Source organism: Heteronotia binoei, chromosome 4, assembly GCF_032191835.1.
Source record: "Heteronotia binoei isolate CCM8104 ecotype False Entrance Well chromosome 4, APGP_CSIRO_Hbin_v1, whole genome shotgun sequence".
In the NCBI taxonomy this organism is placed as follows: Eukaryota; Metazoa; Chordata; class Lepidosauria; order Squamata; family Gekkonidae; genus Heteronotia; species Heteronotia binoei.
Genome location: NC_083226.1, coordinates 75,114,548 through 75,249,738, shown reverse-complemented (window position 1 = coordinate 75,249,738; position 135,191 = coordinate 75,114,548). Strand labels below are relative to the sequence as shown.

General features: G+C 42.0%; 1 protein-coding gene across 2 annotated transcripts; it reads left to right on the top strand.

Annotated features, from left to right (window-relative positions):
• The first annotated feature begins 24,604 nt into the window (after positions 1-24,604).
• On the top strand, positions 24,605-120,150 carry SLC28A3 (solute carrier family 28 member 3). Of its 2 annotated transcripts, XM_060235411.1 has the most exons (18): positions 24,605-24,767; positions 34,434-34,529; positions 37,009-37,088; positions 39,644-39,735; positions 45,039-45,228; positions 47,229-47,373; positions 57,077-57,190; positions 63,567-63,644; positions 74,172-74,252; positions 85,977-86,057; positions 87,012-87,137; positions 88,007-88,137; positions 94,688-94,856; positions 98,024-98,221; positions 110,305-110,386; positions 112,263-112,361; positions 117,630-117,738; positions 119,936-120,150. In XM_060235411.1, the coding sequence occupies exons 1-18, from the start codon at positions 24,708-24,710 to the stop codon at positions 120,057-120,059; spliced, it is 2,055 nt and encodes a 684-aa protein (XP_060091394.1). In that variant the 5' UTR covers positions 24,605-24,707; the 3' UTR covers positions 120,060-120,150. The 2 variants fall into 2 exon arrangements, with proteins under 2 accessions (XP_060091394.1, XP_060091395.1); XM_060235412.1 differs by lacking the exon at positions 34,434-34,529.
• The last annotated feature ends 15,041 nt before the right edge of the window (positions 120,151-135,191 follow it).

The following is a 135,191-nucleotide window of genomic DNA, read 5'->3' as shown; positions in this document are numbered from 1 at the left end:
TTGGGCCTTGTCTGCAAAAAAATTCACAAAAGCCTCACCGCCTATTTCCAATTCCTTAACATTTGGCTTGCCTTAAGGCAATGTAGTAAAATTCCAAATTATCCTAAATAATTGTGCCCGGCGCAAATTTGCAGACACAATCTTGGTCGCAAAGTATGTTTTCTTTGCGCCCTTAATTGCCATCTCATAGGACCTCATAAACTTCCTATAAGATGTTCTAGTCACTTCGTCACGGGTGTGTCGCCATTGCCTCTCTAGCTGTCTGAGACCTTGTTTCAGCTGGCGCAGCTCCGGGGTATACCATGGAGCCAGCCTACTCCGAGGCCGTAGAGGGCGTCGAGGTGCGATCTCGTTAATGGCCCTAGATAGCTGGCTATTCCAGGTCTCAACCAGGCCATTGAGGGAATCGCCAGAGGGCCAGGGATCCCGCAGGGCCGTTTGGAACCGTTCTGGGTCCATCTGGCTCCGCGGGCGAGCCATAATAGGCTCATTGCCTAAACAGGTTTGGGGTGGCATATCCACATGAGCCCTAAGGGCGAGGTGGTCCGACCATGGCACCACTTCGGTGGTTATATCGTCCACCATAACCGGCCGCAAAAATCAGGTCTAACGTGTCCAGCCTGGTGAGTTGGGGCTGTAACAAATTGAGAGTGTCCTAAGTGTCGTCATGGATGACACCAGATCCGTCGCCTGACTAGAGGCTGGGTCATCAGCATGGACGTTGAAGTCACCCAGGATCACCAACCTTAGGTGCTCCAGCGCCCAGCCTGTCGTCACCTCGAGTAGGGACAGTAAGGCACTGGCTGGTGGGTTAGGCGTACGGTATACCAGCCAGATCGCCAATCCCTCTCCAGCCTCCAACGCCAGGCCGGCACATTCAATGCCCTCGATCTTTGGAGCCAGGAGCGCCCTAAAGGAGTAAGCCTCACATATAAATAATGCCACTCCCCCCCCCGCTAGTCCACGATTAGTGAAAGACCGAGTAACCTGGTGGAGCTGTTTGTGAGAGGGCTACTGTATCTCCCTCTCGAACCCAGGTTTCAGTCACGCATGCCAGGTCCATGTCCTGTTCGATTAAAAACTCTTGAAGGATTGAGGTTTTATTATTAATGGACCTGGCATTGCATAACACCAATGACGGAGGCGGGTTATTCATCCTGGCCCTACTCCCTGTCACCGTTGGGATGGGACACAGATTGGAGGGTGAGCGAGTGCTGATTTGTCTCGGTCTCTCTCCCTTATATCATCTGTTCCCACCGCCATACCTCCCCCTCCCCAGGAGCACTGGAATCCCTGGACCAGCCATTCCCTACTGGTAGTTGCCGCTGTCTTAGCCAACACTGATGCACAATAGTCACTAACACTGTCCAGTCCACTCTGCCCTACTAGATCCCAATATTCAAATTAACCCAACAAAACCCACCCCTCAATTTCCCTTGTATATAATTGGTCAAATAAATAATTTAAATCTGATGGCTAAAATTAATTATAAATCCCACCCCATTAATTATCCTCAATTTAACCTGCCAATAAAATTTACAAATTCAAACCCAATATATACAATAAATACATAATAAATTAATCAAATGAGTTAATTACAAATCAATTTAAAACCAGTAGTTCATGAGTGAGGAGATAGAAAGTTACTAAAGTGCAATATAAGTTCTTCCTGGTTGAGGTAGTATACAGTATGGTATGAGGTAGTATGTTGAGTGTAGTAAAGTGCGGGTGGAGTGCAGAGCCAGTGTTGATGTAGGGGGTAGTGCCGTGCCAGGTGTAACACCGAAAGCAACGATCTTCCTACCGGGTGCAGAGTCCAGTGGCCAAGGCCCAGTATCTTCCACGCAGCCTGGTGAGCCCAGGGAGGGCAAAGACCCCCTCGTGTTCCCCCGCCACGCAACGAAGCTCCACTGCTCTCCCTATGGGATGACCAGTCCACTCAGGGCCCTCACCTCATCGATGCACCCGGCTACATTGGAACTGCCGCCGCAAGCTCTCTTGGTTAGCAGCGGCACCCCCGGCATTATCCGCCGTCACCCCCGAGCTTCTTTCGACGGTGTACCCCTCCTGGCACTCGGCCTCAGGCACTCAGCCTCATCAACCGCGTAGGCGTCTCCGGCCTCACGTTGTGCAAGCGTCCCCGGCCCCGCATCGGCCCTGCTCACCGCTCGTCTCTCGCTCAGCCGCCTCACTCCACTCCACCCCACTCACTCCAAAAAGCGACGCCGGCCCTGATCGTCATTCAGCCGGTCGCCTCTCAGTCCACACCGCCGCCTCGACCACCTCCGCGTCAGCGGCAGGCCCCACCCGGCGGCTCATCCACAGCAGCACTCCACTGGCCCTCCAGTGCCTCACCTTCCTCTCCAGGACAAGAACTCGGCCCGTCCGGTTTTCTTGTCAATTTCTGCCAATTTGGGGGCGGCTGGTAGCAGGTAAGGGTTCCTGGTTTTGAGGGGTTTTTAGGAGCTCTAACACCTGAGTTCCTGCCTTGCCACCATCTTTAAATGTCTAAGGTAGGACAGTCCAGTTACAATATGATTGTAACGTAAAGCTTGGCTATAGACACCAATAGGAGAACACATCAATCTACCAGGGCATTCCATCAAAGACTTAAAGGTCACCATAGTTCAACTGAAACATTTCAAAAACAATATCCAGTGGGAAGCTAATGAATTGGAATTCATATGTAAATTTGACTCAGTCAGACTGGGATTGAATAGAGACTTTGGATGGTTATCTTATTACGGAAGTAACTGCCTTTCCCTTTCAGGTATTCCATCAATAGAAGGAAATGGTCACACCCAGACTTTTGCAACTGTTTTGCATTTACATGGCACTCACTTCCTGCATCCACTCCCCTCTCCCCTTATCACCTATATATCTCTGGCCAGTTTCTGCATACCTTCCATGCGAAGAGAGCTGTGTTTCTCAAAAGCTTATTCTACAATAAAATGTGTTAGTCTTAAAGGTGCTACTGGACCTTTACAATTTTAAAGGTGCTACTGGACTTCTACTATTTTAAAGGTGCTACTGGACCTTTACCTTTACTATTACTATTCTGCAGCAACAGACTAACGTGGCTAAATCTTCTCAATCTATGACAACTGATCTCTAGACTATAAAGATCAGTTCTCCTGGAGAAATTGATTTTTTTTTTTTTTTGCAGGGGAAGGACTATATGAAATTATACCCTGCTGAGGTCCCTCTCCAAACCCTGCCCTTCCTACACTTCTCCCTCCAAATCTCCAGGAATTTCCCAGCCTGGATTTGACAGCCCTGGGGACGAGGTGAGAAGCAGCACCAGTAAACCAGGTTGGGATAAGGGGAGTAAGTGAGCCATAAAAGTCTATCTTTATGTGAAAGAATGCAATAATAATTTTCTCTGTGGAGGGAGGTGAGGGAAGTGTGCATTGGGGAAATATATATGAATAATTCCTTAACTTCATAATTCATGTTTTGTCATATCTGGACTAGATTGTCCATTTTCTTTAGTAATCTGCTCTGCATGTATTTTGTGTTGTGGATTCAATTATTGTCCTTGGGATCAGTTTCACCCTTGGCAATTACACGTCTGTAACATGATTAATTATTTTTAGAATATCTTGTCCATGCTGAATTCCCTAATAATAGGCAACATATATGTGCACTATATGAATGGTTTGGCATGTAGTCTGCAGCTGGGCTACTGAACATAAAACATATGAACATATGAAGCTGCCTTATACTGAATCAGACCCTCGGTCCATCAAAGTCAGTATTGTCTTCTCAGACTGGCAGCGGCTCTCCAGGGTCTCAAGCTGAGGCTTTTCACACCTATTTGCCCGGACCCTTTTTTTGGAGATGCCAGGGATTGAACCTGGTACCTTCTGCTTCCCAAGCAGATGCTCTACCACTGAGCCACCGTCCCTCCCCTCTGCATCTACTTTAAATTGTGTTTTTGACACAATTGCAAGCTGGATTCTGTCATGCTAATGGAAGACAGCCAGATATTGTGAATGGTTTTCTCTGGGGTCAGCTGATATATAACAACATACAACACCTGTAGATGTTAAGTGAACAGTGCTTACTGTCGGTTCTACCTTTTGACTGCTGAATCATTTCCTGTGTCCCATTCAGATATTAAATTTTGTCTTTCAAGGGTTGGCCAATGATACAGATATGCTGTCATCACAGCAGGAAATTCTTGCTGATGAAACTACAACAGATAGGATTTGGCCTTGATGCCGGAAAAGTCTTACATCTGTCCTATTAGATGAAAATAAAGCAAACCAGTTAATAGACAGACAGGCATAGGATTATGGCCTACTTTGAACACAGAAAAACTTGAGTGGAAATGGCTTCTAAATCCATCCATTAAAAATAGGACGTTTCATAATTTACTGTGTGTGTGTGTGTGTGTGCGGTGTTTTTTGTGTGTGTGTGTGTATATGTGTGTCGATAAACCCAGCTGTCTGCCAAAGAGTAATATAAAAACTGAATGTTCAACATAAGAAGTGGGATTGTTTCACATAGGCACCAGTTTAGCCTAGATAAGACTTTCCAAGCATCTGGGGGACCTTAATCCAATCATCCTTGGAACCATATAATTCTCACATTTAGTTTGTACAACCCCCACCCCCATAATTCTACATCAGTCACTATTATTATAATAATATGATTCCCATCCACTCTATTTTGCGGCCAACAATTAATCTTTTCTGCCATTGCTTTAGGCAGCTTTGACAGGTAATTCACTTGCAACTTCCAATAGGAATGGTGAAATATATTTTAAGGTAAATTTAAATAATTTGAATGAATTATCCATCACAAATGAATCAGAATTTCAGATAATGAATAATCCATCACAAATAATCAGAATTTCACCTAAAGGAGCAGGTAAATCAGAAACAAATATGGTTTTTGCATTCTTCCAACTTGCTATATGATGTTTATAATAGAATAAGGAGTACAATTTGTCCCTCATTTATATCATTTGTATTAAATATATCATGAAAATTCTGGGAGGAGAGTAATATCTAAAGTACACCAATGAAAGTTTATTTTTATAGTTGTTGCTGCATGTTATGATTACTCCCTTTCCTTCAACAAAAACATATGACTATATTAAATGTCTTCTAATTACTATTATCTATGACATGTAGTTGCAATACCAGCCATTGATTTATAGAAAGGCAAATGCTATGCTGGGAAGTATTGAGAAGGGAACTGAAAACAAATCAGCCAGTATCATAATGCCCCTGTATAAATCAATGGTGTGGCTTTCATTTGGAATACTGTGTACGTTTCTAGTCACCATACCTCAAAAAAGATATAGCATTGGGGAAAGTGCAGCAAAGGATAATTTAAAAGGATTAAGGGGAAGAAATACTTTTTCCCCATGAAGAAAGATTAAAGAGGTTAAGGCTCTTTAACTTGGAAAAAACAAGACAGGTTTGCAAAATTATGCATGGGATAGAGAAGGCAGAGAAAGTACTTTCCTCCCTTTCTCACAATACTAGAACTTACGGGCACTCAATGAAATTAATGAGCAGTAGGTTTAGAACAGATAAAAGAGTAATTAACACACAACCAAAGAAAAATCAACACATGGAATTCATTAGATACAGCAGAGATCCACAAGATAGATGAAACACTATGTTTGAGGCAGTGATGCTCTGTATTCTTTGTGTTTGGGGGGCAGCAGTGGGAGGGCTTCTGGAGTCTGGCCCCACTGGTGGACCTTCTGATGGTGCCTGGTTTGGGGCCACTGTGTGACACAGAGTGTTGGACTGGATGGGCCATTGGCCTGTTCCAACATGGCTTCTCAATGTTGTTATGTCCTTATCTCATTTTCCCCTCCCCCACTATTTCCGCTTTTTCCTTTCCTGAAAACCCTCATATATTCTTTTTTTCCCCTGCCTCCTTCCTTCCTTCCCACTCAACAGCCAACCTACATTTATCTTCCCTTCTGTCTTCAACTTTCCCTTACCCCCTCCACAACAGCAGCTATTACCTTGAAGCTTCCTTCAGTTGACTAGGACACCACATGGTCAATAGCTGCCTTAAGAGCTCTCTGCTCTCATAGACTCAGCACTAGAGGGTACGCATCAAAAAAATCGGTATTTTTTTGTGTTTAGGTATATTGAACCAAAAAAATTGATATTTCCTGATGTTCTCAAATACCAATATTTATATTGAACCCCTAAAATATTGATATTTCCTGATGTTCTCAAATCCCGATATTGATATGGTATTTGAATTCAGGAAATATTCAGGATTGCTGAATTCGTTTGGCTCCATTATACCCTATGGGGACCATTATAGTCAATGGTCCCCTATAGTCAATGGTCCGCAGAGACTATAATAATCTGGAGGTATCTGGGGCTCAGGGGGTGTTTTTTGAGATAGAGGCACCAGATTTTCAGTGTAGCTGATGTTTCCTCTCCCTAACCCCCCCCCCCCCCAAAATAAAAGATTTGGACCAAGGGGTCCAGTTCTATGAGCCCAAGAAGAAGGTGCCCCATCCTCCATTGTTTCAGAGTCCTGAATTTTTTTTTTTTCAGGGTGGCCATTTTCAGATAGTCAAATATGAACAAAACAGCCCCCGCCATGATCAGCTGAGAAAATACTCTTTAAATACTGATAAGGTATTTATATCGTGTTTTTTGGCTCTGTTATTACTGACTTTGCACCCCTACTCAGCACACAGAGAAAGAGATCTCCTCCTTGCTGCAAGGAGTGTTTCTCATCTCCCTTTCCCCTCCCACTGACCCAGTCAGGTCAGGTCAAGAAGCCTTTTCCTGACATCTCCAGAAATTTCCTTCGTGGAGATTATTCAGGACTAAAATCCTCCAAACCTCTGTTCCCCGCTTGGAGAAGGGGGAGAGCACAACCCACCCATTATCTCTCCTTCTAGATCTATTAGCATGTGTATGAAGGTGTGATGAGGTATGCCTGAAAAGCAATTGAACTGATTTCCCCCGTTCTTGCCTGTTCTCTGCCAGAGGAGAAAAAAAACTTTTAAAGTTCAGAGTGAAAGTTTTGCTCATTTCAACCTCTAAAGAAAAAAATATGATTCTTTACAATAGCACTGAGTAATTTTGGCTGGGATACAAGGTTTTCACAGGACACCTGGAATAAATAAACTTTTGACCTTTCTTCAGTCAGAAGGCCAATAACCTGTCACTGTCAGAGACCGATCGTTAGAGAGAACAATAATCTTGATAGTCTTGTGGTTCGGTGATTAATGTATTGCTTTGGAACAGTCAAAGAAACTCTTCATTCCCATGTCCCTGTTGTAAAGTAATGCTACCCACAAGGGTGAGATAAAGCTCTGTAACAGTTGTGGCAGCAAGAAAGCACTGTGTCAAGGCATATACTGAGCACGCTTATTGTTTTGTAGGCATATGTAACTGTCAAGTTCAGGTTAACCTGTTCTTCTGGTCTACAGTAGAAATTTCCATGGTTCTTATTGGCTGGCCAACATGTGAAGCACTAAACCTCTATCCTTTCAAGAATTCCCTTCCAATAACTAGAGAATCTTCCACAAAGCAGGAGTCTTTCATCCGAAGGAAAAATTCTTCCTGTAAATAAAGGGTTTTTTAAAAATTACCAGAACAGAACCATTGCATTCAGCTCTATGTAAAAGGTGTTACTTCAATTTAAAAAAATAAAGTGTAACACAAATGCTGTTCAAAATAAATACATAGGGCATTTGATAACACAGCAACAAAAATTAAACAGTCAACTGCTTACAGCATAGAGTGCCAGGCAAACAGCTTCTCCAACTGACTTTCACCCCACATGGTTTAAAATGAATATTTTCATCAAAGAAACAGGAAGAAAGAAAGGGGTTGTGCCTCTTACATGCTGCGACTTCACTGATCTAAACCTCATTGTCTTGAAGCAATTTTTCTGGTTTTTTAAAAGGCCTTACATGTGCTTGGATGAGCAAAGACAGTAGAACCATAACTCACCCTGCAGCAGAAATCCCTCCTGTTCACACTGCTTCTGTTTGCAGACACATCTCCACAAAGCCTTGGAGCAAGAGCTGTCAGCACATCTTTTGCATGAGAAAAAGAGAATCCTCGGGGCCTTCAGTTAGCTTGCTTATAGTTGGTACAGTAGCAATAGAAATATTTCCCCAGAGCCCCCTTGTAATGAAAATTCTGACATAATCTTTTTAAACTGGAAAAAAGTCACTCATCCTACTTATTGTTTCCTTGCATCATATAACCCAGGGGTGGCCAACGGTAGCTCTCCAGATGTTTTTTGCCTACAACTCCCATCAGCCCCAGCCATTGGCTATGCTGGCTCGGGCTGATGGGAGTTGTAGGCAAAAACATCTAGAGAGCTACCGTTGGCCACCCAATATAACCTTTTCAAGCAGACACTATTTCCCTTTCCTCACAGGATGTCAAATACATGTTCCCACAAAGACATATTTCAAACCTCATGAAGGAAAATCTGCTTGGACAGGTAATCTGGAATTCATGGACCAGTGTTGTGCCTTTCTCTACCATCACTTCTCTCATCCAAACCTTTCTCATAAATACTCGTGCATAACAGTCACCACCACAGACTGAAATAGCTTTTGAAGAAGCATGAAGAGGAAAGGATAAGATGGAGTTCATTAAGATTAACTTGTGGAGGTAGAAGGCTGGAAAGAATTGAACAAACCAATTAGCATGGTGGGAGTGGGGACTAAACAGAAGTTATACAGACACACACTGTGGTATTCCTAGAGTTCAAGGATCATGACATTCAGGAAGTTTAAAATATATTTTTGTAGCTAGTAGTCTACAAGGATATATTAGCAGACATGAATCATCAAGACAGTTTCACTACCTCAGTGTACAGGTTTCACCGCTGATTATCATGGTGAACGCAGGATATAGTAACAGAAAGTTTTACACAACTCACAGTATCATATGAGTCATTTATGCAGAAACCCCTCATGCTTAGTTTACATGTATCTACTAAGAGAAGTGTTTGTTAATGCTGCTACCAAGGTGTGTGCTGTAATAATTCCTATCAGAGTAAATATACAAGAATTGGATTTTCAATTTTTCTGGCCGCCTTCCATCTCTGCATGATGACCTAACCTGCACACAGCCAGCTCAGATGCAATTTGCATGTGCTTATGCTCTTTTGGCATAACAGGAGACATTATTTTTCAAATTCTGTATATATATGAAGAGCTAGATCAAGGTATGGAGATCTGGAGTGTGACCAGTAAGCACAATTTACCCCATCCTTTTTCCCCTGGCCATGTCCTGATAATCTTGTTTACTTGACTGAACAGGACTTGCACTTTTTTATTGAACAGAGTCAGTAACCTAGTTTCAGCAGCTCCTAAAGTTGGAGATCTACAGATATTTGATATATGTGATGGGCCACTGGGGAAAGGAGATACAGTTTACCCCACCCCCCCCCCCCCAATATATCGAGTCAGACCTACCTCCAGGTTCAGTAGAGGCATCTACACAGTATCAAATCATCCACACTCTGCACACATGGCTAAATACTAGATTTAGGCTGTTAGAATCCTGTCATAGGAATACTGAATAAAATCCTTACGATTGTTTTCAGCATCTAATGCTTCAGTTGTGCAGATCTGCTCCACTGGCCCACTCAGGTTCTCATGTGATGCATTTTTTGGTTATACATAAACTGCTTTTAAAATGTGGATCTTATTACTTCATGGCATTCATTGATCATTCCAATTTTGAGAGTCTATTAAAGATTTTTTTAGGATTAAAAAAAAAAAGCTCCTATATCCCACCCCAAATTAATTTCTGCTATTGTCTTGTTCCTACTTTGATTATTTATTTCTGTTTCATGAATTCCCTGGATATTAATTTGGTATCTTGTGGCATAGTACAAAATGAAATATTTGGCTGAAGATCAAGGAAGTGGATGTCTGGGGAACAGGACAGCATAGACCAAAAACCCCCGAGGAACAGTACTGCTACTGTGGGAGGAAAGGCAGGAAGGTATAGCCCAATCGCATTGATCTTGGACACTAAGCAGAGTTAACCATCTCAAAAATAAAGGAGGTAGGAAATAATCTAGTTGCATATGAAATACTCTTTATATTGTATGTATTTGATATATTAAAAGCATGACCTCCAAGTCAATGTTCAGAGTGTCTTGATTTGCAGAATTTGCTTATTCATTAGTATGGATATGGGAGCTTTGGGAGTTTGCCAAATAGGCAAAACTGAACAAAATTCCTGCTTGTGTTAAAAAAAAATGAGGACCTGAAATTCTTGATAGAGAACAAGCATTCCAGACATCTATAATTAATCCTCAACTTCTAGAACTTTTTCTACACCATTGTAAATTAAGCAGAGGCTTAGCATAGAGAAAACAGTAACACCCACAAGAGTGTGTCATTTTAGGGTGAAGTCAGCAACACAAATAAAAGTACTCTTGACAGATCCCTTCACTGGGGTGAGGGGGGGGACTTGCCTTCCTTTCTTTTTTATAACTGAGGGCACAAATGTACATAACCGGAACAATGAATGCTAGTTCAAATACCTGCCTCATAACCCCCTCCATGGGCTGTTTAACTTTTAAAGTTTTTAAAGTGCCATGTGCATAATAAAATTTGTTCACATTACCAAAAACACTCTGACAAACTTTGTCAAAATGACTGCACCCTTCATCCAACTTAGTAGGCTGGAATCCATCTTTTACACCACAGACAGAGAAGCATTGTGCCTTTGACAGATTTGGTAATATGGCTTCAATATTTTCTGTACTTTAATTGAGGCCTGTGGATCTATGCTATCTTTAGTTTGCTTGATGATTTTCTATTCCCAAATGTACTGATTATCCAACCTGAACTTTTCTCTAGTAATCATAGAATTCTTCTAGAGAAGGCTGGAAGGAGCCTGGAAAAACACCACATACACTGAGTCCACTCTGGCTCTGCCCTCCCCAGGGTGGGAGGAAGACCCTGTCCATGAGCCCTTCATGACTTGACTGGATGTCTTTTTTGCTACACTGTATTGAGTCCCCATTTTACCACACAGCACAATGCAGGACCACACAAAGCAAGGCCAGGTCAGGCCAGCCATATCCTTCACTGAGGCTGGGCTATATACAGTAAGACTGGGTCAGTGTCATTCTTCACCAGGAAGAGCAGAACCAGGTGCCTCATATGTGCCTTGCAAGATGAGAGCCACAACTTGTGTCAAAGACACATCACATCCAGCCCCTCTTTTGGGGCCAGTGTGACCCCAGGGGGGGGAAGGCTGGGGTGGCCCCAGTGTGTGGGGATAGCCCCCCAAGCCTTCAGCTCACCAGGAAAAGTCCAAGTGACCTTGATGGCCAACCTGCCCTGAATTTCACCCCTCCTAAACTTTGCAGTTTGTCTTTCAGAAACTGCAGCAAAGTCACTGGCCTATTATGCACGGTTTCCCTCTCTTTCCCCGTACCCCTGTGTTCTTTATTGTTCTGCACTGATTTTCTCCCCCTTCCATGCTCAAGTTTGCTTTCTGGCCACTATTTCCCCAGATTTTTGGGGAGTGCTTTTGTGACAATTTCCCCTTTGTTTCGTTTCCAAGCCAAAAGTAATTCAAAAGTGTACAGATTCCTTCAGATTCCCTCACCCTTTTGCCACCCTGCCCACTCTGGACTCACCTTTCATTAGTGTACAAGCTCCAGTTTCTCCTCATTTTAAATTTTTGACAAGCAGCATGAACCTAGCAATATGAGATTATTGCTAGTCTCAGATTGCTGAATAAAAAAAATCAAAATGATGTGGGTGGGAGTTTAAAAGGAGCTATATGAGGTTTAGTTCCCTGCTAGTATTGACTGGAAAGGGGGATCAGAGAGGAGGCAAACAGCAGCATCCCCAGCAGCGCTGGCCCAAGGGTGCATGGTGCCCCAGGCAGGTGCCCCCGCTGCCACCCCCTGCAGCACTGCAACACAGTGCCACACTCCATCACACCCCCCAAGGGTGCCACGCTGTGGCAGCCACCCCCTCCTTCCCTTCCTGTCGCCTCCCCACCGTGCGATCAGAGTGCACCACCACCCACCTCTCCTTTCCCTTCCCTTCCCTTCCCGTCCCTTCATCTCCCCCTATGCAATCAGAGTGTGCTGCACCTGGGCCATACTAGCGATGCAACATGCATCTTATCTTCCAGTGAAGGGGAATTCTCTGAAAGATAAGATGCATGCCATGTTGCAGCTGGTACAGCCCAGGCACAGTGCATTATGATCACGCAAGGGGAGAGGTGAAGAGAAGGGAAAGGAGGGGCGGGCAGTGGCAGTGGTGCACTCTAATCACACTGGAGGGAGCAACGGGAAGGACAGCAGTGGGTGGAGGAGGCAGGCAAACTAGGTACTTTCCTGGGGCACTGGGGGGAGCCTAATTTGGCACCCCACCCTCCCGGTGCCCTAATCAACTGCCTAGTTTGCCTAATGGGCTTGTCGGCCCTGATCCCCAGAGGAGAAAAATGGATTTCAGTGCTGCATGCAAACCAAAGAAGGGAAGGGGGGGAATAATCAGCACAGAATAAAATTAACACAATATGTGAATAGAGAGAGACAGAGACTGGGATGGGAAGCCTATAGCTTTGAAAACATTTGCCTCTTTCATGTTTTACTGAACAATGTTGTGGGGAGACCATTTTGGCAGTCTCCAGAAGCCTAACATTAACATTGTGAAAGAGCCACATGGACTTTCTGCAAACCACCAAACTTAATCATTGTTTGAGATCAATCCATCTGGAGGACTGAATTCAATCCACAAAAGACAGACTCTAAAAAAACTGTGAAGATAGTGATCAGTGTGCAGAATCAAATTAGAGAATCACCCTGACCTTTTCCGCACTGGTCTGTTTGCTTCTCGTGTGCCATGGATCTATTTTCCCCCAGATCACCTTTTGTTTCTGCACTACCGCCTCAACTTTGGTGTGTTGTCCGGAGCAAATGGTTCTGCATTGATTAATTCTTCTCAAATTTTGCTCCTTTCCCCCTTTTTCCGGGCATCTGACTCAACCCCCTTTTTTGGGGGGGGGGGGGTTGCATGCGTGGTTACATTATAGCTTAACCAATAGGCGCTTCGATCTCTGTCTGCATTCTTATTGGTCATCAGTATTTGGCCGCCACTGCTTGAATTTGGGGGGGAGGGATTCTGAAGAAACAAAGCTCAGGGAATGCCATATTTCCTTTACCTTTTATCTCAAGCATGCTCACAAACAGATGTTGGAGGGTGCTTGGAGCAGTAGCCATACTCTTTGGAATAATGGCAATATCTCTATCTTCAACAATCTCTGTAATGATTACTTCCTTGCGCACTCTCTGAGGACGAAAACGCTGTGGCTGGAATCTGCATTCTTCCTCTTCAATAAAGACAGTGTTTTCATTGACCAACAAGCTAATCTCCTTGCATTGCAAGCACAGGAGATGACACACTCTGACTGGAAAGAGATGCCGTGATTGCTAATGAACTGGCAGGGTCAGAATGCAGGGAAACGTTAACAAAGCACGACACACCAAAATTTGTAGACCCCAATAAAAAGGAGGAATTTTGAGGGTGAAACAAGAAGCTGGACAGCAACATGTGTGCTCCATGCACGGTTGGATGAGTCAAAACATTGAAATAAGCAAGATTTAAATTATTTTAAAACATTCACAGGGCGATGCAGAGGCTCAGTGGCAATGAGCAGGAATCAATTTCAAAATAGCATATATCGGAATGATACTGCAGAAGTGGTGGGCGACAGCCCGAAATTACGTTGCAATGCAAATGGTCTGCAGTCTTTTTTTAAAAAAAATCGCGAGGCACCATTGCGGCTCAGCAGCAATGAGCAGCAAGCGATTTCTCAATAACATGGCATTTAATCGGAATGATGCTTCAGAGATGGCCTGAGATTGCTTTGTAACGCAAACGGTATGCAGGTTTTTTTAAAAAGAGGCCCGAGGCGCCATTGCGGGCGGTAGCGAGAAAAGTTCGCAGTGCCACCATATGTGTCATTACGAGGGAGAATGGTGGGCGTGAATATCTGCCAAGGGGCGGGCAATCTTCCCCAAAATGTGTGATTTCTGCACACACAGCTGCGGTTTTAAAGAAGGAGCAAACAAGGTGACGCCGCAAAAATCAGGTGACCAAAAAAATCCAGGGTAGAGGCAGAAAAGAAGGAGCAAATATTTGATCAGGGGCAAAATGTGCAGAACTCTTCACTAAATCCGGCGCACAATCCTGACCTGATATGGAGTAGGAGTCTGTGCAGAAAAGGCCGAAGAGAAAAACTACACAAATTTGCAAGGAAGGGCCAAAAATTAGCATTACAATGCAGCTGTGCTAGGACCAGTGTTCTCTCTAAACTGAGTTAGCATGAGCTAGCTCACAGATTTTTAGCCTGTAGCTCACACATTTTTGTCTTAGCTCAGGAAAAATAGACCCGGGGCATTACAATTTATGCAGTAGCTCACAACTTTAATGTCAGTAGTTCACAACTTTAATGCCAGTAGCTCACAAAGCAGAATTTTTGCTCACAAGATTCTGCAGCTTAGAGGATACATTGGCTAGGACATCAGCAAAAATACTCCCCCGCTTTTCAATTTAGTGGCACAAGACTAAGAAATCTCTCCAAAGCCTCTGCCAGAGGACTCCTCCCCCATACAAATTGCCCTGTGCAAAGCATGAGGGGGTTGCTGCTGACTTTGCACAGGCAGGCACACACACACACACACACACACACACACACATTGCCAATGATCATGGCTTCCCATGCCAGTGGGTTTTACCATGCATTCTGTCCACTCAACATGTTTCCCCATATTATGAGATTGTGTGGCCCGTTCTCATTTTACACAGCAGAGAATCCCCTAGTACTCAGCAATATGGCTTCATGCTGCTTGTCAGTTTCAAAAAATCTCTGGTCAGTTTCAACATTAGGTTTCCGCCCCCCCCCATTTGCCTGCATTCCTTTCTGTTCCATTTCATTCAACAAACTAACACTAAAAAAACATGCACAAAACCTGAACTACAAGGATTTAAATGAAGAGCACTTGCTGAATGCTACTGTGCAGCTGAGATAGGACAACTGCGTAATTAAAAAAAAATGGATGCCATCCCCACATGTCACAAGTGACTTTCCACCCAGATTTAGAAAGCTGCATTTTTGAAATTGTAGCTGCAGAATAAATAAATGAGGGGAAAGAATGGTGTGTGCAGGCACAGAATCCAAATCTGCTCTGAAAATCTGCAGTTAAGATGTGCATAATGGGCCACTGATACTTTTTCTCTTAGGTAAACTAACTGGCTTTATGTTATCAATTTCCACTTTGTGAACTTCTTAGAACCAGTTTGGTGTAGTAGTTAAGTGCGGACTCTTATCTGGGAGAACCAGGTTTGATTTCCCACTCTTCCACTTGCAGCTGCTGGAATGGCCTTGGGTCAGTCATAACTCTCGTAAGAGTTGTCCTTGAAAAGGTAGCTGCTGTGAGAGTCCCCTCAGCCCCACACACCTCACAGGAGGTCTGTTGTGGGGGGAGAAGATATAGGAGATTGTAAGTCATTCTGAGTGTATCAGTTCACAGAAGAGCCTTTACATTGGCTCGATGCGCAGCCATGCCCTCAAAAGTGTTAGAAGGGAAATATAGAAAAGTTCCATACGAAGATCGATGCTGTTCTTGTGCTGCAGGAGAGGTGGAGTCGATGACTCATGTTTTTTCGATGCCCATTCCACCAAGCATATAGGGACAGGTTTGTTTCCCCGTTTGTAGTCAAACCAATAGCAGATGCCAACAGGGCGTGTTTGGAGAAACTTTTGGTGGATGCAAGTCCATCTATCTCTAGACAGATAGCTAAATTCTGCCATTACCTTGTGAAGTTCCATACTAAGAAACAAGAAATTGTAGGTTTTGCATGATCTGTTTGAATTTTAGGTTATAAACGATTTTATATATTCTGATTTAAAGGATTTTATATTAATTTGAACTGATTCTGGATTTTAAAATTGGTTAAATTATATTTTAGTTATCCCCGACCTGTATAGGTGTGGAAAAGTTTTATGTATTTTATTGTATTTTATGTAGTTTAGGAGGGTTTTTACATGATGTGTTATAGTTTTTATATTGGTCTATGACCGTAATAAAAAGTTCATTCATTCATTCATTTTGAGTGATTCAGAGAGAAGGGCGGGGTAGAAATCTGCAGTCATCTTCTTAAGCATCACTGATGAGATCATTGGATTCTTTTTGTACCCTTCCTTTATTCCAGTTTCTCTGCATCTTCAATCACTCTATTATCAACTTTCAATATATTCATAACCTGGGTTTCCTGACAGTGGTGCTGTCATCTGTTCCTTTACAACCACAGACTAGCCTATATTTCTTGTTTGTCTTTCAGTTAGCAATCCTGAGTTATGCTTCAGTGGGGAAAGTCATCCAAACTGGTTAGGACACACCTCCTCTTGCTCCAGGCAGGGCTATGCAAATCTTTGTGTGACTGACGTGGGGCAGAGCAGCTCCAAGCAGGACATATTAGCCTAGGTTCCATGCCTTTAAAAAAAAAGGTACAGAAGAATCCAAACCATGAAAGAAGAAAAGACCTCCAAGAAGGGTCCCTCGGGAGGAGATCTAAGGAGAGGAAGGAGGCAGCGACAAAAGAAAAGCCCCTCCAGTCCTGGAGAGGGGCTGGAGAGGGACCCAACGTCAGCATCTACTGCTGAAGACAGGGCAGGTTGACCTAAAGCTTCAGATCACACCCTCACTTACTCATCACCACCAGACACCACATGAAGGCAGTTCTCAGCAGCCCACATGGAGCAAACCGTGGCAGGAATAATCTGACAGGACCTGGAAGCTGCAGGGTTGGGAAGCAGTGTGCAGATCGGGGAAGGAGATGAGCACCCCTCCAGAGGACATTACAAGTCAGATGTGAGTGAGGTAATAGCAGGGGCCAAGGATGGCACAGCACAGGACCCCTTCCCCCAAGCCACACAGGACTGCTTGGGTCTGCCAGCAAGCACAGGAAACCCTAATATGGCAGCCATGCCATTTCCCCCGTGTTTTTTTAATGTCTGGGGGCAGACTACAACCGACCAGTGGGTGCTTTCTATCATTAAGCACAGCTACCAGATACAGTTTGCATCATCACAGCACCACAAGTTCATCCTATTTCCAGTTCCCAGACCAAAGTGAAAGCAACAACTGGTACAGGAATCTGTAGAGCATCTTCTGGCCATCAGGGTGATTGAGCTGGTACCTACCTCACAAAGGTTCCAGGGGTCTCTTTGTGGTGCCCAAGAAGTCAGGAAACTGGAGGGTAATTCTCATCCTAAAGGAACTGAACTGGAGACAAATAGCCTCCTCGGCAGCAGTCCTGGAAGGTAGAGGGCCATACAGCTTATCAGCTAATTAGTAAATTAGAAGGTTCTTTAAGGGAATGGTGTAGCTAGCTCTTTGATGAGACAAAGATTCTCCACCAGGAGTCTAATTAAAGTCTTACAAGCACTCACCAGAGCACCATTTGAGGTAGTAAAATATACGGAGTGAAGATTTCTATCATGGAAGGTTGCCTTTCTGGCTGTGACCTCTGCTAGGAAAATTTTGGAACCAGTGGCCTTGTCATTTAGATGGGAACTATGTGTGTTCCATAAAGACACTGTAGTACCTGGAGACCAAGCCCTGTGAGGAAAGGCTGAAGGGCTTGGGAATGTCAGTCTGGAGAAGAAGAGGTTGAGGGACACGATTGCTCTCTTGAAATATTTCAAGGGCTCTCAGAGGAGGGCAGGGAGCTGTTCCTATTGGCAGCAGAGGAGAGGACTTGCAATAATGGGTTTAAATTAAGGGCAGGAAAGTACTGGCTGGATATTAGGAGAAACTTTTTTACAGTAAGAGTTGTTCAACAGTGTAATCAGCTACCTAGGGAGATGGTGACTTTTTCCTCACTGGTAGTCTTTAAAGCAGCTGGACAGACACTTGTCAGTGATGCTCAAGACCAAGCTTGTTCAACCTGTGGCCCACCACATGCGGCCCAGGATGGCTTTGAATGCAGCCCTAACACAAACTCATAAACTTTCTTAAAACAGCACCAGGAACTGTGTGCTGCAGCGGCAGCTGATCCTGGGACTGAGGCTACATCTGGTTGCTTTTTTCCTCCTGCTTGCTTTCCCCCCCTACCACCAGAGAGGGTGCCAGAGATGACTCAGAGCATGTGTGCATGAGTGCTTTTCCTTTGCTCCTGAGCGCTCTGCAGCTCTTCTTTCTTCCTGCTTTGGCCCCTCTGGATCTCCCACCCAGGACAAAGAACCTTCAGCTATGCTCTGGAGGTATCTGGGGTGGCTGTGGGCCCCTGTCTGGGAAAGTTGGGGAGTAGCAGAGCCAGCCTCCCAAGCTCCTGGTTGGGCTTTTGGGGTGGGGTGGAAGTTTTCCCTGTCTGGGGCTGCTGGCCCCTCTCTGTGAAGGTTGGAGGTGGGGTGTGTGTGGTGGAACTGGGCTTGCCATCCCCAAAATTGAGATACTCCACTGCCTCGGGTGGATTCTGTTGCATTCCGCCTCCATCTCTTCATTGTGGGAGTTCCAGAATCCCCTTACCCTTCTCTGTAGCTGGGACTGGAAGAGAAACACAGAAACAGGTGTTTTTTTCCCTCTCAGAAATTTCTGGAGAGAGAGGTTTCACTGTGGCGTGGTCTGGGCCTTGTGGGGCCTCTGTGGCATGGTTCCTATGGCATGGTTCTGGGCCATATGCAGCAGGACTTGGAAGCAAAAAAGGACATTAAGGCCCTGTGTTTCTGGGAGGGATGGAATGATTTTTAAATTGATTTCCCTCCCCCCCCCCTTCTGCTTATATGTGGTGGTAGATATCACAAAAATTATGCATGTACCTTTTTTAGCTCATCATCAGCTATCATTAGTGTTTGTGTATTTTATGTGCGGCCCAAGACAATTCTTCTTCTTCCAATGTGGCTCAGCCGAAAGGTTGGACACTCCTGCTCTAGGCTTGATCCTGCATTGAGCAGGGAGTTGGACTAGATGGCCCCTTCCAACTCTGTGATTCTATGTTTCTAAGGTTCTATGGTTCTAGAACAGACCCATTCTTTGTTCCTAACGTTAACTTGGCTTACCATTTAAACCAGGAACTAGTCCACCCCTTCTTGTATCCCAAACCTTCACATCCAAGGAGAAAGGAATGGCATAAACTGGATGTGTTCAGGACTCTGTGCATATATATAAATAGAACAACATACTGACAGACAGCCTGTTTGTTTCACATAGCACAGCCAACCTGGGAAGAAAAGTCTCAGAGGCCATCACCACCCTTTGGGTAAAGCTTTGCATATGTAAAGCCTAGGAGATCATGGGCTTGCGGACTCTTTGGGCAGGACCAGATTAACAATTAGGCCAAGTAGTCACTGGCTTATGGGCCCCCATGCCTTTAGGGGCCCTGGCCAGCTCCCCCACCTGTTTTCCTCCCTGTTTGCAGACCTCCTAGCCTGCACATGCAACCAGCAACTGAGCTGTTCTTTGCCCTATGTGCCTGGTACAGCTGCTGCTGGCGTTGTTGCCAAGTTTGCCTCTCTCTGCCTCTTCCCTGCAGCTGTCAAAGGGGCTTTTGAGAAGGTACCTGCAGGTTGCAGCGGGGGCTGCGGGTGGCTGAGCGGGCACTTCAACTCTGAGATAATTTGTGAGGGGGCCCCAAGATTTTGACTGCCTAAGGGCCTCTGCAGGGTTTAATCCAGCACTGACCACAGGGTGTTACTGCACATTGTGCCAGGGTAACAACCACCTCGTCGGCCTTCTCCACCAGGGCTCCCATAGATGAGATCTGTAGGGCAGCCACTTTATCATTGTTTTCTGCCTTCATAAGGCACTACAAGATTGACCAGCAAGACTCCATTAGGTGGCCTTTGGGGGGGAAAGTGCTACAGCAAGTAATGGGGTGAAACTGGAGTAAAGAATGCCTTAGCTAATACATCCCATCCTGTCAGCTTTGGCATATACCTATCTTGAATGACTTCCTACACTGAAGGAGAACATTGAACTTACCTGAAGGTTTCTTCAGTGGGGTGAAGTCATCCACTTCCCCACAACAAATAAAGTAGATAAGAGAGTGAGAAGTAGAAGTAGTCTACAACTATTGATAGGAAGTTGAAGGCCAGATAGTGCTAAACTATGGGATGACAGGAGAGATGGTCTCACTCCACCTCAGGTCAGTTGCACAAAGATTTGCATAGCCCTTCCTGGAGCAAGAGGAGGCATGGCCTGATCAGCTTGGATGACTTTGTCACTCTTAAGAGAAGAAACCTTCAGGTAAGTCCAATTTTCATTTCCCTATCTGCTTTAATGTAGTGTGATCATGCAATGTTCACATCTGGTTGTTCTGTTCCAGTAAATGCAAAGTTTCTTTTTAAAAAAACTCAAAGAAATCTAAACAGTCTGAGTAAGCAGAAAAAGAATCTGTGAAGAGATTATGTCTAATCCTTTGCCCTTGAGAACAAGCAGAATGCACCATTGCAGCAGACTCCTGAAGCAAAATAAACACTTAAAGAAGTACAACTCAATAAACATTCCTGTTGTGAAATGTCTCAGGTGTCTTAATTCATTTAATAAATGTGACTTGCGTTAACAAAGAGGTGTGGAAATTCAATCCATAAATATGCATTATAAATTCATATGGGATGACTATAAGTGGAACCACATCAACACATAACAGCAGCCACAAAAACACAAAGCAACAGGCAAAACCGGTCTACTTCCCTGTTTCTCTGTAAGCTTTGTCTAAGCAGTAGCTTGTTCAATCATTACCCTTTTCTTCCACTCTCATACAACGCTACACTCTTACTCTTCCAAAATTGATTCTTGGAAGAGCAAGAGTGTAGCATTCTATGAGAGTGGAAGAAAATGGTAATGACTGAACAAGCTACAGCTTAGACAAAGTTTACAGCGAAACAGGGAAGTAGACCATTTTTGCCTGTCGTTTTGAGTTTTTGTGGGTGCTGTTATGTGTTGAAGTGGTTCCACTTACGTCATCCTGCATGAACTTATGATGCATATTATGGATTGAATTTCCACACCTCTTTGTTGACACAAGTCAAATTTATTAAATGAATTAAGACACTTGAGATATTTCACAACTGGAATGTTTACTGAGTTGTACTTCTTTGTTTAATTTTGCTTCAGGAGTCAGCTGCACATGGTGCTTTTTGCTTGTTCTCCAGCTCCACATCCCATGCAACTCTTTTTTGGTAACCCTTTGCCCTAGGCAACCAGAAGGAGATCAGGGAGTGGGGACATGGCAGGCACTTGCATCATCAGCATGAGGTCACTTCTGAGGAGAATCCAGATGACATCAGTCCTCTCAAATAATTGCTGGAAATTATATGTTTCCAGTGATTCCTAGAGAGGACAGACTGTCATGGGTGCTGGGGACCCTGCAGAAGAAGTTGAGCCTGCAGAAGAAACTGTGCCCCTGCCACCGGTACCAGTGCCCCTGCCTCCTACTGGAGAAGATCCAAGCCCCCCTGCCTCGCCCTCTCGGGTGGCTCATGTGCGTGACCGCCTTCGTCAGGACCTCAGGGATCGGAGGAGGGCGGCACGCTCACGAGCAAGACGCTCCCTGAGCCCTGAGTTCTAAAATGATCCTGGCCCCTCTAGGAGTGAGGATGCTTGAGTCTCAGCAGGATCCTGGCCGCCCTCTGAGTCAGCAATTAGTCCAAATGGGCAACAGACAGCAGAGGGCTATATAGCTGTGGGCTTTGGGAGAAGGCTTTGTGGAAGCAACTAGTCACTTACCTGACGTTCTAGCATCCACTTCGGCTTCTGGACACCCTGACTTTGGCTTCTGAACCTCTGACCTGCGATACCTGGACTGTGATTTGGTTTTGGCGCTTTGAACCCTCTTTGCTCACCAGCTACAGACCTTGGACTTCCCCTGGACTTCGCCTGGCCTGGCCCCAGCTCCAGCTCGTGACACAGACATCATTTCCCATTTCCCCCTGAAAGTGACATCACACCATCACCCAACAGATTTTTAAAAAAAAAAATCCTGCTGGCTACGGCAGCAGTGATGGGATATGGAAGCCAAGAGAATGGGATTTCCCACCCCTAGCAGGGGTTTGGCAACCCGATTTCTCCCTCTGTCTGTTAGTTATCTCAACTCATACTTCCTAAACTGATTTTTTCATCTCTTGAGTGAAAGCGATACAGGGATCCTGCATCTTTCTTTTGCATGGGTGAAAAAGAATAAAGAGGGAGGCATTTTTAAGCTGAAACAGGTGGAAAGGAAAGGATTAAACAGCCTCTCTCCACAGGCTTTTTTCCCCACTCAGACTCACAAGCCTCCGTGGTGCTTTGGGTTTTTTAAAAAGTAGAATAATCACACAACTCTGTGTAACATATCATTTGAGCCAAAGTTTAGAACAAAGTCCTCTTTACTAGCTGATACTTTGCAGCCTACTCATTGCAAAAGCTATTACCATTTCTTCCTTATTTAAAATCGCACCTGTGTGGTGTCCAATGGTCCATATCCCTCATCAAGGTTCTTTGTGACATCCTTGGAATATGGTTTCAGCTGTAGTCATAAACAGAACCATGTAGAGTTATACTGATATATAACAAAATATTGTGTATTTTGAACCACTCCTAATTACTGTGGGTAGGTTTTCTAAAAATAATCTTTGTCCTTATCTTACGTGGTTGCCATTTGCTTCTTGATTACATTTAAGGCTTATGTACAGAATGTTTTGAAAAGAGTTATGACCCCGGTTTAACACTTCGGAGATTACATCCTGCCAGGAATATTTACATGATCAAACATAGTTATTAATGATAACAACCATTACTATGTACCAGGAAATGATTGCCTGAATACAAAGTAGAAAACAATATAGGGAAGGGAGAACTGAGAATATTCAGGACAAAAAAAAACTTATTTACCATACTGAGTTTCTGTTACATTATTTTTGCTACATTAACAGCTATAAAAAATGGAGGTGTTAAAAATAACAGGAGAAATCAAGGTCAAACTCTCCCACCTCATAAAAGCTTCAAAGCAGATCAGAGTCTATTATTGTCCCCAAAGCTCCCTAGTCTTTGACCTTCAGAAAGTAAAGGCTGTGTTGTTATACCCCGCCACCCCCCCCGCCACCCCACCCCCGCTTTTGGAAGGTGCTGGGATGTGGTGTTTTGCTTTATAAAATAATATTTTAGTGAAATATGTAATGTTATTGTTGTGAGATTTAATATTGAGTGAGTGCCTTGACTTTATAGGGCAGTGGAACACTTACTACAATAAATAAAATAATATTTAATTTTTTATTTTTTATTCTTTTAAAAAAACCAAATGTTTAAACATATAACTTGTTGAAGCTGTATTTATATCAAAAGGATGTAAGTGCCCCATTAATTGTTCTTCCCCCGCCCAAATAGGTCTGCACTGTGATCAGGTCTGGACTGTGATCAGTAGTTATGATCCAAAATCTGTATATCTTTTTTAAGTGAATAGCACCTCTGCATGAGTAGCTGTCCCATTCAGTGTCACTGTGTGACACATGTCCAAATTCTATTGTGTGTGCAGCACATTCATCAGCACTAAAGTAAATGCTTGTACAACATTCTATGTGTATACATATCAGACCCCCACGCATCCATACATTCATCCTATTACAGATAAAAGGAAATACTTCTTTATACAGTGAATGATTAAAATGCGGAATTTGCTGTCAGTTGTGATAATCATAGGCACACATGACTTTAAAAGAAGATTTAACAGATTAATAGAGAACAGCTCTAGAACTAGCTACTAGTCATGGTGACTAAGGAGAACCTGCACATTCAGAGGCAGTAAACCAGGTGCCAGGATGCAACATCAGAAGGCATCAGCCTTTATGCCCTATAGTTGCTACACTTGATCTTAGCCAAAAAGAAGAAAAAAACACCCTGTTGTTCCACCTCCAGAGGGACTGGTTGGCCACTGTGTGAGACATAATGCTGGATTAGATGCTCCACTGGTTTCCTCCAGCAGGGCTCTTTTTGTGTTCTCAGAGTTCACACACTTCTACAGCAAATGCTGATATATCATGTGGGCTGGATCCAGCCACCTTTTTCAGTCCATCTCAACCAACTGCTGCCCGCATCACACTACTGCCCACATCGCACATGGCTTTTGTGTATGCAGGCCCCATGACTTTCAGCACAGCCTTTTTGCATGGTCAAAAAAGACATCTCCTTCCTTTTTCTGGCTGGATCCAGTTCTATGGATAAAGGTATGTCATCCAATGACTGCAATACAAAAATCTGGGGGTGGGGTGGGGGGCAGTTTATTTTATTTTTCAACATTAACCATTGTCCTTCTCTCTGAATAATGTCACATTGAGTAACACCAAATATGAAAGCACTGCCAACTCCCCAACCTCTGCAACAGAAGGTTTCACAGGGATCTACACACTTGGTTTTAGAAGAGGTAATGATTTAACAATGTAAGAACAAACGTGACCTTCTTTGGAATGGCTCATGTATTGATCATCCTCTTTTTAAAAAATTTCACAAGCTCAGAATCTTACTGTGGTTTGTGCAAGACTTCCAAGAGACCCAGTAGGTGGAGCAATGAATAACAAGAACACTCTGGGTGTGGTTCCAGTCAGGTAAACTTCTAGGAAGAGATTCTGTACACACAGCTTTACTGGATGTTGGTGCTGGTTGCACACTATCACAGACACAGCCTTGAAAAGAAGCCCAAATAAAAAGCCCTTGTTCTGGCTAAGGACATGACTCAGAATGAAGTTAACAATGTTTTTTCTGAGGGTTACAGAAATCCTGCATTTGAGGTAAGCCTGAACAGTTTTTATTCTGTAGAAGGCAAAGATACCATGGAAAAGTTTTTAAAAGGAGAGATTATCTTCTTTCAACAAACAAAGATTTCACAATCACTGATACACCTGCAGAGGTGTCCTACCAATGTACTGGACTAAAGAACTAAACAAAATTGAGGTACTTACATGAGAGGCTCCCTTTCCTGTTCACTTTTTCTCTTGTTGTATAGGTGCAACCAATCTTTTGTTTGCTTTTGACTTTGGATCAAGATTATTTGAGCTCGCAGAATGTATAATCCTACTGTTACATAGAACTTAATATTCTCACCTTTCTCACTGTTACAGACGGGTACTGTGTTAATTATAGATAATTGTGACTGTGAGCGTGATTTAAGATTCTTAATCTAGTTTGATTGTAATAAATGTGGCATTTGTTACAATATAAATGTTTTGCTCTGTGATAACATTTCTTTCTAGCATTTTTGGAACTGTTCTCTCCAGCACCACAAGTATTGCCAAAATCACTCCTATATCTTTGTGTTTATTTTCTGTTAGGTGTATGAATAAGACTGGGGTCTTGTAGCCAGAAAAACACACTCTAATCCTGATCTTTCATGCATTTGTTCACAAATTTACTCTGTCTGAGGATTAGAGATGCAACTGGACTTCAGGAACATTTCCGGGCTTGAAAGTTCCAGTTTCTATCACAGTTTCCCCTGCTTGGGATGGAGTTCCAGTCATATTTTCAGTTGCCCATGGGGGCCAGGCACCGCAGCCAGGTTGGGGTTGGCCCTCGGAGAAACTGTTTCCCCGGCGCTGGTGGAGCCGAATGCTTAGCTCTGGCTCATCTCCTGTCCTGGCGTGGCGACCCTTGTGAGCAATGGCAATACGTTGCATGGAGCTGGAGGTTGCTGCGAGGCATGGTGTGTTGCTGGTTGCTGCGTCGCCTACCAGGATCCTATCCTTGTCGCCACTATAATATAGTGGGTTCAAAGCACTGCAGAGATGCGATTATAGTGACGACAGCTCTTTATTAAGGAAAGCATGGTGAAGGCTGCTCCCAACAAAGACTGACTAAGGGCCTGTGGGCCAAACCTATATACAACTCTAATCTCCCACGCTAGCCATTCATTCAAACAGGCAGGGGTCTGTGATTGGTGTAGGACAGCAGGTATTTGAATCCCACTACCCATTGTTATACAGTCCCCAAGCTCTGCTTTCCTGGCTCCAATGAGCCACAGTAAGTACATACTTTAAGGCACATATATAACATTAATGAAATTCAAGAAATTCAATAGAAATTATCATTAAAATACACATCTGTTTCTGCATCAGTTGGATTAAAATGGCTGGAAGATGACACAAAATTGCCATAAAAGGAACAAACAAATGAGGAAAATCAGCAATTAAAAATGAGCAAATAAAAAGGCTCATAATGACAACATAATGAAACATGCCTGCTAAGGATCCTCTTCTCATAGGGATGCAACGTTCAGTACGAAAACTGGGTAGGGATGCTAACTTCCAGTTAGGGCCTGGAGCTCTCCCAGAATTACAAAAGATTTCCAGACTACAGAGATCATTTCCCCTGGAAAAAGTGGCAGCTTTGGAAAGTGGACTGTATGTCACTATACCTTGCAAAGCTTCATCCCCTCCCCAAATCCCACCCAAATATTCAAGCTCCATCCCCAAATATCCAGGAATTTCCCAACCAGAAGTTGGCAACCCTAGGGCTGTGTGCATGTTCTTCCATCTCTCAAACAGGGCAAGGACTACTGTAACCCCAACCTAACATATACAGTCCTAGACTTGTTTATGTGTCCCCTGCAGTCTTGGGGAAGATTCGTATGTACACATCATCCCACCACTAAGAGAGGGTTCTCACTGAGTTTGGTGAGTGCTTAAGCCACCTCATGACTAGCATAAATAGCATAAATAGTAAGTATGTATTTTTCTGGGGTTTGTATGTGAGCGCCTTCATGCTACAAAGGAGAAAGTTATACATATTTAAATATAATAAAACTGCTTTTGTCTTGGCAAAACTGAGCAACCTGATTAGTTGGGACTGGGTGGGACTGTGGTGCATCAACCTTTGGCCTGTCAAACTATCAATCAAGAGTTATTTCCTGCCATTGGTTGAGTCCGCTCCTCTGCCCTGCCCAAGTGACTGTTGCTAGCCAGCAACACCGATTCTGTAAGTAAAAAGCAACCAACCTTAGTTCTGGCAGTTACTGGCTTTCCCTACTCTCCCATTGGCTGAGACGCTTATTGCACTGATTCACAGAGGAAAGAAAAAAATCCTTTCCTCGATTGGCTGAGAGAGGGAGGAGGAGGGAAACAGCCGAAGAAAGGCTTCCCTTGACCGGTTGAGCATTCCTCCCTATTCTCCTCTAGAAAGGAGGAAAAATGGCATCCTGTGGCAACAGACCAAATACAGACAGAGAGATATGGAGGGAAAGTGAGACACAGAGAGAGACCGAAGTCCTGTGATTAAGACCAACAATGTTCCCAGAATCAGGCTGTTCATCTGAAAGGTATCACTAAAGGCCTCTGAGGCAGAACTCATTGGGGCCAGTCCTGATTACAGCTGCCAGTTCCAGGTTGGTGGAAAATTCCTGGAGATTCTATGGTGGAGTTTGAGGAGAGCATGGGAATCAGGGCTTCAGAGTGGGGTCTGCCAGACATAGGTTCTTGCTATGGACGCTGACTGGGTGATTTCAGACCAGTCACAGACTTCCAGCCTAACCTGCCTCACAGGTTGTTGTTCAGATCAAAGGAGGGGGAGAGGAGAATGATGCAAGCTGCTCTGTCCCCTTCCCCATTGTAGAAAAAGACTGTTCTTTTCCTGCGTAGAGGCTGCAGGGATGGGAAAGGCGATGGAAAACTGAAGTCAGAGGGGCAGATAAAGGAAAGGAGATAGGGTTGCCAACTTCAGATTTGGAAATTCCTGGAGCTTTAAGGGGTGGGGCATGGAGAGGGTGGGGTTTGAGGAGGAGTGGGACCTTAGACAGGTACAATGTCATTTCCTCCTGTCGTCAGTTTCCAGGTGAGGGCTGGCGATCACTCAATTACAACTGGTCTCCAGATGGCAGCGATCAGCTCTCCTTGAGGTGGGGAGGGGAGTGAATGCCTTCACTTGGATGGGTGGGAAGACAGCAAGGGTGGGGGCACTCATCCAGAGCATCTTTCTAGAGCCCGTTGTATTTTTTTTTCCACAATGGACCTTATTCTTAGTTTATTCATAATGCTTAAGAGGAGTTGCCATGTCAGTCTGCTGGTAGCTATAGCAAAGAGCAGGAGTCCAGTAACATCATAAAGACTAACAAAATTTGTGCCAAAGTATGAACTTTTGTGAATCACTGCACACTTCTTCAGATACCAGTTACCTGAAAATGTGAGCAGTGACTCACAAAAGCTCATTCATGATGCCTGACAGAATAAATTAAATCTCATTAAACTTGAGAAGCCACAATAGCCATGGTTGTGCTGTAGCTGCTATCCCGTACACACCACTCTATTACAGCTAGGGTTGCCAAGTGGGGCATAGAAATCTCCAAGAATGACAACTGAGCTCTAGAATACAGAGATCAGCCCCCATACAGGAAATTAATGCACACCAAAGGACCATGGGATGATCACTATGGATAACACTAACAATTACTCCTGTGTTAAATTTGCCAATATTATGTATTATCACAATTCCAGTACTGTCCTCTTACACATATACTATTGTATACCACATGTACAATCAAGACACTTCTTAAAATAAGCAGTGTTCTACCAATTTAAACACATGAACAAAAGCCCCTTAAATGTCCTTTCAAAGGTGCACCTTGTCCATTTATGCAATATTCCAACAGTTCCAACACATGGTGTGAAAACTTTTTAATGTGTTCCAACTTTCCAGACCTGTGTTTCACTCCAATTAGTAGCAGTTTGATGTACCATCCAGATCACAGTGCATCTGCAAAATCTTCTTCAAAATTCGCTTTTGAAACATCTTTTCTTTCTGGAACCAAAACTTCAAAATATTTCTTTTTTGCAAACTGCAACGTTGTAAAGCTTCTGGTGTGCATATAGTTTGTCAGGTTCATTTACAATTAGCTGAACCAAGCTAATTGTAAATTAACCTGACAAACTATACACACGCCAGAATGTGAATTCAAAGGAATCAGTACAAATATATCTCAAGATATAGTCTTGGGAGATGAGATAATATATAATCCTGACCTGATATTGAAGATGGAGGTGAAGGCTGAGACTGAGACAATGGCTTTTCTGCATATTTGTGAAAAGATTTACATCAAGTCATAGTTTCAATGAACTTTCATACTTACATGTGTCAGACTTGAATCATTGTTCTGGCATCACAAAAACACATTTCTCCAGCCATTTCTCAAAACTTCTTTACCACATTTTTAGGCCTGATATAAAACTTACCTTAGTGACATCTGCTGGACATGTCACTGAATGGTTGGCTGCTTTTATGAATAGTTATCCATGTGGTTTGGATTTATTATAATCATGCCTATGAAAGGGTGACAAAATAAAAGGTTTGCAAAAGGTTTGCAGGAAGAGAAGCAGCTGAAGACTACAGTAGTAGCAGCTAATGCCACCACATGGCAATGTAATATGTGAAAATACAAAATGGGTCATATAAAGCAGGGAAAGTGAAATCAGCCCTGGGGTGGATGTCTTTTGGGTCTTTCTCTATTGAAATCTCTCTCTTTTAGTGACTAATGAAGTGAAGATTAGCTCTCTGCATTCAGGGAACAGATAACAGGAAAAGAAATGTAGGATGGGATCATGGTTTCTACCAACTGGCTTCTCAACTCTTCAGTATGCATTAGTCATCTCAGATGCATATCCTTAGATTGTTACACACTGTATTTCCTCGGTTCAGCCATAGTTTGCTGATGAATAAAGCTCATGGAGATATATATACAGGCAATTCATTTGCACTATGCTTATTGCAATTTGGTAGCACCACTCTCTTGTACACAGGTTTTGAGAGGTACACAGATCATTATGCTAAAAGAGAAAACTTCAGTCAGTACTGACTACTCTAGTTAAAATTTATATCAAAAGGAAATGCAAGAATTCTTCATGTACCTCAGCAACCCAGTGAGGGATAGTTAGCTATTCCCTGGTGATACCCTGCTAACGTCATTTGCAAACATCTGACAATGTTGACATATTTGCTATAGCAATTATCCTTCTTTTCTAGTCTGAGCAACTCAGTTGCTTCAATATTTCTTGGTATGTTGTCTAAACATATCAATAACATGTTGTCTAAACATATCAATAATATATTATCTAAACATATTTGTCCAGAACTGAGCTACACATAACCAGATCAAGCCTGGGTGTGTGTGTATGTGTTTAACAGTTTTAAACCAACTGTGGGATTTTCCAGTTGGATCAGAAAAATGGTGCTGCAAAATTTGCTCCCCTCACACTATTCCATTTTCTCAATCCCGCTGTATAAAACAAACAGGTGACTATAATGGGGCAAGCAGCTGTTGAAGAAAAGCTATTTTGATCAGGAAAACAGTACAAGGAAAGCACTTTTTAAAAACCCAGTATTTTGCAAAGCTGTAAACAAACAACAGTTAAACTACAGTTATGGTTCACTTAAGGTTGCCAAGAATCTGTTGAAAAAAATGTCCCGATCCTTCACTAGGTTCGCCAAGGGAGGAGACTGAGGGTACTGAGGGTACGAAATTCAGGGGGCCTGATCTTGCAAAGGGACACATGAGAGGGAAGTAATAAAGGAAAGTTAGGTTACTAACCTATACCATGGCATTAGCATTATGCTAATTCACACCTGAAAAGGTGATGGTGCAGGTGCATTAGAAGCCAGTAAGTCGTCACTTAAAAAAACAAAAACATCATGCAAAACACTAAAATATCACACTTTGGAACATTGTCTGAATTCTGAAGAATCAGTGATTGAACAAAACTGTCAGTAACAGAGGGGAAAGACTACCACAGGTTGGCCATAAAAGAGTTGAAACACAGAGGTCAAGGGGAAGACTTGTGGGTGTGAATTTCCTCATACTCTACATTTGTTCATGGAATGCAGGTGTGTCATGAATCTCTGTCATGAGGCAGATATACCACTGCCTTCTTTCTCTTCCTTTGAATACTGAAAATACTGTATCCCGGTAGGAAAAAGAAGTAAGGAGTGTGCAGGCAGGCAACTACCCAATGCCTAGCACTTGGGGGAGTGAGATGGAAATAAGGCCTCCATACATCAGAGGTTTAGGAGGATGTTGCCATCACATAAGAACAATGCATTTCAGAGGTGGAAAGCATTCCCAGTTTTTAAATCTATAATTTAATAAAAGCTTCTGGTTCAAAAGGTGTAATGGACTGCACGATTGTTAGAACATCATATCAATATAGTAATGTTCAGTCACCAACTTTTTATAAAGCAAAAAGTCTCCTCATGGCCATAAATGGTTTACAAACTAAGCTCCATTTGACTCTGACCCAAAATCTGACACATGCCAAATTCACATGAGCCATTCAAAGCCCTTTCAGTTTTTTTCTGATTTGGGTTGCCCACAGTCTGGAGGAAAAGTTCCCTGTCCTTTCAATATTTAGTGTATGAAAATGAACAGTTGAAACTTTTCAAGGCATGGAAGTAAATAACATAATCTGGTAAGTAACATCTTATTAAGCCTCTTTTAAAGGAGCAGGGCTTTAAAAAAAAAACCCAAAAACATCCAGGCAGATGGCAACCCTATGTTGAGTGCATGTTTGAAAAATAGACAATTTTAAATCCATTTGCAGAACTGTCTGCTAGTTACTTTAGTGTCCCTTAAGCTTTTAAAAATTGTGTGTATAAACAATCTAACCTAAGGAATGCAACTTGAAAGTAGTCATATACAAGCCTCCATACGTGTATTTGGTAGCTTTGTGTTTGTGCCTGTACACCATGATTAGTATATCCTCTGTTTATACTATAAAATGTAGGCTTCACAGTTTTATCACATCATTTACATCATGAAATGTGGTTCATCTTCCTTCCATGTTCTCTACATGTTTGCAGAATTAAGGGCAGTGGAGTTAAACAAATCCGTTTCAATCATGTTTAATTTCTGTCAAGTCAAAATTGGTGAACATCTCAGATATAAACAACAAATATAAACCCCCCATACCAGCTAGTTCAGTTCTGGAAGGCACAAAAAGTTTAAAATGCAAATAAAAAGAATTAAGGTAGAAATGGAACTAGTCCAGGGGTGGCTAAACTGCAGCTCAGAAGCCACATGTGGCTCTTTCATACATATTTTGTGGTTCTTGAAGCCCTCACCACCCTATGAGCCAGCTTGGAAAAGGCATTTGTCTCTTTTAATCACTTCTCCAAGCCAAGCCAGCCAACAGCTTGGAGAATGCATTTTAAGTTAAAATTGCTTTCTTTCCATTTCTCCCTCCCTCTCCCATCTATTTTTCTTCCTGTCTTGCGGCTCTCAAACATTTGATATTTTCTCAATGTGGCTCTTACGTTAAGCAAGTTTGGCCACTCCTGAACTAGTCCAAGGAAACAGTGCCTCTTTTGTTGGGCTCAGGAACTGGCAACTCTCCCAAGTCTTCTCTTAAAGGGAGGCTTCGAGGAAGCCCTGGAGAGGCCAGACATGTCTACCTCCCAGATAGGGCTGCCAATCCCCAGTAGGGGGTAGGGGATCCCCTGGTTTGAAGGCCATCCCCCCAACTTCAGGGTTATCAGAAAGTGGGGGGGAGGGTTTGAATGTTCACTGGGCACTCCATTATACCCTATGGAGACTGGTCCCCACAGGGTATAATGGAGAATTGATCTGTGAGTATCTGAGGCTTGGGGGGGGGCACTGTTCTTTGAGGTAAAGGCACCAAATTTTCAGCATAGCATCTGGTGCCTCTCCTTAAAAAGCTCACCAAGTTTCAAAAAGATTGGACCAGGGGTCCAATTCTGTGAGGCCCAAAAGAAGGTGCCCCATCCTCCATTATTTCCAGTGAAGAGAAGGAATTTAAAAGGAGCATAGTCCCTTTAAATGTGACAGCCAGAACTCCCTTTGGAGTTCAATTGTGCTTGTAACAACCTTGCTCCTGGTTCCACTCCCAAAGTCTCCTGGCTCCATTCCCCAAGTCCCCAGATATTTCCTGAGTGGGAGCCGGCAACCTGATTCCCAGACCTATTAAAGAAACATGGCCCACCCTGGCTGACCAGGGTGACCAACTTTCAATAGAGTCTCCTGTATGCTGTGTCTAAAACAGCTTTATAGATGAGACCAATCTGGCAAGTGCAGCTTGGCATGGGAGGGTGAGAAAAGCAGCTTCTGCTAAAGTGACCTATTTTATGTGACTAACAAAAGGCACAGGAGTGCTGTCCTCAAGCATTGCAGTTTGATCATCTTATACTCTGGAGTCTGGATTTAATAGCCTCTCTGTACATGGCAAGTGGTTACTAACTTCAAATGTAAAGCACAGAATAAACATTCAGCAAACTTGACTCAACTCTGTCCACAGATAAGTGATGTAATCTGATCCTGTGCGTATAGTAGCAAATTTTACCCTGTTCAGTTGGGCTTACTCCAAGAAAATTGTGTGCATAGGATAACAAACAAGCAAGAAACCCCTTCCTTCACATACAAAAAGAAGTAGGAAGAGAAGCAACAAAGAGAAGCAACAAACACACAAACACACACACACACATGCCCCTACATGACCACCTCATAGCCAGTAACATGAATTACTTTTGCCTCCTTTGCCATGGAGGCAGTGGCATTTGATCCCCAGTACAAAACAGACAAACTGTTCTCTCTCTTCTCCTCCTCCTTTCCTGAATACTTAAAGGTTGTGTAGGATAAACCTATCCCACTCTACTCTCTTCTATGCTCCAAAATGTACAGCTTGCCTCTGTTGCACAAGCAACCACAAAGGAAATATGGGTTGGGGAGGGACGGTGGCTCAGTGGTAGAGCATCTGCTTGGGAAGCAGAAGGTCCCAGGTTCAATCCCTGGCATCTCCAAAAAAGGGTCCAGGCAAATAGGTGTGAAAAACCTCAGCTTGAGACCCTGGAGAGCCACTGCCAGTCTGAGAAGACAATACTGACTTTGATGGACCAAAGGTCTGATTCAGTATAAGGCAGCTTCATATGTTCATATGTCCCAGTTGCCATTTATTGGATACAGCCTGCATTTGTGGGTCTCCAGAGAAGCTCATGAACTGGAACCCTGGACTTCTAACCCAAGTCCAACTCTGATGGTGCCCCACTGGTCTTTTTTTCCTCTCTCTTCCTTCTAGTTGTGGTGTTGTAAAGAAAGCTGGCATCCCACTCTTTAAAGCATTGTTGGTTTCAGAAAATTGAAAGCAACATTTCAACAGTTTACAAACCAAGGCTGAATCAGAGGCCACTGTTCTTGCTTTCTATGAAGATATAGCTCTGAATAAGTAACAGGAAATATCCCTTTGGGGAGGCATTTTATTGCCTATAAACTGTACTGGATTAGGTTAGAATAGTGTGGATTCTTCACTTCCTCTTTCTTATGATGCTGATCACTTGCCTGAATTTTCAGTGTCTTGCTTTAATTCTGCTATGCTGGAGCAGGACATTCCACTGGTCTTATCCATTGTGCATCTACAGGTTTGATATTCCTAAATTTAACTTTATCTTTAATTCTCTATGATTGTACCTTGTAGGATAATATCAAGGAAGATGACATTACAAGCAAGAAAAATAATACTGTGCTTAGGAACAGGAACTTAGATAAGAACAATCTAATGCTTCCTGACTCGGTAAGCTACTTTCTCTATTTGGCAAGAATTTCTAATTCAGAAGCAGAGCCATACTCTCCTTTGCTATGTTAGGCATACTGAGATGCACAGAGCTCAGCACAGGATAGGCCAGCCAGATGAGTAATCCTGTGCACACTTACATGGGAGTATGTCCCATCGAACTAAATAGGACTTATTTCTAAGTAAGTATCCTCTTGTATGATGAATGTAATATGTGTAGACCATGGGTATCATTAATAACAATATACTTTATTGTAGCCACTGAGATCATAAAAATAATCACAGACTGGAACTCTGTTTTGCTCATTCACATAGGGTTGCAGATCCCCAGTTGGGGGCAGAGGATTTTCCAGTTTGGAGGTCCTCCCCCCACTTCAGGGTTATCAGAAAGCAGGAGGGGGGAGCGAAATGTCTGCTGGGCACTCCATTATACCCTATGGAGACTGATTTCCATAGGGTATAATGGAGAATTGATCCATGGGTCTCTGGGGGGCTGTTTTTTGAGGTAGAAGCACCAAATTTTCACCATAGGATCCAGTGCATCTCCTCAAAACACCCCCCCAAGTCTCAAAAAGATTGGACTGGGAGTACAATTCTATGGCTTTTTACAGACTGGCACTTTGGGTCGACTCTGAAGTTGACCCCCAAAAAACGGCCACACGGCAACATCTGCCACCCGCTCCTGTCCTGCACTTACCCCGTCTTGAAGGACAATCCACCCGGCTCAAAAAGGGACCACTTGGAAAGTGGTCCCTTTTTGCTGCGGCAGCTCTGAGGCAGCGCCTGGCCATCCGGAAGCCCGGAGAGCGCCTTACAAGCACCCGGGGAACCACGAGAGGGATGCGGGAGCTTGCCACATGCTCCCCAACTGCCCAAGGCCCGCCCCTTCTTCTGGCACCGTCCGGAAGCACTGGAGCGCTCTTCTTTCAGCCGGTTTTCTTGCAGCCGCCCCAAAACAGCGGTCTGTTATCAGCCTATGAATCCCTAAAGAAGGTGCCCCTATCCTTTATTATTTCCAAATGGAGGGAAGGCTTTAAAAGGCATGCAGTCCTTTTAAATGTAATTGCCAGATTCCCTTTGGAGCTCAATCGTGCTTGTCACACCCTTGCTCCCAGCTCCACCCCCAAAGTCTCCAGATATTTCTTGAGTCAGACCTGACAACCCTGTTCACACACTACATTTCACTATGTGAGTGTGTGGTTGGGAAAAGTCAAACTGATTCACATGAACAAAAAAATTTCTGTGGACAGACTTTTTAAAATTTCAGTGGTAGTTGGTAGTCCAATTTTGTTTAAATGGGAAAGTCAGCCAGATGGAGTTGGTGACAGAACTATCATGACCAAAGCTTACTACTTCTGACAGAAGGGCTGGTTTTTAATGACTATGTAATAAACACATATATTTATCAGGAGAGACTGTGGTGAACACATTCATTGCAAGCAAAAGGTTTCCGTTCAATCCCACATTTCATGGTAAACTATCTTTGGTAGTAGCAGGTATTCCCCACCTTCTCTGGCACATCCTGAAAAACAAATGCTAGTCAGAGCAGACCATGAGGCTGAATTCTGCAATGTATCAGCAGAAAGTACTGATGGTCATGGGTCTTCACCTTATTACCTTCCCCACAAATGTCCCATTACCCCCAAGAAAATTGTTTACTGGTATTGCAGGACTTCCATTTGCTTATAATCATGTAAACTGAGAGGCAAGGGGGAAAGGGAAGAAAAGTGTCCTTCCTGCCTTTTCTGTTTATGGGGTTGTTCCAACAGAAAAGGGAGAAGATGGAGCTTTCACCTCCTTTCCTGTCCCCACAAGGTTACTCATCCATGCAGGTTCAGTGACCTCAGGAATCAGTTCTCCTAGGGTCACACAGAACTGTTAGGGAACATGAGAAAGATGACCAGTCTTTGAGCTGATGGCTCATAGGATCTGACTAATATGAATTAGATGGGCCGTTAGCTTAAGGCTCCTTCCTATGTTCAAATTGCATCTTCTCCCCATGTTTAATGATGACAGAACAAGCAGCTTTCTAGGTGCTATAGAATCTTATTTCACTTTAGATTCATGAGTCTTTATGTCAATTTCCAATAAAACTAGGGCATATTTTCCCATATCTCCACAATGTACAATCCCTTGATTGAGTGGTCAAATTTATGAACATTTCATCCAAATGGAAAGGAAACAAAGAGGTCACAATCAGAAACATGTTTCCCATTTAAATCAGTGTATATTAAAAGGAATATAATGAAAACAAACCTATTAAACACAAGAAAATATTTTTAAATAAAATTCAACATGAAATGAACAACAAAACGCACATCCCTAATGTACATACACACAAAGGTTAATGGGAAAAGAAAAGATAAGGAAACATGGATATCTTGTGTTTATTGGAAGCCAGCTGCAAATGGCCACATTTTATTGCCATCTGTACTAGGAATCACATTGTCAATTTTGTTTTATGCATCTTTTTCCCCAGTATTATACTAACATCAGTACTGAGAGTGACCATCAAATGAAACCTGAATCAGGAGAAAATGAAAGAACTGGGTGCAAAGGGTAATTTTATTTTTTATTTGCTTTCCTCTTCAAGTGAAATGTTATCAATACAATAATGTCCTCTACCACATTATAATTTTCATATTTAATGTTAATATGAAAACACCAAAGGAGTATTTTAGACAACACCACAGACCCTTAAACTTGTTCTTATAACTTACCTTTCCACTAAGAAACACAGGGAAGTGTGTATAGGGTTATCCAAGGCTCACAAGAACCTGTGAGGTAGGTCATGTTGAATGGTAGAGACTTGCCTAAAACCAGTAAGTGAAGCTCATAATGGAACAGGATTTAGAATGCAAGCTTTCCTAAACAACACTTCAGCCACAACCATGTCAGCTTTTGGTGAGCAGCCGTGTTGGTTTGAAAGAAAGGAAAGAAAGAAAAAGTCCCCTGTGCAAGCACCAGTCATTTCCAACTCTGGGGTGACGTTGCTTTCAGAACGTTTTCACGGCAGACTTTTTACAGGGTGGTTTGCCTTCCTCAGTCTTTTACACTTCACCCCCAGCAATCTGAGTACTCATTTTACCGACCTTGGAAGGATGGAAGGCTGAGTTAACCTTGGGCCGGCACCTGAATCCAGCTTCCACCAGAATCGAACTCAGGTTGTGAGCAGAGAGTTCAGATCGCAGTACTGCAATACTGCTGCTTTACCACTCTGCACCATGGGGCTTATTTGGTTAGCTAGTTGGTTTGGAACAGTATAATAAAGCATGAGTCCAGTGGCACCTTTAAGATACGAGCTTTCATGTGCATGCACGATACATTGAAATGGAAGTTAACAGTCCATACATATAGGCAGAGGGTGAACAGCAAATTAGCATACAATATAATGAAGATGTTTTATCAGATGTAAAGACCAAACAGGTATAACAAGCTAAATTTATGTGGTCACCAGTGTTCCCACTAAGCTGAGTTAGTGTAAGCTAGCTCACAGTTTTTTAGCCTCCAGCTCACACATTTTTGTCTTAGCGCAGGATGGCCCCAGAGCAAACTAATTTATGCAGTAGCTCACAACTTCAATGCCAATAGCTTATGAAGTAGGATTTTTGCTCACAAGACTCCACAGGTGAGAGGGAGTATTGCTGTAAGCTGAGCAGGAGGTTGGCCTGTATGGCCCCTTCCAACTCTGTGATTCTATGATTCTGCCTCAGGGAAAGATTTTGTTCTTGGACAGGTTCATACTGGGGAAAGTAGTCCTTACATATCCTGCCTCCAACCGTTTTTACTGGTCAAAACAATCATACTGAACTGTGCCCAGAAATACACTGGCAGATAATGAAGACATTTCATTATTAAAGTGATATGATCACTACAGTGCATCCAGCAAGCAAACTGACTGCTGTGGTGTGGACTAGATGAAGTTCCCACTCTTCAAGGGTGACCCGACCCCTTGCATAATTCATTGCAGTAGACAACATTAGATGTGTGTGGAAAAGCTTAGATTCTCCATTTGTCTTAAAAAGGTGAAAAAGTTCAGTTTCCTGAAATCCCTTTTTCTAGACAACTATTAAAGGTAGAAGACCCATCTTCCTTTCCATCTGTTCCTTAAGAGTGAGGCTTCACATGAATAGCGCCATTTGCCAGTTTGACAATTAATACTTGATCTGAGTGTCTCTCTTTCTGTGTATAAACAAGCATATGCAACAGCTATCAAAATGGCAGAAGGTTAAAAAATTGTTGATGCCTCCACCACTGCTGCCCTACTTTGGCATAAAACAATATTAGTATGATTAAAATTTAGAAGGAGCCATCAATTATTCTTGTTGTTTTCAAGTTACAAAGTTCTGGGATAGTTATAAAAATGTAATGGAACTACCTCACAGAAGTTTTCTGTATGTTGCAGTCAGTGTGAGTATTACACCTGAATGCCAAATTTCCCTGAAATGTTCTTCAATTAATTTATACATGATGCAGATTAGCAACACAGTGAAGAATCAGAAATCATGAGCTCTTGATCTTAAATAACAATTTCTTTTGCATTTTAGTTTTGCTGAGTATATCAATGGCATATACATTCTTGGTGCTCTGCTTTGTAGCTTTAACATTTGGGACCATGCTTTGTATCAAACATGCTTATCTATATGAATTATCCCTGCAGGAAGCCTGCAAATTATACCTTGAAGTATCACTTATCCCTATATCACAACTAAGCTTAAGATACAAGCTTGTCTAAGGCCACCCAAGCTAGTACAATGCTCAGACAAGATTTTACGTTCTACACCTGTAACAGTGCAGTCCTGTGTCAAATCAGTCCAATGTAAACCCGCTGAAATCAATGGTCTTAAATTGGTGTAACTCCCCATGGGGTTGCACAAGCAGTCTTGCAGCCTTAACTTTCCTACTGAAATCAGTGGAATTTCCAAAATGTCAGCTGGATTATATCCATTATGCCAGAGGCAATCTTCATGTAAGGATGACAAAGAACAAATGAAAAGTAATGAAGCACTACCCTCCTCTTATATCATATGTTTATGTTGCAAACAAAGTCTAAATATAAAGTATTTGTTTAGATTTTTTTAAAAAATCTTCCTCTGTTTTTTCTTTCTTTCTAGGTATCTGGAAAGGAAATACGATGCCATCATTCATTCTTACAGAAAACATAAAACCAGAATTCAGTATATTATTTATGGAATACTAATAGCAGGTATTTGGGGGCATTAAAAAAAATCACAAACATCTAATTGTATATAGAGTTTGCATTATAATATTTCATACTTGCTTTCTATTTAATTACACAAAATGAAGATTGTAGAAAGTAATAGAGAGTTTTTTGATGCTTACTTAGCTAATGCACTCCGCACCATTAGAAAATTTTACAAAGGCTATAAAAATGCAGTTTTATTGGGTCCAACATATTGAAAGATGTAAAATAACAGTAGTAGTAGTGGCAGCAGCAGTAATTTAATATAGTATAATGGTTATATAAGAATAAAATATAAATATAAAAGGTTATGTTTTCTAATACTTCATGATATTATTCCTTCCTTCTGAAGTCTAGTAGAATAGTCATTCTCTGTTCAGTCTTAGAAAGCCTACAAGACATATTCACCTAACTCCACATTCCTTGCAGCTAAGACCAATCCAATGTTTCAGAAAGGCCAGCCAAGCGCCCTTACAATGCACATATTCTGCACAGTTGTTGCAGTGCCAAATCTAGGAGATAATATCACATCCATTGCAGAGGAATCACATATCATTGACCAGAAACAGCTGTAAATACACATCACACACACACCCAAGGCACCTAAAGCTCTTCTGTCATTTTCAATTTGTGGCTGCAAAAGTTATCAAACAACTATTGGATGTTGACCGTGACATTATGATAACCCTACTCCAGGTTTCCTTGATAACATGATCAAGTCCCATGAACGTCTCAATTAAACTGAAAACTCTCACAGTTTTTCTCATAACTTCTCATGTCAAAATTGCTTATTTTGCATTTGTATGTGCAAATTTAACATCGGAGAAGAGTTTTGGTTTAAAGGTCAAAAAGCAAAAAATAAAGCAGAGAAGTTATTTTTTTAAAAAAAAATGATTTGTTCTCCAAATAACAATTTTAAGTAAACTTGAAGTCAAACATGACTCTGTACAGTGATATAGAACTGAAAGGGATTGTATCCAAGACAATGGATCCGTATCATACTGTTTTGTATTCCCATGCTTACAATATTGTTATTGCATCATTTCATTCTGTCTTGAATCTGCCAGGTTGCCATCCCACAATATTAAATAAAAGCCCACTCCTCAATAATCCAAGCAGCTAACCAAATTAAAATCACAATATTTACAACAACAATCTACCATATCTACCACATCAGTTAACAGGAATAACTTAAATGTACCAATTAAAACATCAGCAAATGTGCATATAGATAATAATGTGTTATCACTATTGGCATTTCATTAATTGCCAGTTTTGGGCTGCTAACTGTTTTGTCCGTAATTTAAATGTGATAACTCTGTAATTATTTATTTATTTTAATACATTTTTTTAACTGGGGGGAAAAGATCAACAAATTATATCCAGTTCCCATGGCCTGACTCTTAATGCCCTCCAAAACAACATTGTTTGGTATGCCTTTTAAAAGAAAAGGAAAGAGAATGCATCTCTTCCAAAGGGTCATTTCAAACATTGGTAACTCAATGGAGGGGGGGGGGGACCCTAACAGAGGAGGGGAGAGCAGAACTTAATGGTTAGATGGGACTATTGGCAGAAACTTGTAGGGTTAATGAAGCAGGTGTATATCAGGCCCTTTAGTTATGTAGGCCCCAGATGACAAAGAGCTTTATAGTTAAGAGAACCAGTATCTAGAAATTAGCTTGGAAACCAGTGGTGGAAATTAGCTTGGAAACCATTTGCTCCTCAAAACATCAGCAACCGGGCACCTCCATCCCTAGGATATAGAAAAAAGTATATAAGGCAGGACTTTGTGTACAGGCATGTTCACATGCTATGAAATTCCTAAGATGGCTTGCTGGGAGTTCTGAGGGCACACTTGCCTGCCTGGGCTTTGGACCCCACTCTTCCAGCTGTGCTGTGCCCCTGAGCCAAGCTGTCCTTGGCTGACTTGCAGTCTCAGGCACTACATTCTAAGTTCTCCCACAACATCCATCAGTTACCAGGAAGCCAATGAAGTTGTTTCAAAGCTAACATAATAAATTCATGATGGATCTACTGCAATATTTTGTGCTAGTTTAAGTTTCTGAACCTTTTAGGGAAAATTACAGTGGACCTACCTTGAGTTTACAGATGAATGCATCAGCAAGGCTAGATCAGTAGGCTCAAGAAAAAGGGACAGCAACCACACCAACCAGCAGAGTCCAAGAATACTCAGTTTGACAAGGATAATCAAACTGCAGTCCCTTCAAAAACATCTGCCTTCACAACCATTAATTATGAAACACAAATGAATATATTAGCTCTTGAAGTATTAATCTCTTGTTATCCTAATATGAGCATATCTGAAGCTGATGTATACAACCATTAGCTTTTCTGTTGCTGCTGCCTCCTCCTGCATCTTGGAAACGTAAAAGAAGCCACACTTTATTTTGCCCCTGGCACATTATCAGGAAGGATATCATATATCAATTTATTTGCATAAAACTAGTTTAGCAACCAGACTTGGCACCCATTCCAAAATCAATTGAAGATAACTGATTCATAGTGTCTTCAGCAGATTTTAGTATGTTCTAACAGACAGCATTCTTGGAATACATCCCCCCAAATAAATTGTTCCCTTTTGTAATCAATTATGTTGTTGTCTGAAGTACTCAGAGACTTATGTGCAACAACAACAAAGCCCACTGATTTTTACTATAGTGGTCAGAGACTTCCTCCCTTTCATATGCCTTCAAATGAAGTGAGCCAAAAATGTATCCACTTACCGTATCATGAAAGCCCTTGAGTGAAAGCCAGTTCTGTCTAAATTGTCAAACCACACAAGCAGAATAAAAGATTGCTTTTGATAAGTCATGGTTTTAATTTTCTTCCATTAGATTCTTTGTGTCTTCCAAACTGTCTTCCTTGACCCAGATAGATTTGCTATACTTAAATGAGTGACCCTATCCTGGACTGTGGTCTGCAGATAACTGGCTAGTCCAGCTATCATTCAAATGCTACCTGATAGCCTGCACTGCTTGCATGTACTCAGTATTATTTTCCTCCTTAAACAATACTGAACTATAGAAGCTTTGTTTATTTTTAAATTATGATCTGCCTTTCAGACAGAAAATGGCATTCAAGGCCATTGTGACTTCTTGTACAGTCTATACTATATTCTTCCAGGACATAATTATATGCCTAGCTTGAGGGCTTCCTAGACACATTTGATTGGCTGCAGCAGGAAACAGTCTACACTTCAGGAATAGATGGTTTGATCCAGCAGAATGTAATTATATTTTTCCTACTTAGGTTTGTAACTCACATGAAGAAGAAGTGAGAAAATGATCAAAGATTTCTGTTTGCTAGATCAGCAGTGTTCAGATGTATCAGTATGAGACACAACTAAGCACTTCTGGATTTTACTTGTTTGTTGTTCATCTTATGAAAAACAATTATACTGCATGTGTTCTGTAGCTCCTGGAGAAAGTCTTCATTACTTGATCTTTAAGTACTTTTGTTTGAATCCCATTGACTGGTGCAGTTCCTTGAAGCCGGTATATCTAACATTTCTGACACAAGTATCTTTAGCTATTTTATGGCAAAGCCTCTAACACAAATTTTATAGATGTGAGCAGGTAAATAACTTTGGAAGCAATATTTTCTAAACATACTAACACCAATGGAACAAAATTCAATTTAAATCTTTTTTCCTTTTGTGCATTTTTGTATTTTTTTTAAGGCCGGGGACAAAGTTAACCTTGAGATCATATCATTTGACCCAGGCGCAACATAATCTTGAACGTACATGACCTTGGTACTGGAGCACAGAGCCAGTTCTACCATGAAAGCACCAGAGGCCATTGTTCAGGTGCCAGATTTTGGGCAAGGCAGCAATCTCCTGTCTTGCCCACCCTAGTGTTCCATTACCAGCCAAATGCCCACTTGCCCATCTGCAGGTCTGTAGCCCCCATCCAGTGCCAGAAGAGATAATCCTCCTTAACTCCTTGCTGCCTTCAGGCCTCTTTATAAATGGGCAAGTCCCACCACACTCTTGATATGAAATTCCCTGGACACTTATTTAAGTATTTCTATCTTGTCTTTCCATCCTATGAGTCCATAAGATGACTAACATCAAATTTTTAAAGTACAGTATAGAACAATATAAAATACACACTTTTCCAAATAGAAATATATGGTAAACAACAGATATCTGGGAAAATAATCAGCACCAATGATTGTGTTCTGAAGATTTCCCAAGCCCCTGTAAAGCCACTGGAAGAGACTTGCCTTAATATAGTACCTAAAGACGACAAGGTCATATGACCATGCTAGGATTGCCAACCCCCAGTTGGGGATAGGGGATCCTCTGATTTGGAGGTCCTCCCCCTGCTTCAGGGTTATCAGAAAGCAGGGGAAGGAAGGGAAATGTCTGCTGGGCATTCCATTATACCCTATGGAGACCAATTCCCATAGGATAAAATGGAGAATTGTTCTGTAAGTATCTGGGGCTCTGGGGAGGGCTGTTTTTTTAGGTAGAGGCAGCAAATTTTCAGCATAACATCTGGTCCTCTCCTCAACCCCCAGGTTTCAAAAAGACCAAAAGAAGGTACCCCCAACCTTCATTATTTCTAAATGGAGGGAAAACATTTAAAAGGCATGCTTTCCCTTTAAAGGTAATTGCCAGAACTCCCTTCAGAGTTCAATTGTGCTTGTCATATCCTTGATCCTGGCTCTACCTCCAAAGTCTCCTGGCTCCACCCCCAAAGTTCCCAGATATTTCTTGAGTCACACCTGGCAATCCTAACTGTATCTCAGACAGTGAGGGAACAGCAAAATGACCTATAGGTGCTGGTTTTTACAGCTGAACTCCTTACTCATACCCGTGAGCTCTCTGGTTTCATGAACTCCTATGACAAGCAACAGGGAATTTAAAATATGCCTACATACACTCACATTTCTTTTTTTCAAAGAAATGTGACAAACCCTTTTTGGGGTCTCTGTTCTATATAGATTAGTCTAGGTTTAATTAAACACCAGACAAGACAGTACTTTCTGCTTTACAAAGCAACTTTTCTAGGATGATACCTGCAAAAAAACCCCCAAAACCTGTTGTCTTCTTTGTTCTTTTCTTAAGATAGAGCCTGAATAGAAGTGAAGATTGCATAGATAAAACCACTGATAAATACAAGCCAGGCTATTTGAAGAACTGTTTTCCAAACAAATATAAGCCTAGATAATTGTGACAAAGGCATTTGAGAGTTGATTTTGTTTGGGAAGGAGACTGGGCTGACAGATGCCACAGGCAGTAGACATATCTGATGGGATTATGCTTGTTTCCATAACAGCTTATCTGGCAATGGTAATTGCGGCCTGTACCTTGAATTTTCACAGAGCCTTGGCCCTCTTTGTACTCACTGTCACGGGAATCTTTTTTATCTGCTGGGACTTTTTGATGGCCAGATACGAGGACAGAATTACAGATTTTTTTTCCCCTTGTGGAAGGTTTCTAAAAGCACACTGGTTTTGGCTGAAATGGTATGTACAGTGATTTTCTTTCTTTGCAGAATCAGAATAAGCTTATTTTATTCTATTATTTTATCTTTTTATTTCAATAATGCTAAGGTTTTGCTTTCTGAAACCACACTTTTAGCATAAAGGAAACAGAAATGAAGTTCCTGCTGCCTTCAACATTTCCTAGTATTACTGCCTTTTGCAGTGAATCTTGTCTTCTCATAATTTATTATTATTATTATCTATTCATGAGATTTATTAATTTAATTTATTTATAAATGATAAAATTTACTTTACCCTGGATGAAATGTATAAGTTTTAAGTAGGAGAAGTAGATCCATACAATGGGTGATAAACATCTGGTATATCTTATTTGTATTAAGAAAAAATTACTATAGAAATTGAAATACTTTTAACTAACATTAATTCATTGTATGAATCAAGTATTTTTCCAGGAATTTTAAAACATTCTTCTGGGGTAAATTATATTTTTGCCAGGACCACATGCCATGCAATAGTCAAATAATCTTAAGAACATAAGAAGACCTTGTCCAGTAAAGGTTCATATCCAAGCAAAGCCACAAGTAGTTTAACAGTAACAACCTAATTCAGTGTCTTTTTACCTGGAAGAAACTCCAAGTTAAAACAGCCTTACTCCCAAGAAGGGTTGCCAGGTCTTACCATACCTCCAGTTCTGGAATTTGGGGGGCTGTCTGGGAGTGAGTGGTTATGTTTTCCAATGTCATGCTACATGATGACATCACCCAGAAGTGATGTAATCATGCCAGCAATCTTGGGGGTGATGCACTAGCTTTTGGGGAAAACTCTATGGTAAATTTGGCATCAAACCATAGAGTTTTGTCCAAAAAACTAGAAAGTGCAACATCATGGACTTCAGCTTTATCTCTGTTTGGAGGTGGAGCTTCCTCTGCTGGCCAGCTGGCTGGCAGGCTGAAGCTCTAAAAACAGGGTTTTCCTGCCAGGACCAGCGGAATGGCAACCCTACTCCTGTGTGCAGCCAAAGGGGGAGTTTAGGGAGGAGAGGGAGTTCAGCAGAGATGTGTTTCCATAAAGACCACTTTTTGAACTTGCTCTTTCCTCCAAAGGAACTGATCTTGGTAGCCTGGAGATCAGTTGTAATTCTGGGGGATGTCCAGGTCTAATCTGGACACTGGCAATCCTATGGCAGGAGAAGAGGGCACATGCAAAACTGCCAGCAGCCATTGCATATATCAGCACTGAACGTATGTTACATTGGACATACGGTATATCATTAAAAAACACTCAAAGGGCATTCACATTGCCAAAAGGCTTTTTTCAACATCTTTCTATATGCAGCTTAAATTGTTTAAATCATATTGACTTCAGTGGTGTATAAGAAGCCTATACTATGTGGAAGACTCAACTTACAAGATAACTTCCTGGAATGTGCTCCAACTTATGCTGTCTGACCAATGGAAGAACAAGTGAACCCTACTCAAATTAAATAACAAAAGTGTTACATAACTTAAGTAGGGTTCACAGAGTTTCTGTACAAACCCTGTCTTTAGCAACTTTGTGGCAAACAGAAATTCAACAGCTGAAATTTTCCCATTTCCTGGGCTTGGTGAATTTCTGTCATGAAATTGATACAGATAAAGGAACTATGCTAAGAAAATATGTGAATGCTGATCCTGTACATTGTAAGCTTCCTTAACCTGTATTTGGTCACTACTTAATGATAAATGACAGAACTATACAACTTGTGATCCTGTAAGCCAAACACAGCTCACTAGTCCTCTACTGTGGCCTGCCAGATGATTGACAGCTCCCATTACTATTGTTTCAGACAAGCAGCAGAAATTGGAGACACATTGCTCCTTGTAGCTTGTATGTCTGAGAGGTGTGCTGCATTTGGCTTGGAGGTATGTGGTTGTGCATGGGGGCACTAACTGTTAACATTAGAAAAATAAATGAGATAAGATTACAGTTATGATTGCTTTCCTTATATCTTTCCTTGCCTTCTTTGACATCCTTTCACTTAGGGTGGTATGGACAGCTCTAGTCACTGCCCTTGTGTGCTGGCTAGTCTTTGACACTGCCAAACAAGGAACCAATCAGCTCATCTCCTTTGGTGGACTTGTAATGTATGTTTTCCTGATACTGGTCTTCTCTAAACACCCAGCTAAAGTGAGTATTCATGATTTTTCTCCATTTCCCCCCTTTTGTCTTTTTGATTTTCATGTGCAATTGCTTTGTGCCAACTATTTTTAAAAAGTACCCTTGGACTTCTGATGAACCAGTCCCCCCACCCCACACACACACACACCGCTTATGGTACACATTAGCTGCCAAAGTACAATGTTCCCTCTAAGCTGCACAGTCTTGTGAGCAAAAATTCTATTTTGTGAGCTGCTGGTATTAAAGTTATGAGCTACTGGCATTAAAGTTGTGAGCTACTGCATAAATTATTGTGCTCTGGGGTCATTTTTCCCAAGCTAAGACACAAATGTGTGAGCTGAAGGCTAAAAAAACTGTGAGCTAGCTCATGCTGACTCAGCTTAGAGGGAACACTGATTTCCACCTATATTTTCACTAACAAATAATTAATGAAATGTGAATATTAAAGCTCAGTACATGTATTTGCCAAGAGAAATGTAAAAACATTTTTATTTATTTTTGGCTCAGCATCTTTCGGTCATGTCTGCTGGTACAGAACTAGACATTTGGCAGCAAGATCAGGATTCCCAACCTCATGTTTGTAGCCAACAGGGAAAATAGGAGCAGGGTTATCTGCTGGGGAGAAACTACAGGTGGTAGATGTTTAACACTTCACCTACCATGGCAGTACTTCTGCCCCACTTGCTTTTGTTTGCAGACATATTTCCTAGGCAAATGGGCAATAGTATTGCCATCTAGGCATTGGATGAATTCAGCTACATCATGCCCAATATAGAGAGTCTTGATTGCCTGTTTTTAGGGATCCTCAAACACTGGCCAGTTCAACTCATGTCCTGTTCTCTGGTCGCAAACAAAGAGTTCATTATTTAATTATTGGTTCAGATGTTTGACGACCTGTGCATGGTGGCTCGGCATGTTGTTTCACTGTATTCTTTCCTAGCCACACAGGACAGTACAATTCACTTTCATGCATGTGTGTCCTCACACAGCCCCAGTTATACTATTACTACCCCCATCCGTGCTGGATAACTCAGCAGGCAGTTGTTTAAATAGGTCTACTCATGAGTAAGTAACATTTTTTACGGTTGCCAAGTCCAAGTCAAGAAATATCTGGGGACTTTGGGGGTGGAGCTAGGAGCAAAGTTGTGACAAGCATATTGAACTCCAAAGGGAGTTCTGACCATCACATTTAAAGGGACTGCACACCTTTTAAAGGCTTTCCCTCCATTGGAAATAATCAAGCATAGGGGCACCTTCTTGTGGGGCTCATAGAACTGGACCCCCTGGTCCAATCCTTTTGAAACTTTGAAGGCGTTTTGAGGAGAAGCACTGGATGCTATACTGAAAATTTGGTGCCTCTCAAAAACAGCCCCCACCAGCCTTAGATACCTGCAGATCAATTCTCCATTATGCCCTATGGGAATCAGTCTCCACAGGGAATAATGGAGGGCCCAGCAGACATTTCCCTCCCCCCTTCTCCCACTTTCTGATGACCCTGAAGTGGGGGAAGGGCCTTCAAACCAGGGGATCCCCTGCCCACACCTGGGGATTGGCAACCCTATTTTTAGTCAATGCTGCTTACTCCCATGAAACTGCTCCTAGGATTGCAACTTCTTGCAAGGTAATTTTTCTCCCCATTCAAGAATTTAAAATAGTTCCTTCACACATCACTGAAGCACACTAAAAGGGCGGGGAGCAGGGGGAAGCAAATTAATAGTTTGTCTAGGATGGCAAAAATCATTAGGCTACCCCTGCATCTAAGTAGTTCTTTGTGCATGCAGTTTCCAAAGCCTCCTCAGCAGACATCTGCAGCTAGGGTTGCCAATTCCCAGTTGAGGGCAGGGGATCTCCCAGTTTGAAGGCCCTCCCCACCACACTTCAGGGTTATCAGAAAGGGGGGGAGGGAAATGTCTGCTGGGTATAATGGAGAATTGATCCATGGGTATCTGGGGCTCTGGGGGACTGTTTTTTGAAGTAGAGGTACCAAATTTTCAGCATAGCTTCCAGTGCTTCTCCTCATGCCCCACCCCCGCCCCAGCTTCAAAAAGATTGGACCGGGCGACCAATTCTAAGAGCCCCAAAAGAAAGTGCCCCTATCCTTCATTATTTCCAATGGAGGTAAGGCATTTAAAAGGTGTGTGTTCCCTTTAAACTCTCTTCGGAGTTCAGTCATGCTTGTTCCTGGCTCCACACCCTTGCTCCTGGCTCCACCTCCAAAGTCTCCTGACTCTACCCCCAAATTCCCCAGGTATTATTTGAGTCAGACCTGGCAACCCTATTTGCAGTTGTTCAGTATAAACAGAACAGGTTGGGTGATCAGCTCACATCTGACTGACACCTTCAAGCACGGTCAGTTTGACTGTCAATCAAGTTTGCAGTGAAACCTACAGCATTGCTTGCTATTTTTCTAGAGGACAACTTCCAAAATGCAAGGTGGGCTTATTTTTTTTAAGCTTTTAACTGAGGGGTTCCATTTTCTTTCCTTGCTTTGCAAGCTGCTCCTGGGCTGGGAACTATTTTGTGAATAGCATTTCAGGCTTCTGAATGTTGTTTTGTGCTATTTTTATGTCCTAGCTTGTTTTATGACCTGTTTTATTACCAGACATCAAAATTGCATTGTTTTTTATTATTTATTGTATGTATTGTTTTAATTTCATAAGACTCTTTGAATGGGTCATTTGGAGAGATAGAATATAAATTTTCTAGTTTAAAAAATGTTGGGTCAGGAAATTCCTCAAGATTTGAGGATGGAGCCTGGGAAGGGTGTGGTTTTGGGTCAGGAGGAGGCTCACCAGGGTATAATGCTGTAGAATGCATAAGAACATAAGATAATCTATGTTGGATCAGGCCAATGGCCCATCCAGTCCAACACTCTGTGTCACACAGTGGTCAAAAAACAAGGAGCCAACAGGAGGTCCATCAATGGGGCCAGGACACTAGAAGCCCTTCCACTGTGCCCCCCAAGCACCAAGAATACAGAGCATCACTGCCGCAGGCAGTGCTCAAAAGCAGCCACTTTCAAAGCATGGTCCAAAGCAGCCACTTTCTCCACAGGAACTAGAGTTGCCAGCTCTGGGTTGGGAACTACCTGGAAATTTTTAGAGTGGAGCTTGGGGAGGGACCTCAGCAGGGTGTAATGCCATAGATTTTACCCTCCAAAGCAGCCATTTTCTCCAAGTGAACTGATCTTGGTCATCTGGTGATCAATTGTAATAGTGGGAGAGCCCCAGATACCATCTGGTGGTTGGCAAGCCTTATAGGAACTGATCTGTAGTCTCAAAATCAGCTGTAATTCTAGGAAATCTCAAGAAGCCATCTGGAGGCTGGCAACTCTATGTCCTACCTTGTTGTTGGTACAAACAGAGTCACAGTTGTTATGTGGCCACATGAAGAGTTCACTGGAGCAGCAGAAGATGCTACATCTTGTCCCTGCTCTCAAATTAAGCCACAAAGCCTCCATGCCAGAAAGTGGCAACTATACAATGACTTCCCAGGAGTTACATGTCATTGCAATTAACAAGGCCTTAACACCATTTTATAATTTTATAAACTGGATCTATCTCATTCTTGAGACAGAACAGATGTATTCACAGCTGTCTGCCTAAAAGCCAGAGACCACCACTATAGTTTTGAAGTGAAGATTTTTATAGAAGGGACAGTTTCCAAGAGCTATGTACTGTTAGTCATTTTTTTAAGAGTTGTCTTGTGAGGCCATTCTAAGACTAAAGAAGTGTGTCAAACAAATCCTTGGTCAGACATCCTGTTTTTTGCCCATGAGCACAATGTGTCTTATGTTTTTCATTTTTACCCTATATTTCTTTCAGGGTGGTATACAAGTTTCTAACTTCAATATTTATCACAATAACTCCAGGTTAGGCTGAAAATGAGTGTCTGCCCAAGATTACCCAGTGCGCTTCGTGGCACAATGGGGATTTGAACCTTCATCTCTGTAGTCCTAGCCATACACTTTCTTTTTCCCTTTGAGGTCTAATAAGTGCTGGGGGGGGGGGGAGTCAATCAGCTAATTCACCCAGGGAAAGAAAGATCTCCCATCCCCATTATCTAAATTAACCCCCCATACAGTCTATATGAGCATTTTGAAAATGTTGTGGGGGGGGGGGGTTGAAAGTATACCCAGAAATGAAAACTGCAGAAAGAAAAAACAAAATGCGAATGATTTTTTTCAGAGTATCATTTACATAAGAACATAAGAGAAGCCATGTTAGATCAGGCCAATGGCCCATCCTGTCCAACACTCTATGTCATACAGTGGCCCAAAAAACCCAGATACCATCAGGAGGTCAATCAGTGGGACCAGGATACTGTAAGTCCTCCCACTGTTGCCCCCCATGCTCCAAGAATACAGAGCATCACCTCAAAGAGTTCCATCAATACACTGTGGCTAATAGCCTAGGGTTGCCAAGTCCCCAGCATCTCCAGAAGTGATGTCATCACGCCGGTGATGTCGCTCATGGCCGCTCTAGGCATTTCCTATTGTACCATAGAGTTTTCCCTCCCCAATGGCTAAAGTGTCTGGGAAAACCATAGAGTTTTCCTGGAAACACCTAGAGAGGCCATGAGCAACGTTGCTGGTGTGATGACGTCACATCTGGGTGACATAATTGGGGTGGCAATATTGGGGGAAGTTCCATTGGGCCGGCGGGTTGGGAACCTCCCAGGCGACGGAACCCCCGCCCGGACTGGGGGCTTGGTAGCCCTATAATAGCCACTGATGGGCCTCTGCTCCATATGTTTATCCAATCCCCTCTTGAAGCTCTATGATTATAGCTGCCACCACTTCCTGTGGCAGTTTATTCCATGTGTTAATCACCCTTTGGTTGAAGACGTACTTCCTTTTATCCATTCTAACGCAACTGCTCAGCAATTTCATTGAATGTCCACAAGTTCTTGTATTGTGAAAAGGGGAGAAAAGTATTTCTTTATCTTCTCTATCCTATGCATAATCTTGTAAGCCTCTATCATGTCACCCCTCAATCAACGTTTCTCCAAGCTAAAGAGCCCCAAGTGTTTTAACCTTTCTTCATAGGGTAAGTGTTCCAACCTTTTAATCATTCTAGCTCCCCTTTTCTACACTTTTTCCAATGCTATATCTTTTTTGGGGTGTGGTGACCAGAACTGTACATAATACTCCAAATGAGGCTGCACCATTGAATTATACAGGGGCATTATGATACTGGCTGATTTGTTTTCAATTCCGTTCCTAATAATTCCCAAATAATTCCCTAATAATTCCCTATGTATAGAAATTCCAAACTACTTTCTTCTTTTGTTTAGTTCCTGAACACCCTGGCTGGTTTTGGTTTTTGGGGTTTTTTTGCTTCGTATTATGAAGAAATGTAGTGTTTGCTCCAATCAGTGGTGTTCGAGAAAGTTTGTCATTTGATCACCAAAAAGCCTAATTTACTTTTACACTGTGGCTCTTCTGCTGACTGCTAAGGCTTTCATCTGAGTCATGTATAAATCCCCTGTCCATCGTATCTTACAGAACTGTCTTCTCAAATCTTACAGAACTGTCTTCTCAAATCTCCTTCAGTCTAAGGAAATAAACAGTGTAGAGAAGAATTGCTCAGGTGTACTCAATGCAGACAAGAATTACTCAAGAATTCTGATAATCCAGTTCCATAGCAGCACTATTTTTTCCAGAACAATGGTTTGATTAACTTGATTTAAAATACTTACAGCTCACATTTCAATCCAGAAAACTCCAGAGAAATCTAATACCTGTAGAACTAAGCAAAATTAAAATCAATTTACTGAACACCAATTTAAAAAGCAACAGCATAAAAACATACAATGTAGTTAAAAGGTTAGACAAGAAGGTCTTTCCCTGACACCTAAAGAGAAAGCACCAGACAAGTGTCTCTTGGTGGGGAGATCCAATTACAATCTTCCTCATCTCTGAAGATGGAGGAATCTTATTCAGTAATCTTATGATCAGATTCATATGGGGGAGCATAAAGTTTTAACCAATAATCCTTCAGAGTATTCCTAACAGCAATGGAAGTCAAAATCAATGTGCCAGTATTCTAGGTTTTCTTTCTTATAATTCGACAATTTTTTCTTATAATTGGCCAATTTTATTAACTTAACTTCATACTATTGTTTAGGAAGCTGATTAAATTAAATTTACAAATTGTGAGAAAAAGATCAGTTGTGAACAGAGAGAATTGATCTTCAAATTGGACTGCTTCCAAGTCCTAAGTAAATAATGAATTTATTTTTTATTTACTTCATTTATACCTTGCCTTTCTTCTCAGTGGTGAAGAAAGCATATATTGTTCTCATCTTCAGTTTATCTTCACAGCTTTGCAAGGTAGGTAGGCTGTGTGTGTATGTGTGAGTGAGTGAGTATCCCAAGTTCATCCAGCAAGCTTCTACAGCAGAGTGGGGATTCAAACCTGCATCGCCCAGATCCCAGTCCAGCACTCTTTACGATTATACCAGACTAGCTCTCCTGCAGATCCATCCCACTATCAGAGGTGCTTTCTAGTTAGGAAGGGGGAAAAGCCAGTTGGGAATTGTTAAAGAAATGGATCTGCAGGTCCATCCCAGGGTAATGCATCAGTCCACAATTTCAGGTTACAGTATGTAAAAAAAATTGGTCGGGTTTGCTCTTGTGCCTTTCACAGCAACTTTATATGCAGGACTGAGCAGGTGAAAGGTGGCAGAGAGCAGGAAAGGGTGAAAAGAGCAATGAGGATAGTCATAGAGCATGCAAAATCCAATGTTCTTGCTGAATTAGAACAAAGAACTGCAGCAAAAGGAGTTTGGGTTACTGCAGGGCAGCAGAGTGCTGGAAGCAGTCTGAATGCTGAATGATTGCAAACAAATGTGGAAGACATAAGAAGGAGTGCAACAAGACAGATGTGAAAGTGGGATACAATGTAGAAGGGAAGACTTGAAGGCACTCAAAAACCAAGGCAAAATAAAAATGCAGAAAGGGCACCTGTCTGCTAGCACCACTCCAGCCTCTGGTGGGTGGGACTGGCCTATCACTGGAATTGCAGACTGTCCTGCTATGTCAGCCGGCAGGAGTGGGACCAAAGTCTGATGTATGCAGGCCATTGCCAGGTGGATAGGCTGCTCCAGCTGGCCCTTTTCCCTTCACTTCTGGTAAGTATAAGGTTAGGATTATCAGACATGACCTGGTAACTGTTAGAGGAGATGGAGGGAGGTGGGTACTTACTGTGGAGGGGGTATGATCATTGCCACCCCATTATGGTGTCACTTCTGGTGCAGCTTGGAAGAGCCAGCATTGTATTAGGTGATGCTTTAGTGTTTGCCCAAAAACTCTACGAAAACCATAGTTTTTGAGCAAGTACTAGGTATCACCTCAGATTGATGCTGGCACTTCCAGATTGTATCAGAAGTGACATCATCACAAGGTGACAATCATTCCCCACCCCACCCTGGTTTGATTGGCACATTTCTGCCCACCAACCAGTTAAGCCTTGGCACAGAGCAGCCAAAATTGGCTGCCAGAAGTAGCACTAAGGCTTCCCCCAGACATGAAGCATGTATGCTACCTTTTTAGTTCTTCACTGAACAGCATATGAAGATAGAAAAATAGCACAGCAGGCAAAGAATTCATTATTCTGATATGCTGATTCACCATTTCTGACAATGCCAAGGTCCGCTTTTTTCTCCACGGGAAACACAACTTTGTCACTACTCATGTTGCTTGCTTTTTACAGGTTGCGATCCAAATCAGAGAGGCTTTTATTCATGCATAGCCCACATCTATTTTATGTCATTTAACTTTTGCTGGTTTTTAAGGTTTTATTATATTCTATAGTGGTACTGTTGGTTTTAAACTATACTGTATTCTTACAGTAATGCCAATAAAGGTCTAAAGGTCATTATTCTGATATGCTGATTCACCATTTATAGAGAGGGCTCTTTTTTAATGTGGTGGAGCATTCAAAAGTGAGACCCTGTGGCTGCAGTCTGAGGTCCATTCTATCAGCATTCTTCTGCATATGCAGACCTAGCCTCTGAACTCGCAATCAGTGCCATCTGTTTTTGCAGGACTAAGAGGATACATTTCTGAATCATGCCTCGGTCCCCATGCACAGGCTCCAATCAATGCAGGGAGGCAAGATGGGGTCAGAAAGAATGATCGCATTCACCCTGCTTTATACATACATTTGTATGCTGTATGAACTAAGCATCTGTTCAGGGCTTTTCTCTCCTCCTCTCTGAAATGTTTCACTTGCATATTCCTGCATGTCAGACTACCATCAAAGAAACAGGGGCCTTGTCACTGTCAGTTAGAAATAATTAATGGACAATAGAACAGCAGTTGAGAAAATTAACCTAGGGTGGCCAGACCGTCCCGGTCTCCCGGGACTTTCCCGGTTCTGGCCACCAATTCCCGGCTCCCGGGCTGCCTATACCGGGACCATTACAAAGTCCCGGTATAGCCAGCGGGAAGCCGGCGGTCACTTCCGGGTTCCTGTCCTGCATCTCGACCTGTGACAGGCTGCTTCGGCGTGCTGCTGCGCCGGCCCCCTGGGTCCCACAACGATGGGACCGATGCCACAGGGACGGGCTCGAAACACTCTATAACCCCTCAAAAGAACAGCAGTCTAGCTCGCTTCCCCCGAGCCCTGCCGCCATAAGCCTCAAGGGGGCTCATTTTGCGGCATCTCCTGGCGGGAGGGTGGCACCCGCACGGGACACATATCAAATGAAAGAGGGGGCGCAGGGCTATCAGAAACAGCCAGCGGAGGGAGTCGCAAGACCACCCCACTGGCGGATCCACACACCGAAAGTGATGAAGGTGGCGCAGATAGAGCCAACAGAGCAAACAGGACAAAATAAATAGGCTGCATTATGCAGCACAGTTGAGAAAGTGCCTTATCCCATATACTGATGAAGTATATACAGGATTTGAGAACAAAATTGTTTCTGGCGGTGATATTTGGGGGATTTTTGGGGACGTCACAGGAAGTGCTGTGAAGTCACTTCCTGTTTCCGGCAGTGGCATTTGGGGGAAATGATGTCATTTGGGGGAAGTGATGTCACAGGAAGTGATGTCACTTCCCGTTTCCGGCAGGTGACGCGGGGAAATGATGTCACAGGAAGTGGTGTCACTTCCTGTTTCCGGCAGTGGCATGACGTCACCGGAAGTGACGTCACTTCCTGTTTCTGGCGGCGCGCTTCGCGCACGCACACCCCTACCTTCCACCCCCCCCAAGGTGTCCCTGGCTGGCCTTCAGACATTATGGTCACCCTAATTAACACAGAGCACAATGAAGTATATATACCTTTTAACACTGACTTTCAAGAAGAATTCTAAAGCAATGCTTTGTTCAGGACTGACTCAAAGGAGTAATAAATTTCCCATCTATTTATTTTCTTTCTGGAAATTCCATTCAAAACAGGAAAAGGAAATGTATATTGTGGAAGAAAGCACTTTTAAGGAACTTGATAAGAAGTCCTTATGCCAGCATGATATAATGGTCAGAATACTTTACTAGGATTTGGGACACCCAGTTTTGAATCCTTGCTCTACCAATGGAAAAATGGAAGCGAGAACTATGCTGTAAGCTGCTCAAGTCCCCACTAGATAGAAAAGCAGGATATATTTCTCACTCAGTCATTCAGGATTATGCCCAATGTAGCAACATTCAGATTATTTCTATATCTAATAGCTTTCATAATTTCTTTCTTTTGAATGCATGGCCAGGTTGTATGGAGGCCAGTCATCTGGGGAATAGGCCTGCAGTTTGTTCTTGGGCTAATTACCTTGAGGACAAAGTTTGGATTTGATGCCTTTAACTGGCTTGGTGGCCAAGTACAGGTAAGCATTGTATTAAAGGGGGGGGGGGGGGTTAACAGTGTTTTTTATATCAGCGGCAAATGCTCATCTATAGCAGTGGGTGCTACTTAGGAAGTGGGAAGGAAACCCCATGCTGGTAGCTATGTGAGTGTTGGGGGGGATATCCCAAGATGGCATTATTAGGCAAAGTGCTAGTAGTTGATAAGATGTACGAAGATAGTAGGCAGTTTGTCCATACAGCAGAACAGTCTTGTAACCATATGCTTATTCTAGATGGTCACTGCATGCTGACATATGTATTCCCTTCCTGCTCTTGAGATTTATTTATGATTTCTGACGATTTGGCCTACACCATCTTCAGTTAAAAGATTTCAAGTTAAGAGAGGCAGACACACCATTGATCTCCTGGCTCAGTAGCTATTATTACTGGCCAATTCAATGCATGCCTGCTCAGGATTAAGAAGTGCCCCTAACTGTTCCAGGAGGATACTACTGTTAATGTTTCTGGAGGCCATCAAAAGATCAAAAATAAGGCTAGGATGGGATGGGAAAATAGAGGAGAAGATTTGGAGCCAGATTTGGATAAGGCTGAATTGTCAATGTTTAAAGCTCAGGTTGTAACTGTTTCCAAACTGGAGAAACAGTGATCTGCCTCTTCAGGAACCAAAGCTAGGAAAAATCACCTTTAGATATAACGAGAAGAGTCAGCTCCATGACAGTTGTTCTCTTCTACCAGAGTCTTAATCTCTATGGGACTGAATTTCCCCATGTCAAAGTTTAAATGGGCAGATCACTGTTTCCATGCTGAAGAAATAGCAATCTCTCTCTTTAAATCCCAAAGCTAGGAAATATAGTCCTCTAAGGAAACTGTGGTTGGAAGAGAAGTGAAAACCAACACAAAACAGACCCCAACATTTTGCTGCATGTTTCTGCTTGTTCAGATCTAATTTCTATCTGTGTTCACATCAGTGTCAATAGGTTTTAGAACATTCCAAGATCTTTTAAATACAACTTGCTCCTATCCTGGGAAGAGAATTAGCTGTATTGTGAGAACAACATATTCTGAGACACTCCTAAACTCTGTTAGTATTAGATTGCAGAAATCAAAACAGCATAACAATCAGCTCATTGCAGCTTGCCCTTTGGTCAAACTCAAATCAGCAGACAACTGCCTGAAGGCAGAATGCAGATTAGTTGACTCTGTGCTGCAAAACTGCAATTATACAGCTTGAACACAGAGATAGATCAAGATGGCTTGCTGTGTTTGTCTGTAGAAGTAGAGTAAGAGTCCAGTAGCATTTTAAAGACTAACAAAATCTGTGGTAAGGTATGAGCTTTTGTGAGTCACTGATCACTTCTTCAGATACAGCTAGAATATAGGTCCATCTGTCCTATATATCAGAAAGTGATTTCAGATGCCTTATGACATTAGCAGGCAAATTACAATATAAGGTATGATTGGATGAGATGCAATATGCAGAGAGGTGGTAGGTATGGAGAAATCAGCATTGGTAACGAGACAGAAAACCTAGGTCTCTCAATTCATCCAGGTAGATGCATTGTCTTGAGACTTGTTATGAGTTGCAATAAAGTAGTCTCTCTTTCTAAACTCCCTTTGAATTCCTTTGTAAGATAACTGCTACTTTTATACAGGGCCAGGGCCAGGCTTCCTGGAGCCCTAGGCTGGGAGGGTGGAGGCCACCCCCTCACTCCTGGAAGATTTAAGTGGCATGGGAGAACCCCAGGAGCAGCTGCTGCCCTCCCTGCCAGTGAAAGGTCCCTGATGATCAGCTGATCAGCGGGGACCTTTCACTGGTGCAGGGATCACCAGCAGAAGCAGCTGGGCCAGTCTCTTCCCCTCCAGTTAAAGAGGGCCCCCCACCTCTCCTATGCAATTTGGATCACCAGCAGGGGCAGAGATTTGAGAGGCGCTTCTGCCAGCAATTCAAATCACACAGGAGGGCTGGCAGAAGTACCTGTTGCCTCCCTGCATGATTTAAAGACCTCACTGACCAGCTGGTCCTGCTAGTCTTCCCATGAAATTTGAATCACCAGCGAGGGCAGGAGCAGTCTTCAAGTGAAACCTTTCACTGGTGAGAAGGGCAGCAGCTGCTCCTGGGGCCTTTCCATGCAATTTAAATCGCCTGGGAGGGAGGAGATAGACTTCAACCTCCTTGGCACCCCACCTTGGCTGTTACCTTGGCTGCCCTAGGTAACAGCCTAAAGTCGCCTAATGGGCATGCTTGCCCTGCTTTTGCAGCTGAATGTCCTGGAAGTTTAAAATGTTTCCCCACTGTTTTTTTAATATTATTGTTTTCTAATATTAGACTTATGTCCTTTAATTCTTTGTTAAAGGGACTGGCTTGTTTGTCCAATGTAGAGAGTGGAACGACATTGCTGTCACATAAATCACATTAAAGCAGGGGTGTCAAACTCATTTGTTCTGAGGGCCAGATCTGACACAAACGAGACCTTGTTGGGCCAGGCCATGTGTGTATTAAAACGTAATGTCAGGTAGTAGAGGTATAAACAGACAAATACAATTAAATGTTTTTTTAAAAAAACCTTAAAATGAAACATGGGGCGTTTTCCCACGGAGCTTACCTCGGAGCGACGTCCCTCTTCACCGCGCAGCGTCTGCATGGATTTCCCACCAACTGCTTCACATAACCAGGAAGTGCCGGACCTTTTGCGTCGCAGATGTAAACTGCTAAAAACCAGTTTACGTTAGTGACGCAAAAGCTGCGGCTCTTCCTGGTTATGCGGAGCAGTTGGTGGGAAATCCGCGCAGACGCTGTGCAGTGAAGAGGGATGTTGCTCCGAGGTAAGCTCTGTGGGAAAACACCCATGGTTAAAAGAGTAGCACTCTTGCAATATATTCAGTCTCTGTTTATCCTTTGCATATTGGGCCACACACCCCTGATGTAGCCAATCCTTCTGGAGCTTACAGTAGGCTCTGTACTGAGAGCCCTGTAAGCTTTTGTAGGATTGGCTGCATCAGGAGAGTGTGCCCTAATATGCAAAGGAGTTCCTGCTACAAAAAAGCTCTTTTCCCATATGATCAAGGGAACTGGGCAAAGGAAGCTCTCCCTCTTTCCCTTCCCTCCCTCAAGGGATGAGGAGGGGCAGAAGCCTCAGCCAGTAGAAAGAAGAGAGGCTTGGCTCAGTAGCTCTGCCTGGCTCAGTAGCTCAGTAGCCTGGCAACATAGCTCTTCCTCTCCCCCCTTCCTCCCAAAGGAAGGAGCCTCAGCCAGTGGAGAAAAGAGAGGCTTTGCTTTGTAGTTCCTATGTGATTGAGCAAACCTGGCAAAGCAAGCTGTGACTCAGAAGGAAGCAAAAGAGAGGGAAAGGAAGCAGACTTGGCCTGCTTGAACACAGTACTGCAGATGATATAAAATATTCTATCATAAGATGATCAAAAAATGTAATGAGTATAATCTCCTAATACCCCAGCACCCAGAAAAATCAATGATAGTTACCTAGATAATAGATTTGTTTCCATGAAAGCATATTTTTGCCATTTATAGGCTTCTTAGCTAAACATTATCTGCAAGAAAATTGGGTAAAAATCTGACCCAACAACTTTTTTTTGCATCCCACTGACCTTCATGCACTCTTAAAAACACACTTCTGCTTGAGACCAATGACTGAGAAGCTTGAAATTTCACTGTCAAATGAAACCTACTTTTTCTGCAGGCTAGGGTTGCCAACCTCCAGGTGGTAAGCAAGAGAGATTCACAGAATAAATGGGCTATTCAAACAGAAATTGTGAATATACTTAACTAAAGGAATATACATACTTTTAAATGCCAAAGTTATTAACAAGATTCATATCAAAATGCCTTCTAGAGAAAAATAAAGTGCAATGTGTACATTAAGTCCAAATACAACATTTGTAACACTCCAATATTGAACTACAATCTTACAAAAATATTCCAGACAGTGTATTCCAAAATTCACATTAATCAAATTGCTATAATCCAGTCTCACTGAAAATGGTGATGCTGATCCTCCAAAGTCCCAATAAAGTATTTCAAAACTTCAATTAATGTATTTCTTATTTCTTGTAATGTATTCGATGTACTGGTATAACTGAATTCTGGATAAGTGAACACATATAAGCCTCTAACGAAAACTGTTAACCCGTGACACTGTTTCCAAATGAATCTTCATTGGAGAGGCAAATAGTCCAACCAGATCTAAAAAAATATACAAGAAAGTTCATATCCAAGCCATTGGAAGTGTTACATACTCTTAAGTATATTCACAGTTTCTGTTTAGATAGTTCAGCCTCCAGGTGGTTGCTGGAGATCTCCCTGATCACAATGGTCAGTCTGTATTTTCTATTACATAATCCTCCATGGCATTGTCACCAAATTGTTCCCTTTTCCTTTCTGAATAAAAAGATTCCATCCTCATTTTTTCCCTATATGGTAGATTTCTCCAGCTACAGCTAGTATATTTTGTGTCCCTTCCGGAGGATGTGACACCTTGCCTTGACTCTCGGGAAGATTTTCAACTTATCCAAGCCACCTAATAACATAGCAAAGCAGATCCTGCCCTAAATTGAATTTCCAGCTGAACCCAGACTTCTGGGACCTCATTTCCCAGCAACTGAAATTATATATTTTCTCCCCAGAAACATGGGCTACTGGTGGGCTTCACTAGCCAATAGTGCCCGTCCCAATAACTGACATCACATTTGCTGTATGTTTTTTCTGGTGCTCTATCAGTAGTTCTGAGATTGCAAAATGCCACAAGAATACAAGCTCTTAAGGTTTTAAATGAATAAAATGAAGATTACTTCACAGTCACATATGCCTCACACAGTGCTTTCTTTCTGCCATGAATCTTGGCAAGGAAATGAGGAAATAGTCTAGACACGTCTATGATGAAAGACAGTAAATCAATCAGAGAGCAGTGAGGTCACTTTTAACTCCTACATGGGATACCAAATAGAGGGAAATGTTTTCCCTCTGCGCCCATCCCATTGTTTACTCTCTGCACTGTTTTTCTTCATAATCCCTTTAACCATGGTCACTGGCCATACACAAATATAGTACTACAGGGTTCTCTTGTAAGGAGAACTGAGACCTATTTCTAAAGTGCAACATGGTTTTTATTTCCAAATTGTTTTTATTACAAAGCTGTTCACCAGAGTTTGGCACCTTCTGAACATTGTAGTGCAGTCAAATGGTGAAATCTGCCTTTCTTCCTTCAATGTGCTGCTTTAAATTAGGGATTGTCAACTGGCAGTCTGCAAGCAGCATTCAACTCCTGCCCGACTTTCTCATGCCTGACCCCCTTTGCTGGCAGGTTAGAAATGGTGCACTCGTACAAGTCTTGTAAACTACACTCCATGATACAAAACAAAAGGACAACCCATGGTCAGGGTCAGCGTGTGGGAGTTGGCAAACTAGGCAATTGCCTAGGGTGCCAGTCCTGGCAGGGGCTGGGGGCGGGTGCCTCCTCCCTGCTCATGCCATCCTTGAGCCCTCTCCTCATTTTTTCTCAGCTCTGAGGGATTGGAGGAGCTCTGTGCAAACGGGGCCATCTGGCACCACTTGGCCTTTCCATGCCACTTTTGCATGGAGCGTTTGCACAGGGTGTTTCCTCATGAGGAGCCCTCCGTGCAAATGGGCCCATCAGGCCTCGCTTGGCTTTCCGGTGCCGCAGGAAGGTCAAGCGGGGGGTGTTTGCACAGAAGGCTCCTCAGAAGGAACCCTTCATGCAAACGGGGCCCAATTTGGGCCAGTGCTGGGGGCCCTCCCCCACTGGAGGCAGGGGGCAGAGCCTTGCCTGGGGTGGCAAAAACCCCAGTGCTGGCCCTGCCCATGGTCTCTGTGGCACACATGAAGCTGCCATACAATGAATCAGACCACTGATCCATCAGTATTATCTACTCAGACTGGCAGTGGCTCTCCAGGATCTTTCACACCACCTAATACCTGATCCTTTAACTGGAAATGCTGGGGATTGAACCTGGGGCCAGAACTTAAAAACCCATGGATAAAATGCCACATAGGACAATTGAACCTGGGACCTTCTGTATGCCTAACAGAAGCTCTCCCAACTGAGCCATCATCCCTTCCCTTCAAAGGTATTACAAAGGGCTTGGATATACCCTCTATTTTAAAATAATCAGTTTATCAAATATTAAATAAATTATATATTAAGTAAACAGTTAATCAAATATTTTATGTACTCTACTGATTTCCTTTCCCATTCCTGACCCTACTAATTGTTCTCAGCGGAATCACTTGTTGAGACATACCTTTGGAGTGCATCCAGTGACCAAGTAAGCCAGGTGTGATAAGAACCTGTAGCATGCCAGTGTTTAGGAATGCTTTACTGTCAGTATAATTTTAATAATTATACCCTTTCTTTTTCCTTTAAGACTTTCTTGGAGTATACAGATGCTGGTGCTAAGTTTGTGTTTGGCGAAAAATATACTGATCACTTCTTTGCCTTCAAGGTAAATGACCACTTTATCATTGTTCTGCAGTCAATTGTATAAAGACAGGCAAAGTGATATGGCTGCCATCATGATATAATGATGGCCACTAACTAAGGTAGCTTTAAAATACAAAATCATGAGAAGGCAGAACTGTCAGCTGTTGTAGCACAGTGCCTAAGAGAATGAGGGCTCCCCCCTGTCAGTTCCAGATCCATACTGCTTTGGTTTATCCCAGTTTCCACATTCATTTTGTGCTTTTCATTTTTGCTTTGTTCTTCCCCCTTCCCAGTTCTTTTTCAGTTCTTCTGAGACCACTTTTACCCTGCTGTTTTTCTGAAAGTCAGCTTTTTCCTCTTATGTTATGTTTCTATTGGTTTTCTTTGTCCTCCCCGCTCCTTGCTAATTGGACTGTCATCATTATTAAACTACTCCCTCTCCTCTCCCCTAAAGATGAGTGCTTTTTAAAAAAAAAATTAAAGGTCCTAAAATATTGATGTATTGATAATGTTGCCATGATAGTTTAAATAGGTTCTCAGGACTCCCAACTTTCTTAGAGAGAGAGAGAGAGAGAGAGGCCTTTTGCTTCACCAAGGTATGCCTTTTTAAAAAAGTAATTTTATTTCAAAAAGAAAAATGTATACTACAATACAATGTTAAATCACTTTTTCATTTTGAAACAACCCACCATCAACAAAAATTATAATCATTGCAGTGTTATAAATACGAAATTCAATGCTTGCAGATAAAACAATTATGTAATTAAATGTCAGTCTTGACTATTTACTCATTTCCATTATCCTGTTAATTGTAAAAGAGAGGCACAATTGTTTAATGCCATATTTAATTATTGCCTCCAAAATACAAAAAAAGATTTCCAGCTATAAGAAAAACATGCTTTTAAAATACAGCTTTATCTTAGCTGAACAAGTTCTGCGCATTTTTATGGTTTTCCAATATCCAAACTTTTTGAACCCAAGATCTGATTGTGAGATGTTTATTAGTTTTCCAAGGTCTTGATCATAGCAATTTTTTCCTTATGTCTTTGCAAGGGGAAGGGCTGGAAACTTTTCTTGTAAAAAAAGAAAAAAAGAAGGCTGAGAATTCAGAGATCCTGTTTAACCTATCATTACAACAGTATATTGATATAAACAAGCACAAAAATAAAAAGGAAGGGTGTGCTGTGATGTCACCAGGACCTTTTTTGTAGAAAAAGCCCAACAGAAACTCATTAGCATATTAGGCCACATCCTCTGGTGCCAACCCAGCTAGAATTGCATTCCTGCTCAAACAAAGCCCTGGATGCCCCCACTGATGACAGCAATGTTCCTTGAAAATCCTCATTGTTTAAGGTATTTGCAGAGGGAAATAAACTGTCTCCACCAGGGTGAAAATGTATTTGTGCAGAAGAACCCTGCTCAAACCAATTCCAGTGCTTATGGATCGACTGCCAAGACAATCAGTTAAGTTGAGCATGCAGAAAAGTCCTGAGCTGTAAGATGAGAAGTTGTTGATTCAGCAACAATGGATGGGATGGTAGATTTGATGGATCCTTAAGTCTGCTCCAAAAGGGCTCTCTTTCATAATATGTATTCTAGGGTATAACTTCAAACTGTATGTGTTGTCAAGACAACTGATTTATGGTGACTCCAGCAAAGGGCTTTGGCAAGTGAGAAGCAGAGGTGGTTTGCCATTGTCTTCTTCTGCAGAGTTATCCTTGGTTGTCTCCATCTAAACACCAATGCTGCTTAGCTTCCAAGAACTGATGAGATCAGGCTATACCATGCCTCCTCCCCCTCCCCAAAAAACCTATATAGATGTATATAATAGTTTGTGTGTGTGCATATATACATTCTAAGGTGTTTTCAGCAAGGGCCAAACTAAAAGAGTTTTGCACATTGCACCAGGTTCTCCAACATGATTTTTGAATGAGTCAGTCATGTGTCTACTATGAGCTGTCTTCTGGGAACTTATTTTCCAAGCACTTGGGGCCCTTAGTTAGATAGGAAGGGCTTCAGTCTCTCCCTTCCCTCCACAAAGACACACTGGTTTTCCAACAGATGGCTGCTGGGGACTGTTGGGAACTCTATGTCTACATGTGCAGTTCCACACTGGGACAAACAGCATCTCACCAGCCATTTCAGGCTCGGAAAACAGCTTGAGGGAGGCTGAAGCTCCCCCTCCCCTTGGATCATGGTTCCAGTCCAAATTAGGAATCCATGTGCTTGGGAAATGAATTCTCAGCTTATAAGTGACTGATTGATTCAAAGTCAGGTTAGGGAGACTAGACAGCATTAATGTTTGTTCTCACTGTATGCATAAACTGCTTAATAATTTTTTAAAAACTGGATTCTCTAAGTTCTGCTCAGCAACTGAAACATCTTTCCATCTAGCTTACACCCTATAATATAAAATTTAATTTCCTGGTAAAAGGTTGGATCTTAAGTATCACAAGTGCAGTTCTGCTTTCAGAATGGATCTTTTCCACAGCAACTTACTGTGCATCCCCAACATTGAGCAAAGAGATCAGGGAGCCCTTAGGAACAGTACAAGGAGGAACAAGTCAAAACTCCACCCACTCCCTTTGATGTGTGCTTTCAATCCACCCCAATGTTTTTTCCTCTGAAACAGAGCTTTCTGTTGTCTCTGCCATAGGCTTTGGTGTTTGTACCTGACAGCATTATGGCAGGTGAACAGATATAGTTAAAGATAGAGGTTAAAGGAACTGATGTCTCTCCCACTTCTTCATGCTGTAATCACATATGTTGTCAAGCATAATGGAAATGCTGCAATATGTGGGTGGGATACCTGTTTGGATATTTCCAGGGTGAGCTGTTTTTCCTTCCCAGATAGACAGTAAGGGGCTGGGAAAACCCATGCAATTGATTCTGCCTGTGTTGGCAGATCATTTGCTCACACACATGTAAGCATGTATGAGTGGCATGAGCAGGGTTTTGTTTTTTTAAAATAGGAATGCCCAGGAGCGCAGTCCCAGCTGTCATGGTGTCAGGGATTGTGACCTAATATGCAAATGGGTTTCTGCTGGGTCTTTTCTACAAAAAATGCCTGTGTGAAACAATGGTGATATGAGAGGATGTAGCCTAATATGCAAAAGAGTTCCTGCTGGCCTTTTCTACAAGAAAAACCCCCTAGACATGGGAATGCACCTCAGTGAAGTTTGTGGGAAGAAGTACTGTTAATAATGATGTGACTAAGAATATCATTTAATTAATGATAATGGCTATGTAACAGGGTTTATAAAGATTGGGCCTATTGTCTGTTGGAGGAAAGTCTTTATTTCCAGTTTCCTTAAAGGAGAGATAATTTCTTTGCAACTGTTTTTAACAAAATCTGTAGAAACATTGCAAGGTTCATTGTCTACTTTATCAAGAGCAGATCTGTTTCAGCTGTAAGACTGGATGTATTTCTGAGACAGCAGATCTGTCAAAAAAGGGTAACTATGTTTCATACTATTTCAGTCATAAGTGCAAGTTTGTAGAGGAGAAGCCTCATGAGAAACAAACAAACATCCTCATTCTAAAACCATGGGATATTAGGTTATTATTATTGTGAGCCACCCATCTGCAAAATTCTGATCTGTAACCACAGATCATCAGTGTGGGAAAGAACATACAGTTCCTTGGGAGATGATAAAAATGCATTCAGCCTGCTCTCTGTGCTTTTTGAGATAACGGACAAAGATTTCTCCCTCCATTTCTCACAGCATGCCCTCTGGAAAGTCTGATCATAAAGCATATTCAAGCAGCTTTTAGACTGAAGCAAATTACCGCCCCCCCCCTCCACCACCACCCAGCAATCTGTGGGTATTTCAAACAGTGCCAGCATAGTTTCTGTAGAACATTTTATTATATAATGGCATATCTGCCATATGTTTACTTTGTTTAAAAATTATGATCCTTAACTCTTCATGTTCTAGTGAAGGACACAGACTCAGAGAGCTGATAGCATGGGTTTTAACCACAGAAAAAAGTACCTTTAGATTTTTCTCATATTTTGTCTGAACTTTAGGTGCTGGTGATTCACAGATTTTAGGTGCAGATTTTCAGTGATAATTCAGCTTGTGAAAATCACTGCTACCATAAAGCTTCTCCCTATAATATAAATTAACCTTTTAAAATCCCCTATTTTACCGTATGGGCCAACTGCCTATAAATGTCCTATCCCATGCAGAAGAATTAGAATGTAGTGGAAAGTATGAGCATGTGTGACATCTTGCTAGAATACATTGTGGTAAGGAGCTATTGTTATTCTTTTTGAAATCTGACCTCATTGAAGCAATAAATCTTTGTTTGGATAGTATTCCTTTAACCTGCTTGTAAGAACTCACTTGTTCATTCCTCTATACAAAAACAATTCCTTCACACAGAAACCTGGAATGCCAGTGTACAGGTTTTTAGCCTAGCCTTCTTCCTTATGTAAGCCCCGTGCCGCAGAGTGGTAAAGCTGCAGTACTGCAGTCGAAGCCCTCTGCTCATGACCTAAGTTTGATTCCAGCAGAAGCTGGTTCAGGTAGCCGGCTCAAGGTTGACTCAGCCTTCCATCCTTCTGAGGTTGGTAAAATGAGTACCCAGCTTGCTGGGAGGAAAGTGTAATGACCGGGGAAAGCAATGGCAAACCACCCCATAAAAAGGTCTGCCATGAAAACGTTGTGAAAGTGCATCACCCCAGAGTCCGAAAGGACTGGTGCTTGCACAGGGGACCTTTCCTTTCCTTTTCTTCCTTATGCATGGATTTTCTATAGGTTCTTTATTTCACAAGGCAGTGTTCCATCATATGAGCCTCCATCAAAAATCTAAAATGGTATAATTCAGACACATATTTATTGCATCAGATGTGAGCATCTAAGAGAATGGTTCAGGCAGAAGATATTTTCAGCAACATTGGCTTTGGGACCTACTTTTCTCTGTGAATTAATTTATTGGAAACATTACAAGAATGAGATGCTTGCTGTTTTCTAGCTTCTTATAAAGGAACCCTCTTTCTGTTCTGCTGCTTTTGAAAAGCTTTGAAAAGATATGCCAAACATAATAAATTATAATTTGCAATGTTGAGGGGAGCACACTTTCTTACTGGCCAGTGCAAGGGTCATGAACATATCACTTCACTTTCTTTTAAAACCAAACTGCTCTTTACTTTGCCTTCACCTACAAGCAGGGAACATATAGAAAGGAATGTTATTTGAAGAACATTCTGTGCTCCTTCTTACTCTTGCACAGGCCTTGAATTCTCTGCTCCCTCACCACAATAAACAAAGGCATTCTTGAGAAAGATGGATGTCCCTGAATGACAAAGGAGCTGAATGCTATTATGTGCTCTATTAATAACCAAGGCTCTTGTATGGGAAGCTGCTATGCAAGTATCCTTGATTTATTATTGTCACTGCAATATTGGTCCTATAGTATAAGCCATCATTGTATTGGTTTGCAATTGTATTGCAAATCAGGCCAATAGTTCCCAAACTGTATGCCATGAGAGAATATAAGAGTATCTTAAAAACAACTTGCACTCTTTGGCTGCATTCAGGTGTCAGTTTAAACCAACATTAAATTTTAGTAAACATAAACCTGGATTAACATCTGGATTAAATGTTGATATAAAATGGGGAGGAGGGATTCCAGTTAACCTATGCACCTGTATTCATGTGTCACTATTAACCAGAGTTGATTTCCAAAGGGAATTCTTCATATGAGATGTGAAGGTTGAAGAGAGAGACAGGCATATGGTAGCAGCAAACCCAGGTTTGTGCATGTTCTTAACATCAGTTTAAAGCAGGGGTGGGGAACCTCTGTCCCAAGGGCCATATATACGGCTCTCAAGATGATATTGATGATGATGATGATGATGATGATGATGATGATGATGATGATGATGATGATGATGATGATATTGGATTTATATCCCGCCCTCCACTCCGAAGAGTCTCAGAGCGGCTCACAATCTCCTTTACCTTCCTCCCCCACAACAGACACCCTGTGAGGTAGGTGGGGCTGGAGAGGGCTCTCACAGCAGCTGCCCTTTCAAGGACAACCTCTGCCAGAGCTATGGCTGACCCAAGGCCATTCCAGCAGGTGCAAGTGGAGGAGTGCGGAATCAAACCCGGTTCTCCCAGATAAGAGTCCTCACACTTAACCACTACACCAAACTGGCTCTCCCACTTGGTGTGGCCCTCGGGGATTGCTGGACAGATAGATTGCCATGTGGCAGCCTCCCTGGGGCCTGGCTGGCCAGCGAGGATTGTGGGGCCCAGCCGCGCTGTGCAGCAGCCTCCCCAGGGCTAGGCAGGGATCACAGGGCCCTGATGTACTGTGCGGCAGACTCGCTGGGGCCTGGCTGGCCGGCCAGAATTGCTACAGGGCCTGGAAAAGTTACTGTCACAGTTCAGTTTGCACTTGATTATCCCAGATGGTCTGGCTTAATATGCTAATATTAGGGATGTTATCTAATATGATACTGAGTTCTTGCCTAGGGTGGTGGGCCGTGTGTGTGTACACGCCAGATTAGGCTCTCCCAACATGTAGAATAGAAAATAATTATTTGCATTAATTTTGCTGGCCTGAATCGTTCTCTCTCGACAAAGCACTGTTTTTTAAGTTGATAATTTTTATGGACCACAAATTATGTTATAAATATCCATATGGCCCTTGGCAGAAAAAAGGTTCCCCACCCCTGGTTTAAAGTGATGTCTGAATGCAGCCTTGCATTTTGAAGTAGTAAGGCTCCATGTGTCATTAACAGCCATTTCTCTGCCAAAATAGGGGCAGCGACTGTGGTAAAAAGGCCCCACATGCACCTGTGTCTGCCACAGCAAATGTTGCAACTTACTACACTGTAATTAGGAGCTCACCTCTTCTACTGTTTTCCAATATTCTCCAGCATATCCAAGATTATTCTCTGCTGCCACCACTAGGTCATTAGTTAAAAGTACATTCATCTGGTAACCTGGACCCAGACTTTTAAGATACTTTTTCCAAACTAAAAATAATTTATCCTCTATATCCAACTTGGAAGTAGGAAAACCTTCAAATCTTGCTCTTGAGAGATCAGGTAGCAAGCAGCTATCTGCCTTCCTTCTGTATCTTGGTATGCACAAGCCAACTGGTTTAAGCTTTAAGCTCAGTAGACACCAACCCCTCACCGTATTTTCACAAAAGAAAAAACATGTGCTTAGTTGTACATGCCATCATTGATTACAGTAAGAGCAACAACTAACAGCATCTGAGCAAAATAAAATAGGCATAAAAACTAAATCCTCTATCCCTAGAAATAAAGTGTTTCCTTACGAAAATGAAGTATTATCATAATCTTAAGGGTTTCTGATTCCTTGTTCAGATTCTGTTCTCTGCCATTTTAATGGCCTCTTTCCCTTTTTGACCATGGGCCCTCTTTTCATCCTGTGCATTTTTTTTGGGGGGGGGGGTTCCCCCAAATATGTTCTTGTATCACTCCATGTATCTCTGTATTGGCCACAGGCTATTCTTAGTAGAAATGTACAAGGCAGAAACTGGAGATGTTAACAATTGCCACTGTTGATGTGCAGCCTGTCCAGGTAAGAAAAAGGTTATTATTTTCTTGGCTGCTTCCATCAGCATATGAATCACTTCCTGCTATCTTGGCAGACTAAAACCTGGATGGGAAAAAATGGTTCTGACATTTTGACTTCCTTAGATTAGTCTCTAAGGATTAATAGAGTGCCAATAAAACAGTCACATTGCAAAAATTGTAAAACTTTACACCAGTACCTGAGGTGTAATGTCATATTGCCACGGTGACAACATCACACTGGATAGAATAAATAGACACTCAGATTTCTTGATCAAACCTGAACTACAGCTGACAGTTCCTGAGAAATCCTAGGAACATCATCATGAGTGAGAAAGCACTGAGTAAAAAAGGAGGCAAGGATGCCAGCAGACAATCATAAGTGGAATTTGCTATAGATGCCAGGAGAATGTTTGCCCAATATGACAGAAGTTGATTAAGAAAATATACACACACTTATTTAAGACATTTTGATATATTATTTATTTAGTCTGGAAAAGGTTCTGTTCTCACATCACAGCAATTTCAGTACAACCACATTAGCCTGGATTAACTGACAGCTCACTGTGAGAAAATACCTAAGGGTCAGAACACCTGGATATAATTCTAAAGTTCATTTTGGAAGTATCATAGCATTAGAGTTTGTGATGTCAGGAAAAGGAAAGCATTAGAAAATGGCCAGTCTTAGTTGCCTAAAAAAGACTTTTCAATGGTCTAATATTTAAAAATATACAATTGTATAATCACTGTAAAATCAAAAGAGTTAAGCCATTAAAACAATGAATCACTGAATCTGCTGTAACACAAAGCTAAGTTTCCATAGTTAAATTTGCTGAAAATATGCCTGGCTAAAACAGACATGATAGAAGTAAAAAATCTGGGTGGTCTAAACAAAACAAAACCACACATGCATGCATCCACAATATGGATCAGGATTGCATGAGAAAGAAAGCCTTACTGGATTTCACTGATCAAAACTAGACTCAAAACTGAACAGAAAAACTTTTTCTCTATCTCCTATAATACTGGATCTCGGTGCCACCCAATGAAGTCAGATTCAACATGGATAACAACAGATTCAATATGGATAAAAGGAAATACTTATCCAATGAGTGATTAAATTGTGGAATTCACTGCCAGTGGATGTAGTGGTGGCCATTAAAAGACAAATGCATGAAGGAGAGGTCCCATCTGTGGCTAATAGCCATGGTGACTAAAGACAAAAGATACCTCTGATACCAGTTCTAGGAGGTGCCATCACAGGAAGGCCTTGGCCTGCGTGCTCTTTTAGTTGGCCCTTCAGAGCAACTGGTTGGCCATTGTGTGAAACCAGATGCTGAACTAGGTGGGCCACAGGTCTGATCCAGCAGGGGTCTTTTTATGTTCTTACAACTCCCTATCCTGTTAACAATTTTAAAAGAAAAAAAGATGTGTTCTGTAAAACCTTTAAAAATAGGTGGACCCTCATCTTGATGTAAGGATTTTAAAGTAATTGATAATTCAATTCCTAATTTCCAAGGAAAGGGTTAGCTTTAGTATTTGTGCGGCAGCCACAAGAGGCTGAGACAAGGGAAATGGCATTGATGTGGAAGAGCCCTGCAAAAAAATGATTATTTATTTGATGGGATTTCTATCCCACACATCCACCAAGGCAGGCTCAGGAAGAGTTATAACATAAATACAATAAAATATCACAGTAAAAGTATACAATTATCCATAAAAACAATGTGAAACATACAAGTTACAGATCAAACAGATGGCGATATCTCCATGTCTGCTCACTGAAATCCAGTTTCCCGATTTTAAAGCACAGTAATATAAATCATGTGAGCAGATGAGAACAGGTCTGGACTGATTTAAAACAGATTTACCACAAGTTTACAGCAGGAGGGCCGGCCAATCATATCATATGTTCATGGCTTCAAGTTGAAAGCCTGGTGGAAGAGCTCCATTTTACAGGCCCTGCAAAACTGTAGTGGGGAGCTCATTCCACCAGGTTAGGATTGCCAGATCTGACTGAAGAAATATCTAGGGACTTTGGGGGTAGAGCCAGGAGCAAGGTTGTGACAAGCACGACTGAACTACAAAGGAAGTTCTGGCCATCACATTTAAAGGGACCGTGTGCCTTTTAAATGCCCCCATTGGAAATAATGAAGGATAGGGGCACCTTATTTGGGGGGTCATATAATTGAACCCCCAGTCCAGTCTTTTGAAAACTTGGGGGGGGGGTTGAGGAAAGGCACCAGAGACTATGCTGAAAATTTGGTGCCTCTACCTCAAAAAACGCCCCCCCTGCCCCAGATACCCACAGATTGATTCTCCATTATATCTTATGGGAACTGGTCTCCAAAGGGTATAATGGAGTGCACAGCTGACATTTACCTCCCCGCTCCCATTTCTTGATAACCCTGAAGCAGGGGGAGGGCCTCCAAACCGAGGGATCCCCTGCCCCCAGTTGGGATTGGCGACCCTACACCAGGTCAGGGTCAGAGCCAAGAAGGCCCTGGCCCTAGTTAAAGCCAGTAGGACCTCTTTTGGGCCAGGGACTACCAGCTAGTATTGATCAGCAAATCTTACTGCCCTGCATGGGACATATGGCGAGAGGCGGTTCCACAGGTATGCTGATCCCTGGCCATTCATACCTTTCCATCCACATGGAATACAAACATGCTTTGAGTGTGATCTTTTTTTTTTTTTTGGGGGGGGGGGGGGGGGGACTGTACCAAAATAGGTTTGGGAACAATCACCGCAAATTGAAGGGGACTTAGGGAAAGTAGATGATGCTACCAAAATGCTGCTCCAGTTTGGATGCGGGGCTTCTCGCCAAGAATAACGATAACTGTAATCTAATGAAGATGCTGTTATTTCTATTGCCTTTGTTCTGAACTAGAGCTCCCAGTCTTCCCTTGGGGGAGGGAATAGCTGTTAAATCGGTCTAAGTCTGTTCTTTCCACTCACTGAACTTCTTTTGTTCTGTCTCCAAATCAGGTGCTGCCCATAATTGTTTTTTTCAGCACAGTGATGTCTATGCTGTACCACATTGGATTCATGCAATGGCTTATTAAAAAGGTAACAACCCCCATGGTAAGGCAACTACAGTATTCCGAGCTTGCTTCTGTCAGTAAAAAGCAAGGTGAGGGGGCCTATTTTGGCCTTTAAGTGAGGAATCTTTGGGTACAGACCTGACAAGGGTTGCCAGCTCCAGGTTAGGAAATGCCCAGATGCCCACAGATCAATTCTTCATTGTACTCTATGGGAATTGGTCTCTATAGGGAATAAGGGAGTACTTAGCAGACATTTCCCCTCTCCCCACCCTGTTTTCTGATGACCCTGAAGCAGGGGAAGGCCTCCAAACTGAGGGATCCCCTGCCCCCACCTGGGGATTGGCAACCCTACTTCCAAACCACTCCCAATGCACTTTCCAGCTAGATTTTACTGTGTGAACTGGCAAACTCCAGGTGGAAAGTGCTTTGAAACTGGATTGAAACTGCATTATTTAACATGTACGATTGCAGCCTCTTTCTATCTACCTTCCTTCCTTCCATTTCTCTTTGTCTCTACACTTGACAGAAAATCCTTTCTTTGTGCGTATTTAAAAGTAATTGTCTACATTGCATATTGCTGTCACTTCTGTCTTGCTTTGTGTTTTCCATCTCCACATCTCCCAACTATTTCTCTTTCTCCCTCCCTCCCTACATTCATTTTTTTTTTTGAATGGGCAATGAAAACACTTTCATCCTGGAGTTGCCCTGCAGTTCTCAAGAGTACTTTTGAACAGGCGTTTTCCTGAACATGCAGATCTAAGTTTGCAATTGTAAAACATTCCCTCCGAGTTTTAAAACTACTCCCCAAAGCCACATCCATTGTTCACTTGCAGTAGTACTGATTCAGAAAGTCACTAGGTGCTCTGCTTAGAGGTGTAATGACATGTGCTCTCCTAAGGCAAAGGCAGCTGGGAGGGGAATCGGCACAGCTTCTCCGAGCCAGGCTTCCCTCACAAGGGAGGCCCAATTCAGAGGAGAATACGTCCCACCTGGCTGCTCTTGCTTTCAAGGTGAAAGCAGCCAGGTGGGGCATCAGCATGGCTTCTCCGATCATGACTCAGAGGAGAACGCTTCCACAATGCGCTCTCGGAGGAGCTCTGCACCTCCAAGAGTGCACTGCACATGCCTGGCTTGGCTGGAGCCTGCCAACCTTTCCATCTACACCACTGTGCCTGCTCTCACCATGGGCAGGGGTGCAGTGGCAGGGCAGGCACAGGTGGGTGGGGCACAGGACAGATGCCAGCCTGAGACACCCAAGGCCCTAGCACCAGGCCTGCCAGGGTTCCGGGCAGGCAAAAGTGGTGGTGGCAAAGGAAGGTAGCCTCCAAGTGGCAGAGAGGTGCACTGCCACCTCTTCAGCTGCCTGGATCCCAGGTGAAAGAGGTGAAAGGCAGGTGAAAGAGGCAGTGCACAGCAGCCATGAGCGCATCGCCGCATGGGAAACAGGAATCCTTGCCTGGAGCATCCTTCTTTTCAAATATAGAAGTAAAACTCTACAAAAGATGAGGACTAGAGATGGGCACAGACCCGAACATCGAACAAAATCTGGCCCAGACTTTACCTTGTTTGAGGTTCAGACAGTTCAGTTTAAAAATCACATGTTCAGACCAGGAAGTCTCCGAACTTTCTGCCCAGTTTGGAACCTCTTGAGCACTCTTGGCAAAGAAACTCCACCCATGGAGTTTGGTGCTGAAAAGTGGGTATGGGTGGGATATTTCCAGCCATCAAGGGACCAATAGTGACAGTCTGGAGCTGACAAGCAAGTCTGATTTCCAATGAAAGGCATCAATCTGACTTCCTCAGGATGGTGGTGGTGGGGGGCGGAATGTATATAATCATGGAGGCGCATTCTTGTCCTCTGTTTGCATCTGGTTTTTGTGAGTCTTGTTCTCCTTGAACGTGAAAGAATATCTTTTGGTGGACTGAGGGGGGGCGGGAATTACTGGGGTGGTTGGAGAAACCTGTTGAATCTCCTGACCTCTATAAAACTGTCAGAGTAAAAGCATAACCTCTCTCTTTTTTATCCTTTCCTTGCATTCAGAGCTACATTCCCCCCCCCCCCACGCCTTTTTCTTTTCTGTGAGGAGTGGGAAACATGGATAGATTTTTTTCTTTTGAAACATGTTTTCGATTTGATTTGGGGGTGGACTGTTCACTTTTGTGGGTTCTGAAAACCACCCTTTCTCTGCATGCTGACTGTGGGGTCCCCTTTCTGCTCCTCCAAAAAGCACCCCATTTCTTCCTGCATTGTTTGAGTCTCTGCCAGGGGGGGTATCCTCTCCCACTCAGGCACCCAAACTACCTACAGATTTCTGGGGAGCTTGGCTAACTGTCCTCTTCCCTGGCTGTGGGGTCTCCTTTCTGCTCCTCCAAAAAGCACCTTGTTTCTTCCTGCGTTGCTTGAGTCTCTGCCCGGGGAGTTTCCTCTCTCCTCTTCCACTCAGGCACCCAAACTATCTACAGATTTCTGTGGGGTTTGGCTAACTGCCCTCTTCCTCAGCTGTGGGGTACCCTTTCTGATCCTCAAAAAAATCTGCTACTTGGATCCCCCCCAAATCTGACATGCATGTAACATGTGGGCCATGTGGAGGGTCACCCCAGGGAGGAATTGTGTGCATTGAAGGCCTCTAGCTCACCCAGGTCAGTTTTTGTCACTTCTGAACCAGCAGAGGTGACATCCCTTTGATTTTCAAAAAGTTTAATTAGTTTAAGAAAGTAAGAAAAGAACCGTCTCTTTATTCCAACTTGGGGGGCAAAAGAAGGGGATAGGGAGTTGGGAGGTATAGAACAAATTACATTCCGGTATTATTTTATCTAGAAAAACTTTCAAAAATTATAATTCTACAATCATTTTTATTATAAATTTATCCTTGGATATTATTGTCTCAGTTACACTAAGTCCATTACACATTTTATGGTATACTCCATTTGTTAAACTTGCCCAATAAATTTGACAATCCCAATAGAGGCAGATTTTATAATATAAAATTCAGGAAAAAATGGAAAAAATAAATTCACATCAGAGAATCTTAAGAATCTTGGTTATCTAACCAGGCATAAAGTTTAATCCAACATTTTCTTGCTTCTTCTTTAGATTTTCCAGTTAACAACTGGGATTAAAAATCCATCTCTTCTGTTTCCAAAACTTTTCCCACTAAGTCCATTTTCGTGGGAATTTCCTGGGACTTCCATCTTTGCACCAGGAGAATCCTAGCAGCTGTGTTGAAGTGTGCCAACAAATGTCTCTTCTCATTGAATAGTCCTCAGGGAATATATTCAATAGAAATAGTTCTGGTTTAAAATGAATCTGTGTCTTGGTGATCTTCTGTAACATTTCATGAACCATTTTCCAGTATCTTTTCGCAGTTTCACATGACCACCACATATGAAAGAAAGAACCAATATGTTTGGTACATTTCCAGCATTTGTTGGAAATATTAGTATACATCTTACAAAGTTTCTGTGGTGTCAAATACTATCTATAAAGCATCTTATATAAATTTTCTTTGAAAGTTACTGACCTAGTTAATTTGACGTTAAGTTTCCACAGCCTCTCCCAATCTTCTAATGCAATATTATATCCAAAGTTTTTTCCCATTGAACCATACAATCTTTTACGACTTCATCTTGGGTCTTCATTTGAAGTAGATAAGCATATAATTTTGAGATTAGCTTTTCTTGTGGTCCCAACAAAATTTTATTGAATACATATTGTTCTGTATTAAAACCTGTCATCTTATCTTTAGCATATCTCGATTCAACTTGCATTCTCAACCACCAGCTCATTTTAATATCCACATTTTTCAATTCTTCTTTATTTTTCAGTTGGTTATCTTTTCCAAGCAAGTCATCACATTTATAATTCTGATTTGTCTTTAAAAGATTTGGATGAGTAAATGCTTCTACTGGTGAGACCCATCTTGAATTTTTTTGATAAATTCTCAGTTTCAACCATGTCCAAACGTGATACAAAGATTTTAGAAACCAATGATTTTTGAAATAGGAATGACCTTAAAGTCTTTGATACCAGACATCCCTTTGAAAAGCATTGCACTGAATGACCTATTTTAGGGGTCTGTAACTCAGCCCCACGAAGTCCAATGTGGACCAGACTTGGTGGGTACACTGGATACAACCTGCCATTTCGGAGCCTCAAAGCCCTGTGTGGGGCTTTTAAAAAAACTGGACCAGTTCACAAACTGGTTTGCGAACCAAGCTGTGGTTGGTTCGCGAACTGGTCCAGGAACCAGTCCAGTTCTGTTCATGAACCAAACCAACATTTTCTGGTCTGTGCCCATCCCTAGTGAGGAGCATATTTTTAAATGAAGAATCATTTTGAATGATGCAAGTTTGTAGCAGGTGGATTCAATGCTCAGTAGATCTGGAGCAAAGTTGAATGGAGAAAGGGCTATTATTATTATTAAGTTTATTTATATTCTGCCCATTCCCCCGTAGGGGCTCAGGGCGGAGCACAACATAAATAAAAATCACATTAAAATCATATATTAATAAAAGCAATTACAATTATTTCATAAACACAATAGCTCGGCAGAACAATTTTGATGAGATGGTGCAGCTAGACACTCTTTTCTCTCTATCTTTTCTCCCTATCTCACTCTTTTCTCCCTATCTTTTCCCTACCATTCTTTCTTTGTCCCACTCTTCCATTCCGTTTGTCTATCTTCCTTCCTTCCTGCCAACTACACATTCATCATACCCCTCCTGAATATTTTTTTCTAGGGCCCATTGTGTTTCCTCCTACAACGGGTTTTACTGCTAGTTCAGTATAAAAACTCATGACTTGCATGACCCCACCTAGCCCTGGCTGCTCACTGCTGTTCAACAGCAGCCGACATATGAAAGCAGGGTGGTGCAGTGATTAGTGCTTCAGACTAGGGTCTGGGAGCTCAGTTCCTCATCTTGCTATGGAAAATGACTGGGCAGTTTTGAACCAGTCACATACTTTCAGCCTAACCTACCTCACAGGGTTGTTGTGCTGATAAAAAGGAAGACAAAATAACATAAACTGCTTCAGGGCCCTCTCTGTGAAGAAAAACTGTGCTTTTTCCTAGATAGAGGCAGTGGCGGAGGAGGATGGAGATGGAAAGCTGAAGATAAGAGGGGCAGATAAAGACAGGTTGGGTGTTTGATGGGAAAGAGCTGCCAATTCCAGGTTGGGAAATTCCGAGAGATTTGAGGGGTGGATCCTGAGGAAGGTGGAGTTTGAGGAGGGGAAGGACATCTGACAGGTATTATGCCATAGACTCTACCCTCCAAAGCAGCCAGTTTTGCTATGGGAACTACTGTTGCCAACCTCCAGGTAAGGTCTGGAGATCATCCAGAATTATAATTGCTTTCTAGATGACAGAGATCAGTTCCCCTGGAGAAAATGGCTCCTTTGAAGGGTGGAGTCTATGGCATTATAACCTGCTGAGTTTGCTTCCCTCCGCAAACCTCATACTGCCAAGACTCCACCCCCACCAACTTGGAGCTGGCAACACCACAGGGAATTGATATTTGTAGTTAGGAGATCTGTTGTGATTTCTAAAGAGCTGCCGCCACCACTGCTGCTGTGGTGTGGGAGGGGGGAGTAAGGAGAGTAGAAGAGAAGATATTGAATTTATACCCCACCCTTCACTTGGAGTCTCAGAGCAGCTTACAATTTCCCTCCCTCCCTTCCTCTCCTCACAACAGACACCCTGTGAGGTAGGTGAGGCTGAGAGAGCTCTTTCAAGAACTGTGACTGACTCAAGGTCACTCAGGAGGTGCATGTGGAGGAATGGGGAATCAAACCAGTTTCTCCCAGATTAGAGTCCACGCACTTAGCCACAACACCAAACTGGCTCTCAAGAGAGTGATGGGAGGTGCAAGAGGGGAATGCAAAGAGGCCAAGAGAGTGATGGGGATGCAGAAAGAGAGTGATGAGAGAGAGGAAGTGACAGGCATGGAGGAGAAAAAAAAAGGATGGCAGGAGGGAGAAACACAGTGAGAGCAGCAGGGGGAGGAACATAAGAACATAAGAGAAGCCATGTTGGATCAGGCCAACGGCCCATCAAGTCCAACACTCTGTGTCACACAGTGGCAAAAAATGTTATATACACACATACACTGTGGCTAATAGCCACTGATGGACCTGTGCTCCATATTTTTATCTAATCCCCTCTTGAAGGTGGCTATACTTGTGGCCGCCACCACCTCCTGTGGCAGTGAATTCCACATGTTAATCACCCTTTGGGTGAAGAAGTACTTCCTTTTATCCGTCTTAACCTGTCTGCTCAGCAATTTCATCGAATGCCCACGAGTTCTTGTATTGTGAGAAAGGGAGAAAAGTACTTCTTTCTCTACTTTCTCCATCCCATGCATTATCTTGTAAACCTCTATCGTTTCTCCAAGCTAAAGAGTCCCAAGCGTTTCAACCTTTCTTCATAGGGAAAGTGCTCCAGCCCTTTAATCATTCTAGTTGCCCTTCTCTGCACCTTCTCTAAAGCTATAATATCCTTTTTGAGGTGCGGCGACCAGAACTGCACACAGTACTCCAATTGAGACCGCACCATCGATTTATACAGGGGCATTATGATACTGGCTGATTTGTTTTCAATTCCCTTCCTAATAATTCCCAGCATGGCATTGGCCTTTTTTATTGCAAACGCACACTGTCTTGACACTTTCAGTGAGTAATCTATCATGACCCCAAGATCTCTCTCTTGATCAGTCTGTGCCAGTTCACACCCCATCAACTTGTATTTGTAGCTGGGATTCTTAGCCCCAATGTGCATTACTTTGCACTTGGCCACATTGAACCGCATCTGCCATGTTGACGCCCACTCACCCAGCCTCAACAGATCCCTTTGGAGTTCCTCACAATCCTCTCTGGTTCTCACCACCCTGAACAATTTAGTGTCATCCGCAAACTTGGCCACTTCACTGCTCACTCCCAACTCTAAATCATTTATGAACAAGTTAAAGAGCATGGGACCCAGTACCGAGCCCTGTGGCACCCCACTGCTTACCGTCCTCCACTGCGAAGACTGCCCATTTATACTCACTCTCTGCTTCCTATTACTCAGCCAGTTTTTGATCCACAAGAGGACCTGTCCTTTTACTCCATGATTCTCAAGCTTTCTAAGGAGCCTTTGATGAGGAACTTTATCAAAAGCTTTCTGGAAGTCAAGGTAAACAACATCTATCGGGTCTCCTTTGTCCACATGTTTGTTCACCCCCTCAAAGAAATGCAACAGGTTAGTGAGGCAAGATCTTCCCTTGCAGAACCCATGCTGAGTCTTCCTCAATAACCCGTGTTCATCAATGTGCCTACTCATTCTGTCCTTGATAATGGTTTCTACCAACTTTCCCGGTATTGAAGTCAGACTGACTGGCCTGTAATTTCCCGGATCTCCTCTGGAACCTTTTTTAAAGATGGGGGTGACATTTGCTACCTTCCAGTCCTCAGGAATGGAGGCAGATTTCAATGAAAGATTACAGATTTTTGTTAGAAGATCCACAAGTTCAACTTTGAGTTCCTTCAGAACTCTCGGATGTATGCCAACCGGACCCGGTGACTTATTAGTTTTTAATTTGTCTATCAGTTGTAGGACCTCCTCATTTGTCACCTCAATCTGACTCAGGTCTTTCAACACCCCTTCCAAAATTAGTGGTTCTGGGGTGGGCAAAAAGTTCTCTTCTTCTACAGTGAAGACGGAGGCAAAAAATTCATTTAGCTTCTCAGCCATTTCCCTATCCTCCTTCAGTAATCCTTTTACCCCATGGTCATCCAAGGGCCCCACTGCCTCCCTGGCTGGTTTCCTACTTCTAATATATTTGAAGAAAGTTTTATTGTTGGTCTTTATGTTTTTTGCAATATGCTCCTCATAGTCCCTTTTTGCCTGCCTGATCACAGTCTTGCATTTGATTTGCCACAGCCTGTGTTCCCTTTTACTAATCTCACTTGGACTGGTTTTCCACCGCTTAAAGGAGTCCTTCTTACCTTTTACAGCTTCCATTACTTTGTTTGTTAACCACGCAGGCCTTTTCTTATGCCTGTTTGTGCCTTTCCTAACTTGTGGTATGTATTTTATCTGAGCTTCTAGGATTATAGTTTTAAATAGCGTCCAAGCTTCCCCAAGGGTTTTGACCGTATGTACCTTTCCTTTCAGTTTCTTCCTCACATGCCTCCTCATCTCAGTGTATTTACCCCTTTTAAAGTTAAACGTGGTTGTGGTGGTCTTTTTGGACAACTCCCTATTTATACAAACGGTGAAATCAATAACATTATGGTCACTGCTCCCAAGCGGCGCAATCACTTTTACATCTCTCACCAAGTCTTGGGCATTACTTAGGACCAAATCCAGGATCGCCCCACCCCTGGTAGGTTCTGAGACCATCTGCTCCATAGCACAGTCATTGAGAGCATCAAGAAACTCAATCTCTTTCTCTCGACCAGAACACATATTGACCCAATCAATCTGCGGGTAGTTAAAATCACCTATTACAACACAGTTTTTACGTTTAGCCGCTATCTTTAAGCCTTCCATCATATTATAATCGTCCTCTCTCTTTTGATTTGGTGGGCGATAACAAACTCCCATAGTTAAATTTCCTTTGGGGCCCTCTATTTCAACCCAAAGCATTTCTAAAAGTGAATCTAATTCTCTGATCTCAGCCTTACTGGACCGTATATCCTCTCTGACATACAGAGCCACCCCACCTCCAACCCTTCCCTCCCTATCCTTCCGATATAGCTTATATCCAGGAATCACCGTGTCCCACTGATTCTCCTCATTCCACCAAGTTTCTGAAATTCCCACAATGTCTATGTTTTCTCCCAACACTAAACATTCCAATTCACCAACTTTACTTTGAACACTTCTAGCATTTTCATACAAACATCTATAATTTCCCAGGCGAGCTAGGCCCGCCACCTTCCTCCTGCCGCCTCGAGACACTGGCAGACAGTCCATATTGTTTGTCACCTTCACAGTGGACAACTCCGGTCCGTTACCCGGTAGAAAAATAGTAGCTAACCCTTCATCTCTTTGAGACGAGTCCTCCCGAACCAGAGACATTTCATCTCCTGTCGGCTTTCCCCCAAGATTTAGTTTAAAAACTGCTCTGCCACCTTTTTGATTTTAAGCGCCAGCAGCCTGGTTCCATCTGGGGACAAGTGGAGACCGTCTCTTTTGTACAGCTCCCGCTTGTTCCAGAAAGCATCCCAGTGCCTAACAAACTTAAACCCTTCCTCCTTACACCATCGTCTCATCCACACATTGAGACTTCTAATTTGTGCCTGTCTCTCCTGCCCTGCACGTGGAACAGGTAGCACTTCCGAGAAGGCTACCTTGGAGGTCCTGGCCTTAAGTCTCCTGCCTAGCAGCCTAAATTTTTCCTCCAGGACCTCACGACTGCATTTCCCCACATCGTTGGTGCCAACATGCACCACGACCACAGGCTCCTCCCCAGCACTGTCTATCAGTCTATCTACTACACGCGTAATGTCCGCTACCTTCGCACCAGGCAGGCAAGTCACCATACAGTCAGTACGCGGTTTCGCCACCCGGCTGTCTACTTGCCTAATGATCGAATCACCAACTACCAATACCCCCCCTCTCCCCCTGCTCAGGGATGGTTCCTTGGCGCGAAAGGATTCCCGCTCACCAACCGAAGAAGAGGTCCCTTCTGAGGGCGCATTCCCCTTATCCTCAGCACGGTGCCCTGTTCCCTCTCGACCCTCACGCTCTCTGGCAGCAACGGGGCTGCTACGTTCAGAGCGGGGCTCATCTAATACGCCCCCGAGAGTCTTCCCCAAGTGCCTAACTGACCGTCTCTGCTTCTCCAGGGCAGTCACCTCGGCCTCAAGGGTACGAACTCGTTCCCTGAGGACCAGGAGCTCCTTGCATCGAGCACACACCCAAGACTTCTGTCCTTTGGGCAGATAGTCATACATGTGACACTCAGTGCAAAACACTGGAAAGCCCCCAACCCCCTGCTGGCATTCTATCTTCATTGTATATATATATATTAAAATATACAGTCCTCTTTAAATGCTGTTTAAGTGGCTCCCCTTCTGGCGGGTCAACTTACCTTACCTCAACTTACCTTATTGGGAACTTACCTTATTTGGAGAACAAGGAAGCCAGGGATCTGGGTTCCTGCTCCTTAGGGAGCCCCTAGGTGAAGAGCCACAGGCCAAGAGCCCTTTAGCTCTCCCCCTTCGGCTCGCGCCAAAGGCTCGCGCCTTTGGCAAGGCGCAGCTTAAAATGCAAAGAGGTGGAGCAGAGGCACTCCTCAGCAATCACTCTCAATCAGCAGCAATCACTCTCAATCTCTTTCACCCTTAAGGCAGTCAACCAAACAAAGAGCAGTCAACCAAACAAAGAGCAGTTCCCCAGCTATCACACCTTAGAATTTTAGGCAGCCCCACAAACCTTAGAATGTAGTCCTTCAAAACTCAGAAATTCTCAGCAATTTCTCCAGCTGTCTCAGCTATCAGAGCTGCTCTGCTCTGCTCCTCTCAGACCTCTGTGAGATGTGCTCAGCCTTTGGCAAGGCGCAGCTTAAAAGGAAACAAATCAGGAAAGAGCAGGATAGATGCCCCACGTTTCTCAGAGGTCCTCACTTGTTAAATATTATAAACTACTCCTATCTTTAATCAATGTGTTTCCCGCCTGGCTGCTGTGGCAGATAACCCTGCATAAAGAGTGATTTATATATTTGATGTAATAGCACAAGTCAGCTCAATGACTACTGAAACGAAGGTGTTTCCCACACAGGGATAGGTTTGTGTAGTTTCCCGACTGCTGCTGTGACTGACAATGCAGATTATAGAAACAGGGCTTCCACATGTCAGATTTCTCTGTAGTTTCCCTGCTACAGTCCCTCAGCAGCAATAGCCACTCCCCCAACCCGCACCACCAGAGCTTTTTTTAAAAACTGGGCAACTGAATATCACAAAAAAGCAACGTAACTATTGGTGTATCAGGTTTTCTGAATCCTCTCTCCTTTTTTTTTAAAGTAAATCTCAGACCTTTTTTGTTGCATTTATGTCTTCCCCCTTATATCTGTACAACAAAAAGGGCTAGAGAGTTTTCTATTTAAAAAGAAAGCTAAATTTCACAGAACAGGATACACAGATTCTTTGATTGCTATAATGCTATTCAGTTGCTTATTAAAAATGACAACACCCTGCCCATGATAGGGAGAAGATATGGCCACTGTGGGGATAGGGGCAGGGAAAATGGCTGCTGGGTGGGCAGAACTAGGAGGAGAAATTTAATCTTTCTTACCTACATGACAGCCATCAAGGCTTTGCTGCAATTGTTCCCAAAACTTTGCAGCAAAATAGGTTTAGAAAAGATCAGAGAAAAGCTGAACAAAACCTGGGAGGTTCATTAATGCAGCATGGTTCTGTGGGGAAGCAGAGGAGGGGGCAATAGCCCTGAACCTGGGGAACATAACCCTTGCAGAAATGGCCAAAGAACAAGCTACCTTGGCCCAACTAAAGTAGCTATTAGTTCTTCCTAGCAACTTCACTGGGCCGGTATACCCCACACCTTGAGATTGGCTGCACTGTAACACAATAACATATGAATGGCATACAAAAAATAATAATAATCCAAAAGTAGAAATGGTTAACTTGGGAAGGAAGAGACACATTCAAGATACAAACATTGTACTTCAAGCATTTCATAAATGATGAACAAGCCTGAAAACACCAAAACATTGTTTTCCTCATAAATATCTTTCCTTTTCCTAGGTGGGATGGATAATGCAAATTACTCTTGGAACAACTCCTGTTGAATCTTTAGTGGCAGCTGGCAACATATTTGTGGGACAGGTAAATGACAGAGAAAATCAAGGTAACAGTCTTGATGCAGATTAGAAATTGGCACAGTAGTAAAGGATCACTGCACAAAACCTCCCCTTCTCTCCAAGACAGAAAGGAGCAAGAGAAATATGCTTCCTTTGAAACAATGAAAAAATTCCTTGTAGATAGTGAATTTTCCAACAGTGAGACAAAAATGGATTTACTACTGAAATGAGAAATAGAAAAACAGATAGGGAGCGGTGGGGTACTACCATGGCACAGTGGTAAAACATCTTTTTTTTTTTTTTTTGCATGCAGAGAGTCCTGGGTTCAATCCCCAGAATCTCCATTAAAAAGCATCAGGTAGGCATTAATGTGAAGGATGCTTGCCTAAGACCCTGGAAAGCAAGTCAAAATAGACAAACCTGATACTGATAAATGAGTGGTCTGAATAAGCTGCTTCAAGTGCTCACAAGTAGCTTGGAGACAGCCAAGAGTCATAGACGAGGATGACACTTTTTAGAGCTTCTAGAACACTAAAAAGAATCCTCTGGGTATCTGAAGTATTTCTGGTTTGCAAAACCCAAAAGAACCCAGGCTAAAATGATTGAATCTGGATTTCATTAACAGGTAAAGTACTACAATGCGACTGGGTCCAGACCGGCAGTTTGAGGCGACATAGGGATGGCCCGCAGAGAGATTAAAAAATCAAGTCCAGACACAAACATCTAGAGACCATCCCACTTCATTGTGCCCCCAAATGCCAAAGCGCTTCCCTACCACCTTTCCCAGCTGTCTGAATGGCTGGTCTGACCGCACCTCCGGGATGCAGCGGGCTATGCACAATCTGATACCCCTAGGGCGCTTCTCTTTCTGCTGGCTTACTTCAAGATAGGAGGCTGCCGCCTCAAGCTGTCAGACTGGACCCAGCCTAATAGAAGCCTTCATAATGAATTTATTTGCTTGTTTGCTTTTCTCCTCCAGACAGAATCTCCTCTCCTGGTGAAGCCATATCTGCCATATGTCACCAAGTCTGAACTCCATGCTATCATGACAGCAGGGTTTTCTACCATTGCTGGGAGTGTCTTAGGAGCATATATTTCTTTTGGGGTAAGCAATACAAATAAAGGACAAACACCAGCTCTTTTTCTAGCAGTTCCTTTTTCTGAAAGAATTTCTTTGCCCCCCACTACTGCTGCTGCTGCTGCTTAAAGCATTCATGTGGACCCTTGCCTAAGACCCTGGAAAGCATGTTAGAATAGACAAAACTGACATTGATAAATGAGTGGTCTGAATAAGCTGCTGCTATTCAGTAGTAGTAGTAGTAAACAGAAGTATTAAACTGAACAAACACACCAACAAAACATTCCAAGAGAAGAATACTAAAAGTTTTCTTCTTGTTTTTTTGTGTGCTTTGGTTTAATTGAAATTTTTATCACCACTAGGGAGGAAATTACTAGGTAAGGGATAGGAAGGAGTGTTCTCAAAAGGCCTATACTGTCACCATCACCATGTGTGGGAGGAAAAGCCCTAGGAGAACAAAGATCTCCTCTAGGTGTTCCAAGTTTCCACTGTATATGGTTCCAGCAGTTGTCCAGTATCAATGATTACTGTAGCTTACCCCACATCTGGAAAAGAAAAGAATTCTTGTGAAGATAAACATTAAACTTGCTTACATTTATGTCTTTTTAGATCATGGGGTTCTTTTTTTCCCCTTACCTGCACAAGTCTTGCAATCCATTTCTAGAATCCTCTGAGACTTTTTTTTCCTACTTAGTATCTCCTTTTGCCACTTACAAAGCCCTGATCCACAGACCTTCTGTAAAATAGTTACGTTCCCCACCTTTCATTCTGTGCTGTTTTGGATTGAATGACCACATTAAAGTTGTTAATTTTTAACCAGTTCATCTATAGGGTTTGTTCTTTAATGATCCTTAACACTGTCCCCCTTTTACCTTTATGTCATTTGAAATTTCAAGGTTTCAGCTTCTCACCTATTAACTGCTTCTGTGATGTCAGCACCAGCAGCTTTGGCTATCTCCAAACTCTTTTGGCCTGAGACTGAACATCCCCAGATAACCACACAGCAGGGTACAAAAATAGAGAAAGGGTAAGTAGGTCTCCATTTCTATGATGACAATGTGTAACCAAGACTGAAAATAGTTATACAAACAGACAGTGTCGGCCCTAGGGTGTGTGGCACCCCAGGCAGGCTACCTGCCCGCCAGCCCACTGCCACCACCTCCACCCACTTTCTGCAGCACCACAATGCGGCACCGTGCTCTGTCGCCCGCCCCCCCAGCACAGTCAGAGGAACACTGCGATGAGGCTTGGCCCTACCCACTTCGCAAAGCCCAGGGCTTCTTCTAAGTTGTTTGAAGAGTGCGTTGGAGGAGGCTTCTCCCCCTCACTTCCAGAAGGAAGTGAGGGAGGAGCAAAACTCCTCCAGCATGCTCTTCAAACAACTTAGAAGAAGCCTGGGGCCCTTGCAAAGCAGGTAGGGCCGAGCCTTGTCGCTCCTCTGATGGCGCGGGTGGGGGGGCAGAGCTAGGGTTGCCAAGTCCAATTAAAGAAAAATCTGGGGACTTTGGGGGCGGAGCCAGAAAACTTTGGGGGTGGAGCCAGGAGACATTGGGGGTGGAGCCAGGAACAAGGATGTGACAAGCATAATTGAACTCCAAAGGAGTTCTGGCCATCACATTTAAAGGGACGGCACACCTTTTCAATGCTTTCCTTCCATAGGAAATAATGAAGGATAGGGGCACCATCTTTTGGGGCTCATAGAATTGGACCCCCTGGTCCAATCTTCTTGAAACTTGGGGGGTATTTTGGGGAGAGGCACTAGATGTTATACTAAAAATTTGATGCCTCTACCTCAAAAAATAGCCCCCCCAGAGCCCCCAATACCCACGGATCAATTCCCTATTATTCCCTATGGGAATCGTTCTCCATAGGGAATAATAGAGTGCCCAGTAGACATTTCCCTCCCCCCCCCACGCTTTCTAAAGGGGGGGAGGGCCTCCAAACCAGGGAATCCCCTACCCCCTCTCTCTCACACACACAAATACTTACCAGATTGGAGAACTCTACTTGCTGTGAAAACGAAAGAAAAAAGGGAGGGGCTGTTCTCCGAAGCTCTTCCTGCTTCTTGCCCAGCCTTAAAGGGGCCACACATTTTACAAACGGCTCAGGATCTCAACAATATGAAGCCTGCAGGTATGTTCTTCCCCCCCTCCACCCCCCCACCCCCGCTTCCCGATTTCTGGAGGGCGGGAGATTAGGCTGCGAACCCAGAAGTCCCCCGCCAGAGCGGGGGGTTGGGAAGCCTAGGCAGAGCACAGTGCTGCACTGTGCTGGGGAAGGGAGGGGGCGGGTGGTGGTGGCAATGACAGGGGGGAGACAAACAGGCAATTGTCTTAGGCAGGGGGGGAGCCCAATTAGGTGCTTGCCCTTCCCGGCAATTGCCTAGTTTGCCTAGTGGGCAAGCTGGCCCTGAAAACAGATTAGTGTTCTACTGGCAAGGGTTAAGGAAGTATCTGTAAACAAAAAGAAATGCAATGGACATTGAATGAATACCATGGGGATAAATTTATTTCTAGTTACAAGTGCCTTAGGAAAACTGCACTAATTGATCTGGTCATTACCAATTAGCACTGTGACTGCTGCTTATATTAACCTTTACAACTCTATTACTACAGTCACAGGAGAACAACAAATTCTGGGTCCACATGGAGCCACACAGCACTCTATGTGAGATATGTAACCCATGTCAAACGTGACTTGGATTTGCACACATGGCCTACCAAATATCACTGATTCTATCACACATTCTTTTGATCCCATAAGTTGTCTAAGAAATAGTCCTTCTGTAGCCCACCCCAGTGCAACTGAAAGGCAATCATTACTGAGACAAATGGTCAGAGCCCTGAAAATCCTGTGTGATAGGAAGAATGGCACCAGCTACATGTCTTCCTACCTGTATGCCTATTCCAGAAAAAGTAGGTGCTGCTGAATTTCAGACTCTCACAAAACTTCATTAGGGTTTGTAGACTCTTTCGGGATCAAGTGCCGTGTTCTACTGGAGAAAGTTTTCCTTCCAGACGTTTCGTTCTCAGCTGCGGAGAACATCCTCAGTGGCGTTGCAGCCGGAGCAGGCGCTCAGACCTTCTTGGTTGCTGTGCATTGAGTGGGGCCAGGGCTGCTGGAGAGCTGCTATTTGTAGGCTGGAGGGGGTGTAATGAAAGGACAATAGGTTTGTGGGTGTGCCCATTGTTTGGTGGGGCTTTCTGGAAGGGTTGTGATAAGGAAACTGGCTGTTGAATGTGACCATTGTTCTGTGTTAATTGCTGGGAAGGTTGAACATAAGAACATAAGAGAAGCCATGTTAGATCAGGCCAATGGCCCATCCAGTCCAACATTCTGTGTCACACAGCGGCCAAATATATATATATTTGGCCGCTGTGTGACACAGAATGTTGGACTGGATGGGCCATATACACACACACATATATACACACAGACACACTGTGGCTAATAGCCACTGATGGACCTCTGCTCCATATTTTTATCTAACCTCCTCTTGAAGGTGGCTATGCTTGTGGCCGCCACCACCTCCTGTGGCAGTGAATTCCACATGTTAATCACCCTTTGGGTGAAGAAGTACTTCCTTTTATCCGTTTTAACCTTTCTGCTCAGCAATTTCATGGAATGCCCACGAGTTCTTGTATTGTGAGAAAGGGAGAAAAGTATTTCTTTCTCTACTTTCTCCATCCCATGCATTATCTTGTAAACCTCTATCATGTCACCCCGCAATCGACATTTCTCCAAGCTAAAGAGCCCTAAGCGTTTCAACCTTTCTTCATAGGGAAAGTGTTCCAGCCCTTTAATCATTCTAGTTGCCCTTTTCTGGACTTTCTACAATGCTATAATATCCTTTTTGAGGTGCGGCGACCAGAACTGCACACAGTACTCCAAATGAGACCGCACCATCGATTTATACAGGGGCATTATGATACTGGCTGATTTGTTTTCAATTCCCTTCCTAATAATTCCCAGCATGGCGTTGGCCTTTTTTATTGCAAACGCACACTGTCTTGACATTTTCAGTGAATTATCTACCACGACCCCAAGATCTTTCTCATGATCAGTCTCTGCCAGTTCACACCCCATCAACTTGTATGTGTAGCTGGGATTCTTGGCCCCAATGTGCATTACTTTGCACTTGGCCACATTGAACCGCATCTGCCATGTTGACGCCCACTCACCCAGCCTCAACAGATCCCTTTGGAGTTCCTCACAATCCTCTCTGGTTCTCACCACCCTGAACAATTTTGTGTCATCTGCAAACTTGGCCACTTCACTGCTCACTCTCAACTCTAAATCATTTATGAACAAGTTAAAGAGCATGGGACCCAGTACCGAGCCCTGCAGCACCCCACTGCTTACCGTCCTCCACTGCGAAGACTGCCCATTTATACTCACTCTCCGCTTCCTATTACTCAGCCAGTTTTTGATCCACAAGAGGACCTCTCCTTTTACTCCATGACTCTCAAGCTTTCTAAGGAGCCTTTGATGAGGAACTTTATCAAAAGCTTTCTGGAAGTCAAGGTAAACAACATCTATCGGGTCTCCTTTGTCCACATGTTTGTTCACCCCCTCAAAGAAATATAGCAGGTTAGTGAGGCATGATCTTCCCCTACAGAACCCATGCTGAGTCTTCCTCAATAACTCGTGTTCATCAATGTGCCTACTCATTCTGTCCTTGATAATGGTTTCTACCAACTTCCCCGGTATTGAAGTCAGACTGACTGGCCTGTAATTTCCTGGATCTCCTCTGGAACCCTTTTTAAAGATGGGGGTGACATTTGCTACCTTCCAGTCCTCAGGAACGGAGGCAGATTTCAATGAAAGATTACAGATTTTTGTTAGAAGATCCACAAGTTCAACTTTGAGTTCTTTCAGAACTCTCGGATGTATGCCATCCGGACCCGGTAACTTATTAGTTTTTAATTTGTCTATTAGTTGTAGGACCTCCTCTTTTGTCACCTCAATCTGACTCAGGTCTTTCAACACCCCTTCCAACATTAGTGGTTCAGGGGTGGGCAAAAAGTTCTCATCTTCCACAGTGAAGACGGAGGCAAAAAATGCATTCAGCTTCTCAGCCATTTCCCTATCCTCCTTCAGTAATCCTTTTACCCCATGGTCATCCAAGGGCCCCACTGCCTCCCTGGCTGGTTTCCTACTTCTAATATATTTGAAGAAATTTTTATTGTTGGTCTTTATGTTTTTTGCAATATGCTCCTCATAGTCCCTCTTTGCCTGCCTGATCACAGTCTTGCATTTGATTTGCCACAGCCTGTGTTCCCTTTCATTAATCTCACTTGGACTGGTTTTCCACCGTTTAAAGGAGTCTTTCTTACCTTTAACAGCTTCCATTACTTTGTTTGTTAACCATGCAGGACTTTTCTTATACCTGTTTGTGCCTTTCCTAACTTGTGGTAGGTATTTTATCTGAGCTTCTTGGATTATAGTTTTAAATAGTGTCCAAGCTTCCCCAAGGGTTTTGACCGTATTTACCTTTCCTTTCAGTTTCCTCCTCACATGCCTCCTCATCTCAGAGAATTTACCCCTTTTAAAGTTAAACGTGGTTGTGGCGGTCTTTTTGGGCAACTCCCTATTTATACAAACAGTGAAATCAATAACATTATGGTCACTGCTCCCAAGCGGCGCGATCACTTTTACATCTCTCACCAAGTCTTGGGCATTACTTAGGACCAAATCCAGGATCGCCCCACCCCTAGTAGGTTCTGAGACCATCTGCTCCATAGCACAGTCATTGAGAGCATCAAGAAACTCAATCTCTTTCTCTCGACCAGAACACATATTGACCCAATCAATCTGCGGGTAGTTAAAATCACCTATTACGACACAGTTTTTACGTTTAGCTGCTATCTTTAAGCCTTCCATCATATTATAATCGTCCTCTCTCTTTTGATTTGGTGGGCGATAACAAACTCCCATAGTTAAATTTCCTTTTGGGCCCTCTATTTCAACCCAAAGCATTTCTAAAAGGGAATCTAATTCTCTGACCTCAGTCTTACTGGACCGTATATCCTCTCTGACGTACAGAGCCACCCCACCTCCAACCCTTCCCTCCCTATCCTTCCGATATAACTTATATCCAGAAATCACCGTGTCCCACTGATTCTCCTCATTCCACCAAGTTGGAAGGGGTTTGAAGATAAGGAAGATGGTTGTTGACTGTGCTGATTGTTCTGTGGAATTTGCTGGTTGTTCTGAGACTTTCTGCAACTTGTTCTGAGACTTTCTGCAATCTCAGAACAACCAGCAAATTCCACAGAACAATCAGCACAGTCAACAACCATCTTCCTTATCTTCAAACCCCTTCCAACCTTCCCAGCAATTAACACAGAACAATGGTCACATTCAACAGCCAGTTTCCTTATCACTACCCTTCTAGGAAGCCCCACCAAACAATGGGCACACCCACAAACCTATTGCCCTTTCATCACACCCCCTCCAGCCTACAAATAGCAGCTCTCCAGCAGCCCTGGCCCCACTCAATGCACAGCAGCCAAGAAGGTCTGAGCGCCTGCTCCGGCTGCAACGCCACTGAGGATGTTCTCCGCAGCTGAGAACGAAACGTCTGGAAGGAAAACTTTCTCCAGTAGAACACGGCACTTGATCCCGAAAGAGTCTACAAGCCCTAATGATGTTACCAGCCGTGAAAACCTGAAATCTTTGATCTCACAAAACTGGTAGCAGAACAGCGCAGTGGTCAGAGGAAAAGCTGATAAATCTGGTACCCAATTCACTTTAGCTAAAACATGCCAGACAGCCTTAAGCCAGCAACTTTCTCCCTCCCTTATATCTTTGGTTAAATGCTGACCTACCATACAGGTCTGTTGTAAGTAGGGTTGCCAAGTCCAATTCAAGAAATATCTGGGGACTTTGGGGGTGGAGCCAGGAGACATTAGGGGTGGAGCCAAGATCAAGGCTGTGACAAGCATAATTGAACTCCAAAGAGAGTTCTGGCCATCACATTTAAAGGGACAGCACACCTTTTCAATTCCTTCCTTCCTTAGGAAATAATGAAGGATTGGGGCACCTTCTTTTGTGGCTCATAGAATTGGACCCCCTGGTCCAATCTTTTGAAACTTGGGGGGTATTTTGGGGAGAGGCACTAGATGCTATATGGAAAATTTGGTGCCTCTACCCCAAAAAACAGCCCCCCCAGAGCCCCAGATACCCGCGGATCAATTCGCCATGATTTTCTATGGGAATAAATCTCCATAGGGAATAATAGAGTTCCCTGCAGACATTTCCCTCTCCTCCCCCCGCTTTCTGATGACCCTGAAGCGGGGGGGAGGGCCTCCAAACCGGGGGATCCCCAGCCCCCACCTGGGAATTGGCAACCCTAGTTGTAAGGACTGCTGAGATAATGTATGCCTATGAAGTGCTATGTAAATTCTAAGTATTAGCCAATATGTTTCTGATACTTTTCTGACGTGCAGCCTGGTAGATATTTTAAATAAAAAATTCTATCATCAATGAAACTTTTTTTTTTTGCAAGACGTGACCTTTTACAAGGAAAAATGCCACATTAATGTTCACATTTCATTTTTGTTTTCTTGGTGAAGGGATTCAAAAAACTTGTTGGAAGCTGCCAGCCAGGGTGCCTCTGCCTCCATCCCCCTGGTAGCAAACATTGCTGCAAACCTGATTGCCTTCCTTGCCTTGCTGTCTTTCTTTAATGCCGCACTGTCTTGGCTGGGGAACATGTTTGACTACCCACAGTTGAGCTTTGAGGTACTGTCCTACAGGCTTTAAGTTGATGCATTTTCCACCCCCATCCCATAAAAGGATTGTATTTTTTTTTATATTAAAGCTGTGAGCTGTAGCATGCACCCCCCCCCAAAAAAAATAGAAAAATCATGGCAGAAATTACATGACCCCATCTCTTTACTCTTTTGCGGGGCGGGGGGGTGGGGTGGGGTTAATGTGTATGTGTCTGCACCTGGAAGTCATGTCAGCCTCCGGTGTCTGACCTCTACTGGGAGCCTAGAGGATATTCAGAGAGGTGGCTGAATAATGCCTGCCCCTATCCTCCTGACCTGGTATTTCAAGGAGGTCTGCCATCCAAATACTAACCAGAGTCAATCTTGCTTAGCTTCAGAGATCTAATGAAATCGGGCTTGCTTGGACTATCTGGTCAGGGTTCCCATCTCTTTACTTTTAGGTTCTGCCATCCCAGCAATCTGTTGGCTCCACTAAGCCACAACACTGCTTGTGTAGCCCAATGCCTTTGGAAATGATTAAAAGGGTTGACTGATTTCATTTATTTAAAATTTATTCTCTCTTCTTTCTCTTTTGCAATATTTTTAGCTAAGCAACACAACCACAGTCTCTAGCTTTTCCAGTTCTGATGCCTCCTTTATACTTTTGATGCTATGCTTTCTGCTGAGAAGTTTGACTCCTTCTTTAGTGTTAAAAGTGATATTGTCTGTCTCCCTGAACCCTTTCCCTTCTTTCCTAGATCTCTTTTCTCCAATTCCATACTCAGCCCTTTCCTTCCCCCATGCCACTTGATATGCTGATGTCCCAGTTGTCTTCAGCTAAATTCTTATGGGTCGCATTGATCCTATACCTTCCTATATCCTATTACCATTTCCTCTGGCATTATCACCCCCTTTCTACCTCATTATCAATCTATCCTTTTCTCAAACTCCTGCTCTACTGCATTAAAAATGCCTCCATTTCCCCCATTCTCAATAAGCCACTCACCTTTCTAGTCACTATCCAAATTTTCTTCTAACCTTTGCCTCCACATTCCTGGGCCATGCTGCTTTACTAATGCTTTCTCAACTCTTGAGCTCCTACAGTCTCTTTTGCCAGTTACACTGCACTCAAATGGCATCATTGCCAAGTCACTGTTCTCATCCATTTCAAAAATATAGCCCCAATCCTTCACCCTCTTGGGCAGAGGTGTCAAACTCATTTGTTATGCACATGATTAAATGAGCATAGAAAAGGATAAGTTGGATGTGGCAACAACATCAGGGCAAAATGGATATATTAAAAATAGTATCAATAAGTATCAATGGACTGAATTCCCCTTCAAAATGCATGAAAATCTTCAACCAACTGAAAAAACAAAATGTTGATAAATTGTTCCTAGCCCACAATAAACTCATATTAAGAAATACAAACATATTTTAACAATAAAAAAATTAGGCAAAGCATATCTTGCCTCAACACAAACCAAAAAATGTGGAGTTGTCATTTACATAAACAATCCATAATTAGAAGTATTAAAATAATTAAGAGATTCAGATGGAAGATAAAAGGTAAAGGTAGTCCCCTGGGCAAGCACCAGTCATTTCCAACTCTGGGGTGATGTTTCCACAGTAGACTTTTTATGGGGTGGTTTGCCATTGCCTTCCCCAGTCATTTACACTTTACACCCAGCAAGCCAGGTACTCATTTTACCGACCTTGGAAGAATGGAAGGCTGAGTCAACCTTGAGTCGGCTACCTGAACCCAGCTTGGACTGAAATACTGCAGCTTACCACTCTTTAAAAAGGATGTGGACAGACTGGAGCAAGTGCAGAGGAGAACGACAAGGATGATCAGGGACCTGGAGACCAAACCCTATGAGGAAAGGCTGAGGGACTTGGGAATGTTCAGTCTGAAGAAGAGGGGACTGAGGGGGAACATGATTCCTCTCTTTAAGTATTTGAAGGACTCTCACTTAGAGGAGGGCAGGAAGCTGTTCCTGTTGGCAGCAGAGGATAGGACTTACAATAATGGGTTTAAATTAAGGGTAGGAAAGTAGTGGCTGGATATATTTTTTACAGTAAGAATTGTTCAACAGTGGAATCAGCTACCTAGGGTTAAAATACACCGAACATAGATTTCAATTTATAACAACAGAACTTAACAATAACAACAACTGAACTTAACAATGGCCTGAAATTGTGTTTCACTTCCTCCTTTGGGTGGATCAGGGACTGGTCATGGAGGAGGCTATATTGAAAACCATGGTGTGAGCTGTTGCTGTCCTCAGCTGTAGGCCTGGTGGAATATCTCTGTTTTACATGCCCAGTTGTACCCCAACATATACTGTAGAAGAAATCTTGTATTTTATAAAGAAATATTTAAAATTATAATGAAAGTAATGAAAGGGAAAATATCCTATGCATTTTGTATTACATGATTGTCTTTGGGGGGGGGGGGGCTGGGAGAAACCAGCATAGAAAGGGGGGATGCCTGGAAGAAGGAATGGTAAGAGGAAGAATTACATATCTCACCCAATCCCTGGTACTTCTTAGATTTTTTTATGAGAATTCAGGTTCACGTTGTCTTTTATCCCAGTCAACTTGATTGGATGGCTCTACAACTTGTGCTTGGAGTAAGTTTACCAGCGTGAGGTCCAGGACTGTAACTGATCTCCAGACTACAGAATCAGTTCCTTTGGAGGAAGAAGCAGTTTCTGAGAGTGGATTTCATGGCATCACAACCCCATTTAACTCCCCCCCAAAAAACTCCACCCTCCCAAGCACTACCCCACAAGAATTCCCCAAGCTGTAGTTTGCAACTTGCAGAGCTTAAGTTCTTTCTATGTATTCTCTCTGCAGAATTTATAATTTCATCTATCTCTATCATGTGTCCTTTTGGTGATGTTCAGTGACCCACGAAGCCTCTGATTTTCAGTTTTGTACCACTTATACTTGCTGAGAAATCTGAAATCTTTCCTTATTTTTGAACAAAGGCATACCCTCATAACTTTTAGGCTAGATAGCTGCCTGTGGAATATTCCTTTATGGTTGCCTAAGAAGCTACAGTTAGTGGAAAATATATCCAGCCACATCTTGGCTCCTGTTGATAGCTCAAAAAATTGTTCTGCAAATAGGTGATTATGTGATCAAAAAAATTTGTGGGCTTTATGTCTTACCTTATTTTCTGTGTTTCTGTAGATCATTTGTTCCTATGTCTTCATGCCATTTTCTTTCATGATGGGAGTAGACTGGGAAGATAGTTTTATTGTTGGTGGGCTCATAGGTTACAAGACTTTCTTCAATGAATTTGTGGCTTATGAACAGCTTGCAAAATTTATCCAGCACAGGAAGGAAGGAGGAGCAATGTATGATGATGGCAAGAAGCAATATATGAGTGTAAGTATTATTCTATAATTTTTTGATGTATTAGAACCAGCCTCCTCAGGGATTCCAGGAGCATAACACATACCAGATAAAAGTAATCTGTAAATTGAAAGCCACTTTTGCTGGAACTGTATTGTTATAGCAATGGAGCCAATTATTAAAGTGAATTTTTATGGCATAATATCTCTCTTAGGAACAAAGGGACAGGTAGGAATGAAACACAAAGAAAAATAATAAAAATGGTTTTTGCTGACCAACCATTCAGAAGCCATTTTATAAGGAAAAAAACTGCCTTAGACCTTAGTTTTTCCACCCATCTGAAAAAGTTCACAGCAGTGATGGTCTCTACCATGTACCCCATCTCTGCTGGGTGGTACCACACCAATATGCATGCCATTTGCTATGGCAGGCCATAGGTCACAAGAGCAAGGAGGCCTGCCTTGGCATATCTCCAAGTATGCCAAATATGGGAACTCTAGGCAATGGCCTAGATCCACCTAGTGTGCAGTCTGGCATTGTCCTTTTCCCAGGGCCATTTTCCTGGTCACAATTTCTCCCATCTTCTTGCAGCCCAGGAAGGGAAATAGTGTATAAACTGTGGCATCATGCTTTGTTATTCTAATTTTTATTCTGTTATTTGAATTGTGACCCAAACACACTGCAAGAAATGGAAGCAGTGCTTAAGTAAGCAGGGAGCTTGAAGAAGTCTGATATCTCAGAAGGTAGATTTACAGGTCACCTCTTAACCCTTGGAATGGAGGACAGCTGGAGAAGATTCTTCTCTACCACAACTTTTTGTAGGACCTGAATCTAAGACTCCCTGGTTAAAATATCATATTTTATCACAGATTTAACTGAATAAAACAATTTCAGACTGAGCTAGAACGGTGGGCTGCTTCACATGACCCTCTAAGAAAGTGAGGAAGTGGGTGGCAGTGATCTGTGCTGCATCTTGTTCAAGGTAAAGGGGCTGTCCTATTGCTTCACCACAAATTGTGCCAGTGATGAAGCACTAAGGATTATATAATCAGCATAAGTGAAAAACATCAGCTTCTGGGTTTGGGTCATGGAGGATTGAGCTGCTTCTCAGGAGAGAAGCAGACCAAAGCCTCTGCTCTGGGCAGAGAAGGTGATCCTAATGCCTGCTGCCTACTTCTCCCAGGCAGGGAGAAGGCCAAGACATGCATATTAAATTCTGAGGTGATTTACTTTGGCTGACAAGGAATTCCAGTAGGGTTCCTTCTTGGCTTTGAAGAGTCCCTAGAGAAGGATTGCATTCCAACGTCTACAGAGGACTTCTGGGGTCATTAAATTGACTTAAATTCACCGGGATTCAAAGCTTCTTTGGAACTGTTTAGCATCTATCTGTGAAGAGAACGGTGTTCAAAAGGATAGTGACTTTAAAGGTAAAAGATCTTTATCTATCACTCCAGGACTAAAATAAGACTTACTTGAAATAAAGACAAAGGTCTGGATCCAAATACGTTATTTTAAAGTAAAGAAGATAAAGGAGGGGGTAAATTTGGGACTAACGAAATTTGAGAAACAAGGTTAAAAGAGGAAAAACAACTTCTGTTTTGAATACCTGTGGTCGGGCCAGACAACCCCCTCTGAAACAGAACTGCTGACTTGATGGATGTCACAGGAAATGGCGTCATAGAAATATCATGAGACTTCTCAATCATTGAAAATGAGACTTCGTGGCAAGAAAGGAAGGAAGTAGCCATTAAGAGAAGGGAAAACTGCAAGCCTCCTAGCCCTCTCTAGGACCATAAATCGTAGAGAAGTACCAGTGGCCATTAAATGAAGGTCAAAAGTTTAAACATTTTTTAAAAGAGTGGAGCTGGCAGAAATCATCATTAAAAGGTGAAATCTATTGGATTATATGCTTTGAACTAATTTTGGAGCACTCCAGGAGAAAAAGGAATTTTTTTAAAAAAAGGGGCAGAAAAGCCGCGGACACCATTTTGAAGAAAATAAAACTTTAAAAAATTAATATCTCAACTTAGGAGCTTCTGGGAACGGCGATTTTGGGCTCATCTAAAAGGGCATGCTTTAATCTATAAGACTGTGTAACTGAAATTCGATTTGGGGACATCAACCTCAGAACCTATTTTAGCAATGGGCAGGCAGTGATGTCTGTGCATAAATCAGAAGCAAGGCAGATTCGTACGAGGGCTAGGTCACTTGAAGAAGCAAAAATGGCTAAATGGCAGGAGGCAATAGAAGCCATGGAGGCAAGACTGGCAAAAGTAATAAAAGATTCAATAACAGAGAGTAAGAAAGAATTTAAAAAGACATTGAATCCAGTGCAGAGAAAGAAATCAAAAAAGAAATTGAGGATCTCAGGAAAGACTCTCAAGCAGTGTTAAAGAAAGTGCAGGAGGTAGAAGAAAAGGTGAAAGACCAAGACTCAAGGATTGATACAGTGGATTCCACTATAAAAAAATGCAGGAGAAAGCAGTACTTCAAGATTGTAAACTAATGGAAAATCAGATACGTCTGAGAGGGGTGCCTGAACCTGTTGAGACTGATTTATGGACACATATAATAAGAATCATTGCTGAGTTTTTGGGGGATGACTCTGACGAAACCAGTTATTTTCATGACTATATATATACAGGGTTAACTCAGACTATGCCAGAAAAAATAGATTACCAAGAGATGTGGTAGTAAAATTTGTGTCAAGAGATATGGTGGGAAAGATTCTAAGTAAACAATTTGAAAATACACTGGAGGTGGATGGCAGTAGTGTAAGAATCATGAAAGAATTGCCAAGAAAAGTCATAAATGACAGGAGACTGTATAAAAAATTGACTGAAAAGCTGTGAGAAAATGAAATGAGATATAGATGGATACTTCCAGAGGGTTTACGTTTTGAATACAAAGGAAAGAGATTTACAATTACAAGCACTCAAGAAATGACAAAGTTTTTAGACGAATATAAGGAATAAAAATAAAAAAATCATGATGGATTACAAATTAATATCTTGGAATATAAATGGACTAAATTCACCACAAAAAAAGAAGGGCAACTTTTCATTGGATTAGGAAACAAAAATGTAATATAATTTGCCTACAAGAAGTACACATTAAACAAATATATTACAAATTTTTATGGAATAAACAACTGGGTCTGGAATTTTGTTCATTGCCTAAGGAGAAAAAAAGGGGTGTTGTTTTTTATGTTAAACAAGAATTAGACCCAAAATTGATTTTTAAGGATGATGATGGTAGATGTATTGTGGTGGAAGTGATGTTGAACTACAAAAGAACTTTGTTATTGGGATTGTATGCCCCAAATGGAGCAAAAGACTCTTTCTTTAAAGACATTATGCAACAATTAGACCAAGTGACATATGAGCAAATCATGATAATGGGAGATTTTTTGTGTAAAACAATTTTATTAATTTGCAATATATTGTTATAATATTCTTAAAGAAATAAAAGAATCAATACAAATTTAATACTAATACATTACATTTCCCCTCCTCCTCCCCCCCCCTTTTTATGACCCCCACCGGTGTTTACTTAAACTGATAAAAATACAATTTTATCAAACCAAGAATCTCCATATTGAAACCTTATAACAATAAAAAAGAAAAAAATGAGTATAAGAGAAGTCAAACCCTATATGTCCACCTTCATCCTTATCCTTTCACCTTTATCCAATAGAAAAAGAAAACCAATACTACATAGTCTTTTAAGATTCTTGTAAGTTTGTCCATTTTACTCCAAGACGTAACTTTTAATATCCAATCACATTTTTCTGGTATTTTATCTTGCTTCCATAACTGCGCATATGAGAGCAGATACCACACCATCGTTCTATCTTGTTTCGGAAAACTTTCCATTTGTAATCCCAACAGAAAAAAGTCTGGAGACCTCTTAATGTCATAACCTAAAATTTTTGACATTTCTTTGTGAATCATTTGCCAAAATTGTCTTGCCTTTTCACAAGTTCACCACATAAGATAGAAAGATCCTTCAATCTTTTTGCGTTTCCAACATATATCTGACACCTGATTATTCATTTTTGCCAATTCATTTTCTTAGGTGTCATATACCATCTATATAGCATTTTAAAGCAATTTTCTTTAATGTTGTAACATGTCGATATCTTCCTAGAGTTCTTCCATAAATACTCCCATGATTCCATTTGTATTTCTTTGTTAAAATTAATTGCCCATGTTATCATTTGAGATTTAACTACTTCATCTTCCATAGACCACTTCAATAATAATTTATAAATTCTTGACATCAACTTTTCATTATCACCCAACAGCATTCTTTCCAATTCTGTTTGCTCCTGTCTTATACCTTCATTTTTGATGTCCTGTTCCACCGAACTCTTAATTTGTTGCAGTTGAAACCAATTATATTTATACTGTAATTCTTCAATTGATTTGAGTTCCACCTTTCCTCCCTCTATCTTTAATAGTTGATTGTATGTTAACCACATCCCTTCATCAGTTTCTGAAGATAATTTTATTACTTTTGTTGGCACAATCCATAGCGGCTTTCTCTCATCACCATATTTTATATATTTTAACCAGGTACTTAGCAGATTTCTTCTTATATAATTATGTGAGAAAAAACCATCCATCTTATTTTTCCCGTAATACATATATGCATGCCAACCAAAAATATTTCCATGGCCTTCTAAAACCAACAATTTCTTATTTAATAATGTCATCCATTCCTTAATCCACACCAAACACACTGCATCATGGTACAATTTTAAATCCGGCAATTGGAAACCTCCCCTTTCTTTTGCATTTAAAATTTTAATTTTGATTCTTTGATTCTTGGTTTTTTCCCGGCCCATACAAATTCTGAAATTTTCCTTTGCCATTTACTAAATTGTTTATTGTCCTTCACAACTGGAATTGTTTGAAAAAGGAACATAATTCTTGGTAGAACATTCATTTAATTACAGCAATTCTGCCCAGCACAGACAAGTTCAATTTATTCCATTTTATCAGATCTCCATCAGTTTTACGCCAGAGCTTCTCATAATTATTGTTATACAAGTCTATATTTTTCATAGTAATTTCCACACCTAGATATTTTACTTTTGAAATAACCTCACACTTTGTTACACTTTGCAGTTCTTCCTGTTGACTCTTTGTCATATTTTCACACAAAATTTTTGATTTTTCTTTATTTATATAGAAGCCTGCCAGTTCTCCATATTCTTGTATCTTATGAAGCAGCAATGGTGTTACATATATGGGATTTTCATTGATAAACATTACATCATCAGCAAATGCTCTGTATTTGTAAGAAAAACCTCTCAATTTCAACCCCTCTATTTCCTTATCTTCTTGTATTTGCATAAGCAAAATTTTTAGTGTCATTATAAATATCAATGGAGATAGAGGGCAACCTTGTCTTGTTCCTTTACTAATTATCATTTTTCCTTCAAATCTGCATTTATAAAAAGTCTTGCTTGTTGTTCCATATATATCGCCTTAACCATTCTTATAAAATCTTCTCCTAGTCCCAATTTCTCCATCACTGCAAACATAAAATCCCTATTCACATTATCAAAAGCCTTCTCTGAGTCTGCAAAGAATAATGCCACTTCTTTTTCAGGATGCTTCTTATAGTATTCAACAATGTCTATAACAGTTCTGATATTATCTCTGATTTGTCTTCTGGGAAGAAATCCTGCTTGCTCACCTTTAATAAAATTATTCAAATGTGTTTGAGTCGTTCTGCTAATATCCTAGCATATATTTTATAATCATTATTAAGTAGTGAAATTTGTCTGTAATTTTTTACATTTGTGTTGTCTCTATCTTCTTTCAGTATCAACGAAATTACTGCTTCCTTCCATGAGTTTGGTATTTTCCCATCAATCCTTATGATATTCATCAATTTCTGAAGTTTTGGTACTAATGTCTCTGCGAGGACTTTATAAAATTTTGCTGTAAAACCGTCTGGACTCGGTGCCTTTCCCAATTTCACTGAATTTATTGCTGCTTCAATTTCTATTTTTTCAATTGGCTCATTTAAAATCTTTTGCATATTTACGGTGAAGGGATTTACCTGAATTTTCTGTAAATATGCATCTATTTTTCCTTCCTCCACCTTTTGGCCTTTAAATAACTTAGCATAGTATTTATAAAATTCTCTTTTAATTCCTGCTTGGTCTACAATTCCTTTATCTCCTAATACAATGTTGTTAATAAATTTATTCTCTCTTTTTTTTTTCATTTGCCAAGCCAGGTATTTTCCAGGCTTCTTTGCTCCTTCAAAAGATTTCTGATGCAGACTTTTGAGATTCCATTCAACCTCTTTGTTTAACAAATGTCTCAATTGATTCTGTAGTATTGTAATCTCCCTTATAAATTTCTTTTTCCCCAGTCTTTTTTTGAGTTTCTTTTCTCTCTTTACAATCTCTTTTTGTATGTCCAGCATATGTTTCTCTTTAGCTCTTTTATCTTTCTTGTTCATTGTAATTAAAATGCCTCTCATTACAGCTTTGTACGCATCCCACACTGTCTGAAATTGAATGTCCTCATTTTCATTTATTTGAAAGAAAGCTTTAGTTTCTTTTCCTAGAGACGCCACTATTTCTGTTTTCTGTAGCAAATCTTCATTAATCCTCCACCTCCTTGTCTTTTTTGCACATTTTGCCATCCACATTAATGGATTGTGATCTGCCCCCACTTTAGGAAGAATTTCTATTTTTTTTCATCATAAGCCCAAGATCTTTTGTAGTCCATAGCATATCAATTCTTGAGAAAGAGTTGTGCCTTGCTGAGTAAAAGTATAATCACGCACTTTAGGATTAAATTTCCTCCATATATCTTCCAAACTTTCTTGTTTCACTAATTCAAAAAATGATTTTGGTAGTTTCCCTCCATTATTTTTTCCCCAGATCTGTCCAAAATATTTTTAACTGTGCCATTAAAATCTCCCATTACCATTATTTCTTCATAAGTCACTTGGTCTAATTGTTGCACAATATCTTTAAAGAAAGCATCTTTCACCCCATTTGGGGCATACAGTCCCAATTACAATGTCTTTTTGTCATTCAACACCACTTCCACAGCTAAATATCTCCCATCATTGTCCTTAAAAATCAACTTTGGATCCAATTCTTGTTTAATATAAAAAACCACTCCCCCTTTTTTTTCCTTAGCCAACGAATAAAATTCTATTCCCAATTGTTTATTCCATAAAAATGTATAATCCATTTGTTGAATATGTACTTCTTGTAGGCAAATTATACTACATTTCTGTTTCTTAATCCAATGAAATGTAGCCTTTCTTTTTTTGCAGTGAATTTAGTCTGTTTACATTCCAAGATATTAATTTGTAATCCATAGTGATTCTTCTTTTATTCTGTATCCCCAAATCCCCTATGTTCTTCAAAAAAACCTCCTCAGTTCTTGAACATTTGTAATTGTAATCCTCTTTCTTCCATATTTAAAACTTAGATCCTCTGGCAGTATCCATCTGTATCTCACTTCATTCTCCCTCAATTTGTCAGTTCATTTTTTATACAGTCTTCTGTCATTTATGACTTTTCTTGGCAACTCTTTCATGATTCTTACTCTACTATCATCTACTTCCAATATTTTTTCAAATTGTTTACTTAAGATCTTTCCCACTATATCTCTTGATACAAATCTTATTACCACATCTCTTGGCAACTTATTTTTCTTGGCATACACTGAATTGAATTTCTTTAAAAATTTCTTTAAATATATTAGAAGTAGGAAACCAGCCAGGGAGGTTCTTTCTCTAATTTTGACTGATGCACAAGAAAGGGGAGGCTTCCAACTGCCTGATTTAAAGTGGTACCATGATGCAGAATGTCTTGTGTGGATAAAGGAATGGATGATGTTATTAAATAGAAAACTATTAGCACTAGAAGGTCATGGGAATGTCTTTGGTTGGCATGCATATATGTGTTATGGGAAAAGTAAGATGGATGATTTTTTATCGCATCACTATATAAGCAGCAATTTGTTAAATACCTGGTCAAAATATAAAAGATATGGGGATGAGAGGAAACCGCTTTGGATTGTGCCAACGGAAGTAATAAAGTTATATTCAGATATTTAAAAAGAGAAGTGGTTATCATATAAACAACTTTTTAAAATACATGGAGGAAAGGTGGAATTAAAATCGGCTGAAGAACTACAATACAAATATAATTGGCTTCAATTGCAACAAATTAAGAGTTTGCTTGAACAGGACATTAAAAATGATGGAATAAGACAAGAAAAACAGAATTGGAGAGAATGCTGTTTGGCAATAACAAAAAATTGATTTCAAGAACTTACAAATTATTATTCAAATGGTCTACGGAAGAAGTAGTAGTTAAATCTCAAATGATAAAATAGGCGATAAATATAAATAAGGAAATACAGATGGAGTCATGGGAGTACTTATGGAAGAACTCTATGAAGATATCGACATGTTATAATATTAAAGAAAACTGTTTTAAAATGTTATATAGGTGGTATGTGACACCTAAGAAATTGGCCAAAATGAAAATCAGGTGTCGGATAGATGTTGGAAATGTAAAAAACATGAAGGATCTTTCTACCATATGTGGTGGATTTGTGAAAAGGCAAAACAATTTTGGCAAATGATTCAGCAAGAGATTTCAAAAATTTTGGGTTATGACATTAAGAAGGCACCAGACATCTTTTTGTTGGGATTACAAATGGAAAAATTTCTGAAACAAGACAGAACGATAATTTGGTACATGATTTCAGCTGCACGGACATTATATGCGCAGATGTGGAAGCAAGATAAAATACCAGAAAAGCAAGATAAAATACCAGACTCTAAAAGTTATGCATTGGAGTGAAATGGACAAGCTAACAAGAATCTTAAAAAAAAATATGATTTAGAGAAATTTAAAAATGAGTAGGGAAAATTTCAAAAATATGTTGAAAAACAATGGAAGGTAAAAGGATACTTGGTGATTTTTGTCAACAGTTGAACTTTTGAGGAATAATAAACGGACTAAAGTAAAAAAATGAGATTATATGAACATATTTTTTCCAACTTTTTAATAAGGACTAAAAGATTATAATGAAGATGGATTATAACTATAACACATGGTTTTTTCTTTTCTTTTTCTTTTCTTGTTTTAAGATTTTTTTCTTTTTTTATTATGAAGATTCTTTAATTGATAAAATTACCTTTTATTTTTAGCAATTTAATTAAAATGCACCGTCGGGGATCATGAAAAGGGGGGGAGGAAGAAGAAAAATGTAATGCATTTGTATTAACTTTTTAATAATAGGTGATGAGTATTATTATAATATATTGCAGAATAATAAAATTGGTTTAAACATAAGTGAAAAACATCAACTTGGATTCTTTCAACCCATTTCTTGAGAATTCAAACAACTTCCATAAATCAGCCCTCAAATCAGATTTAACAAGCCATGGAACAGAGTGGAGATGGCCTAGGAAAACCCTTTCCCTAGGATTCAACTAGTAACTTCTTGTGCTTTGTCTGGTTCCCAGTATTATAAATTATTCTACAGTTTGACAATTCCATAACTAATTTTCAGGACAAATATAATGGCACCGTAACACAAGAACTTGGAACGTTCAGTTTTAATTTGCTTGCCCTCAGAATTATCCAACAAAACCAGATACAAGCATATCTGTTGACAATACAGTTCACTGCTACATTTCCGCCCCCACAACCTGTAACAATAAGGCTTCCTGCCTTTCAAACATTTCCAGGAAAAATGGAGCCCAAACAAGGCCTTGAAATGTATTTTCCTGTGTATGCCCTGAGAGACAAGAAATATCTACAAATTGCTCCTTAACAACATGAGGGGGCATAAATGAGCATCTAATCAACTGAAGCACTAAGATGATTTCATTGCAAGCTGGGAACAGCAAGCAGGGATAAGTGGACATGCTCATACTGCTGTCTCTCTCCTTGAACTAAGATGATCTCTTTCATAATAGGGTTACTTTGAAGAAGGATGCTTTTGCTACTGGCTTTGCAAAATCCACTGTCAAGCTGCAAAAGATTTTTAATATGGAAAGCAATGCTGTATCATTATATCTAGTACTGGTCTCCTTTCTTTTGGCATTTGATAAAACAGTTGAATATTTTACTTGTTTGGCCAAAATGTGTGGCTTAATGGATTGTTGTTTGAAAACATGAACCAACATGTAAACTGTTTGAAAACATGAACCAACATGTAAATTATAGAGACCTTGTACTATGGCTTTGAAAGTTGGCCTATAAGGAAGGCCAAGCACAGAAGAATAGATGCTTTCAAGCTGTGGTGCTGAAGAAGAATCTTCAGAGCCCCCCCTTGGACTGCAAGAAGATCAAATCAATCGGTCCTAAGGGAAATCAACCCTGACTGTTCACTGGAAGGTCAGATGCTGAAGTAGAAGCTCAAATACTTTGGCCACCAAATGAGAAGGGAGCACTCACTGGAGAAGATCCTGATGCTGGGAAAGACAGAAGGCAAAATAAGAAGGAGATGGCAAAAGATGAGATGGCTGAGCAGCATTACTGATGTAACTAACATGAATTTGAGCAGACTTCGGGGGATGGTGGAAGACAGGAGGGCCTGGTGTGACTTGGTCCATGGGGTCGCAAAGAGTCGGACTCGACTGTGAGACTGAACAACAACAACAGATATTATATACTTGGCCATTTAAAATACTTTGAATAAGGTACCTTACCAAAAAACTCCAAGTAAGCTTAGTAGCCATGAGATGAGATGGGTCCTTCCAAGAATTAAAAATTGGTTAAATAAAAGGAAGCAGAGCGTAGGAATAGACAGTTATGGCAATGAAGGGAAGTAAACAGCAGGGTCCCACAAGGATCAGTATTGCGTCCAGTACTATTCAACTGAAACTGTAGTTGGTGTAGTGATGCAGATGACAAAAAGATTATTAAGGATGAGGAAAACTGAGGCTGGCTGTGAAGTGCTCCCAGAAAATCTCCACAACTTGATTAAGTGGGCAACAATGTAGCAAATTAAGTTCAGTGTAGGTAAGTGTATGGATGGGTGCCTTGACTGGGGGCCTCAACATTTTATACCCTCCTTATTGTGAACTCTTCTCTCCTGTTGAATTTCATAAATGGTGGGAAGATAACTGAATGTCTAGATGAGGTTTAATCATTTGTTAATTCATTTTTCATGATTATACAGATAATGAATTCTTTAAACTACATAATATATAAAATATTTTACATATTTAGACATGTTTTTATCATATTATAGTGACTGTTGTCATTTGTGTTTGACTCTCTATCACCATGGTCCTTGTGCTGTTTGCCTTTTATCCAGGGTTCATAGATAAGGCTAGTAGGTACTCCCCTTTATTGCAGAAAGAATGCAGCAAGCTGGCGATGACCACCTGCAACCTCTCTGCCAAGGCTCTGACGCATGAGAGAACAGCCAGCTCCAGTGTGGAGGCCAGCACCCCATCTAGCCCTCAAATCAGGAGGGGTGCCTTGCCCCAGGCTAGCCATATGGGCTCACCACTCATCAGTGGTGTCCTGGAAGGGCTTGAGGACTCACACCATTTGGGAGAGGGTCAGACAGTTGTTGGAGCTGATACTGATCTTCTCCTTCCCATGCAGGATTGTCATAGAGGAGATGATATCCTGTGCGGCACTATTCTGCTTCACCCAATGTGAAATCATGGTATAGGCAGTTCCTCATTCCCTCCCCCTGCCTCTCATGCAGCAGACAGGCAAACTTAATGCTGCAGGAGGAATGGGCAGCCAGGTGGAGGTCTCAAGCCAGGGCTGGTGTGTTGGAGTCGGCCGAGTAGATGGCCGCCTAGGGTACCACCTGGCCTACAGGAGCACCTCCAGGTAAATTCATAAGGAGCCACCATACTCTTGGATTTTGTTGTTGTTGCAACAAAGGGCTTTTGGAACGCCTCTGGAATTTATAGGTTTACCACAGGCACATTAGTAAGATGCAGATGTGAAATTTGATTTCATGACTGTTTTATCACCATATGACTTTGCTCAGCATTAGCAAAAAGCACGAAGCAATGTTAAGAGATTATGAAGCTTTACTTGATCAGATTTAAATAATTTTTCCTGCCATTTGTTTGATTTTTAGATCCGATCTGAAACTATTGCCACCTATGCACTCTGTGGATTTGCAAACTTTGGCTCCCTGGGAATGGTAATTGGAGGTCTAAGTAAGTACAGTACATTTTTTCGCATTTGGAGATATTGGGCAAATGAATCTGCAGATTCCCTAATCACAATGAGCAGTTTCACACCATACCACTGAATGGGATGATCCCCCACGTTCTCACAAATTTGGAGCTGGATAGGAAATCATTGTATCATTTCTGATGTCATGCTGCACATCAGAGACACTCAATGAACATTCAAGTGCAGCACAAGCCCCGCTGATTCCATACAGAGGTTTTTCTCTGTTTCAGGATCTCTAGTTATACACTTCTTTTTCTTCCATACAAAGTTATCCTCCGTTCCTGCACAAACCATGGACAGCTAATTTTTCCTACTAAAAATCCTGTTTGTCCATAGCCCCTCTGACCAGCCCAGAGACTCTGACTCATGAGAAAAGCCCAAGGAGCCAAGACCAGTGGTTGTGATATTACACTGCAAGCTTCTCCCCCCCACCCCAGGGTCTACTCAGATTGGCAATGGCTCTCCAGGGTAATATCCCCCTTTGTCTGTGAGTTCCCAGGTTAGAGTACTCACTAGGTCAGGTCCATTCATCAGAGACAAGCTGGTTCAAAGCAACTCTTTATTTACAAGGACACAACTCCAGGAAGCAGGAACAACTGGCTATAGGAACACTGAAAGCAAAACTGATCTCCACTCCATTGAAGCACATTGCAGCATAGACAAAGTTATAATGAGAATGTAGAATGGATTTTCTATTAAGGTCTCCGTGCCCAGATAGATAGGGCCCAGAGATCCACATTTTCCTTGCAGCTTTGCTTCCTGCTGCAGCCAGCAAAGACAAGGCAGAAAGAGCAGGGAACTTTGTCAGCCTCAGAGCTTCAAAGGGTAAAGACAGGAGGAGGAGAAGGGGGAAGAAAAGAGCCCCATGGGTGTGATTAATGTCCTGGGTGCACCACAGGTAGGACATTTCACACCCTTGGTATAATGTCTGGATATAAGGAGGGAGCCTGGAATATTTAAATATTGTCTATTTAAAGCTGCATTTTGGAAATTCTCAGAGTGAGGCCTTCCAGCAAAGGAGACTTAGTTCATCCTCTAAGTACAAGCACAACAAATTATGGAGAACAATAGCAATAAAACTGAAATACATTTCTCACTTATTTATCCAACAGTTATCCCAGGTTATCAGTTATCAGGGTGTTTGCGGCCACTTATTGGGTAGGGCATATGGTGGCTGACTTCTCAAAGAATGCCTTGTTAGACTAAAGTTGCACCACACCTCTTGTAATCATATCTGAGGCCGAAATGGTTTCAGGAACTTTAAGTTGAGGATAGAGTCAGGTGGGCAGCCATGTTGGTCTGAAGCAGTAGAACAAAGCAGGAGTCAAGTAGCACCTTTAAGAGCAACGAACTTTTATCCAGAATGTAAGCTTTCATGTGCATGCACACTTTTTCAGACAAGGAATGTGGTACAGTAAGCAGAGCTACATACAGCTTGTGGGGTTAAAAAGTTTGTTGCTCTTTAAGGTGCTACTTGACTCCTGTTTTAAGCTGAGGAAAATGAGATTTTTGCTATCAGACACAAAAGCAGCAACAAAATAAAGCTGAGGGCTTTCAATTAAGTGGACAGTTAATGTTTTTATTAGGTTAAACTGGCTACGATATTTTAAATAGATGGCCACTTGAACTGCTAATTTCTGTTTGTGTTGTAGTTTGTCTTTTTGAATTGTAGCTTAGAGAATCTGAAGTGTGACTGTGTTTTCTTGTTTTATTAATTGTGTTAAATTGTATGAACATATGGACAAGCAGTCAAATGTTTAAAATAAAATAACAAATGAACATGATTTTCAATATGAGGTGTTAGTGCCGGATATGTTCTCTGCTCTTGTCATTATTTTTTTCCAATGTTTCCTTCAGCATCCATGGCTCCTTCCAGGAAAAGAGACATTGCAGGGTGTGCCATCAGAGCCATGATTGCTGGGACGGTGGCCTGCTTCATGACTGCTTGCATTGCAGGTATTCAACCTCTAGGTATCACAAGGTATTTTTTGAGTGATCTGTATATTATTGCAGGAATCCCCTCACAACATTTTTACTTCTTTACAATAATGAAGCTTCTTCTCAACATTTTATTGATAGTTTTAAAAGACATATTTAGATCACAAAGACATTCAGGGCTACATAGCAATTAGAAATGAATTCCCTCACCAAAAACCTTCTATCCTACTTATCCTAACCCAACTATCTGCTTAGAACATGAAGGCATATAGAATAAATATGACAAAGAAGAAGTAGAAACAGAGGAAAGAGAAAGCAACAGTGATGGTGATCTTCTGATGTTTTTCAGTGCAACCTTAAGCACAGTTACATCCATCTGTCTACATTGGTCACATTTTCCGAAAAAGTCCCCACGTATGCTAGAATTTATCCTCCATTTCTGAATGAGCAAACAATACCTTTTCTTTTGCAGCATAGCCACTCTTAATGCAATATGCAGCCCTATTATATTTGAAAACATTTAAACTGGGGTGTAAAATTGACAAAGGCTGAACATAAATAGTTCACAAGAGGTAATGAGGAATATGTGGGAATAGACTTGTTTCTGCCCTGTCTTTGCAATAGGCTTGCAGAAGTTCCTTGCATACATCCTATCTTTGACTCAGGTTCTTTTCCTTATTAGTCTTGCCTTGAAGTAAACTAAGACATTGGGGTAGGAAGGATTGTGAGATGAAAACCTGTGAAAGTAATTTTCAGTCAATTTACCACTGATTGTTGTTATGATTAAGAGCTGCAGGTATCCTGTGTAACACAAGAGACTACCTGGCCCCTAGTATGATGCCAATAACTGGAGATAAGAACACTAAAGTTTTGCAGGGAGTGGCATGTATGCTAGGTAACATTAATTCACAGGTAAGTACAGAAATAAAAATTGCAGGGCACATAAAACATGGATTTTGATGTCTCTACACTAATGTGTAGAGCATGGGAAACAAGCAGTAGGAACTTTAAGTCCTAATACAGGAAGGAGATCTAACAGACATTATTCAAACTTGGTGAGATGACCAGGCCCGGCACTAGGGCTTCTGCCACCCAAGGCAGAACCCTTTGCTGGCGCCCCCCACCAGTGGCAATTTGTGCACGCCTTGCATGCGCTGCAATGACGTCACCCAGAAGTGATGTCATCACGACGATGCGCGGTGTGCCCCCTGCCCATCAACCCTGTCCTGCCTCTCCCCGTCCCCCTGGCTGTGATGTGCCTCAGCCCTTCTGCTCCACCTCCTCCCAGTGCAATCACAGCACGCTGCGCCTTGGCCCCACCGGCTGCGATGCGGCGTGCATATTATCCTTCTTCTAAGAACATGCTGGAGGACACTTCTCTCCCCTCCTTTCTGGAACTGGAAGGGGTTGGGGACCCCAGAAAGAACACTGGCCGCCTTTCCCTGCCCAGCATTCTCCATATTCTTTCTAGGCTCTGAGGGATTAGGAGAGCTCCTCTAACCCCTCAGAGCCAAGAAAGGCTCAAGGTTGGTGCAAGCAGGGACGGGGAGGGGTGCCCGTCCACACCCCTATGGGAGCCAGCACCCCAGGCCGTTGCGTAGTTCGTTGACTCCCATGTGCCGGCTCTGGGGATGACACTCACAATTCAAATATTAGGATTGAGGGGTACGGCTTATTTTAAATAGATAGACAAATAAGGAAGGGCAGAGGAGTAGCATTATCTGTAAAGGAAGTATATATTTGTGCGGAAATACATGAATTTGAGCATGGAAGTTCAGCTGAGAGTCTGGGTAAAAATAAAAGGAGTAAGAAATAATAGTGATATTGTGGAGGTCTGCTATAGATCACCAAGCCTGGCAGAGGACTTTGATGAGACACTCCTAGAAGAGATTACAAAGTTCTTGAAGAGATGGGGCACACAGAGGTCATGGGAGATTTCAGTTATTCGGATATCTGTTACTCTGCTAAAAATGAAAGGTCAGATAAATTCCTGACTTGTCTGGCTGACAACTTCATTTTCCAGAAAGTGGAGAGGGAAACAAGGGGATCTGCTGTCTTGGACTTCATTCTCACCAACAGGGAAGAACTGGCTGACAAGGTGGAAGTAGTGGGAACCCTGGATAGTAGTGACCATGTAATTTTGGAATTTATATTTTTGGGGAAGGGAAAAGCTGTACATAAGCATAGAGATTGGAAGTTGGACCTCAGGAAAACAAATTTTGACAAACTTAAAAGATATGCTGGGTAGAGTCAAAATACTTAAGGAGAAGGGAGTTCAAGAGGGGTTTCTTAAAAATGAAATATTGAAGGCACAATCACAAATGATTCCTATGAGAAGGAAAAATGGGAGGAACCTATTTATACAAGTATATATTTATAAACAACACAGGAGGTAAAGTAAATACCATGGGGCTTTTGAACGTACTAGGACCCCAAATCAAAGACATGATGAATACTTAAGATCCGCATACAGATGGTGCTTATTTTGATATTTTTATAGCAGTAGCTCTGACCACCCCAAAGGCAAGCTGCCATTTAAAACCTGAACACTGCCTCTTTAGCAGTGGAGCCTCTTATACAACATGTTCCATCAGGTAGTACATAAACACGTAGTTTATTTAAATGAAACTAAGTTCTTAAGGCCAGATTAACTGCATCCAAGGATACTAAAAGAACTTGCAGATGCAATTTCTGAGCCTTTGGGCATTATTTTTGAGAATTCATGGAGAATATGTGAATTCATGGAGAATATGTGAGGTGCCAAAAGACTGGAAATGGGCAAATGCTGTCCCCATCTTCAAGCAGGAGAAAAAGGAGGATTTGAGTAACTAGCAACCTGTCAGCTTTACATCTGTTCCAGGAAAAGCTTTATAACAATTCATCAACCAATCCTTGAACTTAAATGAACTTAAAGGAAGGCTGTGATTACTAAGAACCAGCATGAGTTTCTCAAGAACAAGCCTATGTCAGACTAACCTTACCTCCTTTTTTGAAAAAAGTTACAACCTTGCTGAATCAGAGGAATGCTGTAGAAATCGTTTATCTATTTCAATAAGGCATTTGATAAGGTTCTACATAATATTCTCGTTGACAAGTTGGTAAAATGTAGTTTGTATCTTATTACTGTTAGGTAGCTCTGTATCTGGTTGACTAATCACACCCAAAGAGTGCTTGTTAATTGTTTCTAATCTTCCTGGAAAGGAGTGACAAGTGAGTGCCTCAGGGATCTGTCCTGGGACCTGTTTTGTTTAACATCTTCATAAATGATCTGGATGAAGGAATAGAGGGAATACTTATTACATTTGCAGATGATGCTAAATTAGGAGGGGTAGCAAATACAGTAGAAGACAGAGTCAGGATTCAGGATGATCTTGACTAGTTAGAAAACTGAGCTAAAACAAATAAAATGAATTTTAATACAGATGCATGTAAAGTTCTGCATTTAGCTAGGAAAAATCAAATGTATAATTACAGCATGTGGGAGACTTGTCTCCACAGTGGTATGTGTAAAAAGGATCTCTGGGTCTTAGTGGACCATACATTGAACATGAGTCAACAGTGTGATGCAGTAGCTAAAAAGGCAAATGTGATTTTGGACTGTATCAACAGAGGTACCGTGTTCAGATCACACAACATGATGGTATCATTTTACTCCGCTCAAGTTAGATCTCACTTAGAGTATTATATTCAGCTTTGGGCACCACAATTTAAGAAGGATATAGACAATCTGGAATGTGTCCAGAGGAGAGCAAAGAAGATGGTGAGGGATCTAGAGAACAAATCCTATAAGGAAAAGCTGAAGGAGCTGGGTGTGTTTAGTCTGAAGAGGAGATAACTGCAAGGTGATATGATAACCATCAAGTACTTGAAGGGTTGTTTTATAGAGGATGGTGTGGAGTTGTTTTCTGTTGCCCCAGAAGGTCAGACCAGAACCAATGGGTTGAAATTAAATCAAAAGTTTTCAACTAATCATTAGGAACTGATCTTCTTGACAGAGTGGTTCCTCAGTGGAACAAACTTCTTCAGGAGCTGGTGGGCTCTCCTGCTTTGGAGGTTTTTAAAAAGAGGTTAGATGACCATCTAACAGCAATGCTTAAGCTGATGAGAGGGAGGGCAGGAAAGGTTGCATCCTTTTGGACCTTTCTTACACACCCAGAGGAATCCTTATCACCACATTGGGGTCAGTCAGCAATTTTTCTCCAGGCCAGTTTGGCCAGGGATCTTGGAGATTTTTTTGCCATCTTCTGGACATGGAACAGGTGTCACTTTGGGTAGGGGGGTATTTATGAGTTTCCTGCATTGTGCAGGGGGTTGGTCTAGATGACCCTGGAGGTCCCTTCCACCGTATTCTGTGAAATCACCTGGGAATTCTGTGAAATCACCTGGAAACCAAATAAAAAAATCCTTGGGTTTCAGGGAAAGTGTCTTCTGCTCATGGAGACAAACAGGCATGACAGCAATACCCTTTAGACCATCTGCCAAGAAGAGGCATCATAAATTACTTTTTGGTTATCCTGAATTATGATCATAAAGATTGAGGATATGCACCTGGTTATAACTGGGTTGAGGGAATAGTGCGAAGCACAGGAACTCAACCCTCAGTTCAAGAGAGGTAAAAGATGAACTCTGTCAGCTGATAGAGAAAGAGTTAAAAGTATTAACACCCTCTGTTAAAGGCACACAAGCCAAGAACTGGGAATAGGAAGAAATTGAGTGATTTCTGCATTGACCAGCTTCTGTTTCAACATTCCAGCTTTGCTTGTGTCCATTCCTTGACAAAGGATGGTAAAGGCACAACCAGTGATTTGTACAACATAATTAGCCTCAGAGCTTTGTTTCTTTTAATGTTCTAAGACCATTTTCCTGTGCATCTGGGTTCCTAGTTATACAACTGAAAGATCTCTTTTTCCTCTTTAAAGATCTCAGATGTGACCAAAAGGTTCTTATCCAAGCACCTGGCCTTTTATCCATGCATAGTCTAAAACACCAGACTAGGCTAGAGAGTTACCAGGCAGACGAGAGTGAAGTGTATAGCAGTTAGCAAATGCATGTATGTCACCACAAACTGTTGACAGCAAGAGAAGTACAGATTAGTTTGAGCAGTAGCAGGTATCTGCTCTGTAAAATAGGAAGGAAGAGGCAAATGGATGTGAGCCCCCTCACAGACATGTGGATCCCCACCTCCTCTCAGGTACTCATGTGCCGAAAGCAGGGTGGATCACTACAACTTTATCCAAGATGTACTATTATTGCTTGAGGCAAGTGGCCTTTCTTTTTTGTTTTCAGGAATATTATCTGTTGCAGAAGATCCATGCAATGCTGTATTAGGAAGCAGCTTCAACACCACTACGAACAGCACAGAAAAAGTTACATGCTGCTTAAATCTGTTTAACAGGTAATTATCAAAAAACTGGGTTTCCATTCATAGACATTGTGTCTACAGTGTTGCTTTTACATGACAGAATCATAAAACATGCTCATAAAGTTTTCTGATTAATTGTTCTGGCTTTTTTGAATTTGACATTCTGAAGTATTGGGTCTGCTTCTAAACATCTTCCCCAACACATATACCCAGGGTTAATAATTTGAACATCTTGCCTGTTGTTCTTTATTAAACATGTAAAGTTATGCCTTAATTATCCATTCTTTTGAAAAATAATAAAATAAACTACACAGCCTTCACAGTCTAACGCATCAGCAATCAACACAAAGAATCAAGAGTCTTGTAGTACTTCAAGATTAACACAGTATTATTCTAATTTAACCTGTTGTGAATTAGAGCCCCCTTCTTCAAATGCAGTAAAATGCTGATTTAGGTTTGCCCATGGAACTCAGCTGGGTTCCAGAATGCTCTACAACAAAGGTGTCAAAGTCATGAGGCTGAATCTGACATAAATGTCACTTTGTCAGGCTGGGCATTATGTGCCATAAAACTGCTATTTACTTATTTATCTTATTTATTATTGGACTTATATCCAACCCTCCTCACAAATTGGCTAATAGTGAGTCACAACAGTTTAAGTACAGCATAGTAATAAATACAATTCATGGAGAATTAAAAATTTGAAAACCAAAACCAGCAAGGACTTGATTTCTGGCATCCACAAGTACAGGGCATATGATGACTAAAACAAGAACACATTCAGCAGATGTCATAGAGATGTTTACCTGCGTATTGTAAACAATGTAGGCAGAGAAGGCCAAAATCTTCAGGCATCTGCCACCTGGTGGAACAGCTGCATTTTACAGGCCCTGCAGAACTAGGGTTGCCAAGTCCCCGGCGTTGTCCAGCAGGGGACTTTCACACATGTGCAACACGATTATGTCACCTGGAAGTGAAGTAATTGCGCCAGTGATGTCACTCATGACCACTCTAGGTGTTTCTGGGGAAACTCTATGGTTTTCCCAGATACTCTGGCCATTTGGGAGGGAAAAACTCTATGGTGCCTATTGTTGTTCTTTATTAAACATGTAAAGTTTTGAAATTCCTAGAGGCTGCAAACGTCACCAGCGCAATTATGTCACTTCTGGGTGACATCATCGCGCCGACGTCGGGGGAGGTTCCCACCGCTGGCCCAATGTGGGCTGGCGGATTGTGAACCTCCCAGGTGGGGGAACCCCCACCTGGACTGGGGGCTTGACAGCCCTCTGCAGAACTGCATTAAATCCCACAGGGCCATGATCTTGACTGGGAGCATATTCCACCAGGCTGGGGCCAGGGCAGAAAACTATGCAAAGTACCCCAGGGAACTAAGCAGCAGCACTGATACTTAAAGCAGGAATACTCAAACTATGACTTTGCTACACCAGAATCCCAAGACTGAGACATATAAAGTGTGAGTAAAGTCTGTTTTTATGAGCCCACTTGATGTTTCAGGCTGCCAGATACAAAATAAACAGCCAACCATGCATCAAACCATTATGTGAAGCTATTCTGTGCACTTCGGCTTCAAATGCTGTCTTACCTGGCTAAAATAGTGCACATTCAGTTCTGTAATATAATAGTTGCCTGTTGCCTATTATTGTGAAGTCATGGGATATTCATAAACATTCTTTTCAGGTTGAATATATTAGTAATAGAATGCTGGTAGCTTCTTTGAATAATAAACATGTAAAGTTTACTTAAATTAGTAAACTTTAAAAGTGGTCTGTTTGGATTGAAAAGCATCCCTCATCTAGAGTCTAGGAATAACAAGAAATGAGTGCAACCAGAAATATGCATGATGCGGAAATGCATATATCATTGGTACAGCAGCTGAGTGGTAGAAAGTCCAGGAAGTAGAACAGCTATGAGACTAAAATTGATATTTTACTAACTGGCTAGACATAGTTCCAGAGTTTAGTCATGACCTGAAGATGAAAAAAATATTCCAAATGTCCTGAATATCGGTGTGAAAATAATAAGCAACAATAAGAAAAATAAGTGACGAGCAGAATGAATTTTTATATATTATCTCTTTCCAAAGTCATTTAACCATAGTGCTATGGCTCAAGTTGACCAAACTATAGATTTTATGTCAAAGCACTCAAATTAAACATGTTCTAAATTATCTTATCCATATTATTAAAACTTCTTTCCTCTTCCTCACCAGTGTCAGTATCCACAGTCACACGGAAACCGTCCTAAAAGGAAACCATAGTTTAAAATCCTTGGCAGGATGCTGTAAGCTACTGGACCCACCCACATTTAATTGCAGTTGGACCACTTCATTTTAAACTGAGGCACTTTATGTAAGAGACAAGCACTGGATCTCACTGGATTGCTGTACTGGTAGAAAGACAATGGATGTGGAATTACTGGAGTTACCTTCTTGTTACAAATATGATTAATTTTGTTTTCAATTTATGCTAGCAGGGCAGATATGTGCAAGTCATTCAGCTTTTTTGACATTTAGTAAGTGTCTAGGTTGCATAACTTTCAATGGGGTTGCCAAGTCCTACCTCGGCTTCTGCAGGGGGGGTTTACCCAAATCCTAGAGCGTCTCTGGCACAATGTGCCTGGTGTGATGGTATCACATGATGATGGAGTTCTTTGGAGGTGGGGATCCCCCTGGCGCCCACTCTGTGCCAGTAGATTGGGGACACTCAAACCAGGGAAAATCCTGCTCCCAGTGGGAGTGTAGCAGCCCTAACTTTTAATGAGTTCTTGAGCCATATTAAGAATAGGTCATTATGAAGGACATATTTAAACATATAAAGTAGTTCCAGATATTCATTTAAAGCTGATATTGATGCTGGCTAGGTCTAGCCAAAGTTATAGAAAGAAGAGACAAAATCACCTTCTTATATTCTGCTTTTGAAATGGCATGTGAGAGGTTTTTGAAAGTTCAAAATATACAAAATGTTTTATTTAACTTGGAGGAGAAAAAGTCAGGTGGAGGATGTATGAGGTGAACAATTAATAAAACTGAAGTGACTTTGTATTCACACAAATTCCAGATAGTTTGTTGCCAAAAAGCAGGTGTTTCTCCTATTCAACAAGATCTTTAAAACTTTGAGGAGAGAGACTTACGGCGTTTTCCCACAGAGCTTACCACGGAGCGACGTCCCTCTTCACCACGCAGCGTCTGCGCAGATTTCCCACCAACTGCTCCGCAGAACCAGGAAGAACCGCGGCTTTTGTGTCACTAACGTAAACTGGTTTTTAGCGGTTTACATTTGCAACGCAACAGGCCCGGCAGTTCCTGGTTCTGAGGAGCAGTTGGTGGGAAATCCGCGCAGACGCTGCGCGGTAAAGAGGGACGTCGCTCCACAGTAAGCTCTGTGGGAAAACGCCCTTTCTCTTCAGTTTCTGCTTAAACATTCAAGCAAAGGTTTCACTGACACATGAGGTTAAGAAGGCAGGAACATACAACCAAGTTCCCAAAATAAGAGAACACAAGGGAAGTCATGTTAGATCAGGCCAATGGCCCATCCCGTCCAACACTGTGTCACACAGTGGTCAAAACCCAGGTGCCATTAGGAGATCCATCAGCAGGGCTAGAACCCCAGAAGCCCTCCTACTGTTGCCCCAAGCACCAAGAATACAGAGCATTACTGCCCCAGGCATAGGCCGTTTTCGCACTAGCGTTTGCTCCGTCGTAGCGCCCCATTTACCTCCGGATCTTCTCTTGGATTTCGCACATCTTGCTCCGGCGCTGCGGTTTGCTCCGGCGCTACAGGGATTTTACGCCGGAGTATGTTTTTCAGCATTTTGCCGGAGTTTCCGAAAACCTCCGGATCCACTCCGGATCCACTCAGCGGAGTTTGCTGTGGGAAATCCATCCACGCCGGATCGACTGCTTTGTGGGCGGCACCCTCTCCCTTTCCGTCCTCCCACCCCATCCACCCCCTTGGCCAATCATCAGCCTTTCGCGGCGCTTCCCCGAAGTGCCGGCGCGGCCATTTTTTTTTTTTAAACTTCACAGTTTTGCGTAATAGCGATATTTCGAAATTAACAAAGGGAAAAAAAAACCCTCCTGGAATAGTTGCGTTATTTCGCTGTTGCGTTATCCCCTGCCTCTTCTCCCTTTAGGGGCCCCGGTGGGGGGACCGCGGCAGCCCCCCCAGCAGGCCTTTTCCAGCCAGTTCGTTTCGGGTCTAGTTTGGGGAGGGCGAGCGGGAAGGAGGCGGTTTCAGCGGGCCGGCGGAGGGGCCCCGGCAGCTTCGACTCTCCCCAGCTCAAACCCCCCCACTTCACTTCCATTTGCGCCCCGCTTGACCCCGCCGGCTTCCCGCTGCCGCCGCCACCTTGGCAAAGGGAGCCCAGCCGCCCAGAGACATTTGGCGGCGGCGGCGCTTCTCCATTGTTGGGGGGGGGAATCTAGTGCCGGTGCGGGCCAAAGCGTTCATGTGTGTGTGTTAAAAACGGAATGCCTCCCTCAGCTGTGCCACCAGGATTTCTGGACCTGCACAAAATCGCCCTGGCTACATTCCGCTCGGTTAGAAAATAGACGGAGCTCGCTCTTCACACCCGCCACAGAAGGGGAAGGAGAGAATGGGGCGGGGGGGGGAGCTCTGGCAGCAGGAATCAGTCAGGTCCCCCGTTGCAAGCGCCAGCCGGAGAGGGGAAAGAGAGCGGAGGAAATCCCAGCTTCGCCACCCGGGAGGGAACGAAGGGAAGAAGCTGCCACACACACACACACACACAAACCCCTCGATTTCTCTCTCTTCGTTATTGCGATATTTCGCAAATTCAGAATTTGGGGGGGGGAATATAGTGCTAGGAATGCTTCTGTTAATACATAAAGGACTGTGGAGGACTCTACAGCTGCAGCCAATCCATGAGCAGCAGCAGCACACGTGATGCGGTTTGTCCACGAAATGAAGGGGAGGGAACAGCTCGATGTTACGTTAGTACGTTAGTACGTCATTACGCAACCAGACTTGCGCTTAAAAAAAAAATGATTGACAGGGCATCGAACTCAAGCCGATGCCAGTGGGAAAACGATTTGAGCCGGGGCTTCAGGGAAGGCGACTCCGCAAAGAGTCACTAGTGGGAAAACGAGAAAAATGATCCGGAGATAATTGCGCCGGGGAATAAGGGGAGCAAACGCTAAGTGGGAAAACGGCCATAGTGTTCCATCTATACCTTGTAGCTGATAGCTAGAGATGGACCTCTGCTCCATATGTTTATCCAATCCCCTCTTGAAGTTGTCTATGCTTGTAGCTGCCACCTCTTCTTGTGGCAGTGAATTCCACATGATAATTACTCTTTGCGTGAAGAAGTACTTCTTTTCATCTGTTCTAAACTTACTGCTCATTAATTTTATTGAGTGCCTACAAGCTCTACTACTGTGATAAAGGGAGAAAAGTACTTCTTCCTCTACTTTCTCTATTCCATGCATAATTTTGTAAACCTGTATCATATTTTATTTATGTTGATTTATACCCCGCCCCTCCCGCAAATGGCTCAGGGAACAGCTCGGGGCGGCTTCCAAAATAATACATTAAGATCATATATAATAAATACTCAATTGTCAGTTCTCCAAGATAAAGAGACCTAACTTTTTTTAACTTTTCTTTGTAAGGAAGGTGTTCCATTCCCTTAAATATTTTAGTTGTCCTTTTCTGCACCTTTTCCAATATTTAATATCTCTTTTGAGGTATGATTACCAGAACTGTACACAATATTCCAAATTAAGCTGCCCCATAGATTTATACAGGGGCATTATGATACTGGCTGATGTTTTTTCAATCCCCTTCCTAATAATCCCTAGCATAGCATTTGCCTTTTTTTATTGCACTTGCACACTGAGTCAGTATCTTCAGTTTATTATCTACAATGACTCCAAGATTTCTCTCTCCTGGTCAGTATCTGCCAGTTTGGACTCCATCAACATACATTTACAGTTAGGATTTTTGGCTCCAATGTGCATTACTTTGCACTTGCCCATCTTCCACATTTTATAATTTTTATTGTTTTAAACTACAAAAGAAAGAAGCATTGCAGAGAATACATAAAAAGAAGGCAAAAAAAGGGGGAAAGGGGCATTAACAGAGTGAGGAAAACAGAAACCAGTACAAATATATAAATTATAATTCTACCTCCTAATAAAATATTCAAATCATTCTACCTACAAGTATAAAAATCTCCATAAATTTTACCTTCCTTTCTCCATTATCAGGAAAGAAAACACATAAAAACTTCTTTTAATAAACTAGTAATAGTAATGTGGATCTAAACATTTCTTCTTAAACACAAATAGATATAACAAATTACAAAGAACAATTTTTTTTCAAATCTCTCTCAATGCCAAATTTTATCTAGTTTACCTTAACCCTATTATAAGCACAAATTAGATTATTGGTTTAACAAGATCCTTATTAAAACAAGCACATAGGAATAATTTCTTTATCCTTAGTAAATTTCATAAGATACAACTAAATAATTTGTCTACCTCAGTCTATAACATTTCTCCAAATAAGATATTAAAAACAAATCAACCAAGTTACCAAACCTAGCAGATTACACAGCAATTATGCTATCTGCCTTTTTCAACCCTTAATCTAACTCTTACAGCATTATAACTAAGCATTTCACTTACAGCATAAGAAGGCATACTGTAAATACATCTACTATACAGAGAAATATGTTATCTGCACTCATTAACATTAATCCCAAATGACTATATATTTAATTACAATTTTACTAACTCTCTACTTCTTCAAAATCTCCCTTGTTCTTTTACAATCAAACATATGTTCATAATTAATGGTTATATGTTTATTTATCAACAAGGAAAAAAGAACCCAAATTCCAGAATCCTTCTTCCCAAAGGTTAAAAACTTTTAAGTTCCTTTAATTTCTGTACCCATATTACATCCAAGATAACCCATTTAATCACAGTTGCCTTTTAAAATCATATACCACTTCGTAGTCAGAGTTCCATGTCCAGCCATTCAGAAAAATAAAAGAAAAAAAAATCCAAAATCATTTTTCCGAAAAGCTTTCCATATCTTGATTTGTTGACTGGAGTGCAACTTTTCTCTTCTCAACATGGCCTGCCCCCTCAACCATGGGAGGAAGAACTCAACACCATTTTTCCCTCTCAGCCTAATTCCACTGGGACTTGCCTTCTGGCCTGGTTTTAAAACTGCGACACAGGAGACCATCTTGATTTTCCTTTGTTTATTTCTAATCGTATCACTTTCCCCTTCCAATTTCAGAGCCGTCAGTACACTCTCTTTAGCATTCAGACCCTGTAAAATTTGCAATTTCATTAGCTGTCAGCATAAAACCACTCACTTGGTCTTTAAGGAGCTGCATAAATGAGATAAGATCTTCTTTCAGAGAAACAAGATTTGAACGTATATCTTTTCCATGAGACATTTCGCTAAGCAATTCCATTTTTCTCTGATAACAAAACCCAGATCAACTTGTAAAATAGCTTCAAGCTCCTGCTAATCCACATTCCACGACAGCTCCATCTATAGCTTTAAATGCCATTCTTTCAAATACAGTCAAGCGATAGAGAGAGATCTCTCTAAAATAATCTCCTTTGTGTTCAGATCATATTGCGACCTCTTAATAATCTCTTTAGTATGTGTCCAATTATAATCCGGGTCGATTTTAGTAAATGTATTCAATCCAATTTAAATAGTTAAGACTGCTCATGGCATTCCGAGGCCTCTTGTTCTTCTTTTGAGCTAGTCTCTCGTTGTTATGTAGAATGACCCATCAGAGAGTAGAATTAGAAAAACACCTACTTGTTAAGTAGAATCATCGCTTTAGGAGTAGAGAAACGCTACTTCAAAGATGTACTGGAGAAAACGAAAGCAAGAAAGCGGTTGGACACTCTTTTTCTGGTGACATACCAGCTTTCATGGCTGTGGAGCTTCGGGACATACAGGGAACACAAGGATAGCTGCCGCTGAGCATCTCTCTCCCTGTAAAAAACCCATGCCTAAGAAAAAGCTTCTCTGGGCTTTTTCTATGGGGGCATCACTTCTGTGACACCCCTCCAACAGCCAGACTCAGAGCTGCCGCAGAGAGACAATCTGCAAGCAGCTCTGAAGCCAAGATGAGGGAGCTCCTGCACTTGCCCATGTTGAACCTCATTTGCCACATTGATGCCCACTCGCCCAGCCTCGATAGGTCCCTCTAGAGAGCTTCACAGTCCTCTCTAGTTCTTACCACCCTGAACAACTTCCTGTAATCCACAAATTTACTGCTTACTCCCAACTCCATTGCTTACTCCCAACTCCAAATTATTAATGAACAAAAAGCACCAGACTTAGTACTAAGCCAATCACTGTTGGTCTGTTCTCCCGCTGAAACCTGCTGCCCTATGGGCAACCCCTCTCCAGGTGGCAACAGCCCCCCCCCCCAAAAAAAGTCACCTACAAACCAATCTTATTCCCCTGACTCCTGTGTGGGCATGGAAGTGATAGCAACAAGTGACAGACCAATGCCTGGTACCCTGATCTCCCGCTTGAACTGTGTATCCAATGGGGCACCTGTTACCAAGTTTCAGCAGCGGTGATCTCTGGCATCTCAATGGAACCCAGGCATCCCTATGGTGGTGCTGTTGTGCTCAAAAAAAGCCCTGGTACCACATTCTGAGGCCCAGCCTATCTGTTTAGCCATTTATCTTCTGCAAGAAGCACAGGCTAGCGTGGTTCTCCCGTCTTCATTTTATGCTCACCACAGACATCTGAGGTAGGTTAAGCTGGGTGGCCCAAGTTCATCCAGAAAATTTTATGGCTGAGTGGGAGTTTGAAAATAGTTCCATGTAACTTTCCCCTGAATTTAATTTAAAGAAGCTGATAGAGGTTACAGTTACAAGCAGAGGAAGTGTGGAAGGGACAAAGCATCTTAAGAAGATTTTGAGAGGGAAAAGCTCCAGGGATGAGGTCAAATACTTCTTCTCTACCCTCCACCCACATCATCCTGCACTCCTGATTGCTGGACTTTGTTTCACAGATCATACTTGTAAGACGTAGTTTGTTCCCAATTCAACATTTGCCTGTATCTATGCATGCTATCTGTGGGAAGAACTGCTGTGACAAAGTATTGCAGTATGAGAGAAAATAGATCCCCTTCATAACAGTATAAGCTATATTGGTGTAAGTGCGCAAAAAAATGATAAAGGCTCTTTTTTCCTGTTGCACTCATTTTAAAAAGAGCAGTGTGGGTTTTTCCCCCTCTATTAAGACCTCACGTAGGAGAGCAAAAGAATTTTAATTTTGTCTTGTCATTGCATAAAATGAAAAATATTAAGGTTAAATTAGTAATCAAGTGAGTTATTTCTTTTCTTAATAAAATGAAGTGTTTTGTGAAGCTGTGTCCAAGATATTTTTGACTATGTTGTAATAAAAAGCAGGGTGAAGCTGGGTGGTCCAAGTTTACCCAGTTCTTGTAAGTGTTAAAAAAATCTATCTCAGTATTCTTCCCCAAGCCATAATGAGTACTCTCCTTAATAAAGGTATGATCTTAGAGGCTTCAAATGTCGTTAGAAACCAGATTAAGAAACACAGGCTACTATGTGCCTTCAGGATAGTGAACTCAGTTACTTTAAATGAAAAAAAAATTCAGCAACTGAGTGATTAAGAGAAGTCTTAATCAACAAAGACTTGATTGGGGGGAAGGGTGGGCTCCCTCTTGGGTATCCTGCCCCCCCAGGGAAAGTGTATGCGCAATACATAGCCTCTCCTTTCCCGGTGTAGTGAACGCCGCGTGGTCACTGTCCGGCTATGCCTGGCAGATGGTCACTGCAATGGCCTCTCCTGCATTACTGCATCCGTGGCAACACCTTCCCGCTGGTCCCCCCCGTTTCTCACAGAGTTTGCCACATCATGGTGCGACCGAATGCCCGGTGGTATAACCGGATGGGCAGGCTGGGCTCACCAACCTCGCCAGCCAAGAGAAGGAAAACTCTAACATCAAACCCGGGCAGATAGAGCTCGTTAATGTAACACCTACCACCTGGAGGACTCGCTGCCGGCGTCCCGGCTTACTGGGCCATGGCAGATGACCCCAAGGTGAAAGGGTGGAGCCAGTACTGCGCACACTGTGCTTCACCTAAAAATTCCTCTGCGCAGGCCTGAAGGGCATATCCACATCCACAACCCACAACACACCAAGTCCTGCAGCGATGGGCAAGGGGCGAAACGGCAGGTGGAAGATGCCACTGGAAGCCGCAGTCCCGATCCTGCATGTAGGCGGTTCAGGGTATTGGTCGCCTGATGCTGACCCGGAGACGAAAGCATTTTTCGGCAGCACCCTGAACGACCAAGCAGCCTTATCTAGGGACAGCACTGCTTGCTCCACACGGAGAGGGGCCTAGAAAAGGTGGCCTAAACAAAGCTCGTCTCCCCCACCCCAGTTGGCTAGCCGCGGTCAACGGGCATCCTTACTTGCGGTCAAAAAATCACGCATAGCTGGTCTTGAGGACAAAAGGAGATTGAGGAAGAATCGCACTGCTGCAGCACCAGCCCCAAATCAGACTTTTCCCTGCAGCCACTGTGGCCGGATCTGCCTGTCCTGCATTGGTCTTGTCAGCCACCAGCGAGCCTGCAGCAGGCGTGGACTACTGCACCCTTCTTAAATCTTCGTTCGTGAAGTCAAGCCGAGAGAGAGAAATCAACAAAACTTACTACCCATGTTGAAAAGTATCTCAACAGATCCACCAAAAGATGCTACAACAGTACTGTGTGTACATACAGACTTGCAACATAGTAGGATCTAAGTAAGTGCAGGACAACAAACACTGCAGCTACAATTATAATTTGCCCTTTTTGCATCTCCTTTACCCATTTGCTTATCTAGATGAATCATATCTTGGCATTTCATACTGCCTCTAGAAAGACTTAATGTTTGTTTTTAAAAAGGCAATCTCAGTATTTTCTTATTTCATTTTGCAGAGGGGAAAAAGGAGGAAAGTCATTGGTGACTACATACATGTTGCCGTGATAAATACAAAGCCAATGGTGTCTGTCAGTCTAGGGTGGGGGCTGAAAGTGGCTCACCTCAATCTCCTCTGCTCCATTTATCTCACAGAAACCCTGTGAGGTAGGTTAGGCTGAGTGTTTGTGACTGGTTCAAATAAGGCTTCTCAATCCCCAGGTCCCAGAGGGGGATCCCCCGGTTTTACAGGCTTCCCCCCTCCCCCAGCCAGCTGGCCGGCGGGGGAAGCCCCACTCCCACAACCATCATGCACCTCCATGAACAATTCCCATAGGGAATGATGAGGAATTGATCTGCGGGTATCGGGGGCTCTGGAGGGCTGTTTTTTGAGATAGAGGCACTAAATTTTCAGTATAGCATCTAGTGCCTCTCTTCAAAATACCTCACAAGTTTCAAAAAGATTGGACCAGGGGTCCAATTCTATGAGCCCCCAAAGAAGGTGCCCCTATCCTTCATTATTTCCTATGGAAGGAAGGCATGTAAAAAGATGTGCAGTCCCTTTAAATGTGATGGCCAGAACTCCCTTTAAGTTCAATTATGCTTGTCACACCCTTGCTCTTGGCTCCAAAGTTCCTCACAAGAAGTCATAATGTCTTCCTGTTTCTTCTAATGAGGGCCTTATATTGGGCCTTTTGGTGTTTTAAAGCTGTTATGGATGTTGCTTCAGGGTTAGTTCTATATTTTTCATAGTAAACATTAAGGTTATACTTTGCCCTTTTACATTCTGCGTCAAACCATGGTTTGTCTGCTCCAGTTCTTTAGCTCTTTTCAATTCCTTCTGTATCTCCCTTGAAATTAAGATTATATTCCTCTAGGCAGGTACATTGACTTCATTCACCAATCGGTGAAGGGTGTTATTAACGGACTCAGAGGACAAAAAAAGACCCATCCTCCTTTCAAATGAGGATGTCCATCTAGGGCGATTAAAGCTAGGGCCATTTGTTGGTTTTAGTGTTATGGGATTTACCATAATGCATGACTAGCTCTTGTAAATCAATTTTTAGGACTAGAGGCAAATGGTCGTTATCAAAATATGGAGCAACTTCAAAATGCTCTATGTGGGGAACCACCTCCTCTGATACCATGATGTAATCAATGACGCTCATTCTAATGCCCGACCAATATGTGAACTCTGCTGGATGATTGCTAGGCAGGGACCCATTTAAGATTTCGAGGTTAACTCTATTAATTAGCTGGTTAAAGAGGACACCTGCATAGTTAACCTTAGTATCTTTTGAGCACCTTTTAAAAGGCATAGCGATACAATTTCCCCTTAATGGGTAATGCATAGTCTTAGCATTGGGTACAATTAGGGCATTAAAATCACCACCCACAATAACATACGCTTCTGGATAAGTGGAAATCAGGTGACATACATAGGATTCCAACCTAAAAAAATTGCCTGAGCTTGATCATTTGTCCTATTAGGGGGTAAGTACACATTTACAACTATGCAATAAAAATATTGGGAGTTAAGCAAAAGGGCTAAGGCAAAATGATCATAGTGAGGGAGTACTATTACTTTTAATTGAGCAAGATGGATATTAAAATACAGAGCCATCCTTTGGCTCTGCCATGCTCTGTGGACTCTGCAGGTAGAGCAAAAGTCCTATACCCATTCAATGATGGCTCCTCTAAATTCCAAGTTTCCTGACCAAGAATTATATCAAACTTGCACAAAAGATCAATTGCACTAGGTTCCTTCATTCTATGCCATCCCCTTAAATTCCAAGATACCAGTGATAAAGTTTGACTGTTAGAAGGCTTGGGTGCAGGTGACCTAGCCAGTCATAGTAGGAATGAAATAATATTCAGGGTCCCCTCAACATCTGAAAAAATGCATCCATTATTCCCTTCCCCTCTGTGCTGTGGGAGTACATTATTTCCCTCTTTATTTTGAGTCACTATAATAGGACAGGACTCTTTGCCATCTGATCTCCATTGGCACCTGGGGATCTCCTCCTGCCCAATGTGTCCATCATCCAATGTATTAGTGGTTGGTAGCCTCTTAATCAGAGCGGCAGTGCATATAGGGGGCTCCTTAGTCACAGGGGAAGTCTTATCATCAGCCCCATGTGGAAACATTGTTTTCAGCAGTCTTGTTCCAACATCTTCCAGTCTATCAGTAATCAACTGTTGGGCCTCTGAAGTAAGGCCCCTAAAAAAGCTTAACAGGTCATCTTCCATTGTGTTGTCAAGTTGAGGGGGCTCCTCATCATTTAATTCAGAATTCAGGTAAAGATCAATGGCATCATAGAGTTTTTGCCCAATTGCTTGAGCTCCCCGGCACAATGCACCCAGTGCAATGATGGCACTTAAAGGTAATGTCATCACATCAGACACGTTGGGCACCAACAGAGCTCTTTGGGGTGAGGATCCCCTTGCCAGTCAGCTCTGTGCCAGCAGGTTGGGGCCCCCAAATTAGGGGAATCGCCCCTTCCGCCTCCAGCAGGAGCTTGGCAGCCCTAACTGGACTGGATGGATCACTGGTGACTGGTCTGGTCCAGCAGGGTTGTTCTTGTGTTTTTATCATCTTCTCTAAAACAGCTAATGGAGGGATTTCAGCTTTTTATAAACAGCTATGCAAATGCAGCCAATGGATTGGAAAGGCGATATTCACTTGCTGGAAGCTAGCTTGATTTTCTGTCCATCAAAGGATATGCACTCTTCCATGCACTGCACATATAATCCCTGGTGGAGCAGTGGAAATCTTTCCTTACTCCCCCATCTGTTTGTCCACAAGCAGCTGTTCCACAGAATCAAAAAATTGAGAAAGGATCTTAAAAGGTAGACAACCTGTCCAGTTTCACACTGGTGTGAAAATTGATACTAGACACACCATTCTTATTCAACAAGCATCAAGTACTGCCTTTAAAGATAAACAACATTTATTTTGGCACAAGCTTCACTACATCAGAGTTAGCCACATAAAAGTGTATAATCTTTAGGACATTATATATATATATCAATCTTGACTAATCTATGGTTGCAATAGCAGGGAGGGGAGGGGGAATGTTACAAAGGGAGAAAAGTGTAAAACAGAATCCAGTTGAAGGACTAAATCCAGAGTGGGTGTGAGATATTGCTGTGTATTTTGCTGGAACAAATGAATATAGCTACCCCTTTGAAATCATCATAATTAAGTTCACTATAATTACAAAATGTTGGTTTCTAAATATAATCCAAGAAAAATCCAGGTCTTGTTTTTATCAAAATAAAATTCAGTACCAAGTCTTGTCATGTTTATGGTGTTTCTAACTGCTAAATTTATAGAAATCTAGTAACTGAAGGCTCAGAATTTCACTATAAGAACTTTATCTGGATTTATGACATCCCCTATTTTTATCCTCTGTCTCTTTGGAATGAAGCACTAGGTGGCAGAATTTCATCAGGGGAATTTCTTTATAGCCTGCATCTCTGTAACAACTATAGCTATAGCTGTTTTTTCTGAGGGTTTATATTCCATTGGATCTGACATAAAGCATTTAAACAGTTGAGCCAAATGGGGATGTCATTAGTTGGTAAACTACAAAGGAAATGCCCCGGTAATGACAGCCCAACAGCCAAGCATCTTCTGACTGCTCATCAGCCGCCGCCACCCCAAATCTTGCCAAACTTTCAGAACAGTCAAAATCTTTATAAAGATATTTAGTTCCATCGTTCAATACTGGTCCTATTGCAGTCAATAATGCTTGTTGTTCTCAAAATATAAAGGTAAGGCAAAGTATTGTCAGGGAATATAGTTTTGATTACTTTTTTATTTGAAGAGCATATTGCATACTAATATTTTGGTGGTGCTAAGATGCCCTGTCCCAACAACTGTGTAGATGGCTACTAAGTTAGTATAGCATATCATCAGAGAGAATGGAGAGTGACACAACCCATAATGAGGAATAGTCCACAAACCCTATGTAGCATAGTGCTTCCTTGGTATAACTGTAGTGATTTTTATTTAATACTACAATTCCAATCTGGTAGGATATGAAATATCCCTCAGAAGAAAAACAAGTCTTAGAAAAATTTTGGCAGAAGAAGAAGAAACAGCTATATCTTCAGGGACAGTGATGCCCAATGGAGAGGGTTGTTTCCATGCTCTACATTTAAGACAAGACTTGCATATGACACAGGGGGGGGACCATAAACAATGTACCAGAATGGCACAACACTAAACTCTATAAGAACGGAAAATAAATACTTATAGAATAAATCCAGTTTCAACTGAATAACTGCCATGTTTCTCTTTATTTATAGTGTGTGCACCCATAATTTAATTTTAATTTAATTTTTGGATTTATATTCCGCCCTATCCTGCAAGTGGGCTCAGGGCAGTTTACAACAGTAAAATCAAACATATCAGGATTAAAATAACATCATAAAACAGGTACTATAGAATCAGAGGCAGCACATCAATAATAATAGTTTTATCCTCTGCAGATGCTAAAATCCCTTTTTCAGCTGCAGATGCTAAAAAACCCTTTCCAAGAGCTCACCTACTTAATAGAACTAAATGGGGCATTTTAATCTGCTCCAAAAATATGTAAGTCATATGTGAAAAAGTTCAGAGCCAGTACTACATAGAGAAGGAATGCCAATTCTTAGCTAAACTTCTTACAGTGCAATCCTACAGTATACTACAGTAGTTACTCTACAGTGTAGTTACTCTACTGTGTCAGGTTACTAAAACCTATGCTTATTGAAACAGCATAGATATAATAATGTGAAGTATATTTACACATATGTCTAACAGACGGTATTTAAAACAAGGGAGTGTTTGCTAGCCAGTGAAAAGTTGAGAGAGTATTTTTTTAAAAAGTCTCAGAAATGCATGAAGGTCTGTTCAAAAACCACATTTTGCTTAAGAGGAAATAATACCCGTGTAGGAAAAACATGCATAATGACTTGTGTGAAGTACAGTTCAAGGGTGTGCCATATTATGTAGAGCAAAGCAAAAAAGTTCCTAACTCAGAAGCTCCATTTCAAAATCTTTGCATATCCAAATACAGACTAATCACAGGCAATTCTTTCCTCAATAACGCAATTTCTTTTTTTTTCTGATGTTCATCCTGATGTCTGCCTCCAACAAATCCCACAAATGCAGCTCCTTCTAGTCACTTATCAAACACATAACCATGTACCTCATATCTGACCTTCGCATTTGTTTCATCCCTCCTTGCTCCAACTTTTACCTCAGATAGGTGCTCCCCCTCCATAAATGAAAAGCCAAAGAAGAAACACTATAGCTACTTGATTAGTCTTCTTCTCCTGTACTGTCAGTCCCCATGAATGACTCAGGCTGTATTCACATGGCCAGGGTTTTTCATTCCCTAAACTGTTAGGGATTTCTGTTTGAAATTCTATTTCTTTATCTCAAACAGTGCGGTGGATCACTGGATCAAATAATCATTGAGAGGCATTTAACATGAAAAAGCAAAAACATATTTATTACTGTAGGGAAAGGGTACTGGGAGGTGAATATAACAAACACTATAGAACTACATGCTTTCACTAGAAGATCATGTGCTTAATGAAAGACAACTTCATCCTTCTTCTTGAACTCTCTGCCTGAACAGAGGAAGTCACCTGACTAACTGACCAAATAAACAAAACAGGTTTTCCCGCTTCTAGACCTTGATTGACAGCAGTCAGTATCTTCTTCCTAGGTCATGCAGACAATAGGGAATCAGGCACAGTGTTACCTCTATAATGACCAGAACTTTAGAACATTGCAAAGGACATACAAAACAAATACATATTTCCAACACCCCTTCTCAATGCCTAATGTGCAAGTCATTATGCATTCAATAGTCGTTACTCATTACTCACTGTAACATTCACATCAACTAGATTCATCATTTCAGGTAAACATTCAAATCCAGCACAAGGTAATGGCTTAGTAAGTATATCAGCTACCATAACTTCTGTACAACAATATTCTATCTTGATCAGCCCCTTCTGGTGTAGATCTTTCACTAGCTCACATTTAATACCAATAGATCTACTTCTGGCTGTTCTACTTTCTCCTTTACATATAGCAATACAAGCTTGATTATCTTCAAACACTGCAATAGGTACAGGTTCTTTTGTCTTGGAGTCTTTCAGCAGATGAAAAATCCATTCAAGTTCACTGCAGGCACTTGCTGCTGACACACACTCAGCTTCTGCTGTAGATTGTGCCACTATAGTCTGTTTTCTGCTAGTCCATTCTACAAGTCCATTTCCGTAAAAGAACAAGTATCCACTGGCTGATCTGTAATTGCACAATTCTTCTGCATAGTTGGCACCCATGTATCCAACTAGTCTGGGATTCTCAGAAGGTTCAATGATCAGTCTTAAGTCCATAGTTCCTTTTAAGTATCTGGCAAGTTTCTTTACTGCATTCCAATTGTGGTGATTAGGCGAACTTACTTTTCTGCTCAGTATTCCGACAGCAACTGTGATATCAGGTCTGGTAGTTTAACTCA

Coding starts and splice junctions, on each gene's coding strand:
- SLC28A3 (XM_060235411.1), top strand. CDS start 24,708: ATGACTCAGAATGAAGTTAACAATGTTTTTTCTGAGGGTTACAGAAAT. Junction 57,191..63,566: donor GGCTTGGTGGCCAAGTACAG/GTAAGCATTGTA, acceptor TTTTCCTTTAAG/ACTTTCTTGGAGTATACAGA. Junction 117,739..119,935: donor TGCTTAAATCTGTTTAACAG/GTAATTATCAAA, acceptor CTTCCTCACCAG/TGTCAGTATCCACAGTCACA.